The sequence below is a fragment of the Oryx dammah genome, unplaced genomic scaffold (assembly GCF_014754425.2).
Source record: "Oryx dammah isolate SB20612 unplaced genomic scaffold, SCBI_Odam_1.1 HiC_scaffold_3, whole genome shotgun sequence".
Lineage (NCBI taxonomy): Eukaryota > Metazoa > Chordata > Mammalia > Artiodactyla > Bovidae > Oryx > Oryx dammah.
Window position 1 is genome coordinate 94,781,903 of NW_024070187.1, and position 144,179 is coordinate 94,926,081.

The 144,179-nt window shown below is 39.5% G+C and overlaps 1 protein-coding gene across 2 annotated transcripts; it reads right to left on the minus strand.

Annotated features, from left to right (window-relative positions):
• Positions 1-6,392: 6,392 nt before the first annotated feature.
• On the minus strand, positions 6,393-117,985 carry PRKG2 (protein kinase cGMP-dependent 2). 2 transcript variants are annotated; one of them, XM_040237184.1, is made up of 18 exons: positions 117,520-117,985; positions 89,248-89,414; positions 85,239-85,352; positions 83,713-83,818; positions 79,421-79,484; positions 71,325-71,402; positions 69,608-69,702; positions 66,347-66,415; positions 62,110-62,208; positions 60,479-60,632; positions 58,456-58,592; positions 55,451-55,540; positions 52,795-52,936; positions 28,943-29,106; positions 23,765-23,887; positions 21,974-22,036; positions 11,598-11,664; positions 6,393-9,445 (listed from the first exon to the last, which is right to left on the minus strand). In XM_040237184.1, exons 1-18 carry the CDS (start codon positions 117,978-117,980, stop codon positions 9,350-9,352), a joined length of 2,289 nt encoding a protein of 762 aa, XP_040093118.1. In that variant the 5' UTR covers positions 117,981-117,985; the 3' UTR covers positions 6,393-9,349. The 2 variants fall into 2 exon arrangements, with proteins under 2 accessions (XP_040093118.1, XP_040093119.1); XM_040237185.1 differs by lacking the exons at positions 62,110-62,208; positions 66,347-66,415; positions 69,608-69,702; ... (4 more) ...; positions 89,248-89,414; positions 117,520-117,985 and having other exon boundaries at positions 60,502-60,565.
• Positions 117,986-144,179: the final 26,194 nt, after the last annotated feature.

The following is a 144,179-nucleotide window of genomic DNA, read 5'->3' on the forward strand; positions in this document are numbered from 1 at the left end:
GAAGGAGGAGAGGACACCCTTCCTCCCACGTTTGGGACTCAAGACAAGCTGCTGTAGAATAAATGTCAGCATAGTAACTCTGGGGACACAGCGTGGCCTGCAGTACAAGTGCGGTGTGCTCAGTCGCGTCTAACTCTTTGTGACCCCATGGACTCTAGCTTGCCAGGCTCCTCTGTCCATGGGATTTCCCAGGCAAAAACACTGGGAGTGGCATGCCATTTCCTACTCCAGGGGATCTTCCCAACCCAGGGATAGAAGCCATGTCTCCTGAATTGGCAGGCAAATTCTTTACCACTGAGACACCTGGGAAGCCGAGACTCTGAGCTAGTTTGTCCTAGGTCCATATGGTTTCTGCACTGTGAAAACAAAACCTATAATTCTGAAGGTCTGCTAGGTTGCTCCTCAGAGAGCATCACCTTAGTAGGTGGCTTTGTAGTGAGCAGGTCAAGTAAAGCTGGAAGGGATCACAGTCAGTCCCTAAAGGTCTTCGGTGCCAGCAGTAACCACAAGAAAGCTGAGTCATTGAGGGGAGGCTTGGGCCTTGTCTCAGCCCGGAAAGAACAAACGATGGGCTTCTCCAGCCAAAGACTTCTGCCATGAACATCAGTCAAACACATGGCAACCACGTGGGTATCTGAACTTAGAGCCTTGTCTCACTCTCCATCTCGGTCAGGGACATAATTAGAAGAGAGGCTAAATGAGAATCTGAGCAATTTTGTCTAAGAGAGACTGAATGTTTTCTCAAACTCTGTGATTTACCCGAATTTCTTTCTTGTTTTGGGCTTAGTCACTCTGTCCAGCTCTTTACAACCCTTTGGACTGAAGCCCGCCAGGCTCCTCTGTCTATGGGATTTTTCAGGCAAGATACTGGAGTGGGTTGCCATTTCCTACTCCAGGGGATGTCCGATCCCAGTAATCAAACTCGTGTCTCCTGTGTCTCCTGCATTGCAGGCAGATTCTTTACCCACTGAGCCAACACGGAAGCCCCTAGAACCTCCTGTTTGTTAGTCCCTCCATTGTGTCTGACTCTTTGCAACTCCATGGACTGAAGCCCCAACAGACTCCTCTGTCCATGGAATTTTCCAGGCAAGAGTCCTGGATTGGGTAGCCACTCCCTTCCCCACAAAATCTTCCCAACCCAGGGATTGAACCCAGGTCTCTTGCATTGCAGGTGGACTCTTCACTGTCTGAGCCACCAGGGAAACCTCCTGGGCAGCTAATAAATCCCACAGAGGTCCAGGCTCCTGCACGTGGAATGGGGCCTAGGCCTTTATGCTTGTATTAGTCCCCGTCAAATTCTGATATCAATCAAAATTTGAGAACCCCTGCCCTAAAAGGACTGTAGAAATTATTTCATTGGATTAACTTTAAACTAGATGAGACTTTTCATGTCCTCTCACTAATTAATATGTGGAAGCCCAAAGGGTATAAGCTACAGATACAGCTTTTTAATTTATATTTTTTCTATGAATATCCAGATTTTAAGTTGAATTACATTTTGTAATGCCTCCCGTCTGTTTAACAATTTAGTCATCCTTTTACAATTAGAATATATGCTTCATGATGGAAGTAGTCTGGTCTATGTTGATCACTGGTAATCACCAGGTCTGGTACAGAGAAGACACACAAATCTGCGTTGAAAGAATCCTTCAATCAGTTGGTTCATTAACTAGTTAAGAAATTTATGCATATGTATTTAGTGGAGAGAATTTGGTGTCAGAAGATACTCTGCCTAAGGATGATGGAGAAGGTTGAGGGGACAAGAGTCAGAAAGTCTGGCAGATGCATAACTAGATATTATCTAAAAATAGCTAAAAACACTCAGTAAAGTAAATCATCTGCTGATAACACGCAAAAGCCTTAACTTGCATCTGTAAAAGTTTGAGGCAAAGATTTAAGTAAAAGCTTAATGCTGGGCAAGCCTGATAGGGTATGTCAGTCACCTGCCTTTAGAGTGATTTGATGGAGTGGACTTTGTATTTGATGTTCCCCAGTTCTTTCTTTTGGAGAAAGCGATGGCACCCCACTCCAGTACTCTTGCCTGGAAAATCCCATGGACGGAGGAGCCTGGTAGGCTGCTGTCTATGGGGTCACACAGAGTCGGACACGACTGAAGCAGCAGCAGTCCTTTCTTTTTTTCAGTGATTTTTTTTCTAGTATCTAGCCTAGAGGTTTCAAGTGTACGTTTTAAAGTAAACATTCTTGATCATAAAATAGAAGTTCAGTGTATAAAATGTAGCAATAGATAAAAATATCCATGATCACACTGCCTTGAGATCATCACTGTTCACCTACCAAGTCATCCAATAAATATGAATATAGATTAAGACTGTGAATTTGGTCCTCCTGCTGCACCCTCAGTGCCTAGTAGAGTGTCTGGAACAGTACTTAATAACTGTTGAATGAATCAATTAAGAAACACATTAAACATTTTTCTTCATATTCACTATGCCTGAGTATAAGAGGGTTCCTCTTAATCCCTTTGATCAAGAATATATATATATATATACATATTAATATTTTTTATTAGCCTTTCTTTACTTTCTTTGGCCTTGATTCATGGATCGAATTTTTAAGTATTTCTAGTTACACCTTAATATTTTCACTCTTCTTACCCTGTTTGGTCTACTTGGTTTCCAGGATTGATACATTGCCAGTGCCTTCCTTGAGCTCATCATATTTTCTTCTGCTTTTTATTTTCTTTTCCTTTTTTTAAAAAAATAAGTTCATTTATTTATTTTTAGCTGAACTGGGTCTTTGTTGCTGCACATGGGCTTTCTCTGGTTGCTGTGAGTGGGGTCTACTCTATAGTTGCGGTGTAAGAGCTTCTCATTTTGGTAGCTTCTCTTGTTGCAGAGCGTGGGCTCTAGGCAGGGTCTTCAGCAGTTTTGGCACACAGGCTTAGCCATCCTGTGGCATGTGGAATCTTCCCAGACCAGGAATCAAACTCGTGTCCCCTGCATTGGCAGGCGGATTCTTAACCTCTGGACCACCAGGGAAGTCCTGCTTCTTATTTTCTTAATGCATGTCCACCTGCTTTTTTCCTGAGGAAGTTAATACTTACCAAAACAAATTTCTTGGTTTTGTTTTTTTTTTATTATTATACCATTTTAAATTCATAACAAAGCCTGTTTGGTCATATGTTAAATATGTCTATCACAAGGCAAAAGGTGAATTTCAATTAAATTTTCCCTACTTCCTTTAAAAAAAAAACACATAAAAATTAAATAAACAAAAATGTTTTGGTTTTATGCTTTCCAAAACTGAAAATGCTCCAGGTTGAACTCAGTGTAGAGCTTGTCTGTAAACCGCCTGAGACAAATTGATATTGCTGGTTTCAGGTGAGTCATGTGGCCTGTGCTCTGCATACGCTGATAAGTGAAAATGGGTAGAAAGACAGGAAGCAAATCTCATTAAAGATTCTAAATAAATTACATAAGAATAATGAGATATATAGGTTTGAAATGGAGTGACTTTGTACTGTGTTACTTTAGCTAAGCCAGAAATATATTCCCCAGATTTCCCTTCTCTAGGCAATTCTGAGTCTGGCTTTGCCACAAGAGACATCTGCCTGTATCTGTGAGACACCTCAAATGTCAGTGAGTAGCAGCCATGTTTATATTCTGGAGATCGGTGCAAGGCCAAGCACAGTTGCACCTCGCACACATTTCTGTTGATATACTGGCTCACATTGGTGGTGAAGGGCAGTAGCCAGGCTTGGGGTTCCTGCAACTCCAGCCAGACTGCTCCTTTGGCATCTGCCAGTGCTGAGCCAGGTGTATAAAAGTGCCAGCTTATCCTACAAGCCACCCGTATGGCCAAAGTTGGCTACCTTGAAAGAGACATAGATTCTCATTTGTCTTTGTGGGTTCTGGTTTGCCAGTTTGTCTTCCCATGTTCACTTTGTTCTCGTCTCTCTTACTTCATGTCTGTCTTTCCTTCCCAATCTAGTGATTTAAGTCCACACACACATTTCTTATCTCACCATTTCTACAGGTCCCAAATTTGGGAGTTGCTTATCTGGCTCCTTTGGCTCGTGGACTCTCACTAGGCTTTGACCAAGTACTGGCTAAGGTTATATTTTTATCTGGAGGCTCAACCAAAGGAGGATCTACTTGCAGTTGTTGGCAGGATTCTGTTCATCACAGGTTGTGGGACTGGGGGCCTCATTTCCTTATTGGCTGTTGGCCAGTGGCTTCCTTCGTTATTTGCCACGTGAGTTCCTCCATAGAGAAGTTCACGTCACGGCCGCTGGCTTCCATCGGAGCAAGCAAATGAGAGAGAAAGTGAAGGTAGGCAAGACAGAAGCAGATTCACTTTGCAACATAATCTCAGAAGCAACTTCCCATCACTTTTATTCTATTTGTAGAAGGACATAACTAGATTCAGTCAACACTCAAGGGAATGTGATTATAAAAGGGCATGAACACCATAAGCTGGACTCATTGAAAGGCATCCTTCTTCTTCTATTGTTGTTTTTAAATATTTATTTATTCATTTGTGTCTGTTGTGGCACACAAGATATGCAGTCTTCCCTGTGACATGTGATATCTGTTAGTTGCGGTTGTGGGATCTAGTTCCCTGACCAGATATCAAACCTGGGCTGCCAACACTGCGAGCACAGAGTCTCAGCCACTGGATCACCAGGGAGGTCCCTGGAAAGCATCTTTGAGGTTGACTACCAAGACTTTCAAACAGCCAAAAGGCTTTCTCAATATCTTAAGCATGTGCTATACACATCTTCTATTTTTAAAAAAATAGAACTTCTAAGCATCGTTTTTTCCATAACGTCCTCACAGAAAAGATTTGTGCATGTAGCTTTTGCCTAATGGAGTGGATCATGAATCCACACATAGGAAACTCACCAAGTTTTTAAAGAAAATCAGTATATCAGCTTGGAGTAAAGAAAGAGAGACAAATTGAAAAAAGCATCTCTACCATCAAACATGTAGTCAGGAAACAGGCTAAGAAGTCTGCTCAGTGGCAAATACTAGCCATATCTTACAGAAAAAAAAAGGGCGGGGGGTAACTCAGAGGCAAAACCAAGATTCTACAAGGTGGAGCCAAAAGCTATGGCAAACAGCTCACAGGGAGTGGGACTGAGCCCTAAGCAGTGAAATGGTAACCTGCATCAGACTAAATTTCAGAATTCTATGGCAGGCTTTGTGCTGCTAATTTTCTCCCTCTTGGAATGCAAGGATCTGTTGTGGTTATCCTTTGGTTGTCTCACCTGTGAGTGTGAGAATAGTTGTCTTGTTAACTCAGGTCACAGGCGTTTTGACCTAAAAGAATATATCCAAGGAATCACATCTGACGTGTCTTTATCCACACCTGAATGGACTTCCACGACAAGATCCCAGACCTTGAGTTTGAGTCTGATATCATGAGACGATCTTTTTACAGAGGCTCTTGAGAGGGAATGAATTTATTTTGCACAAGGTAGTAATATAAGTAGCCTGTGGCCAGACAGTGGGTTGTGGTGGTTTAAAAACTTTCTTGCAAATTCTTTGAAACTCTCATTAAGAAATGGAGCCTCTGTTCCCTCCCCACAAATCAGCTGGGCTTGTGCTTCCACCCATAGAATATGTCAGAAGTGATGAGGTGTGACTGCAGTGCTGGTTCATAAAGTTTAGTGGTGCTTCTCCTTGTTGACTGGAACTCTTGCTCTCAAAGGCACACAAAAGGAGTCTGACTACTCTAATGACGTCATAACGTGAGGAATTCAAACCATGTTGAGGATGTGTGTAAGCATGCTGGACAGCAGTCCTAGTCTTTGAGTAGTCCCAGCTCGGGCTCCAGACACATGAGTGAACAAGGCTTCAGGTAATTCTAGCTCTCAGCCACTGAGTCACCCAGTCTTTGAATCTTTCCACCTGATGTTCCAGAAACTGTGGTGCAGAGACAAGCCATCTTTGTCACTTGCTGTCCAAATTCCTGACCCACCGAATCTAGAAGAAGAATCCAAGCAACTAAGAGGTGAGTGAGTGGAAGTCACTCAGTCATGTCCAACTCTTTGAGACCCCATAGACTGTAGCCTGCCAGGCTCCTCTGTCCATGGAATTCTCCAGACCAGAATTCTGGAGTGGGTGGCCATTCCCTTCTCCAGGGGATCTTTCCAATCCAGGGACTGAACACAGGTCTCCCACATTGCAGGTGGATTCTTTACCGTCTGAGCCACCAGGGAAGCTCAACTAAGAAGTTGTGGGTGGTGAATTTGTTATATTGTTATAGCAACTGGAACTAAGCCATGAAAAACCATCACAGCTAAACTGAAAATGAAAGGTATATTTGAGGCCAGTATTTAGCTTTCAAGGCAGTTAATAATCAGTGTTTTGATAATTATTTTAGAATCTTGTGTGAATGAAATAATGATGTAAATACTCCTAGTATAATACTTGGCAATAAAAAACAAGAGTTTATTATTATACCAAAAGATATATATGTATATATTTATTTCCAAATGGTTATTATCAATGACCTACAAGTAATAATATTCTGGCCCAGTGTTCCAAAACTTTACATGTACCACCTCTAAGTTATAGATGAATAAATATGTGGTTTGTTATCCAAGGTCACACATATCTAGGAAGAGCAGGAATTCAAACCCATAGTATTTTACTCTAAATCTTTTCCTTTTCATCACAACATTCTCCTCATCCCAGATATTTTAATATTTAGAGAAAATAGGAAATTACCATTGTGAAAAGCTGACCCCACAGAGCTTGAGCCTCACAGAGAAGAGGCTCAAGAATGAAAAATCAACTTTGTACCCAGAAAAGACAGATTAGGAATGATTTAATGATTAGGAATATGAAGGCTCTGTTATATAGGGGAATAATTTTCTGTATTTTCTAAGAATACTTATATATCTAATTTATAAAAAGTTAAAATTTAGAAACTTAGGTGAGCAGTGAGCTCTTAATAAGCACTTCATTTTGGTGAGGATTAACTCTTCATATGCACTAAAGCTTAACTATCTTTACTTCATGATTTAAAAGAAAAAGAAAAGATTGACATTGTATTTAATTGATACAGTTGGGCATACAGATACCAATGATACACAGAATTCAGGACTAAATGGTTATTAAGGCCCCTTTAATTCTAACAGAGATAGTAACAGTACTTTCCATCTATGCAGCATTGATTATTTCATTGAAATTGGTAAAGGACTCTCTATCTATCAACTTACTCCCCAAAACAGTCCCCTAAAGTAGGTATTATTTTACTGTGCCTTTTTCTACAGGTGAGAAAGCTAGTACTCAAAACAGCAAAGTCATTTTCCCAAGGTCATCCAGCTACAAAATAGAGTTGGGATTGTATTATGGTTAGGTCTCTCATTTCTTCATCTTTATAAAGTACTCTAAAGGAAACCCAATAAAATCACATATGGAGATTATATAATGACATGGCCAGTCATAGCCAAAGTAAACTTGTAGTACTCTAAGTTAGTTTTTATTTGTATATATGTAAATTGTTTTTGAATTAAAACTACTGATCACCTTTGAGAATACCATTGCTAATATAACTGTACAGTTCTAATATTAACCTAATACATAAATTTCCTACATTTATAGGTGGGTAATTAAAAAATATATACATGGAAAAACATACAGTGCTTACAAACCAAATGCAAATAAAACTCTTTAAAAAATCTTAGAAATTCATTGAGCGGGTTACGTCGATCCTATTAAAAACGCTTCATCTATGTACAACTTTAAAAATACTACTCCAGGAAACAAAAATTCTTTGGTTCAGCAAAAAGATTTTAAGTGTGGAAATATAATTTGTTAAGGATGCACCTTCTTGGATGGGGCCTCACTCATCTGTTTTAACACTTCAGAAAGCAGATAACTGATTCTCCGAATGCTGAAAATATGGGTGGAGTGTGGGTAGAGGCTGCTTTTCCTATAGAACATCAGCATATGGAAATATAACCAGGAGCTTGAATAATGCAGAAGCTTCATTAATGGAACTTTTTAATGCAGAAGAAACGTTATTTTTACTCTGCTAGATCAGAAAGGTGGAAAGTCGGCTTCCTATCCATTTGGAAAGGAGGGTGAGAGAATAATCATCAATGATACATAAAAACATTCTACTACCAAAGTTCTTAGGCACTGGCATCCAACGCTATTGAAACAAATCTACCCATCATTTGGAAGACTACAGAGGAGACAGGAGGGGACTTGATGTCGGGTGTCCTTGTTACTGGGCATTACTTCTCGAGCGGCTGGCCTGCCTTAAATATCTAAAATTATAAATAGTCCCATGACTCACACATCTTTTTAAAAAATTATTAATGCAACAGTGATTTTGGTTTGCATCAATATTTGCCAATGGGATTTTCATTAAAAATTAACTGTGTTTATTCTATACCCTTGGTTTATTAATAGCAACAGTCACAGAACTGGTCAAAATATCTCAGAGTTTCAAAGAGTCAACATTTTGACCTTTTGGAAGTTTTTCTCCTCCACAGGTAAGGGGAAGGAAAAGCCTTCACAATCCAGTTTTTGCATGTTTTCTAAGTTGATTGTGAAAATATTTAATATGTAAGATAAAACTTTTCCATAGGCCCCTCAATTAACCACACGTTACAACCACCTCTCACAAGACTTTTGCAAAGTCTCTGAGGTACCACAGCTGGTCACAGGAAAATAAAAAAATATTTTTTGCTTTGTTTATTTTTTCTAAGTTCTCCAATACAATATAATTACCTGGAAGGAAGAATTAACTCATTTATGTTAGGAAGTGGTACCAAGGACTAATATTCAAATTTGCCTTTCCCCTTTCAGAAGCATATTAATTTATTTCTAGGTTGAATGCAGGTGAAAACCAAGAATTTCTATTGACTACCAAGTTTCCTGCAAACTGCAATTTCAAGATGCCATAATGCTAACGTGAGATTGTTGGGAAAGGGAAATTTTTCCAAAATTAACCCTTGTTCTTCCTTATACTTGAATGACTTAGTTGCTCAAGGACAAGACATTTTTTAAACCTTACTAGGATTTAAACGAGACAAGAATGATAAGGACGGAGCAATAGATTTCAGAGAAGATAATGTCCCTTTAGCAAAAATGGTTCTGACTTCGAAGAGGGGACTAAGACAGCCTTCAACATTTGAGAAAAGCAAAGAATGGAACACATGAATAATTCACAGCATCTAAATGAGCCCATTATAATTCAGAACCACCTCTGCACCCACTCTCTCCCACCCCAGATTATGGGCAGGGATTTTGTTTCTCTAATGGTCTTCCAAAAGATAGTGTCAAACTCCAAGGAGAAATGATCAGTGTTGGATTGCTAGGACTTCTAGTCCTCTTGACTCTGTAGGCAGTGATCGTCTTTCCTTCTCTCAGAAGTCTTTATCCCAGCCTGACAGCTCATCTGGAGGCACCCCCCTTTCAGGAGGATACTTGTCAAAGTAGCTGTGATCTGTGGGTCCACTGAGCTAGTAGAGAAAAGAAGAAACCAAAGGTGAGAACAGATGGGAATGCTCCCTGTATCTGAACACTGATTTTATACTGCAGCCACTTGTAAGGTATGCATAAGGAAAAGAAGACCAGTTATCAGTTTCGAATCACACTCTCAACCTCATGAGATCTCCCCTTTAGAACAAATGGATTGGATTCCAGAATTACCTTTGATAGGAGCTACCTGACCTGAGAAGTTATTTCTGAAAGAAAAGATGAAAAAATAATATCTATTTTTCAAACTGGAAAACATTTTAAAAGGAAATATTTTTTCTTTAAAAATGGGTCAGAATCCTTCTTCCACTTTGTATGTTTCTCATCAATCGAAATTTTATATGGCTAATTGATACATATAAAGTCTCCAGAAGTTCAAACAATGGGAAAATTCAAAATGTTTGTTTGGAATGACTTTGTTGAAAAAATTAAATGACTCTGGTGTTCAGTTACTCTGTAAATCAAGTGGTTTTCAATTTTTAGTCTTCAAACAATTTTCATTAGTATCTAATTGAATTATCAGCTGTAGATAATTGAAAATACTGTTTATAATCCATCATAATGAGTTTTGGAGAGACAAGGAGACTACTCAGGTGTTCAAAGTGACATTTTATTATAAAACCCTCCACTCTCATTTACTTGTTTACATGAACACAACTCTTAGCACGTTCATCTATTGGACTGGCCAAAAAGTTTGTTTGGGTTTTTCTGGAAGATGGTGTGGAAAAACCTGAACAAACTTTTTGACCAACCTAATATATAAAAATAATTTTTAAGAGAAATAGAACTGATGTGGAATCTGGTTCCACTTTTTAATAAATAATATTTATCCTCAAGTACATTAAACAATTTCTTTTCAAAGCATTTTGTTTAATAATTACTTTAAAATTTATAATGTATTATGTTAAAATGTAATTGTAACTGAATTCAGAAGAAATATCTGTGCTGCCAACAAAATCTTTACTCTCACAAAAATTTTAAATTAAAAAAAATTAAAATTTAAAATTTTTAAAGGATGAGCAATAAAAGGCTTTCCAGCATAAAAATCTTTTACATTACGATAAAATTTTATAGGGAAAATCTAATGGAAATATGGAGATAGGCATTCAGAGAGAAAAAGGAATGATATTATATTTCTGTCTGTATTTTTAAATTATTTTAAAAATAATTATTCATGTCCAAAAAAGCAACACTCGGGGACTGAGCACTGGAAATGTAGCTAGTCGTAATTAAGATGTGATGAGAAGTGGAAAATCCACTTGAGATTTTTGAAAATTCAGAAAGATCTCATTAATATTCTGTGTTGGTTACAATTTGAACTGTAATATGTAAGGGCTTCCCTGGTGCTACCAAGGGCTTCCCCGATGGCTCAGCTGGTAAAGAATTTATCCACAATGCGGGAGACCTGGGTTCAATCCCCAGGTTGGGAAGATCCCCTGGATACAGGAATGGCTACCCACTCCAGTATTCTAGCCTGGAGAATTCTATGGACTGTATAGTCCATGGGGTCACAGAGAGTCAGACACAACTGAGAGATTTTCACTTTCGTTTTCACATGTGGAAATAATAATCCTTAATGTAGTAAAATAATTAAAACTAATTTCACCTATTTCTTTTAACTCTTTTAAATATGGCTACTGGAAGATTTTAAATTGCATATAGGTTCATATTATATTTCTAGAACCATATTTCAGCCTGACCAACACTGATGACCTTGGGACTTAGAAATGAAAGTGTTAGTCACTCAGTCGTGTCCGACTCTTTTTGACTCCATGGACTATACAGCCCACCAGCCTCCTCTGTTCACGGAATTCTCCAGGCAAGAATATTGGAGTGAGTAGCCATTGCCTTCTCCAGGAGATCTTCCTGACCCAGGGATCCAGCCTGGTCTCCTTCATTACTTAGACTCACATGTAATGCATTCCTAAGAGTTGAGCTAAGGTCCATTAACAGGTAATAGAATCATATTTGCATAGAATCACAATTGCAAAGACATTTTCACTTAAATTTAAAAACTTAAAATTTTTAAGATCTATTACACACATACACTCGAGTGTGCGCACATAATCACACACTTAAACTCTGTTTACAAAAACACCTTTAAAAAAATCAAGAGAGTAACATCAGCTACTATACCTCTCTTTGTAAAGGTGATGGAAGATTTCGTGCTTTCAGTCCCTCCCAATTAAAACCATTTAACCACCTGAGAAATGAGAAAAGCACAGAGGAATATTACTGATCTGATATACTATTAGCATGTCATGTTATCTGTCAACCCATTCTGTTGCCTGCCTCCTGCCTGCAACGGTGTAGCTGCAAGTAATCAGAGAGAAATACTCATTGTGCCCCCCCCCAACACACACACCTGTGTATCTCACATTACATCCATGCCCACTACCTTCTGGGGAGGGGGTTTTAGTGTCTCCAGCAGTCAGTCTGGATCTCTCTGTTTTTCCACTCATTGCTACACTCTTTTAGACTCATAATTCATTCTTTGTCCTCTCTCCTCAAACTTTCAGAACTTCCTCTCCATCCTCACTCCCAAATGATAGCCTGGCTTCCTATTTCACGAAGAAAATTGGAGCAGAAAAAGGAACTCCTACAATTTTTCACCAGCATAATGCTACATGCAAGTTCAGGAGCTAAGTCATGTCTGACTCTTTGTGACCCCAAGGACTGCAGCCTGCCAGGCTTCCTCTGTCCAAGAGATGTTTCAGGCAAGAGTACTGGAGTGGGTTGCCATTTCCTTCTCCTATGTACCTGCCTATGTACCCACATCTGTGTGCTTCCCTTCTCTCCTTTGCCATGAATGCATTGCCTTTGCTTCCAGTTGAGGTCAGCTCCTCTACTGTGTAATTGATCCTGTAGACATTCTCTATTCAAACATGCTCCTTAAAATCTTACCTCTCCTGAGTTTTCTCTGCTGGTGCATTCAGATCAGTGTGGAAACAATGAAATTCTTGCAACCACAAAGCATTCTCCCTTCACCTGAACTTTTCTCCAACTCTCACTCCAGTTCTCTCTTCTCATTGGAAGAAAACTTGAAAGAGTAACCTAATCACTGTATCAACTGCACACAAAAAAACTGCTGCCTGCTAATGCCAAAGAATGCTCAAACTACCGCACAATTGCACTCATCTCACACGCTAGTTAAGTAATGCTCAAAATTCTCCAACCCACACTTCAGCAATACGTGAACTGTGAACTTCCAGATGTTCAAGCTGGATTTAGAAAAGGCAGAGGAACCAGAGATCAAATTGCCAGCATCCGCTGGATTATGGAAAAAGCAAGAGAGTTCCAGAAAAACATCTCTTTCTGCTTTATTGACTATGCCAAAGCCTTTGACTGTGTGAATCACAATAAACCATGGACAATTCTGAAAGAGATGGGAATACCAGACCATCTGACCTGCCTCTTGAGAAACCTGTATGCAGGTCAGGAAGCAACAGTTAGACCTGGACATGGAACAACAGACTGGTTCCAAATAGGAAAAAGAGTACATCAAGGCTGTATATTTTCACCCTGCTTATTTAACTTATATGCAGAGTACATCATGAGAAATTTTGGGCTGGAAGAAGCAGAAGCTGGAATCCAGATTGCTGGGAGAAATATTAATAACCTCAGTTATGCAGATGACACCACCCTTGTGGCAGAAAGTGAAGAGGAACTAAAGAGCCTCTTGATGAAAGTGAAAGAAGAGAGTGAAAAAGTTGGCTTAAAGCTCAACATTCAGAAAACTAAGATCATAGCATCTGGTCCCATCACTTCATGGGAAATAGATGGGGAAACAGTGAAAACAGTGGCTGACTATATTTTTCTGGGTTCCAAAATCACTGCAGATGGTGATCGCAGCCATGAAATTAAAAGACGCTTACTCCTTGGAAGGAAGTTATGACCAACCTAGATAGCATATTAAAAAGCAGAGATATCACTTTGTCAACAAAGGTCCATCTAGTCATGGATATGGTTTTTCCCATAGTCATGTATGGATGTGACAGTTGGACTATAAAGAAAGCTGAGCGCCGAAGAATTGATGCTTTTGCACTGTGGTGTTGGAGAAGACTCTTGAGAGTCCCTTGGACTGCAAGGAGATTCAACCAGTCCATCCTAAAGGAGATCAGTCCTGGGTGTTCATTGGAAGGACTGATGTTGAAGCTGAAACTCCAGTACTTTGGCTACCTGATGCAAAGAGCTGACTCATTTGAAAAGACCCTGATGCTGGGAGGGATTGAGGGCAGGAGGAGAAGGGGACAACAGAAGATAAGAAGGTTGGATGGCATCACCGGCTTAATGGACATGGGTTTGGGTGGACTCTTGGAGTTGGTGATGGACAGGGAGGCCTGGCGTGCTGCGGTTCATGTGGTCTCAAAGAGTCGGACACGACTGAGTGACTGAACTGAACTGAACTGATTCCAGTAAACACTGAATGTTGCCTGCACTGAAGCCATCAGCCTCTGTAGCCACCTGGCAAGGAATTTGGGGTGGAGAAAAACATAATACTGGCACTAGATAGTTAAGATATATACCAAAATAATGATGTCAAGAAGATGCCCAGACTCTTGCATCTTCTCATATATAGAAAAGCAGTAAAATCGTTGACTTGTGATGTCTTTTATTTGTGATTAGCAGTAAATGTTTTTCCTCTCTCTTTTTAAATTGAAGTATAGTTGCTGTACAGTATTATATGTTACAGATGTACAATACAGTGACTGATAATTTTAAAAGGTTATACTCCATTTATAGTTATTACAAAATTGGCTATATTTCCTGTGTTGTACAATATATTTTTGTAGCTTGTTCTTTACCTAATACCTAATAGTTTGTAGGTAAACTCTTACTCCTCTACCCTTAGATTGCCCCACCCTGTTTCAGCAGTAATCTTCTGATGTCCTACTACATGTTTTTTTCTTAAGCAAAAACTCCTATATATCCCAGCTCCTCCCTTACCTCTCTGGAGCAGTTTCTCAGAGATAGCTGAGGGGCTACCTCCCAGGCTATCGTCCTCAATAAGGTCTTTGAATAAAACCTAACTTGCAACTTTTAGGTTCTGTGTTTTGCTTCAGTCAACACTATCCATTTTCTCCTGGGCATACTTCAGTCAGATTTCACCCTCTCCACTCCATGAAATTGCCTCAATTCTCAGTTTTAACCTTGCTGCCAGCAGCATTTGCCACAGCTCATCACTCACGTTTACCCATCACTCACACTTACCCATCACTCACACGTACTCAAATACTTCCTTTGCTTGGCTCCAGAGACATACTCTTGTTCTGGCTTTCTTCTTACCTTCCTGAGTACTTTTTCTCCTTTTCCACTGCTATTTCCATATGAAGTTGTTGCGCTCTGGAGCTCAGTCATTAGAGCTGTTCATTTTTCAACTACCCTCACTTTGTAGGTAATCTCATTCAGTCTTATGGCTTTAAATAGCATGTAGGAACTGATTACTCTCAAATTTCTATTTCCATTTAAGATCTCCCCACTCCATTGTTTTATAGGCTGATATCCATAACTGCCATTCATGATCACCCCAAAGAATGTCTAATGGGTATCTAGCAACAATCAGGTCCATAATGAAGCTCCAAATTTTCCTCAATAAATTTGTCTCAACTCTTCCAGTTGTTCAAACCAAAGACTTTGGAGTTATCCTTTCTCTCACATCCTGTCTCAGTTCATGAGCAAATTTAGTCAGCATTATCTTCAAAATACATTTGTATTCAGAACCCTACAAATACTCGATATCTCCATTCTACCAGCATGCACCAAGCCATTAGTATTTCTTGCCTGTATTATTACAATAACCTCCTAACAGGTCCTCTGAGCGTCCCTGGTCACTCAGGGGTAAAAGAATCCCCCTGCCAATGCAGGAGACTCAAGAGATGTGGGTTCAACCCCTGGATGAGGAAGAGCCCCTGGACTAGGAAATGGTCATCTCCTCCAGTATTCTTGCCTGGAGCAGCCCATGGAGAGAGGAGCCTGGAGGGCTACAGTCCATGGGGTTACAAAGAGTTGGACACAACTGAGTGCACCCATGCATGCAAACAGGTCCTTCTACTTTTGTCCATGCGAAACAATCCAGCAGCAAAAGCAATCATTGAAAATGTAAGTCAGGTCACATCATGCCTTTGTTCGAAGCTGCCCAATGCTTTCAATTTCACTCAGTGTAAAAGGCAAAGTCCTCACCATGTCTTTATTATAACCCATTGACTTACAAAATCATCCTTTCAACCGCCACCCTTCCCCCACCTTACCATTGTCCTACTTTTCTCTTTCTTTCTGTTTTGCACCTCTGTCTCCTCAACATTCTTCCAAGAAGCTAGGGATGCTCCCAATTCAAGGCCTTTGCATGTAAGCCCCTGTAAGTGAATGAGTCTTTCCCCAGATTTCCACATGATTTGCTCCCTCAACAGTATCAGATATTTTCTCAAAGGTCATTTCTTAGAGAAGCCTTTTTTGGGAGACCCGGTTCAATCCCTGGGTCGGGAAGACCCCCTGGAGAAGGAAATGGCAACCCACTCCAGTAGTCATGCCTGAAAAATTCCATGGATGGGGAAGCCTGGTGGGCTACAGTTCATAGGGTGGCAAAGAGTCAGACACGACTGAGCAACTTCACTTTCTTTTGCCATCCAGTCTAACATGGCAAAATTTCCCCATTCCCCGCACACCCCCCCCCCACCGCACATTACATCCCATCCTTTCTCTATTTTCTCTCCTTTGTACTTAAAGCTCTCTAATATCTCTACTATACATTTTACATAGTTATGATATCTTCTTTATTTTCTTTCTCCCCAACTAGAATGCAAGCTACATGATGGCAGGGATACAAGCTCGTTTCCAAAGAAGCGTCACAAACACTTGAAACAGTGCATGCTAAGTTGCTTCAGTTGTGTCTGACTTTTTTTGCGACCCTGTGGATGACAGCCTGCCAGGCTCCTCTCTCCATGGGATTCTCCAGGCAAGAAAACTGGAGTGGATTGCCATTTCCTTCTCCAGGGGATCTTTCCAACCAAGGGATCAAACCCGCATCTCTTATGTCTCCTGCACTTGCAGGTGGGTTCTTTACCACTAGGACCACCTGGGAAGCCCACTTGGAACAAAACAGGGGCTCAAATAAATGTCTGTTGAATAACTTAGTGAGTCTACAACAAGAGGACACATTTACACAGGATCTCTAACTATCATTCTCACAACATCACATTTCCATATTGTGATGCTCTTGATGAAATGTATCTAAAAAGCTCCAAGAGAAAAAGTATCTTACAATTATCTGTAATGGGATGAAGCTGAAGGCCAGATGAAGTTCTTTCATTTATTGCTTCCAAATCATTCATCTAAAAGGACTGATATGGTCTTTAGGATACATATCAGGTTTGGTGAGCTGAAGATTCAACACCAGAAATGAGGAGACCTTACTTCTCTCAGACAGAAAAAAAAAAATGTACTCTGTCTCTCAGAATATTATGAAGCACATGGAGTAATACTGTTTTATATAATACTGATCTTTTCTGTTGGGACACTGAAGTCACTTCAGTCAGTCAAGAAAAATGTACACACTGTTATATACTTATTAATAAAATGGATAACCAACAAGGACCTACTGTATAGCACAGGGAACTCTGCTCCATGTTATGTGGCAGCCTGGATGGGAGAGGGTTTGGGGGGAGAATAGACACATGAATATGTATGGCTGAGTCCCTTCCCTGTTCACTGAAACTATCACATCACTGTTAATTGGCTATACCCTCCATACAAAATAAAAACTTAAAAAAAATAAAGAAAAGAAAAAGCACCAGTCCAGGGCTTAAAAATAAAAGTACAGAAAGTCGATTTGGTCCCAGGAATCAGAAACAACAAAGACCCTGCTTTTAAGATATCTTTATTTTGGTAGAAGGTGACAAGTAAACAAACAAGTAAGTACTACAAATACTTACATTAGTTTCATATACTAATAAGTAATAGAGAATAAAGAGAAGACATAAGAGAATAAAATGGTAGAGGTTGACTGGGATGAGGATGGGTTGGGAGGTTCTGCTTTTTAGCACTCTATCTGAAGAAATGATATCTGAATTAAAGCTATAATGGAGAGAATGGAGAAGCCATGGATAGATTCGTCTCAATGGCTTTCTAAATGGAAGAAAGTGATAAAATGAGCAGAAGTGTAGTGAATGGAGGGAAAACTAGAAAAACATATCATGTCTGAGAATCAGTCAGAGGCCAGATCCTGTAGGGTCTTGTAGAACATAGAAAGGCATCAAGATTTTATGCTTAGGGGAAAACCAGTAGAAAGTTAGAAGGAAGTGATGCGATCAAAGCATGTTAAGACAATTATGGCCGCTATGTGAAGAATATCCACAGCAGGGGTGCAATGGGAGGGTGGTAGGAGGTGTGAGAAGGCAGGCTCGGAGATTTTATGAGACCTTCACATTCTTCTGTCTGTCAATTGGACCTGCAGTTACGTTTTTCTACCTTTTTCAATCTCTTCCCACTCGTGGAACTGGTTTGGGGGTCACTCCCATCCTAAGTCTAAGCTTAGCAAGAGAGAAAGTACTAAAGACAGAGGCCAAGGCTCTGGTACATTCCATTTCCGATGCCATGCCATTCTTCACCCAAAGCACCATTTTTGCCTGAGCTGCTGAGTCTTTAAGCAAAGAGTGAGAGTCAGACAGCGGTGCTAGCTATATGACTTCCCCGGTCCTTGCTGCAAAACCGCAGAAGTCTTCTGCTTGATCCACCCATCAGCTTCTTTGTACAGACTGAGGCTCCATTTTTAGGGATTTCTGGGCACACAGTTCTGTGGGTTCTTTTCTTTTACCACCAAAGTCTGCCACAATTCCTTTTCACATATTTTACAATGCTCTCTACCCAGAACCTACTCCATAAATATTAATAAAAATCATTAATGTTACTCCACTGAATCAAAGAGCCTATGCATTTCTTGTTGAGTACTTGTTACAATTTGACTTATGGCAATATTTACTTAACATGAGTGGTTATTCACTTAACACTTGGCCTTTTTGACACTAACCACATTTTAAGTAATCCAAGTGCCAGCATGCACTCGTGTGTGAAAAATATTCACTAAAGAAATATTAGCAGCAACTGCACATAAATTGCTTCTTCATTTTTAGAAGACTTGTAGCTATTCTTGAGAGTAAAATTCTAGAGACTCGAAATATTAAAGGTAACATTATGAGACTGGAAACAAATTACTCCTGGGCCTAGCAGGAAAGATTTAATTGTACCCTACAAATATATTATCCCTCTTTTCAGACAGACATGACTGGTACCTGGTTAATAAATTAACTCACAAAAAGGAGAGAGAGGAACTCTATTTTTAGGAAAGACAATTTATCACAGACTGGACAAACATTTGACAATAGAACATGTTTAATTGTATTGTTTTAAAAAACATAATTGAAGTAAATAGCTTTCTAAGGAAAAAAAAAATGTTTTACCTTAGAGAGGAGCTGGAAAATCTGATAGCAAATTTTAGAAAATTTTTTTGTTTTATTTCTTTATTTAGGCAGCGACGTATGGCATGTGGGGATCTTAGTTACCTGGCCAGGGATTGAACCTGTGCTCCCTGCATTGGAAGCATAGAGTGGACCAGGACCTCCAGGGAAGCCCAGAAAGAATGTTTTCTCAAAAAAAAAAAAAAAAAATCCAGAATATCCTGGGTAGAGAAGCTATATATGCCTTGGAGACTTGTAGAAGGTTCTAGAACACTCCTATTTGAAAGCAGAGAGAGATCTATTTTTCATCCCCACATGCCCCAGCTTTGTATCTTAAGAATCACTATGAAAATAAGATGAAATAATGGTTTTAAGCTCCCTGTGCTCACCAGAAGGCACTGTGTAAATTTGGTGCATCTTATTAGTGAACTCTGCCCTACACATGGATGCTTCAGCTACTTGGCAAACAGCACCGTCTGTTAAAAAGCATGGGCAAATTAATCCCTATGGGGAAGGGAATTCAAAATTCTTCATTACCACACTAAAGTGAGAAAGTCCTTTAGCATCAATTTGCATGTGCATAAAATTCCAATTTGACAGTTACATTTAAATGAGTCTCAGGTAAATGAGAAGCAAGAGATAAAACTGGAACCTGTTAACAATTATATCACTTCTATTTTCCAACTACCTCAGAGCAACCATGAAGACGCTTCTTTAATGAGACAAAAGCAGACAATACACTGGAAGGGGGACTTTAATTGACAGGACTTTTGTTTGTTCAATAAAAATGGTATATTTATGTGTCTTTTTATCATGAGAGAAGAAACTGTGATAACAGCATGTAGGAAGAGAGAGAAATTGGAATCTAAGATAAATAATAAACTTTACACTGAAGACAAGCCAAAGGCTCTAAGAATAAAGAACAGAAAATACTCTAAGCATTTTGATGTCTCTGAAATGCACAGATGTGTCTGTCCGTCTCCATCTCTTCCCTGCTCCCCACCCCCCTTCCTGATATATCCTGACTCCTTACGGAGGAGCCCAATATGAATTTACAATGTTGAATACATGGCTTTATTTCAAGAAAGCTCATGAATAGATAGAGCAGGGTTGGCAGCCCAGGGATTTTTTTTTTTTTCTGAGCTGCACCACTACTGTTCAGAAAAATGGACAGTGTTTCTATTCAGCAACATCTCTCCCTTTATTTTCACTCTATGGTGATTTGCCTCTAATTCTTCAGTAAAAACATCCAGAGAGAAATAAAATATTGAGAGGTGTTTTCCTCTCTGAAAGTGAACACAGCAGTGTGTTCAAAGGTTTTCAAAAATGAAATTCTCAAATTTATTTTATTTTGAACTATCAAGAAGTGATAGTCTCTATTTGTAAATCAAGCACAAAAGCAAAACATCTTGAGGATGGCAGGATTTAGCCAGGCATAGATTAAAAACAAACAAACAACTCCAAGGCTTGAACTTCCACACATGCAAACAAGTCAGAGATTTTATGTTGTGGAGGTTATTGATGGTTTTAAAGTCCAGTTTTAGAAATTCACAGACCTGAAGAGGTGCATATTAGATTACTACATAAGGATAAAGCATGGTTTGAGGTTTTGTGGAAATCAATGTACCTTACCCGAAAAAGTAACTTTAAAATGTGCAGAGCTAACATCACTCATTATCAGAGAAATGCAAATCAAAATCACAATGAAGTACCATCTCACACCAGTCAGAATGGCTGCTGTCCAAAAGTCTACAAGCAATAAATGCTGGAGAGGGTGTGGAGAAAAGGGAACCCTCTTACACTATTGGTAGGAATGGAAACTAGTACAGCCACTATGGAGAACAGTGTAGAGATTCCTTAAAAAACTGGAAATAGAACTGTCATATGACCCAGCAATCCCACTGCTGGGCATACACACCAAGGAAACCAGAATTGAAAGAGACATGTGTACCCCAATGTTCATCACAACACTGTTTATAATAGCCAGGACATGGAAGCAACCTAGATGTCTATCAGCAGATGAATGGATAAGAAAGCTGTGGTACATATACACAATGGAATATTACTCAGCCATTAAAAAGAATACATTTGAATCAGTTCTAATGAGGTGGATGAAACTGGAGCCTATTATACAGAGTGAAGTAAGCCAGAAAGAAAAACACCAATACAGTATACTAACACATATATATGGAATTTAGAAAGATGGTGATGATAACCCTATATGCAAGACAGAAAAAGAGACACAGGTGTATAGAACAGTCTTTTGGACTCTGTGGGAGAAGGCGAGGGTGGGATGATCTGAGAGAATAGCATTAAAACATGTATATTATCATATGTGAAACAGATCGCCAGCCCAGGTTCAATGCATGAGACAGGGTGCTCAGGGCTGGTGCACTGGGATGACCCTGAGGGATGAGATGGGGAGGGAGGTGGGAGAGGGGTTCAGGATGGGGAACACATGTACACCCATGGCTGATTCATATCAGTGTATGGCAAAAACCACTACAATATTGTAAAGTAATTAACCTATAACTAAAATAAATAAATGTTTAAAAATAATAATAAAATAAAATGTGGAGAGCTAGTCAAAGGAAAATTATGTTTCAAATTAATGTATAATATCAATTAAACTGAAATAGAAGGCTATTTAAGAGTTGATTTAGTTAACCCATTCTCTTGAATATGGATAACAATGATAGTATCCTACTTTAACTGCAAATCAAACGTCAAAATTAGAACTTGATTCCTTTACAGAATCCAAGATAATATTGGAAAATAATAAAGAAAGCAGCAGATAAAAAGCTAAGTTGATATAACCTGAATATGTAATTTTATGATTTGTTTTGTAACTTTATCCATACTTGATAGGAGTTTCCAGCACTGGCAAAATCACATTGAGATTGATCTTGGTAACTGCAAGTAGTACAACACAGATGAGAAATAAAGCACCAGAAAGGGCAAACTGAGTGTCTGGGGAGGGGTCTTTGCAGCGTACTGAGAAAAGCTTCAAGATGACCACATTTTAAAAATATTTCTATATTTGCTGGGCAGAGAAATATGTACCTGTGTTTCTTAATGTCATTGATTCCATTCTTCAGATTTCCCAGTCTTTCTGTTGGATTCTGCCTACAAAAAAATTTTAAGTCAGCTTATAATAATTATGCTTGAGTGAATTTTACTTTAAAATTTAATGCTTTTTCTTTATCCATTCATTCATTTTGTCAGTAATATGTATAAACCAGGCACATTTGTGTATAGGGAGAGAGAAAACATACGCCCTCTCTGGAGGAGCCACAGTCCAATTACAGTCAGAAATATGAATATCAGTTCAGTTCAGTTCAGTCGCTCAGTCGTGTCCAACTCTTTGCGACCCCATGAATCGCAGCAAGCCAGGCCTCCCTGTCCATCACCAACTCCCGGAGTTCACTCAGACTCACGTCCATTGAGTCAGTGATGCCATCCAGCCATCTCACCCTCTGTCGTCCCCTTCTCCTCCTGCCCCCAATCCCTCCCAGCATCAGAGTCTTTTCCAATGAGTCAACTCTTCACATGAGATGGCCAAAGTACTGGAGTTTCAGCTTCAGCATCATTCCCTCCAAAGAAATTCCAGGGCTGATCTCCTTATGTATCTATATATCCCAGTATATAGCTATAGGCTATATATGGGCTTCCTTTGTGGGTCAGCTAGTAAAGAATCCACCTGCAATGCGGGAGATCTACGTTTAGTCCCTGGATTGGGAAGATCCCCTGGAGAAGGGAAAGGCTACCCACTTCAGTATTCTGGCCTAGAAAATTATGAGGTCGCAAAGAGCTGGACATGACTAAGTGACTTTCACTTTCTCTATATAGCTATAGACACTTAGATATAGATATTGATATATAGATAGGTATATATCCCAGTGCTTTAAATGAGCTATGAATAAATGCTTAGAAGAATAGGCGGATGCTATTATATCTTACCAATTTTGCTAAGAAGACCAAGGAAAGCTTTAGAGAATCATTTACAATGGAGTTGAAGAAATTTCTGTGGGCAACCAGCAGCAAGGTATCATGTCCTAAATTTACTAAATTTTAATGCACTTTTGAAAGTTCGTATGTGCAAAAAATGTTCAAAATGTTTTTTAAAAAAAGGCAACAAAATTAAGTTTAAACAAAATTCTAGAAGTCTTCTGTTCTCCAACAAATTACTTTTAATGTTAAATAGAAATCTGCAGTAATTTGCAATAAGGTCAGAGGAGTATTTTTTAAAAAACTGAAGGCTAGAAGAGGGCATACAGCAACACTTCATCACCACCACTGAAAATTAATGGAGGCTATAAATTACTCCTTCATTACAGTAAGTTTTGTGGTTTTGTTTTTCTCTACAACAGACAAAGATGATTCTCAACGATAACCTGAACAATCTGGATGACTTTTAAACTATTAAGAAGGTACTGTGGTTCTATCATATGAAGGAAATTCAAACTCCTAGTACAGACCATAAAATAGAAAACATGTAGGCGCATGCTAAGTCACTTCAGTCATATCTGACTCTTTGCAATCCTATGGAGTGCCAGGTTCCTCTGTCCATGGGATTCTCCAGGAATACTGGAGTGGGCTGCCATGAGCTCCTCCAGAGGATCTTCTCAACCCAGGGATCAAACCTGTGTCTCTTACATCTCTTGCATTGGCAGGCGGATTCTTTACCACTATCTACCTGGGAAGTCCAAAGTAGAAATGATTTTCTTTAAATATAATCTAGCTACATAGAAAAATACTATAAGTAAATACATAATCTAACTTTAAAATAGCAGCAGAAATAAGAAGCCTTCACACTTTCTCTAAAAACAAGGGATTTTTAATAGTCATTCTCACCTGCAAAGCCTCCGAATCAGATCCTCAGGTCGTCTTGTTATCTTTCTGGGAAAATCCATTTTTTCAATGCCTTTGAGAATCAGATTGTAGGTCATCATTTGGTCAATCCCAGAAAAAGGAGGGCTAGAGAAAAGCCAAAATAGCACATTAGGACCCACATCTGAGACACATTTACAACTAATATTCCACCCTCCTTCTTTCCCTCCTTCCCTCTCTCACATAGGTTTTTTATAGCAAATCTGCACATATGCTAGAAAATAATCTCATTACTTGAATACCACTTAAAATACACACATCCACACATAGACATAGAGGTAATCTATTGGGTGGTGATAATCACTGAAAAGAAAAATAAAATGGAGGACAGAGAGTGAGAGAGAGGTGTGATGTTTTCAGACACAGTGGATAGTAAAAGGGCTTCAGTGGTAAAGAATCCACCTGCCAAGGCAGAAGAATAGATTTAATCCCTGGGTCGGGAAGATCCCCTGGAGAAGAAAATGGCAACCCACTAAGCCTCTCTCATATGCTGACAATTAAGCAGAGATGAGAATTCATCTCTTGTAGAAAAAGAATTCCAAGATAGCAAGGAGTCAGGAACAGAGATGGGTTATTCTTGGAACAGGGAGGGCAGTGTTGCTGGTGGAGTCAGTAAGCAGGGCAGGAGGATAAGAGATGAGGATCACATGACTATAGACCTAGTGGGCTATGGGAAGGACCTGGGAATGTGTTCTAATTTACAAAACCCAAAGTAAGGTTTTAAAAATGTGCTGATGGACTTCCAGTGGTTAAGATTCCATGCTTCCACTGGAGGGGTCGTGGAGTCAATTGCTGGTCAGGAAACTAAGATCCTGTATGCCAGGTGGTATGACCAAAAGGAAGAAAAAAAAAAAAACACAAAACAAAAAAATGTGTTGAAAATAAACTGTGATGGTTCTAGTGGTGGGGGAAGGCAAGGCTGGTAGCTCAGACTAGAACAGTAGTGGTGAAGGTGGAGATGTGATTGGATTCCAGATTATTTCGAAGGAAGTCAACAGGATTTGCTAATGGGGTGAATGTGGTATGCAGGAGAAAGCAAGGATTCAAGAATGATGCTAAAGTGTTTGGGGTGTTTCCCTGGTAGCTCAGCTGGTAAAGAATCCACCTGCAATGCAGGAGACCTGGGTTTGATCCATGGGTTGGAAAGATCCCTTGAAGAAGGGCATGGCAACCCACTCCAGTATTCTGGCCTGGAGAATCCCTATTGACAGAAGAGCCTGGCGGGCTACAGTCCATGGGGTTGTAAAGAGTCGGCATGACTGAGTGACTGAGGGGCTAAGCACAAAGCATTTTGATCTATGGAACTGAGCTATTTTTACTAAGACTGGAGTGGGCTGGGAGTACAGGTTGCAGAGCAGGTTATTAAGAAGAGAATCAAGAGTTATGTCTTGAACATCCAAATAGAGATGCTAAGCAAACAGTTGAACTTAGGAGTCTGGCATTCAGGGAAGAGCCTAGGGCTGGAGTTGTGGTTCTGAGGAGTCCTTAGACAGCATTTATGGCCAGGGGACTTGATGTTATCACCCAAGGAGTGAATAGGTAGAAAACAGGTCAAGGACTGAAGTGACCTGAGTCAGGATGATAAGAAGGATCCAGCAACAGACACTGAGCTGGAGACTCTAGCATCAGGACAGAAAAGAGAGTATTTCAAAGCAACTGTTGCAACAATGAATAAGAAAGTTTACAATAGCTAGGAGATGGAAGCAACCTAGATGTCCATCGGCAGATGAATGGATGAGAAAGTTGTGGTACACATACACAATGGAATATTATTCAGCTATTAAAAATGCATTTGAGTCAGTTCTAATGAGGTGGATGAAACTGGAGCCTATTATACAGAGTGAAGTAAGTCTGAAAGAAAAACACCAATACAGTATATTAATGTATATATATGGAATTTAGAAAGATGGTAATGATGACCCTGTATGTGAGACAGCAAAAGAGACACAGATATAAAGAACAGACTTTTGGATTCTGTGGGAGAAGGTGAGGGTGGGATGATTTGAAAGAATAGCATTGAAACACGTATATTACTGTATGTGAAACAGATGACCAGTCCAAGTTCGACGCATGAAACAGGGCACTCAAAGCTGGTACACTGGGACAAGCCAGAGGGATGAGATGGGGAGGGAAGTGGGAGGGGGTTCGACACGAGGGGACACATGTACACCCGTGTCTGATTCATGTCACTGTATGGCAAAAACCACTGCTGCTGCTGCTGCTGCTAAGTCACTTCAGTCGTGTCTGACCCTGTGTGACCCCAGAGACGGCACCACACCAGGCTTTCCCATCCCTGGGATTCTCCAGGCAAGAACACTGGCGTGGGTTGCCATTTCCTTCTCCAATGCACGAAAGTGAACAGTGAAAGTAAAGTTGCTTGGTCGTGTCCAACTCTTAGCAACCCCATGGACTGCAGCCCACCACGCTCCTCCATCCATGGGGTTTTCCAGACAAGAGCACTGGAGTGGGCTGCCATTGCCTTTTCCATGGCAAAAACCACTACAATATTGTAAAATAATTAGTCTCTAATTATAATAAATAAACTAATTTTTATAAAAAGAAAGCATTGGGAATGAACCACTGAATTTGGGTAACATGTTAATGCATAGACTCTGCTTTTAAAATCACTTTCATACCTACACTGTTGTGTCATTTAATTTTTGAAAATTAGAGATGATTTTCACAAATAACTCTGCTGTATTTTAGTCACGCCTGAGACGGGAAGATAGTGAGAGCTCCCACTCTTTGTAATAAACTTGAAACAAGTTTGGTGCACCGACTTTTCAATAATCTATGTTTCACTCATAAATAAAAAGATGGTGGAAACAAATAACATTGCTCTAACATCTTCAACTTATTTATATATTTACAAGTAGGTTGTGTTTTGTTTTGGTTTGTTTTTTCAGTTCTTTTCTTATCTTCATTTACCTCTTGACTTCAGGACATTTAAAATGAACTGTCCCCATACCCTATCCCAGAAAAGCTTTATAAAAATGATTTCTCAACATTTTTTCATATTTTAGTTTATTTTTAATTGGAGGATACTTGCTTTACAATGTTGTGTTGGTTGTACAAGCTGTACAACAACTTGAATCAGCTGTAAGTATACTTATATCCCCCTCCCTCTTGAATCTCCCTCCCACCCATCCCCCACTCCAATTTCTTTAGGACAACTCAAGACCATTTTGGCAATTCCAAATTATTGAGAATCATTCCCCCTTTCTTATTCCCTCACTTTATTTCCACACTTCTTGTAACAATGTATTCTAGCTGATGAAGACTGAAATGTATATTCTCCAGGTACCTACAAGAGCCATCATGTATCTGTTAGAAATGCAGCTGACTTATTTTCCAGAAACAAGAAAACCAATTCTTGAAATAGAAATCCTGTGTCCTGAGACCATAAGCAATTTTCTCTTTAAATGACTAGCAGGACATTTTTCTCTTCTTTCCTTCAAAATCTTAAGCAATGAATATTTGAAAATATTTGATATTACAGATAATATCAAATAACCTTTCATGTGGACAAGGATAAAGAACTGAGCCACACATAATCCAATACTGAAATTTGCAGTGTATAAAGTTCAAGAAGATTCCAGGAAACTCTCCTTTGGTAAAGTATGTGTTGAGCCTTGGATTCCCAGAACTGGGCTCATTCCAGCATTTCTTATGCCGTTCCATATGCAAATCATCCTTGAAATCAAGACTGAGGATATTTGGTTGTAAAGGCTTAAAAGGATGACCAAATCAGTTAATAATAAATGGAGGTAGAAAACTAACCTGAGTGCTGTGGGTACATCCATGCATTATGGATGAGTTATAAAAACTCATTTGTATAATTGTATAATTTTAATAAAAAACGTGTCTCACTTGGAGTCAGAAGACCTGAGATTAAATCCCAGGTCTTAGTGAGTAGATCTCTGACCCAGTCTTCTAATCCATAACATTTAAATCATAAAATAATCATAATACAAATTTAAACCTTAAGATAACAAAAATTCCTGCTTTAACTTCCATATAAGTTTGTGAAAACAAAACTAGATAAAACAGATGTAAGTGCTTTGTAAGCTGGCAAAGGCTTTACAAATGTGAGGTAATATGTGTTTGTGCACATATGTGTATAAGTGTTTGTGTGCGGGCATGACTGTTTGGGATCTTGAATTCATTAATATCAGCTCTTTATCACTTCAGGAATGACAATCCAATTTCAACTTGTAAAACTCCTGCTGTGTCTTGTCTCTGTTCATCAGCACCTCTAGAAAGCAGTTGACAAGGGGATTAAAATTTAAATCCAGCAATGCTTCCTTCTCTTAGCATTTCTGGTTAATGATTTATGGGGAAGATGGAAGAATATGGTTAAATTTAATTGATCAATGGATTTAATGGAAATACATCTGCTATTTTCTCAACTGAAAAAAATATATGAGGAAATAATAACAGCCCATGACTTCAACTCTCTTTCTTATTTTGATGACTTAATATAGTGAAAGTATAGTTAAGTATTAATTATAATTAATATAAAAGTATATAGTTATATATAAAATACATACATTAGTATATTGGTATATATATATACTATATAGAAGCATATATTAAGTAAAATTATACTTAATATAAAAGTATTACTTCTACTTTATATAGTATCTATAACAACAGGCCTTGCCCCTCTAGGTGCATGCATGAGTGCTAAGTCGTTTCAGTTGTGCCCTACTCTTTGCAGCCCTACAGACTGTAACCTCTCAGGCTCTGTTGTCCATGGGATTCTGCAGGCAAGAACCGGTGTGGGTTGCCGTGCCCTCTTCCAGGGGATCCTTCCAATCCAGGGATCGAATCCGTGTCTCTTTGTCTCCTGGATTGGCAGGAGGGTTCTTTACCACAAGCGCCACCTGGGGAGCCCTTCTACGTAAACTATAGCAGTTTTGTGCTCCTTTGCTGTACCTTCCTGAATATTTTCACCATGTTATAACCTGGAAAGCATGCTATACAGGACATAATGTGAAGAGGAAAAGGCATCATGCTTAATCAAAAACACTTCCAAAATGTTAAATTCTTATATACATATATATATATATGTATTATCATGAGTAAGTTATTTTTGCAGTTCTCTGAAAAAGAGGCTGAACATAACTTGAAGGTACTTACTTGCCCGTGAGGAGCTCATATACTAGAATTCCCAGGGACCAAAAATCCACACTGAAGTCATGTCCTTTGTTGAGAATGACTTCCGGAGCTACATACTCTGGAGTTCCACAGAACGTCCATGTTTTCTGTCCAGATCCTATTTTCTTAGCAAATCCAAAGTCAACCTAGAAAAGAAGATCAAAGAAATCTTCAGAGACCGTAAAACTCACATTCTTCTTTAAGTCTCCCTTTAACTTCTTAAGGGTTTCCCTGATAGCTCAGCTGGTAAAGAATCCACCTGCAATGCAGGAGACCCTGGTTCAATTCCTGGATCGGGAAAATCCACTGGAGATGGGATAGGCTACCCATTCCAGTATTCTTGGGCTTCCCTTGTGGCTCAGCTGGTAAAGAATCCACCTGCAATGTGGGAGATCTGGGTTTGAACTCTGGGTTGGAAAGATCCCCTGGTGAAGGGAAAGGCTACCCACTCCAGTATTCTGGCCTGGAGAATTCCATGGACTGTATAGTCCAGAGGGTCACAAAGAGTTGGACACAACTGAGCAACTTTCACTTTAACTTCTTCAGTCTTCTTTCTTTGCCTCCACCCTCCCCTTCACACCATACACACACACACACACAAGCACTGACCCTCTCATTCAGGGCCAAGGCTAAACCTCATCACACTGGAGAAAGTCCCATGCACGCATCTCTACACCCAGGACTCCTAGAGGACTAAAGGGTTGGTTTAGGAAGGGCCTGTGTGCTGGGCTCAGTCACTCAGTTGTGTCCAACTCTTTGAGACCCCATGGATTGTATGTAGCCCACCAAGCTCCTCTGTCCATGGGATTTCTCAGGCAAGGATATTGAAGTGGGTTGCCATTTCCTTCTCCAGGGGATTTTCCCGACCCATAGATCGAACCTGTGTCTTTTATGGCTCCTGTGTTGGCAGGTGGATGCTTTACTGCTAGTGCCCCCTGGGATGCCCTTTAGGAGGGGGAGATCCTTGCAACCAAGGTGAAGTTCAGGGCAAGCAGACCAGTAATTTTCAATATCAGTAGTGGTATTCATTAGGAAAAGAAGAGAAGGGGGCAGTAACTGACCCTTTTGCACTTCATATCATAAAAGGAAATTAAGGATTTGGAAAAGGAACCATTGCTGAGGAAAAAAGGGCTTAAAATTCTAGACAGTCTTGAAAAAACTTGTGCATGATGCCTGCACCTTCTCAATGCTCGGAGTCAGAAGTAGAAGCCAGGATCATCCCATCTCAACTTTGGCTGGACTCTGACACCCTCAGTCCTTCTCAGGGTGGTAGGTGATGGGTAGCACTTGGATTAACTTATTTATTCTGAAAAAATACAGTCAGCACTTACAATCGGCCGAGCTCTATGCTATAGATACAAAGTGGACTAGAAGAACTTCGGAGTACTGGGATTGCTTAAACAGACACGTGAGAATAATAAAATGCCACGTGAGACATGATACAGAAGACGATGTAAAGTATAAACTCAGAGAGCCCAAAGACATGGACTTCTGGAACGTCAGGGAGAAGATGGCTGGGGAAGATGCCATTAGGAGCTGACAGCTGAGCTCAGTGCTGACTGAGCGTTGGGAACTCTCCCAGTGTGATGTACGGGTACTACCCTCATCTGGCTTTTCAGAATAGGTCCCTCCACTTCTCTGAGACTCTATTCAATGAATTCTGCACACAGAATAGAGACTGGGAATAAGACTGGAGCACAGAAGACCCACTCTTTGAATCGAGGCTGTGTATATGACTGAAGTCCTGCCCTGCAAAACAAACAGTTGGTTTCCTTCCACAGGGGTGACTTCGCATGTACCTTTCATCTCCAAATACATACAGACATTATTTTAGTAAAACCACCCTCCACCGCCCTCAAGTAAACACACACAAATTATACCTGGGCTTCAACATGCACATTTTAATAGCTTCATTACACATGAACTATCTCAATAATACGGCAGTAATCTTGACTAAAAAAATTAAATAAATCAGGTTAACATCAAAATAGACCCTCATCTAAAAAAGACATGAATCAGTCAACTATAAAATCCAGCCCTCATTTCTTTATTCAAGTATTAATATTTAAAATATTTGTCTTACTTTTAAAAGTCTCTTAGAAATTGATCTTTTTACTGATGCTTTTTGTTATGTATTAGAAATTTTTCCTAATATTTCCTTATTAGAAAGAGGGAATTTAAACAACCTAATTTGAAGCAGGTTTTAACTGTTTTCTTTCATCTACCCAAAAGGACTCACAATGATTATACCTAAGAGATGGCTGGGAATATTATGAAATTAAAATTTGCAATTTACTGAGACTAGCATATCTACTTACTCCTGAGAGGAAGAACCAATATGAAAATTTAGGAGACAAGAAAACAAGGCTTATAACTACATTTTCAAGAATGCATATGGAAATATTATATTTTGTTGTTTTATAACAGCCTTTCAACTCATTTTTTAAATTGCAAGTAAGTTTTCCTTTTAATGATGACTGAAAGTTCATTAGATACTGAAGATACACTTTTAAAAGTGATACATTTTGAGTGTCTGGTTTTGCTTTTGTACTTACATACTAACTGAAAGAGATGGCAGTAATTACATTAAAATTTAAGATTTATGAAAATTTCCCACTTTCTTTATTTCCTTTGATCTCATCAGCTTTAGTCTAAACCATCTGCTTGGAGAAAATCAACACTCAGATCTCTCTAAAGTGAGGTGCCAAATAGAAGTTCCCAGATCTTCTGATATGACGTTCTGTGTATTTTCTATAAAAATCCACACTACCTCTGTCTTGAACCAGCATGGATACCACCACAAAGTGTCAAACTTTTATTTAACCCTTTCTCTTCTAGGCAACAGAAATGTAAGTTCTTTCCTTTATTCAATGAATATTTATTGAAAACCACTATGTACCAAACACTAGGGTACAGACAAAGCCCCCAGTCTTCTTAGAGTTTACATTTAAGAGAAAGAAAGAAAACATAAATAAAAATATATTATCATATAACCAATAAGGACCTACTTATTGTTCCCTACAAGTTCCCTATGAGTTCCCTACTGCGTAGCACAGGAACTCTACTCAGTATTTCATAATAACCTACAAGGGAAAAGAATCTGAAGAAATCAAAATGACTTTGCTGTACACCTGAAACTAACACAACATTGTAAATCAACTATACTTCAATTACCATTTTGACAATATATAATAGCATACATAATATCACCAGACAGTAACATATGTTATGGAGAAACACATAAACAGGTACTGAGATCAATATGAATTACACTCTAAACAGGGAGATCAGAAAAGCCTCTCTGGGGAGGTAGCATTTATGCAGATTTGAGCAGAAATCTGCATGAAATAAAAATGAGAGCTCTGTAAAAAAATCTGAGCAAGAGTGATCCTGACAGATAAAGAGCTAGCACGAAGGCCCTAGCCTTCGGGAACACGTGTGGTGAAGATCAAGGATTGCCAAGAAGGCCACTGTGGCTGGGCCATAGTGTGTGAGGAGAAGAGGCAGGAAGTGAGGGCAAAATCGTGGAGTGGCCCAGGAAACCACAGAAAGAACTTCAGACTTTTTTCCTAGGAGGCCATTGGAGGGTTAAGAGAAGAGGTGTGCATGACATGACTAACGTTTCAAAAGCATCATTCTAGAAGAAAAGAAAATAGAGACCTCCTCTCTTTTTTTTTTTTTAATTTATTTATTTTAATTGGAGGCTAATTACTTTACAATATTGTATTGGTTTGCCATACATCAACATGAATCTGCCACAGGTATACATGTGTTCCCCATCCTGAAGCTCCCTCCTTCTTCCCTCCCCGTACCATCCCTCTGGGTCGTCTCCTCTTTTTACAAAAGCTTTTTTTTTCCTAGCAGAACTGAGCTTTTAAGAAGAATCTCTGGAGAAGCTACACTCAGGTTTTCCCTTGTCACTATTAAATTGTCATTATGAAAGGCAACTGAACATTATGCTGAAAGCTTAAAAACATTGCCTCTGAAGATTTTAATAAACCAGAAGGTTCTAGGATGTTTCTATACTTATAGCAATGATTGGTTCTTTCAGAAAGAAAAAAATAAAAAAGTTAGCACTGTGGCTTGATGGAGCTGGTATCCAGTAAGTGCTAGCTTTTTCCCAGAAGTTTCTCCGGGACAGAAAATTTGTCAGATATTGGTTCTCTTGGTCATATAAAAAAAGGATACAAAATGACCAGTCTAATTAAGCCAGATGATTCATGGGACACAACATTCCAAAAAAAATATTTATGTGGCATTTTTAGGGCACTTTCTTTGCCCAAGTCTAGACAAGGGTAAAATGGAATCTGTTTATTCTGTCCACCAATAACCAAAGAGGATTTCGTGTTCTTGTGATACTAAGGCCCATCCACTGAAATGGACAAAAGTGGACAGCTTCCACTGAGGCAACAGCAGGTGAAATAGGCAAACGTATGGGTGCATGAGTCTTTCACAACATCCCCTTTTTTCTGGAGCTCTGGTGACTCCCCTGAAAGACTTAGAGTGCTTAGTCAAAAATAGAAAGGATAACAGGGTGCTTTGCATACATAAGAGCAAACAAAAAAATCAAACTGCGGACTTCCTCAGTGGTCCAGTGATTAAGAATCCACCTTGCAACGCAGGGGATGCAGGTTCAATCCCTAGTCGAGGAACTAAGAGCCCCCATGCCTCGAAGCAACTAAGCCCCAGTGCTCTGGAGCCTGCATGCCACAACTAGAGGGTACATGGGCCGCAATGAATGATCCTGAATTATGCAGCTAAGATCCCCACGTCACAACTAAGACCTGATTCAACCAAAAAGAAACAAAATCACTGGAAGTTCACCTCACATGACGCTGCCTCTTTGAAACTTTCCTTGAATTTACAGAACCAATTGCTTTCTCTTACGCAGTTCTTTAACAGATTCTGTTCCACAATTACCTCCCCTTTGGCATCATCTTCTAGTTGCCTGGGAATAAATCTAGCTCCTTGGGGAGAAGCATTGCATCCTAATAATTTTTTACCCTCTACAGCATCTGTAGCACAATGGATGTTCAACATGTGTTTGGTGAAAGAATCTGAATGAAGCGATAACTCTCAACATGTTTCAATATGATATAATTGTATAATCTTCACCAAAAATGAAATAGCGACTATATGCTGACGTTAAAGATGACAAAATGAAAGTCTAGGGAGGTTTTGGAAACTTGAGATGAGACTGTAATCAGGGTCCAAAGTAACCTTCCCATTATATGTAAATTCATGAGTAAGTAGATTTTTAAGGGAAAAGGAACAACATATGGTAAGCACATTGGTGGGATAAGCTTCACTGTCACTTAATAAGTACAGCTAATAACGGTCTGGCAAAAAGTACACAGTTAGAGTCAATGATTACTTTTAGTTTTCAAGTTCAGAAATACTCGACACACATAAAACAATGTGACGTATATGCAAATTTTAATGCATGAAAATAAAAACACCCCTGTGTCCACCTCCAGTTTAGTAATTAGAACAGAACTGATACAGAAGCACTCTTTGTTCCCGCCACACTGTTCTCCTGTCACACTGTCCTCCTACCCCTTGCCAAGAGGTCACCATTGCCCTGTCTTTTGTGTTTATCATTTGCTTGCCTTCACTTCTGATTTTCCCACATATTTAATTATCCTTACATGATCCAGTCTATACTTCTAGAAGCTGCTTCAGTCATGTCCAACTCTTTGCAACCCTATGGACTATAGCCTGTTAGGCTCCTCTGTTCATGGGATTCTCCAGGCTGGAATACTGGAGAATGATATATAGTTGTAATTTTAAAAATTTTTAGATAAATCTTATCAATTCTTGGACAAATTGCCTTCTTTCACTCAAAACTGTATTTTTGAATTTAGCCCATATTGCAGTAGTACATTTATACTGCTGCATCACACACCATTGAAAGAATATGCTATAAATGTTCAAAATTTTTTGAAAAATGATTTTCCATCATGATGCCATAGATGCAAAATTGTCGTATATCTATTAGTGTGTTATCACGAAGAAAAGTTTCTATTAGCATAATTTCCCATCTTGCTTACTGGACATGTGTAAGGTAGAACTTCTGGGTCAATGATAATGTATGTTCAACTTCACTACACATTTTCAAGTTAATTTCCTTAGGTACTACATAAGCAACTCCTTCACCAGCAGCAGTGTTTAAGAGTTCCTATTGCCCTATATCCTCAGCATCCTCTAGCAACATCATCTTTTATTTTTTGCCACCTATAAGCTTTTCTGCTGGTAAAGAATATGCTGGCAATGCAGGAGAGCTGGGTTCAACCCCTGGGTTGGAAAGATTCCTGGCAGAGGTCATGGCAACCCACTCCAGTATTCTTGCTGGAGAATCCCCATGGACAGAGGAGACTGGCAGGCTGTTGTTGCAAGGGGTTGTAAAGAGTCAGAGATGAGTGAATAAGCCACTAAGTATTATATCAGTTAGTTCAGTCACTCAATCGTCTACGATTGTTACTGATCCCATGAACCACACAGCACACTAGGCCTCCCTGTCCATCACCAACTCCTGGAGTCCACCCAAACCCAGGCTCATTCAGTCGGTGATAGCATCCAACCATCTCATCCTCTGTCGTCCCCTTCTCCTCCTGCCCTCAATCCCTCCCAGCATCAGAGGCTTTTCCAATGATTCAACTCTTTGCATCAGGTGGCCAAAGTATTGGAGTTTCAACTTCAACATCAATCCTTCCAATGAACACCCAGGACTGATCTCCTTTAGGATGGACTTGTTGGCTCTCCTTGCAGTCCAAGGGACTCTCAAGAGTCTTCAACACCACAGTTCAAAAGCATCAATTCTTCGGTGCTCAGCTTTCTTTATAGTCCAACTCTCACATCCATATATGACCGCTAGAAAAACCATATCCTTGACTAGATGGACCTTTGTTGGCAAAGTAATATCTCTGCTTTTTAATATGCTGTCTAGGTTGGTCATAACTTTCCTTCCAAGGAGTAAGCGTCTTTTAATTTCATGGCTGCAATCACCATCTGTAGTGATATTAAAGCCCCCAAAAATAAAGTCAGCCACTGTTTCCACTGTTTCCCCATCTATTTCCCATGAAGTGATGGGACCAGATGCCATGATCTTCGTTTTCTGAATGTTCTCTTTTAAGCCAACTTTTTCACTCTCCTCTTTCACTTTCATCAAGAGGCTCTTTAGTTCCTCTTCACTTTCTGCCATAAAGGTGGTGTCATCTGCATATCTGAAGCTATTGATATTTCTCCCAGCAATCTGGATTCCAGCTTCTGCTTCTTCCAGCCCAGCGTTTCTCATGATGTACTCTGCATATAAGTTAAATAAGCAGGGTGACAATATACAGCCTTGACGTACTCCTTTTCCTATTTGGAACCAGTCTGTTGTTCCATGTCCAGTTCTAACTGTTGCTTCCTGACCTGCATACAGGTTTCTCAAGAGGCAGGTCAGGTGGTCTGGTATTCCCATCTCTTTCAGAATTGTCCAGTTTATTGTGATTCACACAGTCAAAGGCTTTGGCATAGTCAATAAAGCAGAAATAGATGTTTTTCTGGAACTCTCTTGCTTTTTCCATGATCCAGCGGATGTTGGCAATTTGATCTCTGGTTCCTCAGCCTTTTCTAAAACCAGCTTGAACATCTCGAAGTTCATGGTTCACATATTGCTGAAGCTTGGCTTGGAGAATTTTGAGCATTACTTTACTAGCATGTGAGATGAGTGCAACTGTGAGGTATTTTGAGCATTCTTTGGCATTGCCTTTCTTTGGGATTGGAAGGAAAACTGACCTTTTCCAGTCCTGTGGCCACTGCTGAGTTTTCCAAATTTGCTGGCATATTGAGTGCAGCACTTTCACAGCATCATCTTTCAGGATTTGAAATAGCTCAACTGGAATTCCATCACCTCCACTAGCTTTGTTCATAGTGATGCTTTCTAAGGCCCGCTTGACTTCACATTTCAGGATGTCTGGCTCTAGGTGAATGATCACACCACCGTGATTATCTGGGTTGTGAAGCTCTTTTTTGTACAGTTCTTCTGTGTATTCTAACCACCTCTTCTTACTATCGTCTACTTCTGTTAGGTCCATATCATTCCTGTCCTTTATTGAGCCCATCTTTGTGTGAAATATTTCCTTGGTATCTCTAATTTTCTTGAAGAGATCTCTAGTCTTTCTCATTCTATTGTTTTCCTCTATTTCTTTGCATTGATTGCTGAGGACAGCTTTCTTATCTCTCCTTGCTATTCTTTGGAACTCTGCATTCAGATGCTTATATCTTTTCTTTTCTTTCTCCTTTGCTTTTCACTTTTCTTCTTTTCACAGCTATTTGTAAGGCCTCCTCAGACAGCTATTTTGCTTTTTTGCATTTCTTTTTCTTGGGAATGGTATTGCTCCCTGTCTCCTGTAAAATGTCATGAACCTCCGTCCATAGTTCATCAAGCACTCTGACTATCAGATCTAGTCCCTTAAATCTACTTCTCACTTCCACTGTAAAATCATAAGGGATTGCTTTAGGTCATACCTCGGAAAGACTAGAGATTTCTTCAAGAAAATTAGAGATACAAAGGGAACATTTCATGCAAAGATAGGCTCAATAAAGGACAGAAATGGTGTGGACTTATCAGAAGCAGACGATAGTAAGAAGAGGTAGAAAGAATACACAGAAGAACTGTACAAAAAAGAGCTTCACAACCCAGATAATCACGGTGGTGTGATCATTCACCTAGAGCCAGACATCCTGGAATGTGAAGTCAAGTGGGCCTTGGAAGGCATCACTATGAACAAAGCTAGTGGAGTTGATGGAATTCCAGTTGAGCTATTTCAAATCCTGAAAGATGATGCTGTGAAAGTGCTGCACTCAATATGCCAGCAAATTTGGAAAACTCAGCAGTGGCCACAGGACTGGAAAAGGTCAGTTTTCATCCCAATCCCAAAGAAAGGCAATGCCAAAGAAAGCTCAAAATACCACACAGTTGTACTCATCTCACACGCTAGTAAAGTAATGCTCAAAATTCTCCAAGCCAGGCTTCAGCAATACGTGAACCGTGAACTTCCTGATATTCAAGCTGGTTTTAGAAAAGGCAGAGGAACCAGAGATCAAATTGCCAACATCCGCTGGATCATGGAAAAAGCAAGAGAGTTCCAGAAAAACATCTATTTCTGCTTTATTGACTATGCCAAAGCCTTTGACTGTGTGAATCACAATAAACTGTGGACAATTCTGAAAGAGATGGGAATACCAGACCACCTGACCTGCCTCTTGAGAAACCTGTATGCAGGTCAGGAAGCAACAGTTAGAACTGGACATGGAACAACAGACTGGTTCCAAATAGGAAAAGGAGTACGTCAAGGCTGTATATTGTCACCCTGCTTATTTAACTTATATGCAGAGTACATCATGAGAAACGCTGGGCTGGAAGAAGCAGAAGCTGGAATCCAGATTGCTGGGAGAAATATCAATAGCTTCAGATATGCAGATGACACCACTCTTATGGCAGAAAGTGAAGAGGAACTAAAGAGCCTCTTGATGAAAGTGAAAGAGGAGAATGAAAAAGTTGGCTTAAAAGAGAACATTCAGAAAACGAAGATCTGGTCCCATCACTTCATGGCAAATAGGGAAACAGTGGAAACAGTGTCAGACGTTATTTTTCTGGGCTCCAAAATCACTACAGATGGTGATTGCAGCCATGAAATTAAAAGACGCTTACTCCTTGGAAGGAAAGTTATGACCAACCTAGATAGCATATTAAAAAGCAGAGACATTACTTTGCCAACAAAGGTCTGTCTAGTCAAGGCTATGGTTTTTCCAGTAGTCATGTGTGGATGTGAGAGTTGGACTGTGAAGAAAGCTGAGCACCGAAGAACTAATGCTTTGAATTGTGGTATTGGAGAAGACTCTTGAGAGTCCCGTGGAATGCAAGGAGGTCCAACCAGTCCATCCTAAAGGATATCAGCCCTGGGTGTTCTTTGGAAGGACTGATGCTAAAGCTGAAACTCCAATACTTTGGCCACCTCATGCGAAGAGTTGAATCGTTGGAAAAGACTCTGATGCTTGGAAGGATTGCGGGCAGGAGGAGAAGGGGATGACAGAGGATGAAATGGCTGGATGGCATCACCAACTCGATGGACATGAGTCTGAGTGAACTCCGGGAGTTGGTGATGGACAGGGAGGCCTGGCGTGCTGCAGTTCATGGGGTTGCAAAGAGTCAGACACGACTGAGTGACTGAACTAAACTGAACTGAATAGTCTAGTGGTTTATAAACTGTATTATATTGTGATTTTAATTTGCACCACTGCTCCGCTAGTAATTAATTTGAGCTAAAGCATTAAATTTGTTCTGATACCAGAGAGAGTTCCCCTCTCCCATGTCTCTTCTGCCCTCAGAAATCTCTTGGCTGTTCTTGGCCCTTGGTCTAAACTTTGTATAAACTCTAGAATCAGCTTTTGCCAAGCTTCAGGGAAAGCTCTCTTGGAATTACACTGGAAGTGGATCAAATCTGCAGATGCTTTTGGAAACTGTTGATACCTTTCAAATGTTGACTCCTCCTATTTTTAAACTTAGTACATCTTTCTGAGTGAATAAGGGTAATGCTGCTGCTGCTGCTGCTGCTGCTGCTAAGTCACTTCAGTTGTGTCTGACTCTGTGCAACCCCATAGACAGCTGCCCACCAGGCTTCCCCATCCCTGGGATTCTCCAGGCAAGAATACTGGAGTGGGTTGCCATTTCTTTCTCCAATAGCCACAGCAACAAACATCAAGAAAGTATAAACCCTTAAACTCTACATTAATTTCCTTCTTCCTCACATAATGGATTTTCCTGAGCAGTAGTAAATCTCCAAGCAGTAGCTCAGGGACACAGACTCCTTCCTTCTGAGGGCTCTGCCAACCTCCAGTCGGCTGTATACATTGGCCAGAAGCCAGAAAGACTGAATAGAAGTCAGCTGCACCACACACCATCAGCCCAGGTCTGACGGTAGTGCCCAGCAGGTCAGCCCACATTTCATGAGACAGAACTATGAAACACCATCACAGTGAGCCATACGAAAGGCAGGGGATGGGGGAGGATGCTCTAGCTTTGTGCCCTGAAGAAAAGAGAATGAATCTATAATTTTAGGTCTTTTAGTGTCTTTCTATAACTTTGTATAAGCTTCTCAATAAAGCTTCTAGACATTTTGCCAGATTCATTCCTAGATACACAGTTTATTTATATGATATGTATGCTTTTTGTAAATGGCATTTGTATTTCTATTTATCAACTATGCTGGTATTTAAAAATACACTGAGTTCTTGCTTTATTAATCTCACATTTAGTAACCGTATTGAACTTTCTGCTAAATTCTGATAATTTTCTGTTATATGCTGGATTTCTACAGTTAATCATGTCACATGGGAAAATAGGTTTTGTTGTTTATGTTCTGATCTGTCTTTAAATTTTATCTATATCTGACTGCACTGGGTAGAACTTCTGGTAAAATACTGAATAGAAGTACTTATACCACGACTTTTGAAAGCATAACTTCAAATGTTTCATCATTATGGTTACTCTAAATTTTTGTTAGGTATCTTTCATTGGATTAATAAAATTTATTTATATTCCTAGTTGCTAAGAGAATTTATCATGACTGAATGTAGAAAAACCAAAATTGCCTCTGTTGCTATTGAGGTCATTATTATATGTAATTGTTTTTATTTTTTAATCTATTAAGTGGTGACTTGGTTAGATAACATTTTTAATGTTAAAAGCAATGCTTGCTTTCCTGAGATACAGCCAGCCTTAGTTATGGTTTGTATTAATCGTAGTATTCAGTTTGCTAATATTTTGCTTATAAGTTTTACATTAAATTCATGAGTGAGGTTGGACATTAATTTGCCTTCCTTAGGCATTTTGTTTGAAGAGTCAAGTTTGCACTAGCTTTACAGAATAAGATAGAAATTATCTTTTACTGTTTTCTAAAGAATCTGCATAAGATTCATATTGAAAATCCTTGAAGTAAATTTTCTAGATCTCATGTGTTATGGACTGAATGTTTGTGTCTCTCCAAAATTCCTCTTGAAATTCTAGTCCTCACTGTGATGATATCTGGAGGAGGGGTCTTTAGGAGTAATCAGGTCATAAGGGTGAGGCCCTCATGAATGGGATTTGTGCCCTTAGGGGAAAAACACACACACACACACACACACACACAAGAAAGATGACCAATCTCTCTCTCTCTCCACCATGTGAGGACACAGAGAAGATGGCTATCTGCAAACCAGAAGAGAACTCTCACAGGCCCCAGCCATTTATGTATACTGTATACTACATTAGGGTTTCCTGGGTGGCACTAGTGGTAAAGAACTCCCCTGCCAATGCAGAAGACAAAAGAGATGCTGGTTCGATCCCTGGGTTGAGAAGATCCCCTGGAGGAGGGCATTATATCCCACTCCAGTATTCATGCCTGGAGAATCCCACAGACAAATGAGCCTGGTGGGTACACAGTCCATGTGGTCACAAAGAGTCAGACACGACTGAAGTAACTTAACACACACACTTATAGTGTATTATATATAGCAAGAGAGTTGCTCAAATAATTTCAAATCCATGTAAATCTCTGCTATAACTATAGTCATGTTCACTCATAACAACATTTATCTGTAATACTTCTCTTTTTCTTTTGTCCAGTATTTTCACAGTTTGTTAGTTCTATTAGTCTTTCCAGAACATCCTGGTTCTGTATCCTTTTATTTTATGTTTAATTAATTCATGTTTTTATTTTTTCCTTCTCTTTTCTTTTTCCCCCTTTTCCATCTTCTTAAGTTGAATGCATATTCAGTTCATTTTTAGGCTTCTTTATTTCCTACTTGAAACATGAAAAGTTATAAACATTATTCCCACTATCATTTAGTTGCAACACATATGTATTGATATGTAGTATTCTCTATTGTGCAACTTGGTTCTATAAACTTGTTAAAATCTCTCCTTCACTGATCCTTGAATTATTTTGAAATATCCTTAAAATTCCAACAAGATGAATCTTTTTAGTGGTTTCTTCCTGATTTTTAAATTTTGTTATTGATCTTTATCTTACATACTTTGATGTCACTGAACAAAACCTTTATGTTCTTATTTTGGAAGTGAGGAGCAAACTGCCTACTAAGTCTAGCAGTAAATACTGCAGCACAGTCTGATATTATGAGGCAATCCGTGCAGAGGGGCAGAAAGGTCATAAAGAAATAGGTAATAATATCAACATATAATGTGTTTTTCTTATACAATACTCAATAGAAATAAGACTAAGGTATTCTATGCTCACATGAGGTGTATTATTCAAATGAGTTAAGTAACATAATCATACAGAACATTTATTGATGAAAGACAACTGAAATTTATTGTATTACAACAAAGTTTTTCCTGCAGAAGGCTCGCTACTATATACAAGTTTTTTCCTGCAGAAGGCTAGCTACTGAATAAATTCTGCTTGGGTTGAGAACAAGGTCATTTTTTAATTCTTTAAATACTATCCTACATCTTAGTATCACCTCTGATTCATTCATGATAACCATAAGGAGGACTCGATCATGATTGCCTTCAACAGCTTTCCTTAGGACTTGAAAGAAAATTTAGGAAAATATTGGATGGGCAGCTAAGAGTTAGTGATGTGAGAATCTCCTTGGTCCATTAGTAGCATCTGCTAATCCTTAATCTTCAACCTAGTATTTTTCCCGATGGAGACAGCTTGGACCACATGGGTCTTTGTAGGACTGAACCAGTGTGGCATTCTCAATCATGAATCAGGGAAGAAGAGTAAAGTCTTCCTCCCTCATACAAACACATTCTCTATAATTAAAACCAAAGAGCAAGCCTCTGTAGTCTCTAAGGAGACACTTTGAAAATCCAGACCTTCTTCCTACTTAAGTCTTTTCTTCAGGTTTTAGCTGGTTAGTCTTTGCTGGGGGTGGAGGGGAAGCCTTTCCTTACTATAGTCCTTAGATATCTGACCTCTCACTATTATTGCTAAGAAATGATAAAGGGAGATGAAAATGCCACTTATTAAAATTTGAAGAATAAGGCCAAAGTCATCCTTTAAGGAGTCTTTCATCCTCAAGTTCATTAATGTCCGAGTCTGGGCTGCCCAGTGTCCACCCAGATGTGCATTCCTGACATGCTGGGCACTAGACCACTAGACTGCACTGCCCTCATCTCTACTGCAACCCCTTCAGGAACATTCTAGCAGAAGAAGCGCTGCTAGACTGCCAGCCCAATTTTTTTTTTTAATTTGCTGAAACTTGCTTGATGATCCAGTATATGATCAAATGTGGTAAATGGTATTCTGTAAATATTGGGAACAATATTCTACTAATCAATTATATCAAGTTGATTAATCGTGTTGTACATATCTTCTAAAGTTTTAGTGATTTGCAGTCTGAATGTTCTTTCAATTTCTGTGAGAGGTATAGTCATATTTTCCTACAATTGTTCATTTCTCCTTATGATTCTGTCAAATTCAGCTTCTTACTTTTGAAGCATTTTCATAGGTAATTGAAAGATCAGGATTTTTACATCATCATGGTAAAATGAACCCTTTATCATCATATGGTAACCCTCTGTAGCTCTAGAAATACTTCTTCCCTGATACCAACATAATGAAAACTGCTTTTCGATTTGTTGACTATTTCCCAGACATATTCTTTTCTATCCTTTTCATTTCAACCTGTCTGCACCCTCACGTTCTGGTCTGTCTCTTGCAAACCTCATGTAGCTGATTTTCATTTTTGGAATCTATCTGGCAGTGTTTGGTTTTTATCTGAATCGTGAAGTCTATTTACATACATTAGATTTCTTTCTCCTTTCAGATTGTATTTTCTCTTTATTTTTTTTTTCTAGGCTTCCTGTCTCCTTTGTTGCCTTCTTTTAAAATGACTGACATCTTCTTCCACTTCGATTCCAATTACACCTACTCTCAGCTTACACACTGCTGTTTTTCAGTTATTTAGCATTTTCTCACTTTAAATACTACATAGTAGTGATAATTATTACATTATAGCATAATTTGGAAAAATCTAACCATATGTTTACCATTTTTCTATAGTCACCACTCCCTACCACATCTCAAACCTTTCATCAGGGATCTTCCATCTCCCTTAAGCACATGTAAGTGGTTAACTCTTTATCTTTGTGGAAAATGCCTTTATTTCACCCCTCTTGAAAGATAATTTCTCTAGATTTGTAAGTCAAGTTTGTTGGTTATTTTCTCGCACAATTTTAAGATATTATTCCATTGCATCCTGGTTGCTATGGTTGCTGTTGAGATGTCAACTGAAAGTATAATTTTTACTCTTTTATGTGCAAACTGTTATTTCTCTTTGATAGCTTTTAAAACTTTCTCTTAGTTTTGGTTCTGCACCATATTATAATAGCCACCACCCAAGAGAGCCTCAATGATCCCCTTCTCCTGGTATTCAGAGGTGACCTCTCTCACAGTGAATCAGGCTGGCCCCATGTGGCTGATGGAAGACACAGGGAAGTGCCAGTGTGACTCTGAGTCTTGGAAGGCACTGTAGCTATTCCTAGGTCTCTCAAATGACTCATCCTGGGGAAAGCCAGCCACCATGCCTTGAGGACGTTCAATCCAGAAAGAGAAAGATTCATATGGAAAAGAACTAAGCTCCCCAACTAACAGCCAACACTAGTTTGGCAGCCAAAGGAGTGAGACACCTTGAAGGCAGATCCTCTAGCCTGAGTCAAGCCTCCAGGTGACTGTGGGCCCAGCCAACACTTGACAGACACTTCCTGAGAGACCCCAAGTCAGAACCATCCAGTTGAACCACTCCCAAACTCCTGATCCGCAGAAACCGAGAGAGTTCAACCAGGATTCTTGCTGTTTTCAGCCATTAAATTTTGGAGTGATCTGTTATGCAAAAGCAGAATCTACAATAAATACAATTTGTCTCAGTTGGGATTTGTTGGACTTCCTTTACCTGAATGGCCTTTTTTATTTTAAATGTTTTCTGGAAAATTCTCAACCATTATTTCTTTAAGTATTTTTATCTCATTTTCTATATTTTTACCTTGGACTCCAACTGAACATTTTAAGATCTTCTCGCTCTATTCTCCAAGTCTCTTCATTTCTCTTATTTTCAATCTTTTTTGAGCCTCCATGCTTTATTCTGAAATTTTATCTTTCAATTCCCTGATTTTTCTCTTTACTTGTGAATCATCTACTATTTAACCTTTCCATTTTTCAAATTGATGTATAATTTATAAGCAATAAAATGCACAGATTTGGGGAGTACAATTCATTGAATTTTGATGCAGATTATAGTCTTGTAACAACCGCCATATGGTTGAGAGACAGACATTCCCATTATCTCAGAAAGTTCCCTCCTGCCCTCTGCAGTCAAATAATCCTCCCAGAGGCTACCATTGTATTAATTTATACCATCTATTTACAACTTCAATAAATGTAATCATAAAGAGGCTAGTAGAGGCTAGTCTTCTGTATCTGTCTTCTTTTTGCTCAACATGCTTTTCAAAATTTATTCATGTTGTTACCTATACTAATTCATTGTTGAAAAGTTGAAAGTGAAAGTCATTTAGTCATGTCCAACTCTTTGCAACCTCATGGACTATGCAGTCCATGGAATTCTTCAGGCCAGAATATAGAGTGGGTAGCCTTTCCCTTCTCCAGGGGATCTTCCCAACCCAGGGATTGAACGCAGGTCTCCTGCATTGCAGGTGGATTCCTTACCAACTGAGCCGTAAAGGAAGCCCATACTAATTCATTGCTTTATACTATTGAGAAGAGTTCAGTTAATAAATGCACTATTATAAATTTATACCTTCAATTGGTGATGATTATTTTGGCTCTTTCTGATTTGGGACTTTCAGGAAAAAGCTGTTATGAAGATTCTTGTCCAAAATTTTTGAAACATTATTTCTATTCTTTTGGATAAATACCAAGGAGTGAAATTTCTTCCAAGGAATAGAATTTCTTGTCATAGAATATGGAGTAGGTGATGGCACCCCACTCCAGTACTCTTGCCTGGAAAATCCCATGGACGGAGGAGCCTGGAAAGCTGCAGTCCATGGGGTCCCGAAGAGTCGGACACAACTGAGGGACTTCACTTTCACTTTTCACTTTCATGCACTGGAGAAGGAAATGGCAACCCACTCCAGTGTTCTTGCCTGGAGAATCCCAGGGACGGGGGAGCCTGGTGGGCTGGTGTCTACGGGGTTGCACAGAGTCGGACACGACTGAAGTGACATAGAATAGGTGTTTGTTTGACTCAATGAGAAACTGACAAACTATTCTTCAAACAGTTTTCTGATTTTGTTTTCCTGCTAGAAATTTAGGAAAATTTCCTCACTAACACTTGGTATTGTCAATCTTTAAAATTATAGTCGTTCCAGTGGGTGTGAAATGGCACATCCTTATAGTTTTAATTTGCTTTTCCTAATGACTATTGATGGGGAAGGCAATGGCAACCCACTCCGGTACTCTTGCCTGGAAAATCCCATGGATGGAGGAGCCTGGTAGGCTGCAGTCCATGGGGTCGCTAAGAGTCGGACATGACTGAGCAACTTCACTTTCACTTTTCACTTTCATGCATTGGAGAAGGAAATGGCAACCCACTCCAGTGTTATTACTTATTGACCATTCTTATGTTTTCCCTTGTAATTTTTCAAGATCTTTGATCATTTTTTACAAATTGGATTGTCTTTTATTATCAAGTTTTTTATATATTTCTGGATACAAGTCCTTTGTCATGTAATGATACATTGCAAGTATTTTCTACCAGCTGTGGCATGACTATTCATTTTCTTTACAATGTATTTTGACTTTGAGAATATTTTAATTTTGATGAAGCTTAATTATTAAGGACTACATGATTGTGCCCCTCCCCGCAAATTTGTATGTTGAAACCCTAATCCTCAGTGTGATAGTATCTGAGGGTAAAGCCCTTGGGAGCTAATTAAGTCATGAGGTGAAACCTTCATGAAGAAATTAGTAGCTCTGTAAGAAAAGAAAGACAGCACTCTCTCTCTTCCACGCAAAGAAGACAGAGGACAGTTGTCTATAAGCCAGGAAGTTGGCCTTGACCACACATCAAATCAGCCAACACCTTGACCTTGAACTTCAAGGCCTCCAGAACTAAATAAATTGTTGTTTAAGCCACCCACTCTATGGTATTTTTGTTGTAGTAACCTGAACTTTTTATGCTTACTACTATTTGTGTTCTAAGAAATCTCTATCCAATGTTGTAAAGATATCATCTTATGTTTACATTTACTTCTGGATGCTTTATGGGTCCATGATCCAGCTTGATTTAATTTTTTATATAATGTAAACTGCAAGTCATGTTCCTTTTCTGTTGCCATGTATACCCAATTGTTTCCTCAATACTTGTTGAGAAAACTAGCTTTTCATCCTTTTCAAAAAATCATTTAACTATATATGTCTATTTGGACATATGTTTATCTGGACTTTATTCTGTTAGATTAAGCCATTTATCATATGGCCTTGATTACTACAGCTTTATAGTGAGCTTTGTAATATCATCAGTTATTATAAATTCCTTTTCTATTCTTCTTTTTTCAAAGCGGTTATTGACTTTCCTAAACTGCATTTCTTTGTAAATTTTAGAATAAATATCTCTGTTTCTAAAAATGGCTGTTCCACCTTTTATTGCAATGGCCTTAAATATGTAAATCAATTGGAGGAGACTGAACATCTTATCAACTATGGAGTTACACAATTTATGAACATAGTATATTTTACCATTAGCTAGTTTTCTGTCAACAAAATTTTGTATTTTTCAATGTAGGGGTCTTACATATTAATTTTATTCATAATTATTTTATAATTTTTGATATTATAAATGGCATTTTAATTTCATTCTTGAATATTTACTGCTAGCACATAAAAATTATTTAATAAATTTTTATTTGTATATTGAGTTTGTACCTGTAATTCTGCTTAATTTATTTTTCCTTTCCAGAATTTGTTGGTAGATTCTTCATGCTTTTCTACATAAACAATTGTGTTGTCTTCAAATAAAGACAGGTAGCCTCTTCCTTTCTAATTTTTGGCCTTTCACTTCTTTTTTGTGTTTCATTTACTTTGCTAAGATCTCTGCTACAATGCTGAAAAAACTGGTGAAAGAAAATAATCTTGTTTTGTTCACAATCTAAATAGTAAATATTCAATATTTCACTGTTAGATACAATGTTAACTAAAGGTTTATCCTCCATATATTATACAACAAGGAGTGCTTTGAAATGAACAGCTGTATTAATGTGGATTTCACTCAGTGTTGTTCCTTTTTTTCAAAGTTTGAATGTCTATTTCTTGTTGCTCTCTAATGTTTTCACACACTTTTATACATATATCATAATTAACCTCAGCAAGATTAGTCCAATGCAAGCTATTCCACCGTTAATGAAAATTCCATTTAATATTTAATTTCAATTATGATATTCTGAATTTCTTAATAGAAGTTTTATTTGTGATTTTTTCCCTAAACAGGTTAGATCTTTTTTGAGAGGTTCTGTTCCTTACTCATTTGTTAGTTCCTCTTTTACTTTTAAAAGACTTAGACACGTTTGTTTTACATTTTATATCTGGTTACTCTAATTTATGAGACTCTTACATTCCTGCCAAATAATGCTCCTGGCACCTTATTGCCTCACACATATTTTTATTTTCTTTTATTGGCGTGAGTTTATATTCCCTGGAAGTTCATCTCTGGGAATTCTCTGTATCTTGAATTGAGAGAACATTCTTCCAGAGAAAATATACTTTGATTCCTGGAAACTTGGTCATGCTACCAACATGGCTCCCTTTTCATTTAAATTTTTGCTTAGGCATTTCCATCCTGAAAGACTGGGCACCCAAAACTCCAGGAAAGCTGGTCTATGGCCAAGTGTTCTTAGAGGAGACTCTTTGGTTCCTCTACCAAGAGCCCAACAATGAGAAAAGCATGTCTTCTAGCATGTACTCTGCCTTTAGAAATTTGATCCCCCCTCCTCCTCCCCCACCGTTTTCTGTTTCTCTGAGAGCACAATCTGTATGATCCCTGGCTCTGGACAGTGTTCTCTGATTCAACTTCCCACATTGCCCAGGTCCAAAACTTGGTCTCCTGTTCCCAGAGGGTACAGCAACTAAAATAAAACCTCTCGAGGCCACCTAGGATAGCTGGGTGACCGCAAGACAGGAGAGTCAGTGTTTGAGTTCCACCCTTCACTACTGCCCAAGCTTGGTTCTCAGCCTCAGGGGAATCCAAATGTTGTCTTATAAACTCAGCCACGCATATAATACTGCTTTTCATGTTTCTTCCAGTACTTGAGACTTTTTGTAGTAAGAAAAAATCAGCATATTATATCTAGCTTGATATATAGGTAAAAATGGAAATATTCAACACTTTTTAATCTCTAAAAGCTCTAGTTATTACTCTTCATTTGGCTGGTTAGCAAATGAGTTAGCTGGATGGATTACAATGGCTACAGAAGAGATGCTTATAGACCTCTACACCTACAAAGGCAGAATGTGATACGCAATTTCTTAAAAACAGCTATTAAAAAAGAATGAATTTAATGGATAATCTGCATCCCTCATGAGTCGTGTCCGACTCTTTGAGACCCCATGGGCTGTAGCCTACCAGGCTCCTCTGTCCATGGGATTTTCCAGGCAATAGTCCTGGAGTGGATTGCCATTTCCTTCTCCAGGGGATCTTCCCAACCCAGGGTTCGAACCCAGGTCTCCCTCATTGTAGACAGACGCTTTACCATCTGAGCCACCAGGGAAGTCCTTGATTTACTTCTAGAATATCCCAAAAGGCTTCTCTAAAGAGTTGTAAGAGGCATACCCAATGAAGGAATTGTTAAGAAGACAAGTGATCAAGGCCTTGAGTTAGTACCTCACCAGTTCTCAAAGCTGTCTTTCATAGATAAAGTAAAGCTTGAATGGATCAAAACATTTCTTGGAAGTTAGCCAGATTTCACAGGAAAGAACTTACTTTACTTCTTTCCTATGGAGAGAAATCACTTAGCAACTACACATAATGAATTTAATTCCTAAGGCTAAACTGCACACTATAACATGTGGATGATAAAACCTATCTCATCAATTGTTAAACATATTAACTGCAAAATGTTCAGCACAGTAGCTTTATACATTAAGTGGTAGCTATTATTAATGTTCTGATATGAGAAACTTTTAATATCTTTGTAAATGTTTAATGGTTTAATGTCCTTGAGCTCCTGATAAGATGGACTCAATTAAAATCAGCCTGGGTTCCCCCTCCTAATGCGGTTCCCTCCTGAGGTCCAAAATGCCTGGTTTCTCCTCAGTTATGACCACCCAGTTCTCTTATCTGGAAGAGGAAATGGCTACCCACTCCAGTATTCTCGTCAAAAAAATTCCCATGGACAGAAGAACCTGGTGGCCTACAGTTCCTGGGGTTGCAAAGAGCCAGACATGACTAAGCGACTGCGCATGTAGTTCTCTTACAGTTTTGTAGTTAAAGCAGTTTACATGGATGGTAGCATTTTTTTCTGTCTTGTGACACGCAAGGGGCTTCATGTTAGGCATTGTAGCCATTACAAAGATGCATGACAAGGAAAGTCTCTATACCTAAGGGACCTATAGAATCAGACCTTGTGTTCTGATTCTCAACCCTGCTTGACCTTAGAATAATTTAAAAATATATATTTTTATACTGTATTGGTGTTTTTCTTTCTGGCTTACTTCACTTTGTATAATAGGCTCCAGGATGGTACGGGGAGGAAGGAGGGATGGGGGATCAGGATGGGGAACACTTGTACACTTGTGGTGGATCCATGTTGATGTATGTCAAAACCAATACAATATTGTGAAGTAATTAACCTCCAATTAAAATAAATAAATTTATATTTAAAAATAAATAAATCAATCTATTTTTAAATTACCAACATTCATATGTGCATCTTTTCTCCTTCTTCAGACAGTAGCTATCTTGAGACAGAAGGCGTACTATCTTCTTTTCTTATTCCTCACAGCCAATCCCTCTATGTAGCAGAAATTCATTAAAACCTATTTAAAATCATTATATCAAAATGCTAATGACATACAGATGGCCAAGAGGCGCATGAAAAGATGCGCAACACCACTAATCATTAGAGAAATGCAAATCACACTATAATGAAGTATCATCTCACACTGGTCAGAATGGTCATCGTCAAAAAATCTACGAACAATAAATGCTGGAGAGGCTGTGGAGAAAAGGGAACCCCCTTACACTATCAGTGAGAGTGTATATTGGTACAGCCACTGTGGAGAACAGTATGAAACTTCCTTAAAAAACTAAAACAGACCTATTATATGATCAAACAATCCAAATCCTGGGCATATATCTGAAGAAAACCATAATTCAAAAAGATACATGCACCCCAATGTTCATTGCAGCGGTATTGACAGTATTCAGGACATGAAAGCAACCTGAATGGCCATCAGCAGAGGAATGAATAAAGAAAGTGTGGTACAGATATACAATGGAATATAACTTAGCCATATACAAGAACAAAATGATGTCATTGGCAGAGATGTGGGTGGACCTACTGATTGTCATGCTGAGTGAAGTAAGTCAGAGAAAGACAAATATCACATTATATTGCTTGTATGTGGACTCTAAAGAAACAGTACAAATAAACATATTTACAAAACAGAAGCTTAGTCAAAGATGTAGAAAACAAACATGATTACCAGGACAGGAAGCAGGGGAGGGATAAAATGGGAGACTGGGATTGACAGATGAAAAAAAAAAAAAAAAGTGAAAGCTTTAGTTGGTCAGTCATGTTTGCCCATGGAATTCTCCAGGCAAGAATACCAGAGTGGGTAGCCATTCCTTTCTCCAGGGGGTCTTCCTAACCCAGGGATCAAACTCAGGTCTCCTGCATCGTAGGCGGATTCTTTACTGTCTGAGCTACCACGGAAGCCCGTACAAGCTACTACATGTGGAATAGGTAACTAATAAGAACCTACTGAATAGCAGGGAACTGTATTCAATACTCTGTAATGACATATACAGGAAGAGAATCTAAAGAGAGTAGATGTATATGTGTGTATAACTGACTCACAGCAGAAATTAATACAACAGTAAATCGACTATATTCCAATAAAAAATTAAGAATGCTAACAAACATTAAAATGATAACATTTTATGCTAACATTAATATGCTAACAAAATCCAATTTTAAAGCAATTCTATTATCTGGATCCTAATTGGGGGGTGGGGGGTGGGTTGAAACATTCAATTCTTAGGCTAGAAAGAATGTACTTGTAACATCATTCCCTGTGTTAAGTATGCTGATTTAAAAGGCCATATCTCCCAAAGTAAAAATAACAAGTGAACCAAAATTAAAAGATAATTGCTTTGTAAAAATGGTACTGATGTACCGATTTGCAATGCAGGAATAGAGAACCAATTGGTGGACACAGTGGGGGAAGAAAAGAGTGGGAAAAGCTGAGAAACTAGCATTTGAATTTGAAACATACACATTACCGTGTGCCAAACAGAGAGCCAGTGGGAAGTTGCTGTATAACACAGGTAGCTCAGCTTGATGCTCTGTGTCAACTTAGAGGAGTGGGAACAGCTGGGAGTGCGGGGGGTGGAGTGGGAGAGTGACTCCAGAGGGAGGGGATATATGTATACTTATGACTGATTCACACTGTTGTATGGCGGAAACCAACAAAGCATTGTAAACAATTACCCACCAATTAAACATCACCATTTTTTAAATTTAAAATAAAGGTTTAAAAAAAAGAGAATTGCAACTACAGCACAACTTTATGTTTAGAAATATCTCACAGGATAAGAATTTGTCTTACCAATTTAAGATAGCCCTCAGCATCTAGAATTAAGTTTTCTGGTTTCAGGTCTCTGTAGATAATACCTAGTCGATGCAGGTAATCGAATGCTTCTGTCACACAAGCAACACAGAACTTGGAGGTGGGTTCATCAAAGCTGCCTCTGCAATGAAACCATTTTCCTTCTTAATACTCTAGACATCCTTGTTGCAGATTCTAGGTGTCAATTATCATATTATATATTATGTAATATAAATGTTTTATAAGGCATTAGCACTAAAAAGTACTTCATAGCGCCAATGAATCAGATCATAAAGAAATTTAGGTGAATGCTTGATACCAACAAGAACCACTTTACTAAAATTTACTAAAATTAAAATGTCTACATTCAAACAATTGTTTCTGGTAATCACATCCAAACATACAAAATGGAAAAGATAAGAAAACAAGATTTTTTAAAGACATCTCTGGAAAACTCTGGAGAAAACCCAACTGTTTCAATGGAGAGGTTGAACCAGACTAGTGCACTTGATTGCTTGACTAAAATGACTCCAGTGTTCATTTCCATTTCCTGTCTGTATACTTTGTAATATAACCCACGTAGAAACAGGGTCATAACTCTTTTCTCTTTGGTGCGTGCACCTTGATGATACCAGAGTTGCCCTGTGCCAGCACTATATGTAGGTTTTCACGCTAAATTATTAAAATTTGGTGGTGATTTGCTGCATGGTATAATAGAAAGCTATTACACTTTGGCTTCCCTTGTGGCTCAGGTGGTAAAGAATCCACCTGCAATGTGGGAGACATGGGTTCAATCCCTGGGTTGGGAAGATCCCCTGGAGGAAGTCATGGAAAACCACTCCAGTATTCTTGCCTGGAGAATCCCCATGGACAGAGGAGCCTGGCTACAGTCCATGGGGTTGCAAAGAGTCCATGGGGTTGCAAAGAGTCAAACATGACTGAGCAACTAAGTACAGTACATAATAGAAAGCTTGGCTTTGGAATGAGAGAAACCAGCTTCGAGTCCTGCTGCTTCTCCTTACTGAATCCTCAGGCGAGTTGTTCAGCTGTTCTGACCCTCAGATACCTGTCTTAAAATGGGTTTACTACTGACTTAACAAGGCTGTTTTATGGATATGGCAAAGTGCCTAACGGGTACTAAGAACTGCCACCACTAAATAGACAGATATTCTAAAAACATTTGCCTGTTAAAACAATGATGGGAGATGCAGATGCTTCTGTAGGTATCATGAAAGTCTCCTCAACCCATCCAGGTTTACCTCATCCTGATCCATCCATCAGTACGTTCCTAGTACAACAGATAAATCTCTGCTTGGATGCTCAAAAGTCTGTTATTAGGTATGTGATTTTCAACGGTGAACACACATTAGAATTGCCTGAAAGGCAGCTAAAAATCATTTTCTGGCCCTATTGCAGATGAACCAAATAAAAGTCTGGCATCAGGGCACAGCATTTTTACTTTGTTAAAGCTCCCATGAGATTGTGAGGTGAAGCCAGGGTTGAGAACCACTGGCCCAGGGAATGCTGCCTAAATGTCTGACCTGGCATTAACCTCCACAACCTAATGCAAAGCTATCTCTTCTGTTGCCATTTTCTATTCAAACTCTGCTCTCACTCAGCAAGTAAAAGACCTAATCCTACTCCAACTTTCTTGATTCTTAAATCAATTCTCTTCCTTACTGTCTTTCCAAATTTTGTCTTTAGAGTTTAGCTCAAGGCCTTTCATGACCATCACATTTTTCTCTCTTTTCTCTATTCTGAGCTCAGTGCCCACAACACTTACTGGACATTTACTTATGAATTGCCAACTTATTCATCATATTTACTTTTCATGTTAAATAATGAAATGTTTTAAAATTGTATATTACATTATCTCCCAAAATATAATCCAAACTCACTGGAGGAAACCGTTATATGGTTTTGGGTTAGAAAAGTGTACATTGTTTAGAAAACCCCCATACCATCAACTCGGAAGCCTTGTATGTAGGTGGAGCTCAGTGAACACCTATGATTTTGATTGTGTGGAAATCACTCCTTTTGTGAAGCTGAATCTTTGTAGACATGTCACTCTGCTTTGCAGCCCCAACTTCACCACTCTCCACCCCTTTCATCATCTCCCTTCTCAAGATTCAAAGTCAGTAACATCTGGATTTATACTCTGCCTCATATTAACCATGTGATATGGATGGTTGACACGCTAAGCCTGGGTTTCTTTCATCTCTAATACGAGAATGACAGTGACTACTGGTACAGGGGGCCTATTACATGATTACAATGTTAGCTCATAAAATATCATTATTACTACTGGTTTATCAATTTGTTCTTAGATTCATTTCTCTTTTTTAAGACATTTTTTAAGATTCTTTATATGGACCATTTTTTAAAAAATCTTTATTGAATCAGTTACAATATTGCTCTGTTTCACGCTTTGGTTTTTTTGGCCATGAGGCATCCGGATCTTAGTTTCACAACCAGGGATTGAACCTGTGCCTCCTGCATTGGAAGGCAAAGTCTTAACCACTGGAGAGCCAAGGAAGTCCCTTAGACTCATTTCTTAATGACTTTCTTCATGTTTCTTTAAATGGTCATGAATACAGCATCCTTTAGGCCATGCAGGAATAGACAAAAGTTAGTGCGTATAATTCTTTTTCATTACCTGTCTCTTAATATACTCCACAGCTCGCCACCTAAGCAGGCCTCCAGAAGCATGTATACATACTTATTGTCCTTGAAGGTGCGATACAATCTGTGAAAATAAAAGAAAAACAGTATTATTATTAGAAATCCCGTTTTAAAACGTCTTCAAGTTTGCTTAAAACATCATCAATAACTTTTTGAAGGATGGTCCTCATCTCCTTCCAAACATCTTACAAAGACACTGGATGCTCACGGAACACTCTGATCCTTCCTGCTCCCCTGGTTTTTCATCTGCTGATTCCTTTATTTGGACTCCCCTTCATGCTACCCACAGACTTTCTTAATCTCAGTTCCATGGTAATAAAAGTGTTATCCACCCCTCAAGATCAAGCTCTGGGGCCACCTTCCTGATTAACTAGCTCTTTAACCCCCCTACTAAATACAGCCTTCCCTGCCTCCCCAAATCCTGAGATCTCTGCATGGTCTCCTTTAAGATCTGCCTTGCATATCAGGGCTTCCCTGATGGCTCAGTTGGTAAAGAATCCACCTGCAATGCAGGAGACTCTGGTTCAATTCCTGGGTCAGGAAGATTCACTGGAGAAAGGATAGGCTAGCCACTCCAGTATTCTTGGGCTTCCCTTGTGGCTCAGTTGGTAAAGAATCCACCTGCAATGCAGGAGACCTGGGTTCGATCTCTGGGTTGGAAAGATTCCCTGGAGAAGGGAAAGGCTACCCACTCCAGTATTCTGGCCTGAAGAATTCCATGGAATATGCAGTCCATAGGGTCACTAAGAGTCGGACACAACTGAGCGACTTTCACTTTCACTTTGCCTAACCATTACTCATGCCTGTTTTATGTCTTTCACTTTGCATAACCATTACTTACGCCTGTTTTATGTCTTCCAGCAGTCAGTTTAGTGGGGAATGCTCTTGGGGCCAACACCCATGGGGGAGGAAGGAAGCAGACTTGGGCAGAGGGAGAGCTGACCTGTAATTTTACAAAAGCCTCAGCTTCAAGGACCTGTACCATCACTGGATGCAGGATGTACCTGGAGAAAGAGTATGGGGCCAGGTGGTTCTCTTCACCTTAGAGCAATGGGTAAGAGAGAATTAGTCAGAGTCGCTAGACTCCCAGAAGCTGGAGGAATGACAGTCTCAATCCGGATGTGCAATGTGGGCAGTGTACAATATTACAATGCTGGGGGAAAGCAGTTTCTGGGTCTTACTCGAGAGATGCCCATGTCTCCCTAGCACCAGGCTAATGCAGACAGCAGGACAGCCGTACCACGTACAGACAGCAGAAGTAATCTAGTAACTGTTTTGATATGGGCTCTGGATCCAAGCTGCCTAGGCTTGAGTCCCTGACTGGCCATTCATTAGCTAAGTGACATCAGCTTTCTCACTGCTCTTGTTAAACAAAGAAAATCATAACATTTATCTGTTTTATTTTGAGGATCATAACAATATATATATTCATTTGATTACATATTGATTATATCTAATTTTATCATTATGTATATAAACAATATAAATAAATTACAAGATACATAGAAATTATATAATATAATGTAAATATGGCCTTCCTCGGTAGCTCAGCTGGTAAAGAATCTGCCAGCAATGTAGGAGACCTGGGTTCAATCCCTGGGTTGGGAAAAATCCCTGGAGAAGGCAATGGCTACCTACTCCAGTACTTTTGCTGGAAGAACTCCATGGACAGAGGAGCCTGGTGGGCTACAGTCCATGGGATCACAGAGTCAGACACGACTGAGCAACATTCATGTTTACCTTCAATATAAATATAATAATAATATAATATACACTTTAAATATATTATATATTTTAAAATTTTGCTTAGAAGACTGCCTGGCACATGTTACTTTCTCAATAATAAATGTTGTCATTAACATTTATTCTTAATATGATTATTGCCCTACTCTATGCCAGCTACTTTGCAAAGGGCAGGAAATGAAAGAATGAATAAAATGTAATCCATGCCCTGAAGCTGTTCACGATAGTTTTTAATGAATTATTGATTAAAAGAGGGGAGGGACACATAGTTTATATAAAAATAATTGGATGATTTATTGCCACTATTGCCTGGGTTCAGATTTTTTTTAATCTTTAAAAAATATGGGTCTGAGAATATGGATAGGCAGGAAGACTCAAGGCATTTGATCAAAAAGCATAAATTCTCCTCATTACAGAGGCACTTTACCTCACTCAGAAATCTCTAAAGCTACAGTCTAGGGGCATGAAAATAGGTGTGAAAATATGTGCCTTAACTGGCTTACACCACCAACCCATGAATTCACAAGAGAGTCATGGCTTAGAATATGTTTCTGTTCCAAACTCTGGTGATAGCTACAGAAAGAACAGTAACTGTAGGGAAGTGTTTCTTTCAGTATCTGGCATTGCAAGGACCAGGCTTCCTCGTTGGCTCAGATGGTAAAGAATCTGCCTTCAATGCAGGAGACCCAGGTTTGATCCCTGGGTTGGGAAGATCCCCTGGAAAAGCAAATGGGAACCCACTCCAGTATTCTTGCTTGGAGAATTCCATGGACAGAGGAGCCTGGCAGGCTACAGTCCATGGGCTCGAAAAGAGTCAGAAACCACTAAGCAGCTAACAACAACTGCAGGGACCAAGCTCCCTGGCAGCCTAAATGTGTCCAAATGCCACTTTTTGCAGAAATTCAAGTCCCCTGAGGGGTTCTAAATGAATCCTTGCTTCCCAAATTCTGCATTAGGTCTGAATTAAATAAGCAATTCAATTTATTGAAACAATAATTTTATATTCACACACACACACATACACACCCACACACACTTTCCTGAGGTTTACTCAAGAACAAAAAAATCTGCATTCTGACTTCAGTTCTCAAACTTCCAATATTTTATGTATCGTCGCTGTGACTAGGCTGGAGAATTCAGAGAAGGGCCTCCTCTTCCTCCTCTGTCCGCTTGCATAGAAGCACTCCAAAGAAGAACCTAAGATGCTAAAATTCTGGAAGCAAAACGCTCACTTACTTCACAATGAAGGGTGAGCACAGCTCTTCCAGGATCTTCTTTTCTGAGTAGACGTGCTCCTGCTGCTTTGTGTCAACGATGTGCTTCTTCCTTATACACTTCATAGCAAAAGCAACATTCTCATTTTTCACCTTAACCTAGGGGAGAAGAGAACGAGCCCTCAAAATGAACTTACTAGGAAAAATCTGCAATATCTATGTAAAACATGTGAACCAGCAGGAGTTCAAATTCTTTCACAGCTAAATAGCATGGAAGCTTTTCACCACTTTATCCCTCCAGGAGCTGAATTTTATCCAGGAGTACACACTTCCTTTTCATTGTAATTTCCAAAAGAATTCATATAGATGGAACATGGTTCTAGAATGTGTGTATTGAAACAAGAAAAATATTCTAGTTAGAAGTTTGAGTGTATAGACATCTCTTTGGTTTTGAGTATATGACATGAAAAGCTTGGGCCAGAATTGCCAAAAACTGCTCTTTTGTAATAGTCACTTTTTTGAGTTTCAAACAAAAACTATTTAATCCAAGATTCATATCTGTATGATCCAATCTGCTAGCCACTAGTCACAAAAAGCTATTTAAAATTGATTAAAATTAAAAATTCATTTCCTTCATTTGCACTGTCCACATTTCAAAAGCTCTCTAGTCATATCTAACCAGCAGCTCTGCTATTGGACACAGGGATACAGAACACTGCCATCAGCGCAGAAAGTTCTATTGGAGACCATGCTTTAGATGGATAAATAGGATTTTCCTTTAAAAGGAAATTTAAGAAATTTAATAAGTATTTATTCAGATAGGCTTAAAATACCATAAGCAGACTATCTTCGACAAATAATAAAATTGTGCAGAGTTGGTTGCTCTCTCAGTTTTGCTGAGTTTGCCACTAGTTGATGCCCAGACTTTCAAATCAATGGTGGGATTATTGTTTCAATTATCATTATCTAACCATATCAAAACAAACCTCAGCATTGTTAATTCAATCATTTGCCATGATTTTGATGAAAAATACAGCACATGGCTCTCTTATCCCTCCAGATGGCATAAGAAACACTACAAACTCTCTGGCCTATTAAGAAATCATTTCTGCCCCCCTTTGACCAAAAGAGATGAAGTATTGACTTGGTGTAGAGTGCACTATTCGGAGTCTCCTGGCAGCATTTCAGATCTGCTCACATCCAGGCCACCCAGCAGATGGAGGTGTCATCATAGTTCCCAAGGTTAGTGGACGGTGAATGGTTACAGATCTGCTGGGCAAGGAAGGGCTCAGTAGTCACCAAGGGTTCAGCATCATCTCTACCCAGTAAAGTCACAGGTCACCATTCCATAATTTCCTCAGAGCATCTGACTGCATGGCTCTCCTACTCTTTGGAAGCTGATTATAAAGCTCAGAGAGGTGTGATATGGAAGATGCAGCTGAAATCTGACTATAAATTCCCAGCTGTCTTGATCAGCACTACAGAAGGCTGCTCTTCAAACATCTCTTTGCATTCAACTTCTTTTTTTTTTTTTAATTTGGACAGAAAATTTTGAGCAACCCAAAAATAGGATCATGAAAGCCAAATACAGACATGGCAGAGGAATTATTTAAGAAATGAAACTATGGTATTAAAGATTTCATCTCTGTGACCCTTTCACTGGACACATTTTTGTTTGCTTTATATAGAGTTAACGCATCATGAATATATGTATACATAAATGTTGCTGCTAAGAAATACACATTTTATGTTTTATAGCCTATGGGAAAAGTTACTTGGTACATTCTCTAATAGCTGCCCTCAAGAAAAAAAATCACAAAAGGATGTGGCATAAGTAGACTGAAATAGCAGCTGTATTATTACAAGTTATTTAGTAGCACACACCCACTATTATAAAATAGAGTGAAAACTGTACTCTCAATTTTAGTTCAAAGTAACGTTTGGATAGCAATAACAATGCATATATTCCTCCAGGATACACTGGAATACAAAACAAGCAAAAGTCAAAAGGCTTCTCTCAGATGCTTGAAACGTAAACCCCTTACAAGCTCAACTCTTCCGAACCCACCAACGCCCAGTGTTGCGATAATCTCAAGGTTCTGGAAGGGGGATGATGAGGAAAATCTGGCCACTTTCTCCTTCAGTTGAATCATCTCCAAAGAGAGTGCTTTGGACAGCTTCCAGCTAGACATGGATCTCCTGTATGAGAAAAGAGAAACTTTACATATGCTCCCTTAGGCAAAGCAGGGGTCACGGCACACATAAATCCCACCCTTACTACAGTCTTATTTCTGCCAGCAATTACTGCCCATAGTTGCCATAGAGCTTATCTCAACTTTTATAGGATCAGATTCAGTTACATCTGGGGAGAAAACCAACAGAAAATACAAATAAAAACCAGATACACTCACACACAGTAAAAAAGACAAATGTCAGAATGAGTCGGTGAGTGGTATAAGTAGGTGAATTGTGTGGTGTTTGAGATACATCTCAAAAAAGCCGTTTAAACAAAGAGTCAATGAGAGAAAAGAAAACCAGAAAAGAGAGCCATTTCTTTTGCTGCACTTACAGGACAATATTGCACTGAGAATCTTTGCCATATTTTGCTATTTTTGTTAGATTTTGAAGATTTCTCTGGCTGAGCCAGAATAACTGCTTTGTGAAACATGAAAAACACATTTCTTACTTTACGCTTAAGTATTGTTATTTGGAAATACTCATTTTCCCCTCTTAATTAAAGTTTACTGCTCTGGGTTATATATTCATGAACCATTCTTCCTACAAAAGACCTTTGGCACAAAAACTGCAAACATAGTCCCTGCAAGAAAAAAAAAAAAAATGCAGTCTGCCTGAATGCTCTAATTTAACTCAAATATCAGTCTTCCAGAACTTTTGACTCTTCAACTTTAATGGTACTGTCTGGTGAATACATGCTTAAGTATTCATTCTGCAAAACGTTTTAGCAGAGGATTTTCAAGTAATTTTAATTCTACGAAGATTTTTTTTTTCCTATGAACAAAAAGCATTTTCAGCAGGATTACTACATTTAGAACCCAACACAAAACCACTTGGGCAATAGCTCTCTTAATTTTTTAAAAATATTTTTTTGATGTGGACCATTATTAATGTCTTTATTGAATTTGTTAGAATATTGTTTCTGTTTTTATGTTTTGTTTTCCAGCCGCAAGGCATATGGGATCCTAGCTCCCTGGCCAGGGATTGAACCTGCACCCCTTGTACTGGAAGGTGAAGTCTTAACCACTGGACCACCAGGGAAGTCCCACTCCCTTATATTCTGAAATAAGCCAGGTGCTGAATGGGCTATGCTATTCCTTGGAATTTCTGTTTGATTTCCAGGGGCAAGAGAGACTTCCTTTCTGAATTAATATTCTTTTGAACCAAGTCACCAGTCAACGTAAAGAACATTTTCCCAAGGCCTCCTATCAGGAAATTTCTCCCAAACATTACTACTCATCACCAAAAATAAGGAAATGCTTATCGACTAAAATAATCTACACTAGAGGTAACTGGTATCCTTTTGTGGAAAAATAATTTAAAACAACTCCCCCAAATTTTCTAGTGACAGCACACTAAAAGCTACCAATCACACCCTTCAGTCCCCTTCTTCATCACCTGCCAAAAGTCACACCCAGCTTAGAAAAATATCCCCACTTACTTCGCATGTCTTTTTTCATCATCCCGGTTCAGGTTTGCCACATACCCTTCAAGATATTTTTGGAGTTCTTCAAAAGTCCCCACTGTTTGGTTGAATGTTCTAAATGAATAAGATGAATAAAACAAAATAAAAAGCTCAGGGCTGAGAGTTAACCACTGCAACTTGCCATTCTTCTTAAGCTCATGAAAGCCTATATGTATGGTTTTTCAAAACTTTTTCAATAACTTATTTACATTCAAGTTGCCATCACATGTAGATAGAATAGTTATTGGAAGTTACATAATTGATACCATGAGTTTCTGAAAGCAAAGAGGCTATCAGTGAGAAGAGACAACATTCCTGTAATTTTCTGCCTTGTGGTTCAGGTTTATCAATATTGTTCTTTGTTTTTAAGAAGATTGTGGAAAGGAAATAGGCTACTTGATTTACTGGGAGGTAAGTTTGGGGGAGAATAGATACATGTATATATATATATGGCTGAGTCCCTTAGCTGTCTACCTGAAACTATCATAACATTGTTAATAGGCTATACTCCAATACAAAATAAAAAGTTAAAAACAAACAAAAAAACCCTCAAAACGATTGACTTGTTACTGTAAACAAAAACAGTATATCATGAGCTTAGGAATTAATAAGCATTTTAAAAATACTTTCTGAAAAAAGAGTGGAAAGGAAATAGGTTACATGATTTGATTACTGTATCAACAGGTTACATGCATTACAGATTTTTATAATTTTCTTAATCAAATTAAGCTATTTATTTTTAAAATCAAAAATAAAATTTACCTCTTCTTTGGCTCTAGATAATACTACTTATTTTACATTCCTAAATGATTAAGTCCAAATATTTTACCTTAATGGTTCTCCAAGGCTCAGCCAACATCTTTCCCTTGACTTCCCTCCCCTCAGGGATCACAGGCTTGTTACTGGTCCCATCTAATCACCCTGTCCCCAGTTTCCCATCTCTGGGAATTCTTACATAGGAAACTGCCCATGAGAAAAAAATAAGCCCCTTCCTCACCTAACAAATTTATCCTCTGGATTATCCTTCCAGTGCGTCCTGCACTCCACACAATCTACCTTGATTCACCATTGCCAGGGTAGTGCTCTTCCCCATGAAAAATAGTATCCTAAAAACCATGCTTTACACACCCCAGTAAATCTTAAGCTCTTGGACATAACAAAATGAAAGGAATGAAAATTTACCTCAAACTACCTTAATGTACTGGTGCCACATACTCACTGCCTAGCCCTGAAGACCTCTATCCACATTTAACTGATCACCAACCTATACTTACATTATTAATGTACATTATTACATCTATTTTTTTTAGAGTTTTTGATGGGGGCCATTTTTAAAGTTTTTATTGAATTTGTTTCAATACTGTTTGTTTTATGTTTTGAATTTGTGGCCGTGAGGCACAGGGGCTCTTAGTTCCCCAGCCAGGGATCAAACTCATACCTCCAGTAATGGAAAGTGAAGTCTAAATCACTGGACCACTATGGAAACCTGGATATTTCTCATTCCCCATTCAAATCTACTCTCTTCTCTACTCTGCTCTGTGAACTGTCCTTTGCTGACTAGAGAAGTGAGAAACAAAACAATATTATTTCAAATTTCCAAGGGTTGAAATTTTCAAGTAAAAGTAAATACTTCTTGTATATGTCACCATTACCTTGCTATGAAACTAACTGAAGTATTGTTGTAAACAAATTTTAGTTTTTAACCGTAAGTGACATCAGTGTCAGAGTTCTCTAGAAAATCTCTGCAAACTGAAGCCAAGTTTAAACAGCTACAACATTCCAGTTGTAACTTTCAAATATGTATTTTTAAAAGAGATGAATTAGAAAAGAAGAAATAAAGAGCCATAGGCTTTCAGCCACTACATTGCATTGTAAGGATGGTGCCCTGTATTCAGACAACATCTGGATCATTTCCTGTATGCCAAGGACTCTGTCAAATGCTGGCACGGCAACAGCAGCAAACAAAGTAAATGCTTCTGTTCTCATGAAGGAGCTGAAGTGTGGGAAGACAGATGCTAAACAAAGCCATCACATCAAGTGGGAACCATGGTGTGAGGGCACTATGGGAAAATTATCATGGGATCTTAATCTAGCCTTATGAGTGATAACTACAATGATTATACCATTTTATCATCCCAAATGAATGCTTTTCAGAGTGAATGGGACGGCCAAAATATTAGAATAACCAGGACTGTCCCAGGAAATTCAGGATGTAGGTCAACTAGGTCATACCTGACATCCAGTTTCTCTCACACACAGAATAAATTCATGTAACTTTTAATGTCTCATTGTGTCTAACAGGTCAGTACCTTGTATGTTACAAGAATCTCAACTATGCATATGTAAATTATACATTTGGAAAGTATGTTTCCAAATAATTTATAAAATCTATAAAAACCACTCAATCCTTTATATGGATTATGAATACATGAGATATTATACAAACATTTGGTTAAGTGATTACAATAAATTTTTAATCCTAGCATTTCAGAGCAGTTCATAAGATCTTACCACATACACACAGCTAAAGCTCTTTAGCACACGCATGTATTTTTAAGGAACTCATACAGAAAACAGTGCAATACCATATCAATATATTTGAGAGCTGCCAGCAAAGATTACCTTCATCTGAACATACTTGTACTTTCTAACCTCACGCCTTTTTATTTTTTAAGTTTTACTTCACCTGGAAAGACTTCTACATTTCCTCTTTGCTTAGAATTTTAAGCCCCAATTCCACACTTAAAAAATAAAGTAAAACTTTTCCCACTTCACTACACTGTGACTGCTTCTCTTTCTGAACACATGCTGTAGGAACCTAATGGCATGGTAGAAAGACTGTTAAAAGGAAGTAGAAGACCTGGGGAGGAGCCTTTGCTCCATTTCAGATGACACTGTTGGGGAAGTTCTTGAACTGACCTGAACTCACTTTTCTTATCTGTAAGGGAAAGATTAAAGAAACTCAAAGTGATACTAAGAATTGTTATTCTATGTGTAAAGATGGATGTTAACTAGACTTACTGTAGTGATCATTTTGCAATAAATACATATATTGGATAATTATGTTGTACCCTTGAAACTAGTATAATGTTTATGTCAATTATACCTCAATTAAAATATAATTAAATAAATAAAAATTGTTAATTTTTTAGGCATGTTATGTTATTGTGGTCATGTATTATAAGTAACACTTAGCTTTTAGAGATGCTACTAAAATTCATAGACGAAATAATTTTATGCTTCTGATTTGCCTGAAAATAGTATGGAGAAGATAGGAAGGAGATGGCAAAGTGGTACAGATAAGGTTTTAAATGATAATTGCTGTACTTGCATGACACAATATCATCCAGTCTATTTTTTAATATGTTTGATACTTTTCATAATAAAAAGATTTTATAAAATAATCCAAAGTTACTTCCAGCTCTAAATCTCTATGATGTTATGTTCAATAAAGATTTTATTTAATTAGCAATCAATTACATACTCCTGTGACACTTGTCATTATACTATTTCATATCAGCATTTCATAACAGTATGCCCTGTTTCTTTGACTACACATGGCCTAGCTCTGGTATACTTGAATTTCCTTTTTCATATCTAGATAGTCAACAAACATTCAACTGATTAATGACAGACTGAAGGAGTCAGATTCAAATATGATTCAAAGTGAGTTAAGGACACAAACTGAGATATTCTAAAAAATAACCTCAGATACTTAGAGATTAATGTTGACACACATCTCTTCCAAATTACTACAAATGTTAAATTAAAACTTCTCTGGAAATACATCTAGCTAATAAGCATTTTATATTTTGAGAGAGAGAGGTTTTGTTAAATTTTTGACTGCTTAGAGCATTTTACAAATAAATTATGAAACTCATCAGTGTGTGGTGTGTGGAAAAATCCATGAGTCCTAACAAGCTTGTTTCTCTGGAAGATGCAGAATTTAAATCAGTCTATTGCTGATATTTATGTACAAACTCTGCTCACAAAATATTTAACCCATCAGCATCTGCTGCTGCCACAGACAGATTCAGATTAGAAGGCCTGGTTCCTTCCCATGAATTTTAATAGAATGTCCTCGCAGCTGAGGATTGGCCAGCGTTTCCAAATGGTGATGAATGGGAAGACAGATGGGCCTTTGGAGTAACAGAAGGCCGAGTCTTCAAAGGTGGCAATTGCCGGCATTCTCTAACAACATCAGTATACTCACTCTCGATCTATAACCAGGCATGCGACATCATTTTCTTCGGCGATAATGTTAGCTGATCTGACATCTTCACTGCAGACAAAAACAGGAAAAGTCAATTTTCTAGTGAGAAATTAGACATCTATCTTTATTAGGGAATCTGTGATTGATATGAAACACCATCACTTAAACCTTCCAAAGATGATGTGTTTCTGTAACATCATAATTTACACTCCATCCCTTCCCCACCCCCAAAAAAAAGGATTTGAAGTGTGTCCTAAAAATATGATGTGCACGAGGAATCCAGAGGAGAATAAGATAAATGCACTGGGAACGTCAAGGAGTCAGTGAGCGCAACCGTGTATGGAATTTCATTCTGTGTTCCGTGCCAGCGCTACTAAAATAGTTCTCCTCTGATCAAACAGGAACTGCTGATTAACAAGCAGCCAAAATTGAAATGAACGGACCAAAGAAATTTATAAGAAAAACCTTGAGTGAGTAACTCATTATGAACCAAACAAGAAGAAAACCCAAGGAAAGTGCCATATCACCCAGTGAATTAAAGAAGTATTAAAACCTTTCATTTTATAGTCTAAGATGTACCGTTTCCATGAAAATCCCTGAAATCAAAACATGTCTTACAACTGACAGTGACTAATAGTGTAATTAATAGCCCTGTCTTTCTTTCTCAGGGGTGCACAATATATCAGTTGTTCCCTTAAATACAATGAGTTATGGCATATGATCTAATGATGGTAAATTTAACTACCTAATGAATACCAAGGGTCAAGCATCGGGGAAAGTATTTCTGTAGGTACCTTTATTTATACTATTTTTCTTCCTCTATTAGTCACAAACTAGAGACTCTGAGGAAAGGTACATCCATATGATACCCAGTGCTCTGAAAGTTACTGCATTTAAGGTAGCCTATAGCAGCAAGCATATTAAGACTGCTTTTAACAACTTCACAAAAAACTCGCATCACACAAAGTAGAGTTCCCTCATCTTCCATTAGTGACAGGACAGGGAAAACTTTGACAGCCTATATCTCATTCCAGAGAAGTCCCCTATCCACATCACTGGCTTCCAGAGACCTTCAGACGTAACCCAGAGCCCCTCCCAAGTTTACAAGGGTCCTAGCTATAAAACACTGGTGAAAACATTTCAGCTTAATGTGCTTTTGAGTTGGGAGCTGGGTAGTTTATTCTCGACTTGAATGTGATATCTATACCGATATGTATGTAGATATCTATACAGATGTGATCTTGGATACGGGTCAATTATTTGATTTGTAAGTTCAAAAAAAAAAAAAAAAGAGGCATGGCATCCTTTTCACTTGTAAGTGTCATGATTTTGACTAGGAATATCCTCTACAAAAATTTATAAGTATTAGATGTTTACAAATACACACATGTTTCTTTCATAATAACTGTGTGAGTGTCATAGATTTATTTTCGCACATAAAATGCTGAAGGAACTCCTGGGGCTATTTAACATCAAATCATCAAAATACACAGAATATAAGGAATACTGAATCAGTCAGTGGCCCTAAAGAGTGACAGCATAAAAATACACAAAATGAAAACAATATATATGCATCCAACTCTCCTTCTCATTGATTCTAGCTTTACGTTTTAAATGCTTTGGGGAGCAGAGTGTCTTTATTAAATATAAATTCCCATGTTTCTCATGGGAAAATACTATAATTGGCTGGCTGCAACAGAGAGCATAAATTATTTCAGATCCAGCATAAGTAGACAGCATTTTTCCTTTCAAAGAGTTATTTTGAGTCTATGGTGTATTTATAAAGTTCTCTGCACTTTTAGTAATTTAGACTTTAGTAATTTTGGTTGGGGGTATGAGAAAAGTTATGTGCTAATGTTAAGAACAAACACATTGAAGTCTAAAATAATGATATTACATGATTGTATTACATGAGTGTATTCATATTCTGTCATAAAAAAAGCAAACAAGAAAAGGATTATTTCCCTGTTATTGAAACAAGTTCATTACCAGCTAGAAAACGGAAAACAAAAATTCAACTTGTCTTTACATTCAATTTTTAAATTGTTTACAAAATAACCATAACTTAGCTTACTAAGTTTTTAAGTAGTTTAATTTTCTTTAAAAACTAAGAGCTTTATGATTTTTAAAGAACCAAATTTGTTTTCAGGTAATTTATGAAGATTTTTTCATTGCTCTGTACTTAATGTAATCCTAACGTGTCAATCAGCAGAACTTGTAGGCTTCACAGACAAAAATTAAAAAGGAAGAAATATGAGCAGAAACGCTACTCATTTTTATAAGTATAAAGATGAAATTAAAAGTATTTAGTAATAATATAAATTTTAAGTTTTCTTAATTAATTTCAAGCATTCATTTAAAAACATGTAATTTTTTTAAAAAATGTGCTGTTCAAAATTCTAACTTGATCTTTTATAAAGTTATCTTATTTAAGAACAATTTTTTTTAGACTTGAGGTTGTTTTCTGAATTCCAGGAAGCACATAATGCCTCCTGAGACATTTGATTAATCTTTACAAATGTTTTTCCATAAGTTAGGTCAACAGTAAATAAACTCATATCTCAAAAGGCCAAAGGTTCAGGTAGAAATGTCAAATACACTATTTTGAGCTGTTTTTAAAACTTGCAAAATGAGCCTATAAAAATCCTTAAGAAAATATTACTTTTGACATAATGATTTAAAATCACAAAAATATGGGAAGTCATTATTTGATCATTTTTAAAGGGTAAAACAGAATTATAAAAACACATTCTTACAAGAAAATTAACATTTCCAGTCTATGTCCGATGCAGGATACAGCATGCTTGGGGCTGGTGCACGGGGATGACCCAGAGAGATGTTATGGGGAGGGAGGTGGGAGGGGGGTTCATGTTTGGAAGCTCATATACACCCGTGGTGGATTCATGTCAATGTATGGCAAAACCAATACAGTATTGTAAAATAAAATAAAGTGAAAATAAAAATAAAAATAAAATAAATAGATAAAATTTTCAATTTCTTTCTCTCTTTTAAACTAAAAATTCTAATAGAACACCAATTTTATTTTCACTAGCAAACTTAGAAGACTTCATGAATTTATTCCTCTGGAAAATTTGTACACTTATTTCCTGCTTAACAATGAAATTTTAAGAAGTCAGTAAAATTGCCATTTATTTCCTAGATAGTTGGTAGCTCTATTTGACAACTCTACGTGGGTACGAAGTACACATGTAAAACAACCAAAAAATTATTTAAGTGTCATATACAAATTCATGAACTCACCTGATAAGAGCTTTTTCTCCAAAATATTCTCCTTTCTGCAGTGTTTTTATTAGCTGTGGTTGATCATGGCCTTCAGTACTTTGGGTGACTTTTACCTAAATGATGTCAAACAATATAAGAGAAGAGAGAGAGAAGAAAAAAAAAAAGGAGAATCTGAACACATACCCATTCAACCAGACTCTCCTGATCTATATAAACTTGACTCAACCAGGAAAAAAGACAAGTCTTTGCTTTATTCTTGCAGTAGTTACAATCATCTAACTATAGTCATTTCATCTGGGTGGACTGAAAAACCCTGTGATTCAACACGATCAAATGACACCACCTTTTGTAAGAGGAAGCTTTCATTCAAATCTCACTGCTCAAAGTATTTTACATGAATCCAGTTATTTCTTCCTAGGGATGCTCAAGGAAAATAATAATGGCCCTATGGGAAATTTATTTTTTCAAAAAACCAAACAGGGTTGACAAATCAATCAAGAATAAGACTGAATATCAGGAATTCTGGATCTCATGTTTCTGACTAACTTGTTGATTTCTGTGTACCCTCTAAAACTGAAAGAAAAATGAGTATATGGAGGAAAGTCCACAACTTTCCTGAGAGTCTCAGTGTGATCCACAGTCCAGGAAGCCACAGTCAGACAAAAACGTCAATATTCCTTCTTGTGGCTAGAATTATTCCAGTCCAACATGCTAAGAAGTGTTGCTTTGTGCTGGTTTGAAGTTCTGATGAACATTTATTCATTTCAAAAAGTGTAAATGATAAATGCAATTTGTTTATTAACCAGAATTCTTTCAAACCATGAGGTCCCGGTTGGGGAGAAATGATGAAAAGTGGTGCAGAGTGTTCAAAAGTTTCTCAAACTATTTTGTCAATTTTTTTTCCATTTCTGGGGTCTCCGTCCAAAGTTCAACCACAGAGCAGTTTACAAAGGGCAGTGTCTAACGCTCTGATGATAAACTCTTCCAGGGAAGGAAGAGTGTCAGTAAAAAGCTGACACTTCAGAGACATAGATGCTTAAAATTTTATCCTTTTCTTTAGTATTTCACCAATGCTTTTTGTCTCTGAGGAACACTGCAAAGAGTCAACCTAAGAACAACTGGCAACATGTTATCCACTCAATATCTAGGTAAAGGAATATATTGCATATATTAGTAAATATGTTGCATATATTAGTGCAAATTTTTCATCAGCATCTAAATCAACGTGAGCTCCTGTGTATGAATTCAAGTTCTCAATCATATTGTTCTACTGCATGATGCCTGATTGTTCTGTCAGTAATCTAATTCATTTTCTACCTGTTGTTTGTCTACCTGTGGGACGGGAAAATATTACAGCCCTTGATCTAGAACCCTTGGGCTGAGAATCACACAATCGTAGCTAGAAGGGACCTTTAGAAATAATGCAGTCATTTTACACACAATGAAATGAGGTCTAAAGAAAGTCAAGTGACCAGACTAAGGTCACTAAGAAATTACTACTGCAGCAGGAACCCATGATAAGTCTCCTGTGGCCCCAAACCCAGTGTTCAGACTGCCTCCCCTCCCCACTCCTCTAACCCTCACTTCCCCAGGTGTCTTCTGAGCAGAAGCTCCGTTACCTGCTCAACGTAGGCAGATGACTTAGGCTGCAATGCACAACACTGCTGCTTTTATGGCAAACAGATTTGAAATGCTTCTTTAGATTTACTTTAAGCAAGCTTTCATTAATATTTACCTTTCCTTTTGCTAAAATGAAGAACGTACTTCCTTCCTCGCCCTCTCTAATAATGTAATCTCCTTTGTCATAGTATTCCTATTGGGATGAAAGAAAAAGAAAAGGTTAGATGCAGCAGAGATATACAGATGAACATAAATGAGACAGAACTTGTGTTTTTGAAATGAACATTCCACACCCATTTCTGCTATTTTTTGCTTACTGTAACTGTGATCTTCTTAAATATTGTAGTCAAAAGCTGTGGAAAAGTAAGAAGACTTTTACTTGTTTACCTGAATGTATGTTTATCTTTCACATACACACAAAAAATATTCACCTGGAATACTGTCAGGCATGGACATGGAAGACATGAAGAAAAATGAGAGCAAGGTAATTATCAGAGATATGCAAGTGAGCTTCACCCAAATAATCTAAATATAAACTATTTAGGGAGTTGCAACAATCTAAAACTGGGTCTAGAGTTTAGAAAAAGGGCACACATTATCTTATAAATTGAAAATACTATCCCCAGTGGGTATGGCGGAATATCAGTCTCAATTCTTATTCCTTGCAGAACAATGGTTGGGAACATTATACACAATCTATATGAAAGAAGCTCTTTCATATGGATTCTCTCCAAAGATTTATATCATGAAAGGTTGACATTAGAATTTTTTGCATGTAAATTGTTCTTCAACAAAGTTTAAACTCGCGAAATCTCAAATTATCACTTATTTATTTGTTTCCCTCATATAAGTGTGTATAATCAGAGAATATTTTGGCAGGGAAAAGTAATTCATCCACCTGTCAGACCGAAAGAGTAATTCAGTCTCTTAGAAAATACAAGATGGATTAAACTGTCCATCCCTACTTTCCTTTAATTTGATATTGCCGCAGAGTCATAGAACTAAGATGGATATCTTAACTTATACAAGCAAAAATGGGCTTATTTAATTTTTGTAAAAGGCATAAAGAGCAACATAATAGCTCCCTTATTTTTCTTTTAGAGTTGAAAATAAAATCCAAACAACACTACTTTTGTGTCTGTTATATTTCAGTACCTTTTTTGGTTATTTACACTTAAAACAGATTTACACTTATAGAATAAGTATTACTCCTGATACTAATAAACATGACTTTTATTTACATAGCACAGTGTACGTTTTGCAAGACATTTCAATGTCTTGTGGTAGGAAGCACAGTATCTTCGGGGAAAAAGTACTTTCAAGCCATAGAAATATAGATTCAAATCTCAATTCTGCTTTGAATTTCACTTTCATCAATTCATAAAATTCAAATAACATTTACTTTCAAAGACTGAGAGAATATAAGAACATTATTTTTCTATTGCATCTGTAAGAAAGTAACCACGCATACTTAGTGGCTTGGAACAACCTCCATTTATTATCTCAGTTTCTGTGGGTCAGAGAGTCGAGGTATGGTGTGGCTCAACAGAATTTCTGTTTTTTAGGTCTCTCAAGATTGAACTCAACGTGTGTCACTAGGGCTGTGTTCCTTTCTGGAGGCTCCAGGAAAAAACTTGCTCTCAAGTTTAATCATATTGTCAGCAGAATGTAGTTCATGGAGGTTGTAGAACATGGTTCCATTTCCCTGTAGGCTGTGAGCTGGGGGCTGCCTCTTAGCACCCAGAGACTTCTTTCCTGTCCTTTCATGGAGCCTGCTATGTTTCAGAACCAACAGTTGCACATGGCATTTTTCATACACCTGGAATCTCTCTGACTTCCACTTCTGCTGCATCTCTCTGACTCCAGCCAGAGAAAATTCTCTGCTCATAAGGGCTCGGGTAATAATATTTGACCCACCTTACAGTTGAAGGTAATCTCCCTATTTTAAGGTCCTAAACCTTAAGTGGGCTTTCCAGGTGGCGCTAGTGGTAAAGAACCTGCCTGCCAATGCAAGAGCCTTTAAGAGATGCAGGTTCAGTCCCTGGGTTGGGAAGATCCCCTGGAGGAGGGCATGGTAACCCACTCCAGTATTCGTGGCAGTACTCAGGGCTTCCCTGATAGCTCAGTTGGTAAAGAATCCGCCTGCAAGGCAGGAGACCTCAGTTCAATTCCTGAGTTGGTATCCACTGAAGAAGGGAAAAAGCTACCCACTCCAGTATTCTGGCCTGGAGAACTCCATAGACTGTATAGTCCATGGGGTCATAAAGGGTCTGACAGGACTGAGCGACTTTCACTTTCATTGGGGCTTCCCTTGTACCTCAGTCAGTAAAGAGTCTGCCTGCAATGCAGGAGACTTGGGTTCGATCCCTGGGTCAAGAAGATCCCTGGAGAAGGAAATGGCAACCCACTCCAGTATTCTTGCCTGGAGAATTCCATGGACAGAGGAGCCTAGCAGGCTACAGTCCATGGGGTCACAAAGAGTCAGACACAACTGAGTGACCTTCACCTCACTTCACTTCACTAGAAACCCTAATTATATATTTAAAGTTGCTTATGCCATGTAACATATCACATTCATGTTCCAGGATTCAGGGTCTAGACACTTACTTTGGAGGGAGTCCATTTTTACCTACTACCAGAAGTCAATTAAAGACAATAATTTTTGATGAATTAAAAGCACCTGAAACATAGCAAATGATTAATGATTGCTATGTTAAGGAGGAGGATGAGAATGGTTTGCTTAGCTGGTACTTAAATCTGACCTCAGTTTCCTATTCTGTCGAATTGAGATGGTATGATCTACCACTCCTAACAACGTGTGAGGACTAGGTGAGACAGTCAAGTTGGTGACTGTTAATTCCTGTGAAAGAGGCTGTGAGTTGGTCATCAATGTTTTCCACAGGTAAACCGCATTCCCCAGCCTCCCTGCTATTAGCTGTGGCCACGAGATTAACTTCTAGCTGTAAGAGTCTGAATAGAAGTGACACATCCCATTTCCATGCCAAGCCCATGATCCGCTTCAGACATGTGCCTTCATACTTGTGCCCCAGTGGCAATGGCATGACCAGGAGAGATCTTTGGAGAAGGACCGTGTTAAAGATGGCAGAACAGCCACCAGCTCAAGTTCTTAAAGGATTCTGTATAGCCACCCAGGACCATTCTCCCTGGACTGCTATGTGGGCAAGAAACAAACTTCTATTTTACTTGGAAAATAGTATTTTGAGTTTTTTACATCACAGGCTGCTTACTCAACTTTCTTATTTTAGCTCTATCACAAATGTTCACTCCATTCAAGCACGATTTTACTGTTGAGATGACTGTGATCCAGGAAGGTTGAGGAACCATGACACCTCTGTCCAGGCATCTTCATGATAGAGCTAAGGTTCAGTTCTTTTTACTGAAACTGCTGCTTTTAGGAGTGACATGTGACACACTCCTGTTTCAATCAGTCGTCTCGCAGTCGCTCCTGTTCCCTTCTCAATCCCAGCCCCTATTACCCACAAGGAACTGAAGGAATCTGGAGAGTTTCTGAATTGCTAATAGGCTCTTCCTTCAGTTATTATATAGCCTCTGGTCTGCGTGGATGTGCAGCTTTAATTTCTATCTGTCAGATAAGCTAAGAGGGAGAAGCTGGAAAGGGAACACTGAGAAAGAGCTTTGCTGTTTCCTAAGCAGCAAGATTCCTAACAGTATTTTTCCTAGTGATGGGTCTTTGTCACCCAAAACCATGGGAGGAAGATAAATAATACCTCCCAGTGTGTTGACAGTAACTTCATAGATCAGAAAAGGCTGGGGATGTAGGTCAGACCAAAAATATATAGTGGTAAGTACTGGCTATGATGCCAGACTGGCCAGTGTTTGTCAACTGGGGAGTGTAGCCAGTCTAGCCAGGGTGGTCACCAAGACCAAAAAGAGAACTGCAAACAGTGTGGTTTATTGTCCTGAGGTTACACTGCAAAGGGGTCCCTTAGAGGAGCAAGAAGCCATAGACCCTTCCCTGTGAAGCAATGGTTTTCAGACATTTTTCACTCTGGCCTACAGTAATTAAATACATTTTACATGTATGCCCACATACACACATGTGAGCATGGACACACATATTTGTATAAAACAAACATATCTGAACAATACCTATGCTTACTACTCTGATTTTTTTAATCGTTCCTCTAAATTGATTTGATGACCTACTAATGAGTTGTGCCCCACAGTCTAAAAAAGATGTTTTAAAAGAAGATGTCTAAAAACCATGAGAGTAGTTATTTAGCATTATGGTAAGACAGGGAAAAAAGGAAATCAATTCCAGGGCAAACTGAGAGGCAGAGGTCAGAAGAAAACCATAAACAGCAAAAACTAAAGATGAAAGAGTTTTTTATGTAAAGAAAATGCTCATTCTGTGATAGCAAAATGCTAGAGCCCAAGTGTCTGTAAATAGAAAATATGAAACTAGAATTAAAATCCAAGTTGATAGAAGGCAAAGACAAAGAAGAAAGCCTATGACTGCCTTAGCTTCTTCAGTGTGTGGCTAGAAATCTTCAATACAAATATGTATTGATGATACACAGAGGTATGATCACACACACACACACTTACCCACACACACACCCTGCATCATGTGCTCGCATACCTAAGTTGATTGTTTAAAAAACTGTATAAAGAATAGCAAAACCCATCACACTATTGTAAAGTAATTATCCTCCAATTAAAATAGATACATTAAAATACACACACTGTATTCAGTTATTTGGCTTTGTTACCAGCTGTTTTTCGCTTGTCCAGGTTATTTATCTTAGAAATTTTAAATCAAACATATCTGGATCAGGTGAACCCTGTCAACCATTCAGGCATAATTTAGTATCTGATGCCTTATCAGAGCCTACAAAATGAAAACCAACAGAAATTCCTCCATTTGGGTGAACCCACAGTATGGAATTTTGTAACTGAAACTCTGAGAAAGCCCTTAGAGATGTGGCCTACCACGCCTTTATTTGATAGATGAGGAGACCTTGATCCCCACCACAATTGACATATGCAATGGACAGATACTTAACCTCCAGACTTTGGACTAGTTAACTTTCTCACCGAGCAGCCCATAAACTGGCAAAATCCACAATTATCTCAACTTTCTTATGGTTCTGGGTGTAACCATTAAATGGAGAAAAAACTCACTGGCTTATGCAAGTGTTAGCAGGAAATATAAGAAAGGAAGATTAGACTTTCCAAAAATGATAAAAAATGGAACTCTTGTGAATGAAGAGGCAGACTGTGGCAAACCCAAAATACATGTATTCTTTTCATAATGTTAAACTTTAATAAGCCTAAAAATTGTATGGCTAAAGGGTGGGTATCTGAGTCCTTACCCCAGAGTCTCTGATTCAGTAAGTGTTGAGGAAGTATGTGGGAACCTGCCTTTTTTTATTGGAGGATAACTGCTTTACAATGTTGAGTTAGTTGCTGCTGTACAAGAGTGTGAATCAGCTACACGTGTACATATATTTCCTCCTTCTTGAGCCTCCCTCTCACCCCCTTCTTCCCAGTCCCACACCTCTGGATCATCACAGAGCACCAAGTTGAGGTCTCTTTGTAATACAGCAGGTTCCCACTAGCTATGTATTTTATACATGGTAGTGTATATTTTAAGGCTCCTCTCTCAGTTTGTCCCACCCTCTCCTTCCTCTGCTGTGTCCACAAGTCTATTCTGTCTTTCTGTGTCCGCATTCCTGCTCTGCAAATAGGTTCATCAGTACCATATTTCTAGAGGGAATTTGCCTTTGAAGCAGCACCACTGATGATCTGATTAAGGACAAGGACATTCCCGCTACCCCCACCCGACTCTTACTACACCTCGTGTCATGAAAGAGGCATGTCAGAGTCACAGTGCCAGGACCACTGGGTCAAATTACCAAACCTTCATAACAAAAAGTTAGGTGACTTTTCCACCCACCGCACACCCAAACCCCACATTTCCTGGATCGATTGCCACCAGAGGAAACAGAAACTGTTCCCTCTCCTGGCTTTTATACTACACAACTGCCAAGTGCAGAAGTCACATTGTCATTTTCATCAACACTAACAGTTACACTGCACTCAGAATCTGTGACACGTTTTAGGATGTACATCAGTTAACTCTTAAAACACACCAGTGAATATGTCGCTACTCTTTCCACCCTCCTTTTCTCATTAGAACACAAGAAGAGGTTTAAAGGTGATGTCTGCCTCTAGAATTGTTTTATGCTAAAACAAGAAATGCTTTTGGAATACTGCATATTCAGCCCATTTGGTCCAGGAATTCAACAGACAAAGTCTTAACAAACTCATCAGATCTACTGGTTCATGATAGGAAATTCCGATGCTCCCTCTGCACAAAAACTTGAAACCATCCAAATCAACTCCTAAATAGGACATCAGATTCAGCCTGCTTTTCTCAAAGATTATGGAGCCAGTTTGTGGGACAGCTGGCCCTGGAGTTCAGCGGGGGCTCTGTTATAACTCCAGTGCATTAGTGATTGGCTGCTGTCAGGACCCTGCTGATGGGTTATTAGTCCAAGCTATGCTGGTAAATTATGTACTTTTCTTAGCACTAAATAGATCCCATGACTCCCTTGTTAATCACTTTCGAATTTGAGAATTTTCACACATTACAGAGACACATTTGTTTGCCAGGTATGAATAAAGAGCCCTTTATAAACTGTGCTGCTGTCTGCAAAGGCAAATATATAATAAAGCCTTTCTAGGGTGTTTTAAATGATGAGACTTTCAAACTCGAACTGTGTGTTAATTAATACTAGGTTGGAGCCCCGCCTCCCCCGCCCCCTATATATTCTGCAGCTATTGCCTGTGGCTGCTATAAATATGTCTAATTTACCATTTATTTTTAATGATACTAAATTTTAATATTTGCTGTCAGCATGGAATTCCCCTCTGGTGAATCTACTCTATTAGTATTATATTAAAAACAGATTTCCTCGGTTCACAAAAAAATACATGGCCTCTCCAGCTTTAAAAAAAAAACGCTCAGAAATTAGGATGAATTATTAATTTGTAACATCTGTGATTGGGTTATGTTACACTGAGAAAATCCCATGAGATGCAGGCAAGCAGTCCTCTTGAAAATGACTTCATATCTGAGCGCTCTAGGGACACGAGGCCAGGCACTGTGTCACCATGGCCTGTCCTTGATAAATGGCTGGATGGGTTCCATGAATTGTAAATGGAAACATGACTGGTGTCACTTACACTTAAGGATGAAATGGTTGGTGTTCCCTTCTCAACAGATATTAGTTTACGTTGTATATTGTGATTGACAGAGGCATGAATCTGTCAACAATCAGTCTGGAGGGTTTTTTTTTTTTTCTGTCTCCCACTGAGAACAGCTTTATAAAAGCTTAAAGTGGACATGTGATTCCTTTCCTATTCCATACTACCTTTAAATTCCCTAAAAGCGATTTGGGTTTCAATGAAATTAACTCCCCCACCCACCAAAAAAAAGTTAGAAGCTATTTACTTTGAATATTAATCTCTGAAGAGGTTTTCATATAATGCATATTATTAGAATCCAAGGTACATGTCAGAAAAGCATTATTCCCAAAAAGACTTGACTATTCTTGGACTAGAACCAACCATCTGTGTGATCCCTAATATGAGTTTTTGAACACGTTCCAATATGCCTCTTTTCCCTAGATGTTAAAATAAGTAAAGTGCTTCTTAAGTGCAGGGTTTGATTGGTTTTTCCCCCAAATTTCTTTTCATAGCCTGGAGTTTTCAAGTATGGAGTATTTCATAGCTTGATTCAGAAGCTTGTCAGGAAAGTTCCAGTAATATCCTTTCTCTACTCCATTACCTACTTATGCATCACTGATTCCTTCATACTAGGAATACTCTGTAAAGGATGTGATGTTAACTGGTGAAAATGAAATGCCTCTTGAGTAAGGCAAATTAGTTTTATAAAATATACTAAAAAAGATTAAAATATGTAAATCTTTACACATGCAAATCCAATTTTCTTTTATATATTTCAGAAAAGTTCCTAAATCCCAATCCAGGCCCTTAATTTAGTGTGAGTTAGCCCAAAGTTTTTCTACTATGAAAATTTTTCCTGGTTTCTGTAGATTAGTGATCACCATCTTTTCCTTTTTATTCATTTACAAGGCTAATAATGACGAGATTATACAATCTTTTAATGAAATATATATTTTTTACTTTAAAATTTCTTACCACTTCCAAGCAGTCAATGATCTTGGTTAGTTTATCTTCAGGTAAATTCTTCAGCAAGGATACACTTCAAAATTAAAAAAAACGCTTTATTTAATTATCTTCCTGAATTAAACTGCAAACACACACCTTTATATAGATTTATACATGCATTTAAACAAATATTTTAATTTTTCCAAAGTAAACCTCCATATATATCATACATAAATAACTGAATTTCAAAAACAGATTTCAAATACACTGAAATTATATGATCACATAAAATAGCAGACATTTATCCTAAGCAAATAAATAAAAATTGCAAGATGCCATGAAAGGAAAATGACCAAATGTTGTTTGGAGAAAAAAAATGTTTACATTTATTGTTGGCTTTCAAAATGAATCACATCCAGAAACGTGTTCCACATCTCAGTATCTCTTTTATTAGCATGAATGAGGTCCTCCACTTCCAGAGGAGGATCAGATTTTCATCTAAATCCTGTAATTAAGTTAAGACTGAATCCAGGGGGAACATAGGAATTAGCATGGAAACGATCTTTGATTATTAGTCATATTGTACAATCTTTTAAAATTAATGGTAGCCAGAGGCATGTAATAAGAACATTTTTACAGATAATAATAATAAACAGAGAAGGAAAAGAATATTGAAATTATTTGAAAAAAACAAAAACAAAAATTCCACTCACTATTATTAACTAATCAATATGCTTAAATTGTACTTTTAAAGAAATTTCTACTTTATCCATTTTCACTCAGGACTGTTGATAGAATTTCTGTAAAGTAAATACTTTTTTCTTACCATCTAAAATTTGACACCACTAAGGAAACAAATGATGCTCCTCCATAAATACATGATTGGGTCTGATTTTCAAAAAGAGAGCTCTAAACTGATTCTTGCACAGTGCTTCAGGAGGCATGTAGCCAGGAGCTGTGTCTAAGAACTTCTACATCTGAATCATTTGTAATTGCGAAACACTGGAACACCCCCAATGGCAGAGCAGTAAATGCACTGTGGTTGAGTCAGATGACAGAGCTCTATAATAGAAGAAATGCCTGCACTAACCAAGTATATGAACCTTAATAAAAGGAACTGAGTAAAAAAATTGACTTGCAAAAATAATGCCAATTTTGTAAAATTCAAAACCAGGCTAAACCAAGCTATGGGCAAAATAATAAAGAAGGCTTCCCTGGTGGCTCAGAGGTTAAAGCGTCTGCCCACAGTGTGGGAGACTCAGGTTCAATCCCTGGGTTGGGAAGATCCCCTGGAGAAGGAAATGACAACCCACTCCAGTATTCTTGCCTGGAGAATCCCATGGAGAGAGGAGCCTGGTAGGTTACAGTCCATGGGGTCACAAAGAGTTGGACACGACTGAGCAACTTCACTTTCACCAAGTAGATGAACCTTAACAGGAGGTATTAAGTAAAAAAATTGACTTGCAAAAATAATACCAATTTTGTAAAATTCAAAAGTAGGCTAAACCAAGCTAGAGGCAAAATAATAAGAAATACCAAGGTTATGATTACCAAACTTCAGAATATAGACTAATCCAAGGAGAGGAGATACTCCAAGGAAGGCTAGAAAATGACCATACATAGGAGAGCATATGAGAACCCCAATAGCACTGCTAACTTTCTGCTTATATTGGGCAGTAGCTTGATGGCACTCATTCTGTTATTATATCTTATAACTTACATATGTACTGTGCATCATTTGATATATGTCAAATATTTCATAATATGCTCAGCACTCAGTAGGGTCTCTGCAATCTATGGACTGTAGCTCGCCAGGCTCCTTCAGTCCATAGGATTTTTCAGGCAAGATTACTAGAAAGGGTTGCCATTTCCTTCTCCAGGCAATCTTCCCAACCCAGGGATCGAACCCACATCTCCTATACTGCAGGTGGATTCTTCACCACTGAGCCATCGGGAAAGAAGATGTAAATGGAAAAAGAGCTTGTTGTATATTATGAAGCAAACACAAATGTATTTCTCTAATATGTCTTTTTACACATGAAAAGGTAAAAGGGTTAACCAGAACGTTTTTTTCTGTATAGTGGTATTTACTGCAAGGGAATACTTTTTGTTCCTTTGGTTTAATTGGTTAACACATGCCAATCATGAAAGTTCTAATTCTGGTCCAAACTGGGATCTATAATGTTAATGAAAAATATGTCCTATAGCTTATCACCCTTGGGGGTTGGTAAGGAAATTAATATGAGAAAAAATCTTTAATCTGTCTCACATCTATGAAGGCATAGATTAGGTTTATCTTGTTCACCACTGAATTCACAATGTTTAGGCCTGGAATACATATTGGTTGAAAAAAATGTATGAATGAGATAACAAAAAGAAGAAAGGAAAGTAAAAAGGAAAGAAGGAATGTGCCCTAGTAAATTCTCTTGAGTTCCTTCCATTGAGGCAGAACACAGTAGATTTCAAGGGAATGAACCACTAATGACGCCTAGTGGCTCAGGTTTTATCTCAGACATGATGCAACCCATGCTAAGTCACGTCAGTCATATCCGACTCTGTGCAACCCCATAGACGGCAACCCACCAGGCTCCCTGTCCCTGGGATTCTCCAGGCAAGAACACTGGAGTGGGTTGCCATTTCCTTCTCCAGGGCAGGAAAGTGAAAAGTGAAAGTGAAGTTGCTCAGTCGTGGGCGACTCTTCGCAACTCCATGGACTGTAGCCTATCAGGCTCCTCCATCCGTGGGATTTCCCAGGCAAGAGTACTGGAGTGGGTTGATGCAACCCATAGACACTGGTTTATTCATGTATCCCCATTTGGTCCTTGCATTAATTTTAAATACAGATCTATGTTGCTCAGTTGCTGGATTTTGAGATAACCTGTGGCTCAGACAGTAAAGAATCTGCCTGCAATGCAAGAGACCCAGGTTCAATCCCTGGGTAGGAAAGATCTCCTGGAGAAGGGAATGGCAACTGACTCCAGTATTCTTGCTTGGAGAATTCCATGGACCGAAGAGCCTGGTGGGCTACAGTCCATGGAGTGGCAGAGAGTCGGACACAACTGAGCAACTAACACAAATACTCAGGTAGACCCCACAACCTGATGGATAAGGCATTGATTAGCATATAGGTAAGGCACCTGCTTGTCATTACTACAGCTCTCTGCCAGGAGTCATTATTATGTCTGGGAAAGAACATCAAAGAGAGTCCATATGAAAAACCTCAATGCCTGCAATGTTCTACTGATTAACAATGCCTCCGTACAGTAGTCACTGAGTCCTCACTATGGGCTAGGCACTGCACATTCCTAAAATCATTGACTCTGCAGGATAGTTATGCAAGATAAACGTAATTATACTTAAAAAGAACTCAGAATTTATTTTTGGAAACTGCAGGATATTTTATTGTTATTATCACTTATCATAATATATCACTTATCATAGGTTACATATTGTTACACTACACATTGCAGCTTCAGAGACTGTCAAATCTCCCCCAAAACACACAGAAAGATTTTAAATAAGAAACTTATACTTTCCATTATCTTTCTTGGAAAACGCATTATTTAAACAGGCAAAATGGAAGGAATTAGTGATGTAAAGAGTAGGTAATTTTATAAAATCATTTTTGGCTTTGAAATGAACCATGATTTGGAAGTGAGCAGCAAAAGATTTCCATTCTAATGGAAAGAAATGTTTTTAATGTGTTGTTAACTTTTTTTTAGCTAAATAGGTACTTGTTTCTCTATAATTTAATGCGTCCAAGTAGTTGGGGGTTCAGAACAGTTCACAAAATGCATGTTTCAAGGCTCCATGTCATGATGGAAAGCATAATAATATTTTTGGCAAGTTAATTTGCTACAAAAAAATAGTAATTTGGAAGATAGTGTGGCTATGCCAATGAGAAAATGTCTCAGGTAAAGCAAATAAGAACAGTAAAATAATTTAATATTATTTTAAGCAAAGCATTATTCCCTTTTGTTATCAACTTTCAAATTATAGGATATCTTTAAAAGTCAACTGAGCAACCCAAATGAATATTTTAGGGATTTTTTGGACATTATACTATGTGAAATGACTCCATCAACACAAGGGCAAAATTAGCAAGAGAAATAAATCAGTGAAAAGGCTAATGGGAATGAAACACAAATTTTCATATATAGTGGCATTTACTGCAAGAAAATATTTGTGTTCCTCTGGCTTAATCTTGTGGAAAAATGCTTAAATAAGAAAAGCTATAGTAAAATAATTACTCTGATAAAACCAACATACCCACAGTGTGGCTAGACCACCTTCTCTTTCTGCCATCAATGCGTTGCTCTTACCTTCTGAGGAAGTTTCTGTACTGTTCATCTCTAGCTTGAGCTGTCCTTCTCATTATATTCTGGAATACCTCTCGATCTAGTGCCCATGTTTTAACATTGGTAATAGCTTTAGAAAAATCAAGAAAATAATAAAACCCTGTTGAGCTCTTACATTAAGAAAACATTCCAAAATGTTAATCAATAAATTTTTCATGTACTATCATAAAATTATCTTTCTTGGAAAACACATTATTTAAACAGGCAAAATGGAAGGAAGTAGTGATGTAAAGAGTAGGTAATTTTATAAAGTCATTTTTGGCTTTGAAATGAACCATGATTTGGAAGTGAGCAGCAAAAGATTTCCATTCTAATTATGTTTTGCTTAGGATGATATTAAAATTAGTTTGCAATTCTTAATTACACACTGCATCATCAGGACGTATTTTAGATTTGGGCTGTGATACAAAAGAAAGCCAGCCAGCCTGCATCTATTCCAAAAAGTGAAGAATTCATAAGCAGATAATTGAAAGTTAAAGGTCTCTGCTTGTGAGTCTGTTTTTATGTCTCTTTATGTTGTTTAGACACCGTTGCTAACGAGAGCCAATATATTTTAAGAATCTCTATGGTTACTTTTACATAAAATATATAAAATCACTTTCAAAGAGATTATGCAAGACAGTTTTTGAGACAGCCTTTTCATAGGAAAGACATTAAAAGCAAGAATATATTCTAAAAAGGAGGAGAAGCAGAAGTAGTCACTCCAAAAGATCTATATGAAATTATGATAGTGAGATTTTTTTTTATAGCAGTGTTGAGAGCCTACAGAATAAACCAAAATAAAAATCTCTGGTTTACTAAACTTCAGAGTGAATTAGAATTAGTTTGACACTCTTGTTAAAAATAAAGATCCCTGGGCCCCATTGCCAGAGATTGTTCGGAGTGAAGCCTTAGAATCTGCGTTTTTATCAAATACTGCAACAATGCTCACACAGATAACCTAACAAACACTGAGAAACCCTAGATCTAAGTTAATTCAGAAGAAAACATGATATGACCATGAATAAAGTGAATAAAAACAAGAACCTTAAGGAGAAGCAATTGAACTAATCTCAAAAATCACTGAGGAAAACTCATTAATTAATTCATATCCTTTTTGATATTTACACATTTTATTGGTATAATTACTTTTTCTGATTTATAATATGGTCATCACCTCATGGAGAATAGAAAGCAAACATTCTGGATGAGCCAAAGACAAATATCTACATAGTAAAAAGTTGACATTGGCAACTAAAGCAAATACTAGAATCAATTATGTTTAAAGCCATATTCATATTTTAAATACAGGTATCCAACGGAAAGGTTTCTTTAAGCTGGAATCATTCAGACAAGTGCTTCAATATAAATCCTTTTACGAGCATTGCCTTTTTATTAATAAGAGCACAAGGGGCACAGCAGAAGACAAAAAGACTCAGGACGCAACATGACTGAGATTGTCTTTAACATTGTGTAGCAAATGAAAACTAGAGCATTTCTTCTTCTGTTACCTTTCACAGAGGCAGTTCTTGTACAGTTGTATAAAATGGCTAGCTCCCCAAACGTGGTCCACATAGGGATGGATGACAGCAATTTCTCCCCTTGGAACACCTCTAGTCGACCCTCTATCAAGTAGAATGTAAGAACACACAAATAATCAAAATCCCCACTGAGATTCCATAAATTAAAATAAAACAAGCAGAAGGTACACAAAGCATCTAGGTAAGATATCTTACGATTCTCATTGTAATAAAGTGGTTAAGAATGCAGACTGAAGCCCACTCTCTATTAGTTGATTAGCATTAAGAGGTACCCACTCTGCATGGGTTCCTTGTCAATAACAGAGATAAAATTAATCACATTTACTTCCTATGGTGGTGACAAGTAAACAAGTTACTATAAGTAGGATCACAGAACCACAGATGGCACACAAGTGCCACATAAGTGTTAGCTCTTAGGAATTTCCTGGTGCTCCAGTGGTGAGGACGCTGCGCTCCCACTGCAGGGTGCATGGGTTTGATCCCTGGCTGGGGAACTAAGATCCTGCAAACTGTGCAGAGCAGCCACAATATATATATATTGTCAGTGTTATTATCACTACAAAGCTCTTTCCCTGAAGCAGCAGATGGCAAGTGTTTCATTGAAATTCATTCTACTCCCCCCAAAATGCAGCACACGAAACTACTTCTTTTGTACAAGAAACACAACAATCACTGCATGTCCTGAAAACACAACAAAGGTGTTTACACTGGTGGAAAGACTAACTTGTCACGACCGAGAAGTGTTCTAGCCCTGGAGTCAGCCTGCCTGGCTCTGACTAGTCTCTGGCTGTGTGACCTTGGGTAAGTTACCTCATCATTCCTTGTTCATTGTTTAAGCCCTCATTCATTGAAGTGAATTAATAAACGAAGTCCCTAAGAAGAGTGCTTGAGAAAAATAATAGCAAGATAATTAAAAGACAAGCCACAGACTGAGAGAAAATATCTGTTTTGCAAAAGATACATCTGATAAAGAACTGTTTTACAAAATACATTAATGCAAAGAACTTGTAAAGTTCTTCCATAAGAAAACAGCCCAGTTAAAACACAGGCCAAAGACTTTAACAAACACTCACCAAAGAAGACATACAGAGGGAAAATAAGCTTATGAAAAGATGCTCCACATCATATTTATCAGGGAAAAACAAATTAAAACAACAATGAGATATCACTCTCCCCCTAATAGAATGGCCAAAATTGAGAACACTGACACCACCACGTGTTGGAAAGGACGTAGAGCAATGGGAACTCTCATACGCTGCTGGTGGGAATGCTAAATGGCACACCCAATTTGGAACAGTCTGGTGGTTTCTTACAAAATTAAACACACGCTCACTGTACAATCCAGCAACTGTGCTCCTTAGTATTTATTCAAAGGAGCTGAAAACTTAGGTCTACACAAAACCCTACACACAGATGTTTACAACAGCTTTATTCATAATGGTCAAAACCTGGAAACAACCAAGATGTCCTTCAGTAGGTAAATGGATAAATAAACTGTGGTGTGTGTGTGTGTGTGTGTGTGTGTGTTAGTCACTCAGTCGTGTCCAACGCTTTGGGACGCCATGGACTATAGCCCACCAGGTGGGACCCCATGGACTGTACGGACTGTAGAAATGGACTGTAGCCCGCCGGGCCCCAGGCTCCTCTGTTCATGGAATTCTCCAGGAAAGAATACTGAAGTGGGTTGCCATTTCCCTCTCCAAGGGATACACCCAACTCAGGGATCGAACCCAGGTCTCCTGAATTGTGGGCAGATTCGTTACCATCTGAACCACCAAGGAAGCCCAAAACTGTGATACATCCAGACAATGAAATACTATTCAGCACTAAAAAGAAATGAGATGCTAATCCATGGAAAGACAAGGAGGAACATTGAACACATATTACTAAGTGAAAGAAGTCAATCTGTAAAGGCCAAGTAATGCATGATCCCAACTATATAACACTTGAGAAAAGGGAAAATGATGGAGAAAATTAAAAGATTAGCAGTTGCCAACAGTTAGGGGGAAGATGAACAGGCAGAGCACAGAGGATTTTCAGGACAGAGAAAATACTCTGCATGATATTATAATGATGGCTATATATCATTATACATTTATCTCACCCTATAGACTGCACAACACCAAGGATGGACTTCAAATGATTATAATGTGTCAAAGTAGGTTCATCTTTGGTTATTAAAAAAAAACATCTTTCTAGTGAGTAATGTTAATAACAGGAGAGGCTATGGATATGGGTAGAGGGTATATGGGAAATCTCTGTTCTTTCCTATCAATTATTCTATAAACCTAAAACTGTTCTAAAATTAAAGTCATAAAAAGAAAGGGCACTTGACAACAATCTTCAGCTAAGCAGAGGTTGCGGGGGAAGGAGAGGTAACTTCCTCACAGTTCTTCTACCTGGGTAATTCTCTCCTTTCCCTTCAAACAAATGCAAATAAAACCATAGTTAATCAAGTGTTAGTCGCTGGGTCCTGTCCAGCTCTTTGTGACACCATGGACTGTATCCCACCAGGCTCCTCTGTCCATGGAATTCTTCAGGCAAGAATACTGGAATGGTTAGTCATTCCCTTCTCCAGCAGATCTTCCTGACCTAGGGAGTGAACCCTGGTCTCCTGCATTGCAGGCAGATTCTTTACTGTCTGAGCCACCAGGGAAGCTGATTAGCTAATTAAAACCATATGTAATAAGACTATATTCTTAGAGGAAGAAAACAGTGGGGTTATTTCTCTTTCCCTTGAAGAATTGTTCTTTCCTTCTCCTAATTCACAGCTAAGTACAACCCCTCTGGGTCAGCTCTATCTACCCAGTCATTCAATGCACCTGATCTGAATACCTATGTTGTGCGTTAGTATACTGGATTGGCGTTTTTCTTTCTGGGAATCAGGTCTAATGAGGAGGATGAAACTGGAGCCCATTATATAGAAATCATGTCTTATTCACCTTGTCTCCCTCAGAACTCCCAAAGCCCAAATATGGGCTTTGATCATATTTGACCATAAATAAAAATTTATAAATTTGAAAAAGCATTGTTTAGATGGCCAGGAAGCAAAATAAAAGGCCACAGCACATTCCAGGTTAGCAGTCCATCTGGGCAAGCTAGTCAACTTTTTTCCCTAAAACTCAAAAAGTTGAGGCAATTCAGAATTTGCATTCAATAACAACAAGTCCTGTTCAGATAATTTCTTGCTTCTGTATCAAAAAAAAAAAATTGTTGAATTCCACTACAAGATTTGATATGCATTTGACATGCATCTGAGAAATAAATCCTTTTCCTTCTAACTATTATGATCTACCTAGCATGGAAGCATGTTCAAGTGATCAGGTATGGAGAAATTCCTTTAAATGGTTCTAAATACACCAGCCTTAATCTTAAAGCATTTCATTTGACTTATCTATTGTGTGCACCACGTGGGAAGTCCAGCTGTTGGTTAAATGCAACTAAATGATCTTTTGAAATCATTGGTATATAACCAGACTATTTAACAGAGCCACAAAAACAACTGTTTTCTTTTTCATGGTACAACAGTGTAAAAAGCCAGCACAAGCAGTGGTATTCTGAATATTCTAAAACACCTTTCTGAAGTTAAGTGTCACTGTGATTAATAAGTATTAACTTTCAAATCAGATTCTTAAATTTGCATTCTGTCTCCACCACTAATGAGCTGTGGCCTTGGGTAACTTACTTAACCTTTCTGTGACACAGTCCACATTAGTAATATGAAGATATTAGCACTTGCCTAACAGAATTAGTGAGCTGAAATGAGATCTCTCTATTAAATACTCAGTAGGATGCTGGACATATAGAAAGCATTCTATAAATATTAATTATTAACATCAGGATGATTTGATCAACAAATATTATTATTTCATGAACTCAGTCTATTTTCTACAAATAGAACAACCAAATATGTGCAAAAAAATCATTAATCAATAGGCAAATATTTGTTATATGATAACTAAAAATTTGTGAAACCCACCTGCCAGTACAAAGATATGGTTTCCTGGTTCTCCTTGCTTAATAATGTAGCTCCCTTGCTGGTAGTTTCTCCCATACATGCATTCCACCATGTCTTTGATCTGTTGAGGATCCAATCTCTTCAGAAATTGATTTTTATTAAGGGCATCTGTAATGAGCTTCTTCTCACTGATGTAATGGAAAGGAAATGTTGAATTACAATTAGTGAAAAACATCTTTATTCTTAATATTACTACCCATGTGTTTACAACTTTAACCAGTCAATCCTAAAGGATTTCAACACTGAATATTCATTGGAAGGACTGATGCTGAAGCTGAAGCACCAATACTTTGGCTACCTGATGCGAAGAGCAGACTTGTTAGAAAAGACCCTGATGCTGGGAAAGACTGATGGCAGGAAGAGAAGGGGGTGACAGAGGATGAGATGGTTGGATGGCATCACCGACTCAATGAACATGAGTTTCAGCCAACCCTAGGAGACAGTTTTAGGACAGGGAAGCCTGGTGTGCTGCAGTCCATGGGGCACCAGAGTCAGACACGACTTAGCAACTGAATAACAAAAACAACAATTTACAACTTTTCCAGCAAGGACAAAAAGTCTTTTCTAGCTCCAGCAACACTTGACCCTTATAACTACCATTCATTATGTGGAAATCCTTTGAAAATATTTTTGAATATTTTTCTGTTAATCATGATGAAATCAATTTTATCATCACTCTGAATTGTCATCATCACAAATGCAGCAACCTTCGAGATCTCTAGGTGCAATACTAATGGACATATGGTTTTTAAATGGAAAAGGGGCAGGTCTATATGAAAGACAGAAGGTTATGCAAGAGACTATAACACAGTACTCTTTCATTAGTGTATACACAAACCCAATTCCCATGGTGCTAGTCATTCTTATCTTATTTAACCCTCACTACTATTCTGTGAGATAGTGACTATTTCTACTTTTAGATAAGTAGACTAAAAGCTGGGCTTCCCAGCTGGCACTAGCAGTAAAGAACCTGCCTGTCAAATGCAGGAGACTTAAGAGATGGCAGTTCAATCCCTGGGTCAAGGAGGGCATGGCAATCCATTCCAGTATTCTTGCCTGGAGAATCCCACGGACAGAGGAGCCTGGCAGGCTACAGTCTATAGGGTAGCAAAGAGTCGGACACAACTAAAGGACTGAGCATGCACACACAGACTGAAAGTTGAAAAGCAACTATTTTGCCCCCCTCCCAGGATTTAAATCTAAGTCTATGAGTCTGAAGTCCGTGCTGCTTCAATTCCATCTCTTTCTTATTCTGAGCTGGAGAAGTTGCCTCCCCTGGGACTCATAAGGTTTGATCAGACATAGACGGTGATGGTGATAGTTTGGTTTTGCTTATGTTTTGACTCTTAGTATGCCTAGACTAGACAGAACCTACATTTACAATCTCACAGCATATTTAGTCCCCAAATCAGAAGTCCACTTGTTGATAATCCTAGAACACTTTAGTTTCTTTTGGAAAAGAAGTAGCTCAAAGCAATTACCTAAGCATCGTCACCATAAATTTCAAATGTTCTAATTAGCATATTTTATTGGTAGTTATCTTAGAATTATGTGCTAGAAGAAAAGTTGCCTTGTGGGCTAGGTCAGAAACTTTACACAATATATTTGCTTTCACTCAAATACAGTGTTTTGTTTTGTTTTGATCAGAGTTTTTTCCTGTATTTTTCATTCAAACTCTCTCCCATCCCTACCTTTGTGTTTAAAAACTGTGATCTTTTCTACACAGCAAGTTCTCAAGGGACTTGTCTGGGAGTCCAGTGGTTAGGATTCAGCACTTTTACTGCCAGGGCCCAGGGTTCAATCCCTGGCTGGGGAGCTAACACATCATATGCCTCATGGTACAGCCAAATTTAAAACAAAAGAAAGAAAGAAGGTTCTCCAACCCAAAGTAAAAGTTCATGGAATTAGTACTTTATGATCCTCTTCATCAAGCCATAGGCTCCATGAAGGAAACAAAACACTCTTGTATAGAAATTCCTTCTTCCCTATAGTGACTCCATCAGTTTCAGAGTCATCCAGACTCTCAGAGTACCTTGAAAACTTCCTTCCTGTTTCATTTAATCTATCACCAAATCTTGCAAGTTCTCTTTACAAAATATCACTGTTATCCATTTTAGTTCCCACTTCCAAGGGTGTCACCATATCCAAGAAAAAAATTCTTAGGTCTGGATAATTTTAACAGCTTCCTTTTGGTTTTTCAGCTTCTAATCTCTTAGCCGTGTCAGTCAGTTCAGGCACTCAGTCGTGTCTGACTCTTTGACACCCCATGGACTGCAGCACACCAGGCTTCCCTGTGCATCACAAACTCTGGAGCTTAATCAAACTCATGCCCATCGAGTCAGTGATGCCATTCAACCATCTTATCCTCTGTCATCCCCTTCTCCTCCTGCCTTCAATCTTTCCCAGCATCAAGTTCTCTTCCAGTGACTCAGTTCTTCACATCAGGTGGCCAAAGTATTGGAGTTTCAGCTTCAGCATCAATATTTCCAATGAATATTCAGGACTGATTTCCTTTTGGATGGACTGGTTTGATCTCCTTGCCATCCAAGGGACTCTTAAGAGTCTTCTCCAATACCACAGTTCAAAAGCATCAATTTTTTGGCACTCAGCTTTCTTTAGCGTCCAACTCTCACATCCATACATGACTACTAGAAAAACCATAGCTTTGACTAGGCAGACCTTTATTAGCAAAGTAAGGTCTCTGGTTTTTAATAAGCTGTCTAGGTTGGTCATAGCTTTTCTTCCAAGAAGCAAGCGTGTTTTAATTCCATGGTAATTACTTACCCCTGTAAGTGGTACTTACCCCTGTAAGTGGTACTTACCCCGTAGTCCATCCTATACTACACTATCAGATTAATTTTGGTAAAAAACTGGTAAAAAAAAAAAAAAAACACATACTATACCACACTATCAGATTCAGTTCCGTCAGTTCAGTCGCTCAGTCGTGTCCGATTCTTTTCCAACCCCATGGACTGCAGCATGCCAGGCCTCCCTGTCCATCACCAACTCCCGGAGTTTACTCAAACTCATGTCCAGTGAGTCGGTGATGCCATCCAACCATCTCATCCTCTGTTGTCCCCTTCTCCTCCTGCCATCAATCTTCCCCAGCATCCGGGTTCTTTTCAAATGAGTCAATTCTTCAAATCAGGTGGCCAAAGGATTGGAGTTTCAGCTTCAGCACCAGTCCTTCAATGAATATTCAGGACTGATTTCCTTTAGGATGGACTGGTTGGATCTCCTTGCAGTTCAAGGGACTCACAAGAGTCTTCTCCAACACCACAGTTCAAAAATGTCAATTCTTTGGCACTCTGCTTTCTTTATAGTCCAACTCTATCAGATTAATTTTTGTAAAAAACTGACTTCACTCTAATCTCATTCTTCCTTTATCCACTAAAATCATTAATTCACTCAATTAATATAAAGTGAAAAAAGACTTTTGCAAGATGGTCTTCTTGGGGGAAATCTGTGAACAATACCATAAAAGCTCCAGCTTTCACAAGCCTTTCATGCTGGTGTCATATTCCAGCAAGTATTTCCTCAATGCCCACATATCCCAATTTCCCAAAATATGTTCCCAGAAGCACTGTTCCTTTATAAACAAAAATTTGTTGAGTTTAGACAATTTGGGGAATTCACCATGCACACTTTAAAGTTTCAAAGAAATCTTGCAGTAAACAAATCTTTTTAAATCAATGTTTTCCAAACCTCAACGTCTTCTTTATTTCTTTGTCTGGCTTAGCTTCTATTAACATTGCATGGAAATATTATGAAAAGCCTTTTGCCCATAGAAGAAAATCAACATCCCACAATGTGGTATTCTCACATTTCTCATCACATGCATCCACTCTATACATCCAGTATTTACTCCCTAAAACAAATCCTTTGTTACAGATACATTGGTAACCTCATTGTCTCCTATGCCTGCCAGCTTCATCCTCAGACTTGGCACATGTTTTCTCCTTGAACTGAATTTCTTTTCCCCTCGACCTACCAAATATTATACATCTAACAAGAAATCCCTTATGACCAATGCTGCCTACATACAGTAGCTCGTACACCCTTTTATTCTATCCCAAACTCCTAGAATACGTGTTTTCATGCCCATTCACCTCAACAAATTTACTAAGCATTTATTAAAGACATAAAAAGCAATTAAGCATGGTCCATGGCATCACCGACTCGATAGATATGAGTTTGAGTGAACCCCGGGAGTTGGTGATGGACAGGGAGGGCCTGACATGCTGCAATTCATGGGGTCACGAAGAGTCGGACACGACTGAGTGACTGAACTGAACTGATAGCCTCAAAGAGTTTCTAGATCCTTTTAACTTAGTTTAGTACATAAACACATTGTAATATTCTTTTAGAAAAGAGTTCTATGAGTTTTTCTCCAAAGTAATTCATAAATTCTTGGACAAGTGAGTCTTGTCTTGAATTATCTGTTTATGAAGCTACATACAAAAGTGATTAAGTGTATGAACTTTGCCACTCCTTCTCTAACTATGATACAGGCCAGCCGTTATAAGCACAGCTCTCCCTGTTCACACAAAACAAGTATAAAAGCTGATTGAAATATATATTTACAAACCTGCTTGATAGCACTGGAGACCTATCAACACAGCAACAGCTTGATGAAGGATAATCAACAAGAGAACATGAACTTGACATTCACCTCTTCTTTTCCCTCTAAGGCATTTACTGATTTGTAGGCAGCACTGAGCAGAGTTTTGGCAGCCTCAAAGAGCTTGGAACACACAAGTCAGTGTTTAAGACACACCAAGATAGATCATAGTAAACCTGGGATTACAGATGGGACATCAAAAGAGTTATAACCTAGAAGTAAAGACTAACCCAAACAGGAATAAAAAAAACTAACTTTAAAACTACAAATCCTATTTTGGCTAAAATTATTTGCCCTTGCTTAACTGCCTGTGAGAAGCAAAGGTAAATCTTTCTGTAAGATGTTCACAGAATCTAGGGCTCAAATATTCTCTACATTTTTTCTATATGGAATACTTGGCATGACATAAAAAATTACCAGGCATACCAGGAGAAAAGATCAAATGGATGAAGATAAAGAGGAAAAAGACAACAGAAACAGATCCACAGTAGATTAAAAAATTGTACATATCAGGTAAAAACTTTAGTATAACTATGTTTAAGACAATCTAGGACAAAATGGAAAATGTCAACCAAGAAAATGTATCTTTTTATGAATCATATAGAGATTCTAGAATTTAAACATACAATACCTGAAGTTTACAACTCAATAGATAGGTTTAAAATCTAATAAATCACAGCTGATAAAGATTAGAAAATGAATATGGGCAGGCAGAATATATCCAGATAGAAGACTGGATTGAATCTAGGATAGAAAGAAGAACAATAAAATCAAAAGCAAAATATAGGAGACATATAAGGCATGATAGAGAAGTTGAGCATATATGTAAAGAAAGAGAAAGTGAAAGTGAAGTCGCTCAGTCGTGTCCAACTCTTTGCAACCCCATGGACTATAGCCTACCAGGCTTCTCTGTCCATAGAATTTTCCAGGCAATAGTACTGGAGTGGATTGCCATTTCCTTCTCCAGGGGATCTTCCCAAACCAGGGATTGAACCTGGGTCTCCGGCACTGTAGACAGACACTTTACCATCTGAGCCACCAACTGGGCCCCAAAGAAAGGGAAAAAAATTAGTCTGAAACAATCCATGAAAACACCATATCTAAGAATTTTCTTAAATCAGTGAAAATGTATCAGGCTATGGACAAGATGCACAACAAATGCCAAATAAAATATATACATAAAAAAGCATGTTTAGTCCCATCATAGCCAAATTATTGAAAACCAATACAAAAGGAAAATTTATAAAGTGGCTGGAGAAAACAGGCGTTATTACCTTCAAATGGCCAATAATAGGACTGACTTACTTGCCAACATAAATTATGGAGACCAAAAGACAATGGAATATCTTCAAAGTGCTTCAGAGTGCCTAGTTCAATATCTTTACTCAGTGAAAAAAGCCTTTAAAAATTAAAGGAAAATGAATACATATTCCAAATACAATTCCATTGGCAACAGACTTAACAGAGAATAAAAATGATCCCAGATGTTAGAGGAAAGAAACACTGGGAAAAGTAAAGTGTGGGTGACTAAAGGAAGCTCATCTTCATAAAAGAATAAAAATAATACCTTGTAGAAGGGGCTTCCCTGGTATCAAGGGGCTAAGACTGTGCTCCCAATGCAGGGGGCCTGGGTTGAATTCCTGCTCAGTGAACTAGATCCCACATGCTGCAGCTAAGAGTTTGCATGCCATAGCTAAAAGATCTCACAAGCCACAACTATTCATAAGACCTGGTACAGCCAAATAAATAAAAATAAATATTTAAAAAATAAGAATAATACCTTGTAGAGTTTGCAATACATGATAAATGTATGAAAACAAGAGCCAGAATTGCATGATCAGAAAATGGAGTTAATATAAATTTAAGGTCTCGGTATTGATAATAAACGTATTAGTCTATATTGAAAATTGAATAAATTAAGAATGAATGTTACAATTCGAGTAGTTCCTACAAGATTAGTCTAAGACTGTTTAACTAGAAAGCTGCTGCTGCTGCTGCTGCTGTTGCTGCTGCATCACTTCAGTCATGTCCAACTCTGCGACCCCAGAGACGGCAGCCCACCAGGCTCCCGTCCCTGAGATTCTCCAGGCAAGAACACTGGAGTGGGTTGCCATTTCCTTCTCCAATGCAAGAAAGTGAAAAGTGAAAATGAAGTCCCTCAGTCGTGTCCAACTCTTCGCAACCCCATGGACTGCAGCCTACCAGGCTCCTCCGCCCATGAGATTTTCCAGGCAAGAGTACTGGAGTGGGGTGCCATTGCCTTCTCCAACCAGAAAGCTAACAGAAGAGAAAATGGAATAATAAATATACTTAATTAATTCAAGAAAATGGGAGGTAGAGAAAAAAGAAATCAAAGTGAAACAAAGTGAAACAACAATAGTAAGATGCTAAAGTTAAACCCAAACATTTTTATTTACACTAAATATAAATACATTAAATATCTCAATTAAAAGACCAGGTTGTCAGATTGATAAAAAGAAAGAGAGAAAGTACCAAGTACATGTTGCTTATTAGAGGTATACCTTAAAGAAAATAGAAAGGCAGAAAATGATATACCATGTAAACACCAGCTATAGGCATGGGTGTGTTTTAGTCACTCAGTCATGTCCAACTCTTTGCAACCCTATGGACTGTAGCTCACTAAAGCCCCCTGTCCATGGAATTTTCCAGGCAAGAATACTGGAGCAGGTAGCCATTTCCTTCTCCAGGAGATCTTCCTGATCCAAGGATCAAATTCCAGTCTTCTGCATTACTGACAGATTCTTTACAGTCTGAGCCACCGTGGAAGCCCAATTATAGGCATACCACAGAGATATCGCAGGTTCAGTTCCAGACAGTCACAATAAAACAAATATTGTAACAAAGTGAGTCACATAAATTTTTTGGTTTACCAGAGCATATAAAAGCTATCTTTACACTATATTGTAGACTATTAAGTGTGCAATAGCATTACGTCTAAAAAAAAAAGTACACACATTAATTAAAAAATACTTTCTTGTGAAAACATACTAACCATCATCTGAGCCTTCAGTAACTCAAAGTAGTAATATTAAAGATCACTGATCACAGATCATCATAACAAATACAGTAATAAAAAGTTTGAAATACTGTGAGAATTATCAAACTGTGATGCAAAGATATAAAGTGAGCAAACTGTTGGAAAAATGGGGCACCTATAGACTTGATGGACTCGGGGTTGTCACAAATTTTCAATGTGAAAAATGCAATATCTTAAAGTAAATAAAGTGAATGCATAATAAAACAAGTTCTGCCTATGTAAAGAAAATTTTCCTTGACACAGGAAAGTAGGCTTTAATGAAAGATATTATTTCTAGAAATAAAGAGCAATATTTTATATTGGTAGCATTGGGAAGATACATATATTTTAAATCTTTATCCATCTAATTAGATATCATCAAATTGACAAAAAAAACTGACAAAATTACAAGAAGAAACAGACAAACACAACCAATTTGGGAGAGTTAATACATCCTTCTAAGTAACTAATAAAACAAGCAGGCGAAAATGAGTTCGAAAATAGAAGATCTAAACACTTGACTATCAAACTTTACTTAATCTCTTGAACTAACTGACATTTTAAAAAGCTGTATTCCAACAAATTCAGAATACTCATTCTTTTCAATTACACGTGGAACCTTCATGAGAACTGACCATATGAGGATCATAAAGCAAATCTAACAGATTTCACAAGATTGAATAATACAAGCATATTCTTTGAAAACAATAAAAGCTAAAAATTTAAGCTAGAGATCAGAGACAAAATCAATTAAAAATAATCAGAAAATCATCAAATGTTTGAGAACTGAGTAATATATTTTTGAACAGCCCACTGATTAAGAAAGATTAAATCATAGAGAAGTCAGATAAAATTTTGAAATAAATGATAAAAATGTGATTTTTCAAAACTTGTGGGATTCAGTTAATTCAAAACTAAGAGGAAAACTTACATTATTAAATAGATTACAAAAGAAAACAGATTAAAAATGAGCAACTTAAGTGAAAGTGATTTAAAGAGCTAAAAAAAGAAAAGCAATTGAGTTTATAAAAAGGGAAAGGAAGTAACAAAAAAAGAAGCAGAAAATGACACAAAAGGAAAAAGTGCAATGAATAGAATCAAAACAACTCAAAATACATTATTTGAAAAGTCTAATAGAATTGATAAATTCATGGAGAATGGAGTGGTGGGGGGGAAGGTTAGGATGTTGTGGAGAAAGAATAATTGCCAATGTTGGAAATGAGAAAAGAGACATCACCGTAGCTATTACAGATATGAGAAATGAAGGGATAATATAAATAACTATTTTTAAATTTTAGATTAAAAGAAAATTCCCTAGAAAAATATAGTATACCCACACTGAAATTAAAAAAAAAAAAGAGAGAGAGAGAGAGAAAATCTGATAAGCAATAAATAGATAAAAACTATTCCACAAAGAAAATTCTAGACCTAGGTGACATTATCTTTAAGTTTTCCAGATATTTAAGGAAAAAACATTATTAAGCTTATATAATCCTTTCCAGAAAATAGAAAAAAGAAAAATTTTCCAGCTTATTTTTTAATGCAAGAATGGCTTAATAACAAAAACCCATATTATAAGAAAAATTAAAGGTTAATATCCCTAATAATGGAGAAGGGAATGGCAACCCACTCCAGTGTCCAGTGTTCTTGCCTGGAGAATCCCAGGGACAGGGAAGCCTGGTGGGCTGCCATCTATGGGGTCGCACAGAGTCCCTAATAAAGATAGGTACAAAGGTCAAAAACAAACACATCTAGACCAGACTAAAAATCAACATAATTAACCACATGAAAAGGGCAAACGAGTAAAATACATAGCAAAATCTTATGGAATGAAGAAAAAGTATTTGATAAAATTAAACACCCATATATGTTTCAATTTTTTTTTTAAAAAAAAAGCACTTAGTAAATTAGGAATAGAAGGGAATTTTCTTAATCTGATTTTTTTTTTTTAAAAATCTGTAAAACAAAACAAAAACAGAAAGTATCACATTTTCTGGAAATGCTTTCCTTCAGATATTAGAAATGGGACACTTCAATTTCACCCTGAATAAAGAGTCTGAGCAAATTTAATACAAAGAGAATAAAAGAATCAAAAAGGAAAAAAGTGTATCAAAGATATAAACACAGGAAAAGAAGTAATAAAACTGCCATTCTTTCCAAAAGACATGGTTATATAAATGGAAAACTCAAAAGAATGTACAGGTAAAACCATCAAAATTAATAACTGATTTCAATAATCTTGCTGGATTTAAGGTCAATAAGCAAATTCAGTTGTATTTCTATATCCCAGAAGCAAAGTAAAAATGCAAATTTTTAAATGACATCATTTTTAAAAGATCAAAAATATCAACCAAATAAGATTATAAGATATATATAACAAAATATATATATATATGATATATATAACAAAATGTGTAAGCTTTATACAAAGTACAAAATAAGAGAAATGAAAGAATATCTAAATAAATGGAGGCATATTAGCAGATCATGAATGAGAAGACAATTTTTAATGATGTCAATTGTATTCAAATTGATCAGAATCAATGAAATATCAATAAACATCCTAAAAAAAACTTTTATGAAAATTGACAAGCAATTTCTAAAGTTCTTAGTCATAAGAAAGCCCAAGAATAGCTATTACAACACTGAAGAACAATAACAAAACTAAAAGACTTAAAGTAATGGATATCGAGAATTATTATTAATCAAAATAATTGAGAGACTATACTCTTGGCACAAGGATGGACAAAAAGACCTTTGGACCTGCACAGAGAGACCAAAAAGCCATCCAAACATACATGGATACTTGATTTATGACAGCAGTTGTACTACAAAGCTACAGGGGGGAAGCAGACATCAATGGAGAATACATAAATTAAAAAGCGTTCACCCTTGTTAAATAACAAGGAAAAGCAAGTCAAAGCCAGTGAGACAGCACAACATAAACATGCCATAAACATGCCCACCAGAACAGCTAAAATGAAAAAGATAGACAATGCTAAATGCCATGACGATGGAGAGTAACAACACTCATACAATGCTGGTAGGGCTGTATATTTGTTCAACCATTTTGGAAAACTACTCACAGTATTCGGCAATCTATATTAAATGTGAACTTAGATAAAATGTACCACCCAGTAATTCCACTCCTAAGTATTTTCGTGGTTGTTTAGTTGTTAAAATCGTGTCTGACTCTTTGCTACCCTATGAATTGATTATAGCCCACCAGGCTCCTCTGTTCATGGGATTTCCCAGGCAAGAATAGTGGAGTGGGTTGCCATTTTCTTCTCCAGGGAATCTTCTTGACCCAGGAATCAAACCCATGTCTCCTGCTTGGCAGGTGGATTCTTTACCACTGAGTCACCTGGGAAGCCCACTCCTAGGTATACACTCATCATAAATCATATATAAATAAAAAGACATGTGCAAAACTGCTCATGGAAGCATTATTTAAATTTGCTAAACACCAGAATCAACCGAATGTCTATCCATAAGTAGAACTGATAAACTGTGGCACAGTCGTGCAACAAGCACTATAGAGCAATGATAATAGCGAAACATTGCCACACACAACATCATAAATGACTCTCAGTATATAAACTAAAGAAGTCAGACTCTATTAGAGTCCATACTCTATAATTCCATTAACATAAAGTTAAAAAAATAGGCATAGTAATCTTTGATAATACAAGTGCTACCTTTGAAGTGGGCTTTGCAGGTGGTGGTAGGGGTAAAGAATCTGCCTGCTAATGCAGGAGATGTCAGAGACGCAGGTTCGATTCCTGGGCCAGGAAGATCCGCTGGAGGAGGGCATGGCAACCTACTCCAGTATTCTTGCCTGGAGAATCCCATGGACAGAGGAGCCTGGAGGGCTACAATCTATAAGGTCACAACAAGTGGGGCATAACACATACACATTTGAAATAGGTAATGTTTAGGGACTGCAAGGGAGCAGAGGGGCTTCTGAGGTACTGGTAAGAAAGATTCTATTTCCTGATCTGTTTGGAGCTTACATGGGTGTGCTCATTTTACGATTTGAGCACATCAATTAAAAATTCACTTAAAAGCTAAAATGCGTATATGGCTTTGGAGACAGAAGATCCTAGGTTCAAATTCCAGCTCTGCCACTTCCTACCTGTGTGACCTTGGTCAAGTTACTTAACCTTTCTGAACCTCAGATTTCTGCCCTGTAAACAGAGCTGAGTAATCATAACCTATGTCATACAGACACTATGCACTTAACTAAGATAAGATGCCAATACATTCCTAATAAATGGCAGTAATAGTTGTAGTTGGCCATAGTAGTAGTTATAGCATGCTTTTGTCTGGGGAAGAGTGGGATGGGGAAAGTTCTGGAAACCACAAAGAAGCACTGCAAAGACCCTATGCTCAGTTCAAAGTTCCTCCAATAGGGCTGGATCTCGAATTGATGCCCATCAGCGGCAGGTCCATTGATAATCCTTTTGTAATCCTTTTATACCCCCAACTTATATAATCAACATTCTTTGAAGCAATAAATTCCTGTCCTCTCGGTTGCTTCAGGAAGTTTAATTTGTCAAAGTCCACTGACAGTTCTTGTTAAGCCAAGCTCTCCATCTTCCTTCACTGGTCCTGTTTACTACAGGCCTGTGTTCTCACTGTTTGTTTTTGTCAGGCCATAGAATGTGTCTTGCAAACTTCTTTGCACAAAGCTCAGTGCACAGTAGGGACCAGGGGCCTCCACCTACCTTCTTATCTGTCAAGTATTTCTTGTGAGCACAAAGGCCAAGGCAAATTTACTTGTGTGGCATTTCATAGCTTAATCGTATATACAAATAGAAAGCATATGATAAGGCATATTTGTAGAGGGCCCAAGATCAAAAGCTATCATACCAGGGCTTGATTCCTAATTCTGTCCCTTATGAGTTGTGGAACCCCGGGCAAGTCACTTAACCTCAAGTTTTCTCAGCTGTAAAATGACAATAAACACAATCCACAGGTCATAGGATTTCTATGAGAATTAAGTTAGTTAACCATACAGAGCACTAAGAATATGGCCTGGCACATAAAATATATTACAGAAGCGACAGTGGTACTATTATAGGTCAGCAAGTTACCAGCAACTTAAAAATCTTTGAGTTAACACAGCTCTAAAAGTTCTATACTTGAGATCCGCTGCTATTTATTAAAGGAGACTCTTCAATGATGTGAATAAAACTTCTGATAGTCCAGACCCCTCACCTGTTCAGCCTCCCTATGCTCAGGGTACCCCAGGCTCACAGACCTCCAGATGTGCCAGGCTACTTTGTCTCCCAGCCATCCACTCCTCAAAACCCAGGTCAATGCCAGCTCTTCCATGCAGGTTTCCTTGATCCCACAAAGTAAATGATGCTCCTTCCCTCCTTCATATACCCATCTCTTAGGACATCAATTATGCAAGACTGCAATACATTTTAATTTCCCCAAAGAGACTCTGATCTTCAAGAGTGTGACTACCCTTTCCTCATCCTCTACCTAAAATCCAGAATGGCACCGGGCACAACGTAGGGACTCAACAGAACTAACATAAAGCACATTTAATTTCCAGCTTAAAAAATCTGGGTACAGAGAGAAGAGGGGAAATGGGAAATGCCAGTCATCCACAAAACAGGCGCAGAAAATAAGCAAGATAAGGCTTCTCTGGTGGCTCAGATGGTAAAGAATCTAGTTCGATCCCTGGGTTGGGAAGATCCTCCAGAGGAGAACATGGCAACCCATTCCAGTATTCCTGCCTGGAGAATCCCCATGGACAGAGGAGCCCAACAGGCTACAGTCCATGGGGTCACAAAGAGTCGGACACAACTGAGAGACTAACACTTTCACTTTTCACTTTCAAAACTTTTTGAGTAATAAATCGACAAGAAATAATAGCTAACAAATGCACACTTTTATAATTTGAGAAGCTAGCATGAAAAGATGAGGTCATTCCGTGGGTAATCAGAAAATGAGCATGACTTCCTCCTGTCAACCCTCTTACTCTATATGGCCCACGTAATTAAGTACAGCTGTAATTTAATCATGTTTACTGTTACTTCATGCTTACAACATTTCTCTCTCCCTTTCTTAAATGTGTGCAGATGATCCACTTCCTGGGAGGATCCAAGAATAGAGTTGAACAATGAAAGGTTGAAAACAACCACAGTTTCTAAGGCCATTAATCTGACACACACAATGATGGGCATTATCACCATTGTGCTGCATGATAATTAGGTAGAAATGGTAAATAGTTCTCTTAGACGTCAGTAATGAGCATTGCTCTTAAAGTGTCAAATTGAATATTTCTGGGGTCAGCTGCAGGAAGGCCTGTTCCTATAACAAAATGGTTCTCAATTGTCACTGCACATTAGAATCATCAAGGGACCATCTGTAAATCCTGTACCCAGGGTCCTCACCTCAAACCGATTTAATCAGATTCCTTCGGGGTTGCACCAGGACATCAGTATTTTTTACTACTCCCCTGGTGATTATAATGTGCATTTGCACTTAAGAATTACAGCTGTAAACAAGAAAACACAAGGGAGTCAAAAGCTGCTTTTTTCCCTCTATTTTCCCACAGTGCTGGGAACAAGCCTCCACTGAAGGCTCAACAAGCAGTCAATCAGTTACTATTAAGAAATTAGCAGCTGATTAATTAATAATCAATTGATGTTCATTTTTCACAAGACTTTGCTATATCTGATTGTCCTTTACAAGATGACCAATAAATACAGGAAAGTGACAATCATTACTCTTATTCCTTCTTCCCAGCATCCTGTATGGAATCTGAAACAGCCTGGCACTCAGGGACATGCTGTCAAATCAGCCTCAGGCATTTATTTTTTTCAATTGTGGTAAAATACATAATACAAACTGTACCATCTCAACTATTCTTAAGTGCACAGCTCAGTGGCATTAAATTCATTCCCAATATTTTGCAACTGTTGCCACTGTCCATCTCTAGAACTTTTCTCATCTTCCCAAACTAAAACTCTGTACCCATTAAACAATAACTAAAACTCTGTATCCATTAAACAATAACTAAAACTCCATATCCATTAAACAATAACTTAAACAATAACTCCTCCCAGCCCCTGGAAACCCATTCTACTTTGTGTATCTAGGAATCTGACTCTCTAGGTACCTAAAATAAAGTGGAATAATAATATTTATTATTTTGAGGCTGACTTATTTCACTTAGCATAATGACTTCAAGGTTTATTCATATTGTAGCATGAAAAGGAAGGGTTTCCCCACTCTCTTTTAAGGCTGAATAATAACTCATCATATGCATACACTCCATTCTGTTTATCTATTCATCCATCAATGGGCGTCTGGATCATGTGAATATGCTGCTATGAATATGCATGTACAAGACTCTGGGCTTTGTATATATGGCTTTACATATTCAGCATAGCCAACATTCTTTGCCAGAGAATCTCACACCAGAGATTCAAAGGAGCTGGTATGGTGTGCAGAACTCCAAGATGGCCCCATGATCTCTATCCATCTGGTGTCATACTCTTATGTAATCCACTCCCCTTGAGTGGAGAGGGAATCAGGGACTTGCTCCTTACCAACAAAATACAGCAACTGTGATGGTAGGGTTGGCCAGTGTATGTTATATGAGACTTCATCTTTTTAGCCAACATTAATAAGAGATTCTCCAGGTGGACCAAAGTAGTTAGTGGCCTTGTTGGGAGATGGCCCCTGTGTAGGACATATGGGACCAGGAACTGTGGGCAGACCTCACACCAGGAATTGAGAGCAGCCCCTGGCTGACAGCCAGCAAGAAAATGGGCACCTCAGTCCTACTACCACAAGGCACTGAATTCTGTCAACAATCACTGGAGCTTAGAAAAGGACATCCTCCTTTTAGAGAAACCTCTAAAAAGGAACACAGCTGGTGGATACCTTGACTGCAGCCTTGTGAAACTCTGAGCAGATGACCTCACAGCCTTGACTCCTGACCCACAGAAATGCTAAGATAACAAATATGCATTGCTTTAAGCTGCTAAATCTGTGATAACTTGTTATCCAACAATAGAAAACGAACACATCAGAGTTTCTCTGAGTTTCTAGTTCCAAGAAATATCAAATAGTATCTTTCCCTGCTCACTTTTTTCTTCTCTTTTTCTCACTTCATCTGGAGAGAAGAGACTAGAAGTTACCGATCTTTCTTCCACATTTCTCAGAGCTTGATAAAAATTGGTGCCTGAAATTTACTAATTACAATGAATGTGTCATGACAAACAAATACTCCTAGAAGAATTAAAAGGAAATCTGGAGTTCCTGGTCCTTCACACTTTAATATGAATTACATATAAATTATCTCCTGGCCATTCCTGACTATAGATCTTAAAAACCAAAAAACTCTGTCAAGCAAGACTATGCTGAAAAATCTACAACTCAGCAATGCTTCTAAGGAAAGTTGGTATGGAGGGGAGCAGACAAATTATCTTAAAATAAGACTTTAAAAAAGAAAAAGGTTTAGATAAAAGATAATTACAACAAATGTACCTTTCACATAGAAGGTATTTCCAGAGTCTAAAAACTTTTCCTTGGCTTTAGATTTTTTTTTCCCCTTCTTGAGAATTCAACTGCAGTTTAAAATGCTAAAAAAAGTCAGCAATAGGAGCTAAACTGCTCAAATTTTGCAGCTCTGGAAACTGACTGCACTGGCAGAAGTCAGTGATGATGCTTCTCTCTGATTGGAAAGGCTAGGAGAAAAGGCCACTGTCTTCTCATTCACACTATTTCTGCCACATTCTCTCATGGCACTCTAGCAAGGAAATGGGCAGTGTCTGGAATGGCATGAAATGTGTGTGAAGGAAAAAATGGGTCAGAAAAGAGTAACTCATTTCAGAAGACACTTAAAAGTCATAAGTGGCTCTGCCCAGTCCCCCAGGACAGTCATTCAAAGCCAACTATCTATCTATTCAAAGCCTCCTATCTATTTACAATAGCCAGGACATGGAAGCAACCCAAATGTCCCTTAACAGAGGAATGGATAAAGAAGATGTGGTACATATATACCATGGAATATTACTCAGGCATCAAAAAGAAAGAAATAATGCCATCTGAAGCAACATGGATGGGCCTAGCGATGATAATACTAAGTCAGACAGAGAAAGACAAACATCAAATTATATCACTTATATGTGAAATCTAATCGTACAAATGAACTTACAAAACCAAAATCGAGTCACAGATACAGAAAACAAACTTATGGTTACCAGGGGGAAAGGTGGTAGGGAAGGAAAGAGAAATTGGGAGATTGAGATTGACATATACCTACTACTAGATGTAAAAGGATACTAATGAGGACCTGCTGTATAGCACAGGAACTCTGCTTAATACTATGCAATGACTATGGTCTTCCCTGGTGGCTCAAACAGTAAAGACTCCATCTGCAATGCAGGAGACCTGGGTTTGATGCCTGGGTCAGGAAGATCCCCTAGAGAGAGAAATGGTTACCCACTCCAGTATTCTTGCCTAGAGAACTCCATGGACAGAGGAGTCTGTCAGGTTACAGTCCATGGAGTTGCAGAATAAGACACGACTGAGCGTTGACTCATTGGAAAAGACTTTGATACTGGGAGGGATTGGGGACAGGAGGAGAAGGGGATGACAGAGGATGAGATGGACGTGAATCTGAGTGAACTCCGGAGTCGGTGATGGACAGGGAGGCCTGGCGTGCTGCGATTCATGGGGTCACAAAGAGTAGGACATGACTGAGCGACTGAACTGAACTGAACTGAGCAATTAACACTTTCACTTTCACTTTTTCAATGATTTATATGGGAAACGAATCTAAAAAAGAGTGGAAATATGTATAACTGATTCACTTTGCTGTACAGCAGAAACTAACACATTTTAAATCAACTACACACCAATAAAAAAAAAAAAAAAGAAAGAAACAAAGCCAGCCCTGCTATATTCACCTGGAGTAACTTATTTAGAGGCAAGCAGATCCACAAACTGCTATAAATATACTATAAATTAAAAAGAGAGCAGGCAAAATACAATGAGTGCAGGTTTCAGAGTTGTTCTGATTACGTGGCAGCTGTCTCGGCATCTAGGTGACGGTTACCCAGCTTCAGGAACTACTGAAGACCAATATGGGCTAGTTACTTATGCTTAGTAAGCCCCATACAATAACACTCACCCAGCAGGCTTGCCTGGCCTATATTAGGTACTAGAAATTAGTACTTATGGCCACTGATACTAGTCTAATGCTGATAGTGGAAGAAAATTAGGAGCAAACAAAATAAACATGTAAGTGAAAGAAATGAGGGCGAGAAGACACGAAGAACTAAGAAAGAAAAGAACAAAATTCAGTACTCAGTAAACATTTGTTGAGCTGAACTGAATGTGTTCATCTGAAGACGTAAAGGGAATTACCCAGCCAAGGATATTGGGTCAAAAATGGCTGTGGGTTCTGCGTGATATAAAAATATCACAGAACATTCTATAACTCAGGAATATCAAACGCCAGGGGAGGGCAAGGGGGCTCCGAGTTAGCTCGGTCCTTACAAAAAGTGCTTAGATTTTTGATTCTTCACAATGATTAGTCCTCGAGTCCTGAATGTTTTCTGACGCTTAATTAAACATTTTCTCTAACATCTAGCGACTGACAGACTGGGACATGTGAGGATAAAGCAAGAAGGAACAGAGAGAGACTATAAACCAAGCTGAAGGTAATTTGAGAGGTTGACAGAGGACTCAGTGGGGTGCAGGGGGAGAAGAGCCCACGCCCTTTGGCTTCTAGACAGAAGGAAGAAAAGGCAGGGTAGGAAGTGACAGGGGCTGGGTGCTGACGTTGAAAAGCACTGCCCATCCCCTCCCCCACCACTGCCCAACCCCAAGGGGAACCATTCAGTTTGCAGGCTGCACACAGTGCTAGAGAACACACCTTTCCCCACCAGGCAGACTCGCACTGGCAACTTGGTTCAGCAGATGACCTTGAGCAAGCTGTTGAATGCCTCTGACCTTTCATTTCACCTTTGGTCTAAGGTTAAAGTTAACACCTACCTCCAGTCTCTGTGAGATAATAAACAGAAAACTACAGACCTTTAGCAGTTAGCCAAACACTTGGTCTTCTCACCCCATTCCTGAGTAGCCAGCTCTGACGTGGATGTCTAAATGCACGTTATTGCTATTAAACATAACCTGATTTCAAGCATTCTGACAACTTTTAGCAGACACAGAATCCAGATCCTTTCACTCACAGCTTCACGGCCATCATATCACCTCACAACAGGTATTTACAAGGTATTTACAAGGTATAAATTTTTAATTTACAAGGTATAAATTTTTAATTTATACCTTGTATTTACTGAGAGCTTCTTCTTTTTTTTTTTTTTTTCTTGCTTGTCTGAAGACATAGGTTAAGACAATAGTCACAAGCATATGCATGAATGTTGTTAACTGTCCAACTAATAATTAAGAGTCTGTACATACACTCTTAAAAATCCTCAGTAATCTATGTAAAATGTAAATAAAGACCCTCTCAAAACAGCAACATCTAAGTCACTACCTCCTGGAAGAAAAAAACGTTTGTTTCCCTTCCACACTCAGCAAAAATTTCCTCCACTACAAACTGATAACAGGGCATCACTTTCTCGAAGCACAGTTTTCAGGAAGAAATAACAATAGCAGGGAGCTGTTTGCAACCAGACCAAAAAAATTAGAAATGTATCTATTTGGTGGCTCAGAAGGTAGGTAAAGCATCTGCCTGCAATGAGGGAGACCTGGGTTTGATCCCTGGGTCAGGAGGATCACTGGAGAAGGAAATGGCAACCTACTCCAGTATTCTTGGCTGGAGAATCCCATGGACAGAGGAGCCTGGTGGGCTATAGTCCATGGGGTTTCAAAGAGTCAGACATGACTGAGCAACTTCACTTTCTTTCTAACTATATATCTAATTTTTTATAAGGCCAACCAACTAAAATATAAAGAACCCTCCTCTAATTTTCATTTTGGTATATTTGTTATAATGAACTTTTTTTTTTCTTTTTCTGGAGTATACTTGACTTGAATACCAGATCACCTGACCTGCCTCTTGAGAAACCTATATGCAGGTCAGGAAGCAACAGTTAGAACTGGACATGGAACAACAGACTGGTTCCAAATAGGAAAAGGAGTATGTCAAGGCTGTATATTGTCACCCTGCTTATTTAACTTATATGCAGAGTACATCATGAGAAACGCTGGGCTGGAATCAAGATTGCCGGGAGAAATATCAATAACCTCAGATATGCAGATGACACCACCCTTATGGCAGAAAGTGAAGAAGAACTAAAGAGCCTCTTGATGAAAGTGAAAGAGGAGAGTGAAAAAGTTGGCTTAAAGCTCAACATTCAGAAAACTAAGATCATGATATCTGGTCCCATCACTTCATGGCAAATAGAAGGGGAAACAGTGGAAACAGTGGCTGACTTTATTTTGGGGGGCTCCAAAATCACTGCAGATGGTGATTGCAGCCATGAAATTAAAAGATGCTTACTCCTTGGAAGGAAAGTAATGACCAACCTAGATAGCATATTAAAAAACAGAGACATTACTTTGCCCACAAAGGTCCGTCTAGTCAAGGCTATGGTTTTTCCAGTAGTCATGTATGGATGTGAGAGTTGGACTATAAAGAAAGCTGAGCACCGAAGAATTGATGCTTTTGAACTGTGGTGTTGGAGACGACTCTTGAGAGTCCCTTGGACTGCAAGGAGATCCAACCAGTCCATCCTAAAAGAGATCAGTCTTGGGTGTTCATTGGAAGGACTGATGTTGAAGCTGAAACTCCAATATTTTGGCCACCTGATGAGAAGAGCTGACTCATTTGAAAAGACCCTGATGCTGGGAAAGATTGAGGGCAGGAGGAGAAGGGGACGACAGAGGATGAGATAGCTGGATGGCATCACCGACTCAATGGACATGAGTTTGGATAAACTCCGGGAGTTGGTGATGGACAGGGAGGCCTGGCGTGCTGCAGTTCATGGGGTCGCAAAGAATCAGACACGACTGAGCAACTGAACTGAACTGAACTGATACAGCAAAAGTGATTCAGCATGTGTGTATATATATACATATATAATATATAAATATGTATATAAATGTTCTTTTTCAGATTCTTTTCCAGTTGAGGTTATTACGAGATATTGAAGATAGTTCTGTGACACACAGTCTTTGCTCTGAACAAACTTTTTTTTAAATATTTATTTATTTGGCTGCATTGGGTCTAGCTGCAGCATATGGGACCTAGTTCCCTGACCAGGGATCGAACCTGGGCCCCCTGTTTTGGGAACACAGTCTTAGCCACTAGATCACCAAGGAAATCCCTCAAATAGATAGCACATTTCTTGGTTTTGAATCCTACTTCTAATAGTAAAAGCTGTGTAACCGCAGGCAATTATTTAATTTTGTATGCCTCAGTTTCCTCATATATAAAATGGTATATAATAATCATATCTATTATGATTGTGATAATACTAATATACAACTCATATGTTTACTTTGAGGATTAAATAATTCCATATTTGTGAAGCACTCAGAGTGGTGTCTGGCATATCATTAGTGATGTATGAATGTTGTTATTACTATAATCATGATCATTCCACGGAAATACTTTTGCTCAGTAGAAGAGCCGCATTTTTAGAAGGCAGATTGAAATGTTCAGCACTGCTTTAGAAACGAAGAACAAATGATAACACACATAACTCTTCCTTGCTGGTTTTCCATATCTTGTTTAAAAGGGTGACTCACGAGCATGTTCCACTTTTACCTATTCTGCTCCTGGGGTGGGAGTGACAAATGAGACTAATTGTCCTTCCCAACACTAGAGTCAACATCTGAAGTCAAACAGCAAGTCTTTGTTTTATCTTTCCTTTTCAAAGAAGAACAATAGTTTCAAATGATAGTTTAAGTGTTCTTAGTGAAAGGCAGTCATACCAGCAACTTGCCAGATGTCTCTGATTAATCTGCCTGTGTTCCACCAGACATTCTGCATGAGCTTGTAATTTTGTTCTGCCGGTGCTGAAGTTTGCTAAACAATGTCTACATAGACAGAAAATTTAATTTCAGTAAAAGGTCTGACCTCTGGAGACACGGTTGTCTTGGTGTTCAAGGCAGGTCAAACATGGACAGAAATGCGATCTGAGCTCTTTCTTGCCCACCTTTGCCCTTGATATTCAGTTCGCAGCCTTGAGAAGCACTGTGCTCATTTTGGAACCCATTCGTGCCCCTCCAGCTATATCACAGTCTTTATCACCAGATCAAAACCATTCTCTGTGTCCTTTTCAGACAGGCCTGAACTCTGAGGATCCAGCACCTGGTGAATATTAATGAAACGGATAAGCTCCATTCAACTCTGCTTGGAAGAAGCCAGGAAGCACCATTGTTCTTCCTACCAGAGAATACGGCCTATCAAAATAGAGCAGACTGGTGCCCAAACTAACCTGACTGGAGGCCTTTAATCTTTGTGGGTTGCTTTAAGAACACATGTGTAAGCAGATAGGGTCGGGGACCCCTAGGAGAAGAGAACCAGATATCACTTGTTGACATAAGAGAAGACATTTTAAGCCTTAAACCATTTTGTGACCTAAGCCTGGTCCCAATCCTTGCTCTCCATCAGGCCAGAATATAACTTAACCACATCGGAGACAATAAATCAGTTGTAAAGATTCCCAGGTTCTATTTCAAAAATAAAGATCAGACTGAAACACATTCTTGAACTATTTTGCAGGATCCAAAACTCCCTTGAGTTTCAACCACCAGACTAACTGGAACCTGAGGAATGCTGATGTGGACCTTTGCTGACCTTTGTTGATTTTAATCAGCTAGAGCTAGGACTCTCTCAGTCTGTGCTCCAACTCTGTGCTAAATTTGCCTCTGCTCCAGGCCCTCAATGAATAGGCACACACTACTCAAATCTGTCGGAGAAGGCAATGGCAACCCACTCCAGTACTCTTACCTGAAAAATCCCATGGGAGGAGGAGCCTGGTAGGCTGCAGTCCATGGGGTCGCACAGAGTTGGACACGACTGAAGCGACTTAGCAGCAGCAGCAGCAGCTCAAGTCTGTTCATAAATACGCAGGCACCCTTAGCTTAAAACTTGCCCAGTTTTGCTGTTAGGGACCTACTGCTTTGAGAAACATCCCTGGTGTTCTCTTTACTGCTGCAAGGAATAAATCCTTCCTTCTCCCGCTCTTTGGCTTGGTAGTGTCTTTGAGCTTGACATCCACCAAGAGGAAAATCCAGTTTTCAAGTAACACCAGGCTTTTGGAGAGAAAAAAAAAAACTGATTTCAAAGTCAAGAATCTTGGGTTCTAATCTCAGCTTTGCCACTTACCATGGCCTATTCTGCAACTCCCCTGCACCTGTTTCCTCACTTCTCCAGTAGGGGAGAAGCATGAAACAACCTCTACGGTTCTTCCAGCTCTAAATCTTCTATGCTTCTACTGCTGCTAAGTCACTTCAGTCGTGTCCAGCTCTGCAACCCCATAGGCTCCCCCGTCCCTGGGATTCTCCAGGCAAGAACACTGGAGTGGGTTGCCATTTCCTTCTCCAAAGTCTTCTATAGTTATCATAATAAATTTAAATCAGAGGTCAGAGTATTTGATATACTGTAATGCTCTGACTCATCAGGATTTATGATAATTCAGTAAGGCTGAGGACCTATAAAATGGGCTACGTGCCCACACGGCTGTGTGCTTCTGATGATCTCAAATGGTCAATGGGCACACAGCCGCATCCCTATGAAAGACTGTGATCAATTGCAGATTTATGCAGTTGAAGATGACATGGTATCCACCCCAATTCAACCAGCTCATTCTCATTTTCTATGACTCTGTCATGATACTGAACACAGGTCTTATCTTGTCTATAAAGTTCTCCCAAACATCACTAGGTCATTATTCTAATCTCGGGAGATAGCAGTTACAGTTGAAACCACATCAGCCAGAACTGCAGTATCCAATACAGTGGACCCATGTGGTTATCTAATCTTAAAATAAGTTGAAACGAAAAATTCAATTCCTCAGGGCACTGGCCACATGTCTAGGGCTCAGCAGCCACATATATGCTATTGGCTACTGTATCAGACAACACAGGTTATAGGACATTTCCATCACTGCAGAAAATTCTCTGGGACAGCACTGGGTTGTTCTAGAACCTGATCTTAAAAAGTAGCCTTTTGAATTTTGCAAAAGACAAATTTCAAGAGTTCTCTAATGCCACTAGAGCATACAAGTTCCTCCAAATAAAGCAGGGAGGTGTAACTATACCATTTAAGCTACCCCTTCAGGTCCTATAAGTACACAGAGATGGCATGAGTGGGCTGCCTGGCAATTGCTTAGGTTCACTTGCCATTTATAGTACATTTGAGCCCAGGGGCCTCTGCAAACTCACAGACTGTGGTGACATGGGTTTGAGAGTCTCTCATGAATTCCTGAATCTGAACCTTCACGTTCCACATGTGTCATTTCCCTCAGATGTTTTTCTCTGGTTTCTCTCAGTACTGCCTATCTCCCTCATGCTGTTGACTGCAGGAGTCTCCCCTCACTTTCTTGCTCACTGTTAAGTACTCATCAGAGACCGCCTTTTTGACAAAAAGACAAATTAGACACCCAATGGCTTTCAGATTGAGGGTGTAGAGGGGGACCTGATCCAAAATGTAGTTGGCACATATTAGCAGAGACAAGAGTAGTCATGAACTCAGCCAGAAACCTTTATAAAGTTCCACAAACAAATCATGAGAACCTAAAAATACCGGGTTGGCCAAAACGTTAGTTTGGGTTTTTCCGAACCATCTTACAGAAAAACTCTAATGAACTTTTTGGCCAACCCAATAAATGAAGGCACCATTTTGACTGATATCTGAAAATTCTCTAATGTCTCATAGGAGTTGCTTGGAAAAGTAGCCCAAACAATGGATACTGTCCATAATCATTGTATCAGTGAACGCCAATCCTATCTTTTCTAACTTCTAGAAAGTTATTTCTTGCAAAATTTATGAATTAAAATATTCAAACTTTACTTAAAGCCTTTCCCTCAAGCTGGAACTACTGGAAAATGGAAAGTGAATTGTAATACTGAAAACTTTCAAAAAACTGGAATACTTTAAATCTCTGAATTGGTGATGTTAGCTATCTGTGTTTAACCCATTATTCCAGACTTAAGGGAAAAGACTTTTTGGAAGAGAAAATTGAAGCATAAATTCTGCAAGGGGAAATAAAACAAAAACCAGTCAATGAAAAAGAGTAGCTCCCATATTCTAATTAGTTTTTCCATTTAGAACCAAAAGGCTCTATGAAAGCATAAAGGGGTTATGAAGACATAAAGGATTTAACCTGGTCTTTTTAGGACTTAATCATTACAGAATCAATTATCCTGTTTCTTCATCTTGTCCCTAATGCAAACTTGTACTCCTGGGCTTGCCTTTAAGATGTTTGAGGGGAATCATTGCTCATCCTTACTCAAGGGCTATAATGTCTTTCCTCTTCTGTGTCCCACTCACTACAGAGGTGGTTTGGCTCAACAGTGAACTGTGCCTAGCTGCTGATTTCCTTTATCTTGTTATAATAGAGCTTATAAAAATCAAGAGGAATGCATTTATCCTGAGTGGTTTCGTTACCTAACACCAGAAATACTTCTGGTATATATATTCAAATGGACATAAATCTTTGGAACAAAGTAATTGAAAATAATCTTCCTTCATGAGGTGAAATCTGGTGGGATATGTAGGAAGATGGTAAAAGAAGATGAATTGCTATTACATTCTCTCACACTTCTAGATATACAAGCACATTGCTATCTGAAAGAATTTTTGTGGGTAAATAATATATTGTGCTTATGTATAGTATACATGCATGATATATTGTGCTTATGTAAGGTATACAAAAATTATTACCTGCAAAATTATGTATACTATACGTAAGCACAATATATTAATTACCCACAGAAATTTTTCCAGATAGCAATGGGCTCGTATATACAGTAAAGTTTGCCAGGAGAAATATCAACAACCTCAGATATGCAGATGATACCAGATGACAGAAAGTGACGAGAAACTAAAGAGACTCTTGAAAAAGGATAGTGAAAAGCTGGCTTAAAACTCAACATTCAAAAAACTAAGATCATGGCATCCAGTCCCATCACTTCATGGCAAATAGAAGGGGAAATGTGGAAGCAGGGACAGATTTTCTTGGGCTCCAAAATCACTGCAGACTATGTCTGCAGCCATGAAATTAAAAGATGCTTGCTCCTTAAAAGGAAAGCTATGACAAACCTAGACAGCATATTAAAAAGCAGAGACATCACTTTGCCGACAAAGGTTCATATAGTCAAAGCTATGTTTTTTCCAGTAGTCAGGTACAGATGTGAGAGTTGGACCCTAAAGGTTGAGTGCTGAAGAACTGATGCTTTCAAATTGCGATGCTGGAGAAGACTCTCGGCAGTCTCCTGGACAGCAAGGAGATCAAACCAATCAATCCTAAAGGAAATCAACTCTGAATATTCATTAGAAGGACTGATGCTGAAGCTGAAGCCCCAATACTTTATCCACCTGATGCAAAGAGCGGATTCATTAGAAAAGACCCTGATGCTGGGAAAGACTGAGAGCAGGAGAAGTGGACAATGCAGATGGTTGGATAGCATCACTAACTCAATGGACATGAGTTTAAGCCAACTCCAGGAGACTGTGGAGGACAGGAAGCCCTGTGTGCTGCAGTCCATGGGGTCACAAAGAGTTGGACACAATTTAGTGATTCAACAGCAACAAACACTATACAGTAATACAATGTATGTGTGCACGTTCAGTCTCAGTCATGTCGGACTCTGCAACCCCATGGACTACAGCACACCAGCCTCCTCTGTACATGGGATTTCTGAGGCAAGAATACCGGAGTAGGTTTCCATTTCCTCCTCCAGGGGATCTTCCTGGCCCAGGGATTGAACCCAAGTCTCTTGTGTCTCCTGCATTGGCAGGCAGATTCTTTACCACAAAGCCACATGGGAAGCCCCAATATAATGCATAATATATGATAATTATTATGTACACATATACCTTATACATCAAAAGAGAACATACCATGATGTTCAATTGAAAAACAAGTATAAGTTTGTAAGCAGCATTTATAATTTCTGAATTCATATCATTAAAAAGAAATAATTATTATGTTTGCAATGGGAATAGATAAGACTTTTCTAAACCAACAAATAAATAAACTCTTGGCTTTAAAAAAAAAACTCTTCTAAACTCCAACATTAAACAGATTCTTTCAGACACACAGTATTATGATTAATACTCCAGCATGGCTTGTTTCCTTAACAAATATTTATCGATCATTCACTATGTGCCAAGCACAGTCAACAAACTGATGAATTAAACCTCCCTTTATAATCCTGTTGTCAAAATTAATTACTTATTTGTTTAAGTCAGATGTTTTATCTTGATTTACATAACTTACATGTGAATAAATTAAAAGCTGTTCTCATTTCACAAATCTTGCATTTTGAAAGAGGGATCCAGGCTCAGACAAGACAATCAAGGCAAAATGTCTAATTTCAACTAAGAAATTTTACTCACTTAAAAACAGTGCAGAAAGGAGACCCTGATTCATGATGTTTCTAGTCAATCTTTCCTGGTTAGGAAATTCAATCTTTAGCCAGAAAACGATACACACACACACACACACACACACACATACATATATACACACAGGCACACAGGAGAAGGTTGTGGTAAATAATTACATTTCTTTTAAAGATCCTTAATTTTAAAATTACTTCTAACTTGTAATTGTTGCCCATGCCTGAAATGCTCCACCTGGTCTATGTTCCTTTTTCTCCTTTGGGTCTCAGTTCAAGGTCACCTCTTCTGCCTGGCCTCTGTGACAATCCTAATTCTGTTGCCTCCTTGCCCTTCTCACCCCCAACCCCAGATACCACCCACTATGCTGTCTGTTTCATCATATAATTTGTCTCAATTAACAATTACACAGTGTTTACTTGTTTCTATGTATACCTTCCCCGCAAGAGAGAGGCTCTGTGTCTATTTATTCACTAATATATACTTAGCATCTAACACAGAGGCTGGCAGAGGGCAGTGCTCAAGTGAAACTGTGGGATGAATGAATGAATTCATCCCCCTTAGAGGTACCAGCTTATCCCTTTTTCATGACGCTTACAGACTAAAGTGCTAAGAAATGACTTTTGCTATACATATTAATACTGTGTGATCTGTGTACACCGTTAAGTCCACTTCTATAGGAAGAGAGAAGGGTAGTCTTCCTAAAACTACCTTTTCACTCCCCTAGGGTTTTCAAGACCACAGAAATCACTTTTGTAAGCTCAGCTCCTCGGTTATACAAATCAGGAATCAAAGTCGAGGTACAGCACAAGTTCTGCTTTCAAGAGGAGTCCTGATTCAAGGGAGACTTTGTTGCAAAGCAAACCGCTTCGTCAGCCCCTCTATCCAAAATCTGTCAAGGTTCATACACTCTTGTCCACTGAGGAGACTCAGTAAATACACTCTAAGGTTTCATCATATGAACGCATTCGGAGCCAAAAAGCTGGGGGAACAGCTTACCTGGAGTCCTTTCTGACTCTTGCTTTCTCAAAGGAAAATTCGGGGGGTTTGTTGAGGTCATAGGTTCGGGTGGTCGGCTCGGCGGACACTCCAGCCTTCGCGCCCCTCCTGCTGTGGAGGGAGACCAATCCCGAGGTCTTCCGCTGAGCCTCAAGAGGCACCTTGTGCGGGGACGCCCGGGGCAGGCTTCCTCCCTGCAGATGCACCACGTCCTGGAGCTTGTTCAGCTGGATGCACTTGTTCTGGAGCTCCTCCGTGAGCTCCGCGATGGCCGCAGTCTGTCTGGACAGCTGTTCCCGCAGCTCCTTCAGCTGGTACTCCCGCTCCTGGACCTCAGCATCCTTCCTTCTCAGCTCTCTTTCCAGCTCTGTCACCCTGCTCCGGAGGGCGCTGGCGGTGAGGTTCCCAGGGTGCCCATCTGGGTTCTTGGAGTGTTTGGGTTTCACCGAACCATTTCCCATTTTGCTCAAGGACCTGAGAGAGGGCACAGAATCGGAGGTTACCTAGTGGAGTTTCCCGCTTCCCAGGTGGCGCTAGTGGTAAGGAACCCACCTGCCAATGCAGGAAATAAGAGATGAGGGTTTGATCCCTGGGTGGGGAAGATCTCCTGGAGGACAGCATGGCCACCCACTCCAGAATTCTTGCCTGGAGACAGAGGAGCCTGGCAGGCTATGGCCCATAGGGTCACAAAGAGTCAGATCCGACTGAAGCAACTTAGCACACACTGCATGCCTTGGAGTTTCGCTTTCCAGCGGCCCCCACTGCTCCTCTTGCTCTACTCTGTTTCATAAATGGAAACACAGGACTCATGGCTCTTCAGTAAGCAATAAACTCCCCACCCTTCCAGAAAGAAAGCCATGGATTCATTTCATTGGTTCCTCCTTGAGGAGGGGCTGGCGCTTGGGTTCCTTCTCTCCCATCCCATTGCTGGCAAAAGCATCACACCTAAGCATTTTGCACAAATGGCCTGCCTTACCTGCTGCTCTCTCTGGTTGCTCTCTCTGGACAGCTGTCAAAAGCATCACAACAGAACCGCCATTCGGATGTCAGCATGGCCAAGACAGAATGCCAAGGAGCAACTACTGCAGCAGGGGCTTGTTAATGTCACAATGTTCACAGCTCCCTGAGCAGCTCCACTGAGAAAGCTTCCCCTGATTTAGAAAACAACACATCTGCATTCCGGGGTGGGAGGAGGCAGAGCTGGGGTTGCCTCATTAGCACTTTTCTCCAGCTGTAGGTGCCTATTAACTTTGACTTTTCTTTTTTTATATGTATTTTTATATATTTTTTATTTTAATTGGAGGCTAATTACTTTACAATATTGTCGTGGTTTTTGCCATACACTGATATGAATCAGCCATGGGTGTACATGTGTTCCCCATCCTGACCCTCCCTCACCTCCCTCCCCATCCCATCCCTCAGGGTCATCCCAGTGCACCAGCCCTGAGCACCTTGTCTCATGCATCGAACCTAAGTTTGGCTTTTCTAACAATGCTCACCATTACAAACATGTGGATGGCTGTTTGTGCATGGGTGCCTGCATGCTAAGTCACTTCAGTCAGGTCTGACTCTTTACAACCCCATGGACTTAGTCCTCTGTCCATAGGATTCTCCAGGCAAGAATATTGGAGTGGGTTGCCATGCCCTCCTCCAGGGGATCTTCCTTACCCAGGGATCGAATCTGTGTCTCTTACATCTCCTGGATTAGCTCTTTAGCACTAAGGCCACCCAGGAAGTTGCTGGACTGCAGTTACCAGAAGGTAAAAACAAGGATGGGGATTCTTTGATATTCTTTACTTTATATCCCAAAACCAAGACTGTCCCAAAAAATGACAACCTATGGTCCAATGCTCTATTTTCCTGAAAAGAATATCCTCAGCATAGGTGCCAAAGCAGTTAGTTACTTCTCCAGTAAGTCTCAGGAGGTAAAATGCAGATTGGGGAATGTGAGGCAAGATTTTAGTTGATTCAGAAACATTTTGGTTCAATAGATATGTATTTGTTTTAACATTCATTACAAATTGTAAATAATTGGCACCAGAAAAATTTGAGGTTTAGTTAGGCATTTAGGTTTTCTGAGTCAAGTCAATGAAAACAGAAAAGAAATCATCTGTGGTTAATAAACACATATGAGCAAAAGCAAAAAAGAGAACTCAAACGGCTGAAGACTGGAAAATACTGCTTTGACTAAGTATCATAAGGTTTAAGTCTTTTTAGGCTAGCTATTGAAATTCCATACTTTTTTGTGTGTGATTCTTGACAGCTATCACCCAAGAAACTTGTAAACTAAGTTTGAATGATGCTCATTATCTAATATATGAAGAAAATGATGGAACTTTGAAGTTATAAATCCCACATATTCTATCCTCACTCTCTCTCTCTCCAAGTTTCAAGCTCAGAGAGAAATGAAATGCTTAAACAGATTTCACTGGCTCTACCAGAATCACTGTGACCTCTAAAACAAAGACAACAAAGACAAAGACACAAACAGCCTCTAAGTTTCAAACAGATGCATCCCAGTAGCTAATGCAGGTCACCTAAGATAGATGGTAGAAAGAGAAAATAAATATACTTATAAAAGCAATCTTGCAATACCCAGACATTCTTCATAGAACCCAGGTTCAAAGTAGACATTAATAAACATCAGCCTCCTGAGACTTGCCTTAATATGTTGCAGAGATTTGGCAGGTTTAACCTTTAAGCTTCTGTTGACTTGGCAGCATTTACTGTTCTTATATATTAGGAATATATAAAAAGGTTAAGGAGACTAGAATTCAAAGATGTGGCCCTGGACACCAAGGTAACCTGAATAAGCAATAAAGAAAACATTAGATTGGGACTTGAGAATACACTTGAACAAGATTCTGAATGACAAGCATAAGAAGGGTGCTCCCAAAGGGACCTTAAATTAATGTGTACACAAGTTTTTAACATGCAGCAGTAAAATATTTTCTAGACGTGCTTTTCTGATTCATGGACAAGCATTTCTAATCCAAGGCAGGATAAAGGGAGAAAAATGGGTGGGGGGAAAGAAACTGTCTTATAAAGAACAAAAGTAAGCACAAAAACTTTTAAAACTAATATTAAACTAAATTAACAATTCATTCTTTATTTATAGAAACAATTGCTTCCTAAGACCTGTCAAGTACTATACCAGGGGCACAGTCCAGGAATTTGAAGTCAAATTCAACACAGAGAAGAGTTCTAGCATTCTAAATATGAAAAGGCTTAGGATCATTTTTGCTCTAGGTACGGTAGTCAAAACACTCTGTGCCAATTCAATAATTTTGCAAACTCGAACCACAATTAGGTATAGGTGGTTAAAACATCCCAAAAGACCAGCTATTCTCTGGTTTTTGTTTGCTTGTTTTTAAATTTTTTATTTTGTGTTGGGGTGTAGTAGATTAACAAACAATGTGGTAATAGTTTCAGGTAAACAGCAAAGGGATTCAGCCATACATATATTAATACATGTATCCATCCTCCCCAAACTCCCCTCTCATCCAGACTGCCACATAACATTGAGCAGAGTTCTATATGCTATACAGTAGGTCCTTGTTGGTTATCCATTTTAAATATCCAACTATTCTGTGGTTTTAAAGACATCAATTTGCAAACTGAATAAATCTTTGGAACAGTTTAGAATTCCAAAGAGAGATGAAATGAAGTGAAATAACTAACGCATCTTCCAGGTCACTAATTTAAGATATGTAAGGAAGCTACCAAAGGACTCAATAAATACTAAGTCTGATTTCTTAGTTCACCTATTTCAATTTTGGTGTCTCTCAATCCAAAGCTTCGAGTGACTGGCTTCATAAAACCTAATTAGACTCATTTTGTTTCCTGTCTGTATCAGTCATTAAGAGAGAAAAGCCATTTCTCAAATATGTATTACTAGTCACAACTGAACCACAGGATGTTGTTCTATCTAGCAACTATAGGTTCTTAGATCATTCTTATAATCAGAGAACAGTGTTTAAAGTAAGAAGAAATGAACTTGGAGATAAAGATCAGGAATTTTTTCCTTCTGGCTTTATTGAAACACGATTGACATACAGCATCGTATGAAGGTAAGGCTTACAGCATAATGGTTTAACTTATACATATCACAAAATGATTACCACAAGAATTTTAAAGAACATCCATCATCTCACACAGATACAAAATTAAAGAAATAGAAAAAATTTTCCTTGTGATGAGAACTCTTGGGATTTCTTCTCTTAACAGCTTTTCATATATAACATATATAACACAGCAGTGTTAGTTATATTTATCATATTGTGTATGACACCCCTAATACTTAAATATCTTACAACTGGATGTCTGTACCTTTTGATTGCCTGCATCCTACCCCCTCCCCACCTCTGGTAACCACAAATCTGATCTCTTTTTCTATCAGTTTGTTTGTTTGTTTTCAAAGTATAAGAAATAAGCATGGAGACAAAGATCAGGATTTAACATAAGCAACGGAATCAAGCCAGCCAGGGTAAGAAAGCAACCTGCCTTTTCCCAGCTGTGTAACCTTCTATAAATTACTTCAATTTCTCAATTTTCTAATCTAGAAAGTGGATATATTCATCTTATAGATTTATTATGAAGATTATGCTTGTAAGGTATCCTGTACATTATCTGGTGTGTGGTGGTTTAGTCACTAAGTCATGTCAGATTCTTACAACCCCATGAACTGGAGCCCTCCAGGCTCCTCTATTCATGGGATTCTCAAGGCAAGAATACTGGAGTGGGTTGCCATTTCCTTCTCCAGGGGCTCTTCCTCACCCAGGAATCGAACCCAGATCCCCAGTATTGCAGGCTGATTCTTTACTGACTGAGCTATGAGGGAAGCCCTGTCTGGTGTATAGTAGGCACCAAGTAGCTTTTATAGGATGTGACTAGCAAGGCACTTGGTGACTTGGTGAGGAAATGTCCAGAGGGCCTCATTACTGAATGGGAAAGAACTCTAGTAGACTGGATGTCTTCCAGACAAGAGGGTTTTAAAGATGAAAATTATTGGGGTGAGAGAGAGGGGTGTGCTTACTCTGTCTGGATTAAGGGAAAAAGTCATTCTGGAACAAACATCCTGGGATACCCTCCCAGTGAAGAGAAGCCCCATGAAAAGATGGAGAATAGAGAGCTTCATGAATGGCCCAGCCCAGGTTCCTGGACTGCAAGGACTCCTCCTCTGCAATTCCTTCCTGTAGCCTCTATCTATTTACACAGGTTGCACTGAAAACCTTAAACCAAAAGGGCCCATCTAAATATCTTTGAAGGCAAAAACAACAGTAACAACAAAAAAACGTAGTTCACTTTGAAGGAGGTATTCTTCTGCAGCCAGGGACAGGAATGAGGAATATAATGAGCAGTGGCATTTAGGAAAAGAGAGGAAAACTATATAAAGTTATAAATTATTATTACATTAATTTAATCGTGATGTAGGAAATGCCATGCAGCAGAGGTAATTAGAAGAGACACAGGAAAAGGAAAACCAACTGCGGAGGCTCCTGCAGGCAGATTAACGCCTGACAGCCAGGGTGGTAGGAATTAGCCTTTGTTGTCTGTTTTCCCTCCAGCTCTAAAGTAGTTTGAAACCAAAATCTCGGCTCTGATCGAGATACTATCTATGTTTCTCTCTACCCATCTGGATTCTGATATATATATATGTAAATACAGGAGATGGTGCAGTGCTCGCTAATGTTATTGAGTCAGAGTCCCAGTGTAAGCACTTTCAATTAGTATCCATATGCCCTTGGCCATGATATTGGGCATGAGTGTGAATGACGGAAAAGACAGACACATAGACAGATGGACAGATAAAATAATGCTGCATACCATTTACAGTCATTAGAGGGTTAAATGAGATAAATCATGATAAGAATTTAGCACAGTGCTTGATATATAGTGAGTGTTTGATAAGCATTAAATATTACTATTGTTATTACTGTTAACATTATTCACCCAATAAAATAACTCATTTTAGTGGAAAAACTTATTGATCAACAAATATATACTAAAGCAACAAGACCTTATAGGAGAACAAAGTCAGAGAGCTGGTACTACCAGACTTCAAGACGTACATAAGGCTGCAATAATCAAGAAAATGTATTGGTGAAAGCGTAAACAAATAGACCAATGGTACAGAATAGAGAGTCCAGAAACAGACTGACAAAAATTTAGTCAACTGATCTTTTATAAAGAAGCAAAGATAATTCAATGGGGAAAGAATAGTCTCTTTAAATAAATTGTATTGGAACAACCAGAAACCCATATGCCAAAACAATGAATCTAGAAAAAGATTTATCTTCTACAAAAATTAGTTCAAAATGGATCAAAATCCTCAAAATTTGTGAAACACAAACTATAAAACTCCTAGTAGACAACAGGAAAAAATGGAAGTGATCTTGAGTTTAGTGATGACTTTTGAGATAAAACACTGAAAGCACAATTTATGATGAGGAAAATTGATGTTGGATGTGATTAAAATTAATAACTTCTGCTCTGCAAAAAAAAAAAAAAGAAAGAAACAAAAAGCCACAAACTAGGAGAAAAAATTTAGAAAACACATATCTAATAAAGAACTACTATCCAAAATACATGAGGAATTCTTAATATTCAACAACAGGAAAGCAAACAATCAAGCTGGAAAATGGGCAAAAGATTTAAATAAACAAAAGAAGATACACATGTAGCGTATAAGGATATGGAATGATGCTCAATACCAAATATCATTAGAGAATCTCAAATTAAAACAATGAGATACCCATGCTCCCTGGTATTTATCCAACCAATATGAAAATACAAGCGCTCACCAAAACCAGTGCACAGATATCTACAGCGGTTTTACTCATAGCTGCCAAAGCTTTCAGGCAATTAAATGTCCTTCAGTGGATGGATGAACAAACTATGATGTATACAGACCATGGACTATTATTCCGTGGTGAAAAGTAATAACTATCAAGCCCTGAAAAGTCATGGAGGAATTTTAAAGGCAGATTGCAAAGTGAAAGAAGTCAGTCTGTAAGACCTGTATAATATTAACTCTTGTACGACAGTCTAGGACAAGATGAAATCTGGAGACAGTAAAAAGAAGAGTGGTTTCCAGGAGACTGGAGAGAGGGAGACAGGAATGAATAGATGGATTTCGGGGGAATTATTGGGCACTGAAGCTATTCTGTATGATGTTGTTATGGTGGATACATGTCATTATATATTTGTCCAAGCCTACAGAACTGAACAACAAAAAGAGAAAACTCTAATGTAAACTATGGACTTCAGTTAATAATTTTCTATATTTGCTCATCAGTTGTAAAAAAAAAAAAAATTATCGCACCGATTCAAGATGTTAAGAATAGGGAAGGGGAGGGAAGACTACGGAACCTCTCCGTGTTTTTTACCTTATTTTTCTGCAAACCTAAAACTGCTCTAAAAAAAAGAAATTCTATTAATTAAAAAACAAAACATGTACTAGGAGTGAATGCAAGGAAGTTGATAGTATATTCAGGGACCAGGCTGAAATCTATGATGGTGAAGGAGAATGCTGAGAAGTAAAGTTGAAAAAGTAAGAAACCAGAATAAAATACTGAAAATTTTCATATGCCATTTATGGTATCTGGATTTTAGTGTAGGTCTAGCTTTTTTCAAGTAATATGGTCAGGTTTGTTCTTTAGAAAAAAAAAACAAACAGATTTTCTGGCAATTAATACGAAACAGAGTGAAAAGAGCTTAGAGGAAAAAAGACAAAATCAGGCTACTACATCAATCCAAGTAAAAGGGGATGACAAAACATCAGAAAGAATGTCAACCCTATCCTGATATCTGGAACTCAAGAAAAAATGGACCATTTCCACGGTAGCCAAAAGAGAAAAACACTATCATAGAGTATTTGGCCAAAGATATGGCTAAAGGCAAAAACTCTGCAATTGCCTTCCTTTCAATAAATCACGAAAAGTAGAAAAGGTTCTTTTTCATGAAATGGGCAGGTTAGCCTGAAGTCACATGAATTATGCAGGCTTCTCCAGATAGTTTTTTAAGTAGATATGAAACCGATGCATCTGGTGTTACTCTTAACTTGTCTCACCAAATGTCTTTTAGAAAATAATTAAACATCACTGAGTATATAAACCCTGCTGCTCCTGCCTGAAGCAAACACAAAGAGTTGCCCTTGTGAGAAACAGCTCAATTTCATATCAATTACACAATTAAAAGCATCTGACCTTGTGACTATTAAGCTTGGGCTCAGTTTTGAATCTACTGCTTGTTTTCTTTGACCATGGCATCTTAAATTGGGAAGTTACTTTCTCTTCTCAGGCAGTCATATGAGCTTCTTATTGTGCCAAAGTTTCAGCTACTCCTGAGGCTGTATCTTGCAGTGCCCCAAACCACATCACCCTCCATGTAAACACCCCTCAGAATGTTTACAGTGACTTGTATAAATACGACATATCCCATATGTTGTGGCATTCCATTCAGCTATTTTCGGGGTGCCACAGTCTCAGGTAAGTAGGTAAATACACCAAAATGCAATTTTATAGGTGTAGATCCGGAGATGGTAGCTGATGGAATTTGAGCAATGATAAGACGAATGGGCTTCCCAGGTGGCACTAGTAGTAAAGAACCCGCCTGCCAAGGCAGGAGACGTAAGAGACACAGGTTTGATCCCTGGGTCGGAAAGATTCCCTGGAGGAGGGCATGACAAACCCACTCCAGTATTTCTTGCCTGGAGAATCCCATGGACAGAGGACCATGGCGGGCTACAATCCATAGGGTCGCAAAAAGCCACATACCACTGAAGCGACTTACTATACACGCACAAGAAGAAGAAAGATTTAGAAGTTTCCATTGCAGCAACTGGGTAGCAGAGTTGTCGTTATTAACCAAAATGAGGGGCAGATTTGAGGGATATGACAGTGAATGTGATTTTGGACAGTTTGTGGAACCTGTGGAAACTTTAAGGTCAAGAAGTTCAGTAGGTGGTAAGAAATGAGGAACTAGCAACTCAAAAAGGGGAGCTGAAAATACTTAGCAATCATAAGTAGAGGCTGAAGCTAAAGAAGTAGATAAAGGTGCCGAAGAGATAGGCAATGAAAAGAGGAAGAATGTTTAGGTCTATATGGAGTATGAGAGGAAAACTAGACATGGTAAGAAGAAGCTATTGTGTTAGGGAGAGGATACAGAGGGATTAACTGTAAAAGACGGTCGGAGTAATACTGCAGGGACAGAATTTCTAAAATAAAAGTAGTATAAAGTATTGATTGCTCAGTCATGTCCAACTCTTTGGAATCCATGGACTGCAGCCCACCAGGCTTCTCTGTCCATGGGATTCTCCAGGCAAGAATACCGGAGTAGGTAGCCATTCCTTTCTCCAGGGGGTCTTCCCAACCCAGGGATCGAATCAGGTCCCTTATATTGCAAGCAGATTCTTTACTGTCTGAGCCACCAGCGAAGCATGTAGTAATTAAGTGAGTGAACACAAGACGGGAATCAAAAAAAGATTCCAATGTTTTGATCTTGGCAGGCTGGAAGGAAGGCAGTACTATGAACTCATTCATTCATTAAAAACGAGGAGAGCACCATCTATGGGCTAGGCACTGTGACACTGAGCACAGTCCAGAGAACAGCATGCTGTAAGGGGAAGGAGATGAGTCCATATATACGGTTGTTGAGTTTGTTGAAGTGCCTGTGGGTCATCAAGGTGGAAATGTCTAGCAGAGGGCAGTAAAGAAGAAAGATCAAGGCAAAAGAATACTTGATAGAAGAACTGAAGTCCCACGAGAATTAATAAATGAGATCTCTAAGGGGAAAAGGGGGAAACGCCTCTGTTGTTGTGTATGTACATTTAGATAGTACTTGTGAATAATATTTATAGGAGAAGAGGAGAAGGAGATGCAAATAAAGACAGAGAAGGAACAGTTGTACAATAAGAGATCCAGAAAGATAAAATAAATCCATAAAGATAAGGTTTCCAAGAGGTGAGCAGGCTGCAGTTGACAACCCACAGACCTAACATAGCAAATGAGATCAGAAGGAAATATACTGAAAATAAAGTCTTCTTTCACAGAAGACCTGGGATAGAAACCAGATTACCAAGAACCCTGGAAAGAGCTGGCACTGAGAGTAGGGACTTCAAAATGCTAGCATGGTTCATGCAATGGATTTTTAGAAAAGTGAAAACTTGAGAGTACCTGTAAGACTGAAATAATGAACCAGTGAATACAGAGAAAATGAAAACAGAGGAGATGAGGAGATAATTGATAGGGAAAATAGCCTAGAGGAAGCAAGGCAATATGGGATCAAAAGACTTGGGCAGCATCCAGGCAACATATGCCTGCACTAGGAGGTGGATTAGCCCTCACTTTTAAGGATTTCAGAGGGCTGAAATGCAGCATTTCAGGTAAAAGAGAAAGCTCTCTCTGTTCCATCTTTTTATGTCCTTTATTTTAGTTGCACAATGTTCCAATGGGGAAGGTAGCCTCTATCTAATTCTACAAAGAGAATTCTCTACCATATGATCTTCTACCCTCCTGTGTAAAAGCTAAGCAGTAGTACTGACAACAGCCGCTGTATGTTATGTGGGATGCTCGCCTTCTCCAAGAGTTAAATAGAAACTTGCAAAGAAAAGAGAATTTCCGAGGAACCCTTGGGGGAAGGGGAGCCCAGGCAGGTAGGTGTCTGCCGCTGGCTTCCTTCATAAAGAGGCCCCTGGGAACCTAGGCGACGAGATGAACAGAGCGTCATCCTTTCTACCTGTTCATTCTGCCTGCGTGGTTTCTTTGCGTTTTCAGCCAGGGTCAGCTGCCATGCATCTGTACCCTAGTTCTCAAACTTGAGCCCCTTGCTTTTTCTCTCATCTCCAAAGTGACAGATTCGTTTTTGCTCGCTCTTGTTTCTTCACCAGGAAAAACAGAGCAAAAAAAAAAAAAAAGTGAAAGCGCCTCAAGGTGCCGAGAGTGACACAGGACACCCACACAAGTTTACAAGTCCTCGCCCAAGTCCTTGCCTCCCAGCCCGGGGCTTGGAGAAGCGAAGCCGGGAGCGCACGCCCTGACGGCCTCGCCAAGCCCCCAGCCCCGAGCAGCAGTCTCGCCGGCCGCCCGGGGCTAAAGGCGTGAGAACCCGAAGACTCCCCACCCGGGCTGAGCGCGCCCCTCCCTTCCCCAGTCGAGCTTCTGGAAATCCAGTAGCCTCCCTCTGCCTCCGGGAGCTCCCGGCCGGCTGCCACCACGGAGCCAACGTACCGCGTGCACACGTCCACACGCCAGCAGCCCAGGCGCCGGAGCCGCTGGGTGTGGAACCCAGGCGCACCGCGCGCCCAGCCGGCACCCGCGCGCACCCGGACCCTTGCCCCCGCCCCCGGCGCCCCCCGGCGGCCCGAGCCCCCCGCCCGCCAGCCTCACCAGACAGCCGGGTAACTTTCCAGGTGCGCAGCTGGTCCCCTCGGCGCCGCCGCCGCCCCTGCGTCTCGGCGTCCGCTCCCTCGCCGCCCTGCCTCCCCAGCCGCCCGCCGGTCAGTGTAGCCAGCCCCGGCCGGGCGCGGGGCGCGGGGCGCGGGCCCGGGGCTGCCGGCGCCGCCACTCGGGCTACGTGGGAGCCGGGTGGCCGGCGAGCGCTCTGCGGGCAGGAGCTGCGGCGGCTCGGGTGCTGCCGCCTGGCTCCACCGCGGGGGCCGGTGCAGAGGAGACGCGAGGGGAGGGAGAGAGAGGGAGGAAAGGAAGGAGGAGAGGCGAGGAGGAGAAGGAGGGGGTGGGGGTCAGTCGGGGCGGTGGCGGGCAAGAGCAGGGAGCCGGCTTCCCTGGAGGTGGGGTCCCCCGCGCGCGCACCCGCACCGGCCCCAACCTTTACTCTCGAGACACGCCAGCAGCGACAGCCGCAGTTTGCACTTTATACCCATCCCCTCCAGAGTGGGGCAACTTAAGGAGGGAGATAACATCGCGGTTGTAGCAAAAAAAAAAATCATGTTATTATTATTTCTATTTCAAGTGTCTGGGAAGAGGGGAGAGGAAAGTTCAGGGAGATGTTCATCTTTTCCTTTTCCTCCCTCTCTCCTCCCCACCCCCAGCCCCACACCAGCCCCCCGCCGCTCCACCCCCCCACCCCAGCCCCAACCCCAGGTTTGTTTTCTCTGCAAGCTGTCTCCCACCTCGCCTTTGCTCCCAGAGCACAAACAGGCGCACGTACCCTGGACGTGCTCTTCTCCGCTGTCACACGAGTGCCTTCCAGAAGACATGTGCCCCCGGAGCAGACTGGCCACGCACTCTTTTCCGGACTCTGGAGCCATATAACTTGCCTGTAGTTGGCCCGTTCACATGATGCGAGGAGGGGGCTTCGGTTTGCACCGAGTTTCCAGGGACCTTCGGAATCTGTAGGTCTCCTGTCAGGGAGCTCTCTTGATCACCCAAGCTGGTAATGCTCTCCCCGTCGCCTTTTGACTACATCTTTTGTTTTGTTTTGTTTTCCCCCTGAGGCTCACATTATGGTTTTCTAAATATATATGTAAAACCCCCACCGCATTATTTGCTGTGCCCTGGAGTTGTGAGATCTCCGTGTAGCTTGTGCCCTTTGCTCCTGCCTCCAGAGGAATTTAACTGGTAAAATCCGTGGAAGACAAGGACAGTTTCTGTGCGCAGGAAAGGGAAGTACAGTGAGGGTCTATTCACCGCGCCTCTAGAGAATGTTGGAACCCAGCACCCTTGGGTTTTAAACCACAGTGGGGGCAGTGGGACTCATGGAACCCCGGTCTGCACTAGGACATACATAAACTTATAGAGAAATTGGGCCCACGTAAAATATGTTGAATAGGGCCATTACATTTCAAAGAAGGGAAGATGTAGTCCTGGTTTGTGTGTGTGTGTTATGCGTCGCTAACTGGGGGAAAAAAAAAAAAAAGCCAAAGTACAGAGTAGTTTTTCAGGAATATATGCCAGAGTCTTTCCAGTTCACACAGGTCCTCGAAATAGCCCAACTGGAGGACATGGGGATGGAAAAGAATTCCACAGGAAAAAGAAAATAATGAAGTCATTAAGTCACTGTAATAATGGCCATTTAAGTCAATGGCCTGGAATTTTATGAACAGTTAAACAAAAAAAGAGAAAATCAGAGATTTTCAAAGTCCTTGCATTTAATTTAGTTCTTGGGGGAGGTTGGGGGTAGGTGCTGTGTAGCTAGTTAATGGGTATAAAAATTGGTGTTTTGGGCCAGAACTTGCATTTCTTAATGAACTAGAATAGGATAAAAATATCAGGGACATTATACATAGTACAAGTAAATATGCTCTATAAACCTTTGGTTTTAGTTAAATATGTAAATGTGTGTGTGTACTGGCTCAGCCCTGTAATATGTATTTTATTACTGTTCCTTGAGATAAAACTTGAAAGGTACTGATGGAGTGCAGGCTGCTGCCCAGGGCCTGAGTCTGAGGGAGAGCTTGGGTTCCTTCCTGGTGATCCTGGACTCTGTCAACAATGCTGAATTGTAGAGAACAAGGTGGAGGGTGAGGAAGAGGAGGAGAAAAGGGACCGTGTTTGAGCTCTTTATTCATTCTTCCCCCAAATGTGCTTGAGCAGTTTCTATGACTCTGGTCCAGTACAAAAATCTGAGAATTCAATGATGAACAAAGTCATCAGGCAATCTCAGCACTTGAGAATCCAGAAGGGGAACCAGACGTCAAACAAACATTGCTTTAACTATATATGTGATACATGCTAGGTAGGAAAATATGAGAGTAAAAATGATGAGGTCACAAGTTAGACGTGGGAGGCTACAATTAATAATTAAACCAATTTAAAAGGTCTTCAATGATAAGGAAATTTGTTTCATATGGCAAGAAGTCCCAAGGTCAAGAGGCTCTGTGGTGAGTTCAGCTCAGTGCTATCAGGAAGGCCCCAGGCCCTCTTGGGTTATTCTCCGCTGCCATCTCCAGCTTGGCAGCCTGGCACTTGGGGCTGCCCCACCTATGGTCCCAGGAAGGCGGAACAGCTCTTGCCAAGATAGACAGTCCTCAGTGCCCCATGGTAACAGTATTATTTTTTCAAGAGTGGGAAAATCTTTCTCAGAAGCTTCTAACCGACTTCTCATTCATCAGTCCAAACTAAATCACATACCCACGTCTGAATGCTGGGAAGGGGGCCGGGGGCGGAGGGGGCATTACTGTGATTGGTTGAGGCTGTTCAGGATGTGCCCTTGAACTTTTCAGGCCTGCCTTCTTTGAGGAGTGGATACCTAAATAAAAAGGAGAAGGCGGCAATGGATGTTGGGGAGCCAATCTAGAGTTGGCTACAGGAGCTCAGGGATGATGTCTCAGGGGAAAAAAAAAATGACATTTAAAACTGAAGATGAGTAAGAGTCAGCTAGGAGTGAGGAAGACACAACTTCAGGCAGACGGAAATCCTGTGTGCAGTCTGACTGTGCCACGTGTTAAAGGTATACATGCAATTTGCTACGTGACCCCCAAAAGTTAAGTGTACCCATGGAAGCCAACTCAAACAGCTAAATAACATGATCAAGTTTACAGAGTTTAGATGTCTCAGAGCCAATTGATTTGATTCAAGAGCCTAAAATCTTGATTTCTGCCTCTATGGAGACAATGAGACACCAGAATCCACTTGCCTTTTCCAGAGCCTAAAATCTTGATTTCTGCCCCTATGGAGACAATGAAATGCCAGAATCCATTTGCCTTTTCCCTGCCATTGACTAAGGAGCAGCACCCGCTCCAGATTGCCTCTGCCAAGTTTCCTCTGGGCCCACTGGTTAGTGTAGAACACATGTTCATGAATAAACCCTCCAGTCCTGGGTGTACCTCTGCCCTGCGGGGTGTCACTGTCCATGCCAAGCTTTGTCACCAGAGTGCTAGGGTGTCAAATCTTGGAGCTGGCTTGAGATGTGGTAGGGTAAAATGCCCATCTTTGTGTTACACGCAGAGAAGCTCTCCACCAGCTTCGGTGTTTTAGGGAAATCGGTTTCTCCTACTTACTTTTTCTTGCATGGACTTGCATCCAAGGGACTGAGCTGGGAACAGGTTACTTCTCCTGAACTCAGACTCCCAAGGCTCTGCACACAGGTTCATCTAGCCAGTGTCCTGTTCTCTTGGGATAAATATCCTCACTGGAGACTCTGTAGTTGCCCTGGCACTTGACCACCCCATCAGATCACAACATTTGAGCTCAGTTCAGAGCATCCCTCAGTGCAAGCTGAGCTCTCTCCTATGTGCCACCAGATGAAGCCTTTCTGAGGACATGAGAGGAGTATAGCCACCATCTTGGTTCCTGCTCATTTCTCCCTGTCTCTCTGGTTCTGCTCCCTTCCATCTTCTTTCAATCATCCGCATGCTTGCATGTCTCACTACACTGACCTCGTGAGCAATCATTTCGGTTACAGAAGCCAGAACCTTAGTCACTGTGCCCTTCTTTCACTGCAGCGTTCCCAAAGCTTAACCCAAGAAAAATACTACTATTTGCCATTGACATTCTTGCTCTCCAGGGACCAGCATCCTTGATATGTTTACAAAACGGGGCCAATTGATTCCAACGTCATGTTTCTGCAAACCTCCCTGCAGCTCACAATCCCTTTCTTCACCTCGAAGCTGTTTATTCCTTCTGAGTGAAAGTAAAAGTCGCTCAGTTGCATCCCATGTATGGACATGACCCCGTGAATGATACAGTCCGTGGAGTTCTTCAGGCCAGAATACTGGAGTGGCTACCCACTTCAGTATTGCTTCTCCAGGGGATCTTCCCAACCTAGGGATCAAACCCAGGCCTCCTGCCTTGCAGGTGGATTCTTTATCAGCTGAGCCACCAGGGAAGCCCTTCCTTCTGAGAATTTGCTCTAATTCTGCAGAATAGTGGGTATATGACCACAGCAGTGTGTTGCCCCAAGTGGTAAAGACTTGTCCGCTTGTCTCTCTCCTTTCTTGGACATCAGAGCAGGGACTTTCTATGTTAACTCTTGTATCTTTGGGATATACATAGTTCAAGTATTTTCATAAAGCAAAAAGCAACACCCCCCACCTCGCAAATTCTACTCTTTAATCTACTATCTTTTTAACCTACTACTCTTTAATCTGCTATCTCAATTTTCTTAAAAAAACAAACAAAAGTCTTCCCTGGTGGTCCAGTGGTTAAGAATTTGCCTTGCAATGCAAGAGTCACTGGTTTGATCCCTGGTCCAGGAATATCCCACATGCCATGGAGCAACTAAGCCTGTGCTCCACAACTCCTGAGCCTGCACTCCAGAGCCCTGGAGCCTCAACTACTCAGGCCAAGCTCTAGAGCCCATGGTCTGCAACGAGAAAAGCCACCGCAATGAGAAGTCCAAGCCTGCAGCAAAGAGTAGTTCCCGCCGTCTGCAACTAGAGAAAGACTGAGCAGCCACAAGGAGCCACCACAGCCAGTAAATAAATAAATGTCTTTATTAAAAAACAACAAAAAATAAAATAAAACACAAAAACTAGCTGGAGAAGGAAATGGCAACCCACTCCAGTATCCTTGCCTGGAAAACCCCATGGATGGAGGAGACTGGTGAGTTTCAGTCCATGGGGTTGCAAAGAGCCGGGCACAACTGAGCAACTAACACACACACACAGAGACCTGAGAAAGAATCCTGTGGGAACCGATTACTCACATCACACAGTCAGGCCTGGTGCATCTCTGCAAGAGGACCATGGCTTCAAATTTGCCAGATGCCTCCCTGCTGATCGCCAGTGGGGAGGCGGATGAGCCTTGTGCCTGTTGACTCACGTGCATTAGGGCAGTTTCCAGGCCCCTCTAGGCAGCAGCCAGAGCCTACACGTGTTCCCCTTTTTGAACTGACCTTCCTCCTTTACCTAGTCCCACTCATCCTGAGCTTTCCCCGGATTCTGTCCTCAGCCCCTTCTTCCATCCTTTTTTCCCTAGCTCCCTCCATCCCTTCCTTCTTTCCTCTCTCTTCTCATCACTTCTCAGGGTATTCCTTTTCTTCAGAACTGCACTTTATCCCAGCTATCCCTTCCTTGTTGTTGTTCAGTCTCTCAGTCGTGTCCAGTGCTTTGCAACCCTGTGGACTGTAGCACACCAGGCTTCCTTGTCCTTCACTATCTCCCAGAGTTTGCTCAAACTCATGTCCATTGAGTCAGTGATGCCATACAGCCCTCTCATCCTCTAACACCCCCTTCTCTTCCTACCTTCAGTCTTTCCCAGGGTCTTTTCCAGTCAGTTGACTCTTCACATCAGGTGGCCAAAGTATCTCTGCTTTCAGTTGCAGTTGTCTATCTGTATTTCTTATCTCCCCTACTTGACTGTAAACACCTGGAGGGCATGGTTCACATCTGATTGTCTCTGCTGAGTCTCACAGCACTTACTGAAAGTCCAAATCCTAGGGATAGAGAGTTATGACTTATTACCTAGCAGAACTGTACTTAAGGTTCTGAAATTCTACAGAAAGAATTTGAAGTGTGTTCTTGATTTTCCTTCTGGAATAAAGATAGTTGTTTGGAAAAATAGCACAATTTAGAAATCAATAACCTACCTAATTAACAAACAGGTAATGATGAATTTTACTACAAAAGACCAACATATAAATACATTTAATGTTCTGTTTTATCTGCATGTCCTGAGTTTCGGTCCCAAGTGCACTGACATTCCTCAGTAGTGATTTATTTTTTTTCTAGTTATGTGTGTAGCCAGTGCACTAACTAGGCACTAGGCTACACTGTTTGGTATCCCACGTCCTGTGCTGTTTCAAATCCATGGGGAACATTTATCCATCACTTTTTTCCCTCTAATAACCTTTGTGTCCACTCAACTTCAGGCATTCACTGCCACAGTTAGACCTGGAATCTCCTCTAAAATCATGGAGGTACAATATGCATCTCAGATCAGCTGAGCCCTCTCTGCCCCCAAAGCTTTAGCTCGCTGCCTGTCTTCTCAGACACAGTGGCTTCAGCAGTGTCCCATGCCATTCCTCTGGTTGTAAGGCCCCAGTGAACACTGTTGTGGACCTCAGCTTCCTCTGGAGGGAAGACCAGACCAGCATGGCCGCCCTAACACCCACTTCAGGGTGCCTCAGTGGTTCCAACTCCCAGGTCTGAGCTGACTGTATTGCAGGCAGAGGAACCCCTTCCAGGGCTCTAAAGTGGGCTTTTGTCTAACATTCAGGAATGAATTGTCCAAAGAGACACACATGTGGACAAAGCAAGAGCCTTTATTGGGAAGGGGCACCAGGCGGAGAACAGGAGGGTAGGGGAACCCAGGAGCACTGCTCTGCCACACGGCTTGAAGTCTCAGGTGTAATGGTGATAGGATTAATTTCCAGGTTGTCTTCGGCCAGTCATTCTGACTGAGGGTCCTTCCCTGTGCTCAGCCAAGATGGATGCCAGCGGGAAGGATTCTGGGAGGTAGTCGGACACATGGCATCTCCTTTTGACCTTTTCTGAAGTCTTCCAGTTGCAGGGTGGTTTATTAGTTTCATGTTCCTTATCAGGATCTCCTGTCATAAAATAACTCATGCAAATGGTTAGTGTGGTGCCTGGCCAGGGTGGGAAGTTTCCCTTAGTATGCTTCCCCTAACAACTGGACCCACAGAAGTTCTGGCTGCCCTGGCAGCTGCCTGGAGGGGCCCCAAACACACCCTAGAGATACAGTAGGATGAATATCCCATGGAGCTGATTCTGACCACTGAGAGATAGGAGCCAGGAAGAAGCCCGCAGGTAATTGCTGACCCTTCCTGACCACCCAGGAGCTGTTCAGAGATGCAGCGGTTCTCTACTTCTGGCTTCCCAAGCATGACTCAGCAACTAGCTTCATTTTCCAGAGAGGCTGTGGACAGACTGGTAATACATCACCTTGAATCTGCTTTTTCTCTTTCTCTCCCTGATTTCTCTTTCTCACTCCTGTCCCCTTAGGATTACACCCCATGATTACGAATTAGCCCGTGAGCATCACCTCAGGCTGTTTCCTAGAGAACCTGGGCTGAGATATGCCCTTATACTCTGTGACCCCAACTTTCTACCCTTCAAGCTTATTTGCTCAGTTATTTTCTCTTCATGTGCATTTAACCTTAAAGTGACCTCTAGTTCTCTGACGCTCATTTTCTTTTCGCCCTGTCTTTACCCTGCTTCTTATTCAGTTTAGCGTGCAGTCCGTTATTTCACACTCTTGGTACTTCTTCCCAACGTGGTGCCCTAAAATGGCCAGATGAAGCCCCCTTCTGGAGGAAGTCCTCTTCTCACGTCCTCTTTCTTGTACTTGTACAGTGAACACCCACCGTGGAGCAAGGTAAATACAAGCTCTGCTCTCATGGAACTTAAATTCTGGAGCAATGGTAGGATATTAGACTGGTAAAACCATTCTAGAGGGCTGTCTTTCACAATTTCTTCAAATTACGATTATGTACAGCCCACTTGCAATTCTACTTTTGTTGTTGTTCAGTTGCTAAGTCATGTCCAGCTCTTTGCAACTCCATGGACCACAGACACCAGGCTTGCCTGTCCTCCGCTGTCTCCCGAAGTTTACACAAACTCGTGTTCGTTGAGTTGGTGATGCTACCTAACCATTTCATTCTCTGCCACCCTTTTCTCCTTTTGCCTTCAGTCTTTCCCAGCATCAGGGTCTTTTCCAATTGGTTCTTCTAATCAATGGGAAAGACTAGAGATCTCTTCAAGAAAATTAGAGATACCAAGGGAACATTTCATACAAAGATGGGCTCGATAAAGGACAGAAATGGTATGGACCTAACAGAAGCAGATGATAAGAAGAGGTGGCAAGAATACACAGAAGAACTGTACAAAAAAGAGCTTCACGACCCAGATAATCACGATGGTGTGATCACTCATCTAGAGCCAGACATCCTGGAATGTGAAGTCAAATGGGCCTTAGAAAGCATCACTACGAACAAAGCTAGTGGAGGTGATGGAATTCCAGTTGAGCTGTTTCAAATCCTGAAAGATAATGCTGTGAAAGTGCTGCACTCAATATGCCAGCAAATTTGGAAAACTCAGCACTGGCCACAGGACTGGAAAAGGTCAGTTTTCATTCCAATCCCAAAGAAAGGCAAGGCCAAAGAATGCTCAAACTACTGCACAATTGCACTCATCTCACATGCTAGTAAAGTAATGCTCAAAACTCTCCAAGCCAGGTTTCAGCAATACTTGGACCATGAACTTCCTGATGTTCAAGCTGGTTTTAGAAAAGGTAGAGGAACAAGAGATCAAATTGCCAACATCCACTGGATCATGGAAAAAGCAAGAGAGTTCCAGAAAAACATCTATTTCTGCTTTATTGACTATGCCAAAGCCTTTGACTGTGTGAATCACAATAAACTGTGGAAAATTCTGAAAGAGTTGGGAATACCAGACCACCTGACCTGCCTCTTGAGAAATCTGTATGCAGGTCAGGAAGCAACAGTTAGAACTGGACATGGAACAATAGACTAGTTCCAAATAGGAAAAGGAGTACATTAAGGCTGTATATTGTCACCCTGCTTATTTAACTTATATGCAGAGTACATTAAGAGAAATGCTGGGCTGGAAGAAACACAAGCTGGAATCAAGATTGCCGGGAGAAATATCAATAACCTCAGATATGCAGATGACACCACCCTTATGGCAGAAAGCTAAGAGGAACTAAAAAGCCTCTTGATGAAAGTGAAAGAGGAGAGTGAAAAGGTTGGCTTAAAGCTCAACATTCAGAAAATGAAGATCATGGCATCCGGTCCCATCACTTCATGGGAAATAGATGGGGAAACAGTGGAAACAGTGTCAGACTTTATTTTTTGGGCTCCAAAATCACTGCAGATGGTGACTGCAGCCATGACATTAAAAGACACTTACTCCTCGGAAGAAAAGTTATGACCAACCTAGATAGCATATTGAAAAGCAGAGACATTACTTTGCCAACTAAGGTCCATCTAGTCAAGGCTATGGTTTTTCCTATGGTCATGCATGGATGTGAGAGTTGGACTGTGAAGAAGGCTGAGCGCTGAAGAATTGATGCTTTTGAACTGTGGTGTTGGAGAAGACTCTTGAGAGTCCCTTGGACTGCAAGGAGATCCAACCAATCCATTCTGAAGGAGATCAACCCTGGGATTTCTTTGGAAAGAATGATGCTAAAGCTGAAACTCCAGTACTTTGGCCACCTCATGAGAAGAGGTGACTCATTGGAAAAGACTTTGATGCTGGGAAGGATTAGGGGCAGGAGGAGAAGGGGACGACAGAGGATGAGATGGCTGGATGGCATCACTGACTTGATGGACGTGAGTCTGAGTGAACTCCGGGAGATGGTGATGGACAGGGAGGCCTGGCGGGCTGTGATTCATGGGGTCGCAAAGAGTCGGACACGACTGAGCAACTGAACTGAACTGAACTGAATCAAGTGGCCAAAGTATTGGAGCTTCAGCTTCAGCATCTGTCCTTCCAATGAATATTCAGGGTTGATTTCCTTTAGGATTGACAGGTTTGATCTCCTTGCAGTCCAAGGGACTCTCAAGAGTCTTCTCCAGCACCACAGTTCGAAAGCATCATTTCTTTGGTGCTAGGAACTAAAGTCTCTCTCACCTTATGGCTAATAATTTCTCTCACCTTAAGCAAGGACTTCTTCCATTATATCATATACTGTGTCCAACTCTTTGCAACTCCATGGACTGTAGCCTGCCAGACTCCTCTGTCTATGGAATTCTCCAGGCAAGAATACTAGAGTGGGTAGCCATTCCATTTTCCAGAGGATCTTCCCCACCCAGGGATCAAACCCCAGTCTCCTGCAGGCAGATTCTTTACAGTCTGAGCCACCAGGGAAGCCCTATATTATATACAGCTCCTCCTTAAATTCCCTCAGTTATTTCTTTGACCCTCAGTGTATCAGTTTCTTAAAGCTGCTGTAAGAAATTATCACAAAGGCAGTGCTTTAAACCTAGTAACAACACACCCTTATTTTCTTACAGTTCTTGAGGTCAGAACTCTGAAATGGGTCTCACTAGGCCAAAATGAGGTATTATCAATATTGTGTTCTTTCTGGAGATTGTGGGGAGAATCTGTTGTCCCTCCCTCTTGAGGCTTTTGGAAGTTTCCACATTTCTTGGCTCATGGTCCCCTCCATCTTCAAAGCCAGCAGCTTAGCATCTTCAAAGCTGTCTCTGACTCTGACCCTCCTGATTCCCTCTTTCACTTATTAGGGCCCTTGTCATTACATGCAACTCACCCAGGTAATCCAGGATAACCTCCTCATCTTGAGATCCTTACCTTAGTCATATCTGCAGAGTCCTTTGTGCATGTATAATATCTTCCTAGGTTCTAGAATATGAACTTTTGGAAGAGCTGTTCTTTTGTCTACCACACTCAGTAGTCTTGCTTCCCACAACCCTTTCGAATGTACTTTTCCTGAAATCACCAGTTTCTATTTTCCTTAGAAATATGTGTGTCTTAGCTGACCTCTCAGCAGCATTGGATGCAGGTACTTCTCACAGCAGTGGCCTCCAGGAATACATTTTCTCTGGAGTTTCTCTCCTTCACAAGAGAAGACTCTCCTTCCTAGTCTCCCTTGCCAACAACTCTGTTTCTAACCATAAATATTGAAAGTCCTTGCTGCCCTTAGCAAGGTTGTCTTTCCTCTTTGTGGGTGACTGACTTCTTAAAAACAGTGCCCCCTTTCAGTTCTGCAGTGAAAATGGAGAGAAGTGAAGAGAGCCCCTCATTTCCATCCCCTTCTGCCTGCTGATGACTCCTGAATCCGCATTTCCAGTTCCCACTTCTCTTCTGTGAGCCAGAACGATTGTTTAGCTGCCTTTATGATACTTCCACCCAGATACTAGTCACCCAATATCAACATGCCCAAAAATAAAGGAATATCTCGTCCCCAGGAACTAATGACTCCTTTAATGTCTCTTTCATGAATAAGCCATTTTCCAGGTAGCTCTCTTAGTTTGAAATTCAGGGAGTCATCCCTCTCTCTGTCTCTCTCTCACTCTCCATAAAAGATTTATCATGAGGTCCTGACAGTTCTGCCACACACCTCTCTCTGAGGTTAGGAGGCTCCTTCCATCACCACCATCAGCATCTTCTCTTGCCTAAGTTGCCGTGGGAGGCACCTCGTCATCTCCGAGTGGCCATTCCTGCTCCCACACCAGCCCCCAGCCCATCCCCTGCACTTCTGTCAAAGTGATCTTTTTAGAACATAAAGCGGATTTTGTCACTTCTCTGCTCAAAGCCCATTAATCTAATAGGCATGCAGCCACAGTGCTTAGGGCCATATGTGAGCAAGGACCTGTGGAATTGTATGGGACCTGAAAAAAAAAAAACAAAAACTCATTGCCCCATCCCTGCCCGACCATGCTACAAAAGAAGAAAATACAGAATGTTGAATTAAATATCTACAAAACATGACATTATGCTAACTAGCAACTCAAGTGTATATGTGAATATATGTGTATATTTATATGTATATGCATATAAATGTATAATCAATTTTAAGTGAGAAAACAAAAGGAATAATTTAGCCATATAAAAGCTCAACTTAATTTTTAAGATATAATTATATTTATTTGTTTGTTTGTTTATTTTGACAGTGCTGGGTCTTCCTTACTGTGTGGGCTTGTCTCTGGTTGTGGAGAGCAGAGGCTACTCTTCATTATGTTGCTCTAGGGAGCACAGCCTTCAGTACTTGTGACGCATGGGCTTAGTTGCCCCAAGGTGTGTGTAATCTTCCCAGACCAGGGATTGAACCTGTAACTCTGCGATGGCAGACAGATTCTTTAAAAAAAGGAAAACATATTTGTTTGTTTTTGGCTGAGCTGGGTCTTTGTTGTTGTTCTCAGGCTTCTCTCTAGTTGCTGCAAGCAGGGGGGCCACTCTCTAGTTGCGTTGTGAGGTTTCTCACTGCAGTGGCTTCTCTTATTGTGGAGCATGGGCTCTGGGGCACATGGGTTTCAGGGGTGGTGGCTCTCAGGCTCTAGAGCACAGGCTCAATAGTTGTGGCGCACAGGCTTAAATGTCCTGCATCATGAGGGATCTTCTCGGATCAGGGATCAAACTCACATGTCTTGCACTGGCAGGCAGATTCTTTACCACTGAACAAGCCCCAAAACTCAACTTTAAAAATCACTAACTTTTTAATATTTTTTTCAAAAAAAATATGCATTTTGAATCAGATGCCAATATATTTACTTAATATGCTTTGAAAGTGGAGCATCTAAAAGTCAGAGTGAATAGGGCCTATAAAAATCCCAAAACATTATCCCCAGGTCCTTCCCCCTGCTCTTATCTTAAAGCCCCAAATCTTTAACATGGCTTTGCAGCAGGTCAGGCTGTATTTTGTAGCTTGCCTTGGGAGATATCCATATTGGAGGAATACACTGGCTTCTTAGGCTGCCCTAGACCACGGCATCTGATCCCCTGAGGAGCTTGGTAATGCAGGTTCTGACTCAGCAGGTCTGGGAGGGGTCTGAGATGCTGCATGGCATTTCTCGTAAACTCCTAGGTGACACCACTGCTGCTGGTCCATGAATCCCACTTAGAGTGGCAAGACACCTGAGCAGAGACTGCCCTCCTTCTGTGGCCACTCTAGTAATGCTATTATTACTCTCACTCAGACCTCTGAAGGCTAATTGGTTTGGAGATTCAAGGGCTAAGACATGTTTATCAGTTCAGTTCAGTTGCTCAGTCGTGTCCGACTCTTTGCGACCCCATGAGTTGCAGCACGCCAAGCCTCCCTGTCCATCACCAACTCCCGGAGTTCACTCACACTCACGTTCATCGAGTCAGTGATGCCATCCAGCCATCTCATCCTCTGTCATCCCCTTCTCCTTCTGGCCCCAACCCCTCCCAGCATCAAAGTCTTTTCCAATGAGTCAACTCTTCGCATGAGGTGGCCAAAGTACTGGAGTTTCAGCTTTAGCATCATTCCTTCCAAAGAAATCCCAGGGCTGATCTCCTTCAGGATGGATTGGTTGGATCTCCTTGCAGTCCAAGGGACTCTCAAGAGTCTTCTCCAACACCACAGTTCAAAAGTATCAATTCTTCGGCGCTCAGCCTTCTTTACAGTCCAACTCTCACATCCATACATGACTACTGGAAAAACCATAGCCTTGATTAGACAGAACTTAGTTGGCAAAGTAATGTCTCTGCTTTTGAATATGCTGTCTAGGTTGGTCATAACTTTCCTTCCAAGGAGTAAGTGTCTTTTAATTTCATGGCTGCAGTCACCATCTGCAGTGATTTTGGAGCTCCAAAAAATAAAGTTTGACACTGTTTTGGAAAATTCTTGTGGAAGAAGATGATTTTAAAGATTCAAAGATGAGAGACCATGATGCTTTCCTATATGCGATGTTGGAGCTGAGTGCGAGGGGAGGAATACAGAAGAAGCAAATACACTCACCTTGGTCTGTGCTTGTCCTCTGGACACCCACACAGCCCTGGGTTTGCCCCTAAGCCTGTTTCCTTAACATGAGAATCTTGTTGAGGCTTTGCCTGTGTCATCTTACGTTTATATATCTCTTTTAAGATTAAACTGTAAACTTCTGTGTGGCCCAGATGAGTTCTTCATGTAATCATTCAGTGGAAGTCCATTCATAAAAAAATAACATTAAATACGCTTTTAAGCATTACTTCTAGCCACAAGGCAACACTGTTCTAGATTGTTGAGAAATCATTCAATCCCATAGGACAACCTTGGGTACAGTAACTAGAGATGGGCTAGCTGTTTTAGACTCAGATGCCATACACCCAACAAATGGAAACAGCACATAGCAACAATTCTATAAATGGCAGCCCTAGCTATAAATTGAAAAAAGAACACCCGTGCTTATCTAGCAACAGCCAGGATAGCATAAGCTGTTTGTTAATACTACCCGAGTTTTGTTTTGGTTTGTTTCATTTGTTGTTTACTATGTTGTTATACACTAACTGTATTAGAAGTGGTGACTACTTTGCTTCCAAAGTAATTAAAGAGAGATGAAGATAACTTGAGTGTTATCATTGCTTTTCACTTGGCTCTTTTAGAGTATTGTGCCACTGGATATGGGCTATTATTTGCTCACCCTGTCATTTAAACAGCAGAAACCTGGCTTAAACTATATTTATCTTTCCACATAACCATTCAAGAGGAACCAAATCCATTAGGACTTCAGTAGAGATATAAAGTTGTCCTTTTCCCAAACTCAGACTGTCTGTAACCGATACTTCCTCTTAGAAAGTCCTCCAGACACGAAAGGTTTCATTTACTCAGTCAGCAATAATATTTCCCTGAAATAAGGGGAATTGAGAATCCTGTTTTGGTACTTCAATGGGTCAAATTGTTTTTCAGATCTGTGTAAACAGTGTACCACTAAGTGAGCTCATTTGACGCCATCATGCCAGGTAGAACCATCTGCTCAAAGACAGCAAATAATAAATCATCTTCAGGCCTGTATTAAGCCAGCATGTTGCATTAAGAAGCCAGTAAAATAAGACTACATAGTCTTATGTCTTAGCACATGGTCAGATGTCACTGTTTATTATGATCTGGCCGATCGGGATCACCACAGATAAACCTAAGCTATGTCATCCTCTCCTTTTCTCTGCCTATGCTATTTGTTACTGACTTGGCAATTTACATGTGTAGTTTTCCTTTAGAGACTCGAATTGGGAGTAAACCACCAGTTTAGTGGTCACTGTGGTCCATTTAAAACAGGGTCTTATATTTGTTCTTATTTCTGCTTCATTTTATAAAGGCCAA

Coding starts and splice junctions, on each gene's coding strand:
- PRKG2 (XM_040237184.1), bottom strand. CDS start 117,980: ATGGGAAATGGTTCGGTGAAACCCAAACACTCCAAGAACCCAGATGGG. Junction 85,353..89,247: donor CCATATCTTTGTACTGGCAG/GTGGGTTTCACA, acceptor TCTACTTGATAG/AGGGTCGACTAGAGGTGTTC. Junction 55,541..58,455: donor TGCTCACCCTTCATTGTGAA/GTAAGTGAGCGT, acceptor TTATTTTCACAG/ATTGTATCGCACCTTCAAGG.